Here is a 119,850-nt window from a genome sequence, read left to right as displayed (position 1 = left end):
TAATTGATATTTTTAAAAAATTTGAGAGTTTTTTTTAGTTTTTATAAAAAAATAAAAAATTAATTAAATTTAAAATTTAAAACTATTAAAATTTATTGGAAAGTTTGAAAGTTTAATGGATTTAACAAATTAGGGGGAGTGGACGATGATAAGGAAGATGATCGACATTGAGGTTTGACAATGAGTGAGTGAGCTTTTGATGATTGTGGTATGGTTGGCAGAGATAATGAATTTTTTTGGCCTAATAAGAATAACATGTTTTTTATTTAGCCCTTTACAACATCTCGATTTATATTTGAGATCTACAATATTTTCTACAGTGTTAATGAAACTCATCACGTCGAGGTGATGAGTTCTAATAAAATATAATTTTTTTATTAAAATCTATCACATCAAAGTAAAAAGTTAAAATAAAAAAATATTTTTATTAAAACTCGTCACATCGACATGACGAATTTTATGTCACTATAAAAAATATTATAGATCCCAAAATAAAGTTTTACTTACCCTATTAGGCTAAATAAAAAAATTCATATACTTTATTGGGCCAATTTTATCGTGATAATGTGCTTTGGTACTAGGGATTTTATGGGTTTTGTAAAAAGCATTACTATGAGTTCATACATAGGGGTGAAATCATTTTATTTTATGTATTTTTTTATATTTTTTAAAAAAAAATCATATTATTTATATAATTCGTCTCTTAAAATATTATAAATTTATATATCTTTAAAATTTTATAAATTCATATTTTAATATAAAATTATACGTATATCTATGTAATAAAATATTTGATACTTTCCAACTTAAAACCCGTCAATTGTTGGAGAAACTCTTCGAAAACACCCATCAAGTTCACAAACCAAACTAAAACAAGATTCGTTAATCCTATCTTATCCAAGTATTTTTGCCTATCATATGATAATGATAATATTAAAATAAGAAAATAGTGACCCTGAGATGACGCGGCTAAAAGGATAAGTATGAGAGTACATTGATTTATAGTGTCAGCTCTTGGTGGTTGATTGGTGATGTAATCTGAATACAACAACCATCACAAAGCCAACTTGACAATTTTACATTATTCAATTTTGTAATGTTTTATATTTTGTTTCTTCTTACTTTTATAATAGGGTCAAATATACGTTAAGTACTTCAATTATTATTTTTATTTTTTGGTAACCAAATTTTATTTTTTTCCAAAACTATAGCTAACGTTTAATTTAAATTTCAATTTGGTATTTAGTCGTTAAAAAATTAACATAATTGATTATGTGACATTTTTTTTAATTTTTTAATGACGAAGTAGTATTACTTATGGTGACATATCAACACCATCGTTAAATTTTTAACGGTGGAGTACCAAAATGAAACTTAAAATATACGTTAAGTATGATTTTGAAAAAAATATAAAGTTTTAGTGCCAAAATGGAATAAAAGTAATAGTTTAAATACTAAATATGTAGTTTATCCTTTATATTAATAAAAAGTATAAAACACATAAATAGCCTTTCCAATATACGTCACTCTTTATTAGTCATTTTCATTAAATTTGATAATTTAAAAAATAACAAAATGATCGTTCTTCATCAAAATTTTAATAATAGATAACATAACAATTAATAAAATTAATATAATAATAAAGTTAATTATTAATTTTAAAATTTATTATATTTTAATCATAATTCTATAAAATTAATCTTTAATTTCTTAACGATAGAGTAAAATCGTATATGAAATTTCCTTTCATCTAATAGGATGATAATCAAAGAGGACAAAGATAGACAAGTAGAGATTAAATTAATAAAATATTAAAGAATATATTTCTAAAATTAAGATTAAATTAAAATAAAGTGTAAAGTTTAGAGTTAAATTTATTATTATATAAATTTTATTAATTATCATATACTTCAAAAATATAAATTTATTACATTTAAATTGAATAACTATTTTATAATTTTTTATAATTTGAATACTGAACCGAAAATACGCTATAATCAGAGGATTGTATATGTATTTTATCCTAATAATAGTAAGATGGTGGGTTAGTGAATAGTAGAAGCAATAATAATTGAACAGAAACAGGGGGCCTACTGCTTCGTGTTGTAGGAGCTGGAAAATGAGGGAAATTTTGGTAGATTTTGTGGCGTAAATTGGGAAGGAACCTTCCTTATTTTTTGTTTACTTTGCTAGAGGGGATACTTCTGCTTTCCGTCGACCTAATTTAAGGTTAAAACGATAATTTTAAAATATAATTGAAAATGTGATAAAAATTATAATATTTAAATTGAGTATACCTTAAAATATTACCTTTTTACTAATACTTTGAATTGAACTTATAATATTACGAAAAATGTAATATTTTCGATTGTCAATTAAAAATATTATGAAAAAAATAATATTTTTGGTTGAACAAAAAATATTAAAAAATATAATATTTTAGGTTACGTTCAACCCAGAATGTTATGATTTTTATCACATTTTCGATTACGCTCTAAAATCGTAGCCTTAAATTAAACTACCGCTCCTTAGACTATTTCCCTCTCATTTCTTATCTCTACTCCTATTAACTAATATATGCCTCTCCCTCTTGATTTCATTGGGTCTTTCACATCACCTAATTAATATTTAAAATATTTTTAAATATATATTTATATATAAGATATATATCACATCATTACTTATATATACATGATATATATTATATTATTATTTATATATATATAATATATATTATGTTATTACTTTGGACACATAAAACTTATTATATTGTTGACAAGAATTGACTATTAGTGAATTTATAGTTTATATTCGACCAGAAGTCATATTACTCTAAAAAAATGTTGAGATAAAATATTCTAAAAAATAAGGATTAAAATAACTATTTAATCAAACAATAAGAATTTGATTTGTTATTTTACCTTTTTAAAAGCACTTTTAAACTAATTTTTTAAAATGAAGATAAATTATAACATTTATCATTTAATTATATTCTCAATCCTGTTTAGTCATTGAACTTTCATATTACTCCTGTCTAGTCATTGAAGTTCATTTTATTAATATTTTTGTATGACATTTTATTTATTTATTTATTATTATTATTTTATTAATAAATAATCAAAAATCAAAATCATACATCCCACCTCACCTTGAATCAAAATCATACATCCCACCTCACCATGAATAATTCGAAACTTTAATGATTAAATTGAAAAGTTTTAATTTAGAATGACTAAAATAGAACTAAGAAGATAGTTGAGTGATGAATAATATAATTTATCCTTAAAACAATGTTAAAGGGATAGTAACAAATATTTAACAACTATGGATAATATATATATATATATATATATATATTTCTCTTAGAGAACAAGGAAATCTTGTACTAAGCTGTGTTCATTTCAACTTCGACTGCAGAAAGGGCTTTGTTTAAATGCTATTTGCTTATAGTTTATATATGATTTACAGTAGGAGTAGAGCTAGACGATTCTCCACCTCGGCAGCTGCCAATCTTCACAAATATTCATTCGTTGGTTACAGCCTTACTTTAGAGGAAAAAGAAAACAAAAAAAAACAAAACGATTGATGGGAATTGCTCAATCATCGTGGTTCATTCGATCCTAAATTTCATTTCTTGAGATATTTTCCCAATTTCCCACTCCTCACACCCACATCTTTCCACTCTCCTTTTCTTCATTTTCACCTGTAAAAGACAAAAATTACTATTATTCAACTTTAAACTCAATACCCTTCGTCCTTCTCCTAGTAATATTTACAATTTCTCAAGCTCTTCTGTTTTGTTCTGTTCGTTTTTTTTTTTGCTTTTTAGTCTGGAAATTCTTCAAAGTTCTTTAAAAATATATTGCTACCCTCATGGGATTGGTTCCAATCGGGAAACTCAGAATCGGAGGTCTCAAAAAACAACAACAGCTGCAACAATGTCGAACATGGATTCAAAATTGGGTTTAATCCAACAATCTTTCAACTACCGTTATTCCGAATGGGTCCGGGAAGCTCTCGACGAATTACCCGACAATTTCACCATCACGGATCCTTCAATTTCAGGCCACCCTATCGTTTTCGCTAGCCGGAACTTCTTGAAAATGTTGGGTTATTCTCGGGAAGAAGTAATCGGTCAAAACGGGAATATATTTCAGGGTCCCAAAACTAATCGGAGAACGGTAATGGAAATAAGAGAAGCGATTGGAGAAGAGAGGGGTATTCAAGTGAATTTGGTGAATTACCGTAAAGACGGGACGCCGTTTTGGATGTTGTTTCATATGAGTCCCGTTTTTGGGAAAGAAGATGGGAGGGTGATTCATTTCGTGGCTGTTCAGGTCCCGATAACAAGGAGGCAGAGGAGGAATGGAGGGGTGAGCTTCAGTGAGGATGCCTCAGGCTTGAATGAGATTATGTTCGGCTCTTGTAGGAAGGAAGTGGATACCAATTCTGTGCTCGAATTAGGTCGTGTTTTGTCCTCGGATTCAAGTAGTAAAGGTTCGTTTTCTCAGCTACATCTTTTATATTGTAGATATTATTGAATGATCAATTGCAGTACTAACTAAATATTTTTCATTCAATATGCTTTTACTAGTATGTTTGTTAACAACTGTTCATTTAATGTGGAAAGATATTCATAAATAGCAGATATAACAAATATGCTGATTTCCATTATCAAATGCAATTTACAATTTTCTTTCAAATCACTTCTTTGACCTTTTGGATTGAGTTTTGGTTATCTGTTACTTGATGTTTCACTCTTTGTTTCAATGATAATGATTGACACTATATTATCATCTTTCATTGCAATTGGATTTAGTTGTTCTAGTTCTCATCTAATTGTATTTTATATTAGTAGTAGACATTGAAGAGACATGCGAGGCAAATGATTTCGAGAAGCGAAGGGCAGCGAATGCATTTAACAACATCTTGTCCGTGCTAACCCACTACAGTGAGTCGACTGGCCGATTGGTCTGTGGGAAGAGATGCAGTGTGCCTGGGGTAGGCTACATCAGTTCATCACTAAATATATCACTTGGTAGAATCAAACAGAGCTTTGTATTGTGAGTTTGCAAATTCTTTATTTTCAATTTTATAATAATAAGTTAATAACCAACTTTAGCAGGGATTGCTGATGTCTCTTACTTTTGTTTACCTGCAACATATTTTCGTGGCCTTGCAGAATCGATCCACATTTACCCGGGCTGCCTATAGTTTATGCAAGTGATGCCTTCTTAAAATTGACAGGTGCTTTTACTTATCTAATTTACAATACTAGGCATCATTGTTAACCTTATATAATTACTTTACCAGTGAAGAGGGGAAGGATTAGAGTAGATTGTTTATAAACCGATTTAAGGATGCAGTTTTTGTAGCTTCTTACATACTTCTTTGCCTCTATAGGCTATGATAGGCATGAAATATTGGGGCTTAATTTTGCAGTTTTGAATGGTGCTGATACAAATACTTCAAGTGTACATCAGGTAAACTGCTTTTATCCAATATAAACATGAAAACTTCCTGGGTTATATAGTTATATAAGGACTTCCTATTGGGTGGATGGTTACGTATTGCCTATTTTTTCTTCCAGATAAAGGAAAGCATTCAAACAGAACAAGCATGCACAGTACGTATCTTAAGTTACAGGTTGATACTCTGACACTTCCTATATTTACCGAAGTAAGGATTTGTTCCCATAAGTTCTAATCATGCATGTCTTATTACTGTACCAGGAAGGATAAAAGCTCATTTTGGAATAGCCTTCACTTATCACCTGTTCGTAATGCCTCTGGCAAGGTAATGTGTTATTGCGTATGCACCTTTTATTGATCCATATAAGTTCTATGATCTTAATTTTTATTGTTCCGTTGACAAGATGAATATTATTTACATCTTGTCGTTAGTCACTGGTGTACCTTCAGCTTCAAACACTGAAGTCGAGCATTGATGAAATTGGGTACATCAGTTTTATTTAATATGATTTTTTTCCTGGTTTTTCTGCAAGGCCAATTAAGGTTTTTCTTCTTCTTTCCTTTTTTTTTTTAAAAAAAAAACAAGAAACACACAAGCAATCCAGTCCAGTAGGCTTGCCTGTCATAACGTAAGACCACAGTGATACTTCGTAGCATATGAACGATAGAATTTGAGCCTGTATGTTTAGTACTTGATATTTTTGCCACTTCATTCCATCTCATTTTTACTTTGGGATAATCCGGCTTGTGCTTTGTTATTCTCAATTGAGTAACAGAGGGATTATATTTCATGATTTATGTTTTTAATACCACCTTAATTTTTCATATTGAATGAATTGATACTAAAACTAGGTAATTCTGGAAGTTGATAATGGTTGGAAACTTGGGATCTCGGCTAAAGCTCAGTTACTGTCGATGATTGAGCTGTTAATAGTTCACAAGTCTGGATTTTACATGTTTTAGTTTTTCTCTATTATCTAAAGCCTGCTTGGAGAGTATCAATGCTAGTTATAGCATTTTTGTAGTTGTGATTTGCGCTCTCTTACACCGAGTATTTTGCTTCAGATAGCTTACTTTGTGGGTGTTCAGATAGAGGAAGAGTGCAAGAGCTCGGACAGACACGGGCTGAGCCCTGAGATGAGGCAACTTAGCACTGTTGGTGCAGTGAAGGTTGCAGTGAGGAGCTTATCAATGGCTGCTGGCTCCTCCAAGTCATAAGACGGCTTCTGTATTCTTCGCAGCTGTTATATATCACTAACTAAACACTTGAATCCAGTCTCAAACGTGTAATCTCCTACCGGTGCAGATTATCTTTTGTAATCTCACCTATTACCTGTCGGAAATGTCAAAATGTAAAGGAAGGAAAAGGAATGATCAGGGAGGGATTGTTTCAGGGGTTCATTGGTATGTAACATTTGGTTATGTAGAAAATGTATCAATAACTTGTTTTCCTTTTTGGTAAGTAAATCTCTTGTTACCAGATTTCATCCACAATTGTTTCATTCTACTGTTGAAACAATCCTTCTTTTCTCCTTTTTACAATCAAGGCTGATATACAGAGATGCTAAAAACAAACTACAAGGCCAAGAGTACAAAGAAAAGAAGAGGCTAACAAATGCAAAAGCTAAAATATCTGATTCTTTTAGCCCACACTATCCTACCCCCGGTTTTCACCCTCCGAAAATTATTAAGTTTTCGTCAACAAAGATCATCGGAGAGTCGGAGACTATACTTTCTGAGCAGAACTTCCAGCAGCCTCTCGAAGACACTTAGGGTCACCTCTGTTAGAATAGCTCCATGAGTCCATACTCCTTGATCTTTGACATAACCTTTTAGAGCTAAATATGATAATTGACTGTTATATCTGTATAATTTATTAGCTTATTAACAGATATGATGACTATGACACCAACCATCCTATGACAAAGATGTTCATACTCCGAGAAAAGACCGAAGGAGAGATCTCTCTCTCTAATACTCCCTTTCATCCTCAATCTAGAGGAGTTTTCTCTCCCACGCCACCGTTTTTCTCCTTTCTCTCTTGGAAAATCATGAGCTGACTGCTGTCACTATATCGACTGACTCCCCATTTAAATTAAAAGGGATGAACTGTCAGCGACTCATGCAATCCATTTGTACCCATCAATCAATAGTTTTCATGGTTGCTGCTTGCTCAATGGATAATGTGTAGAGCTGAACTAGGCAGCAGTTGAGAACAATGGCGCAACCAAATATGGGAAGGATTTTAAGCACAATCTTGACTTCCTCTCCTTGCTGCACTGACCATTCAAGCTGTCATGTTCGCATTGCTTGAACTTTTTGTCATGCAACTGTTCAGCATAGAAGCAACCAAAACCTGTTCAAGTAAAATACAAACTTATTTCTTCATCACCGAAATGGAATCAAGGCAGACTGTATAAATGCTTGAAGGAGGTGTTATTGAATATTATTATTTTTTAAAAAGCATACTTAAAATTACGTTTTAGTTACCATTTGTAATAATAGTGATGTAGATGTATCACCATAAGATAATGTTCGATCATCATTAAAAAACAATAATGAAGTATGGATTAAAATAATAGTTATAATATTATAAATGATAATAATAATATTATAAAATAATATTAGATTAAATTATAAAAAATACAAAGGATCAAATATGGATTAAATTGAATAAAAATAAAGTTTTATTAAAGTTAATAATATTTTTATAATAAAAAAAATGTGACATGTTTTTATAACAAAATTAAAAAATATAAGATAATAAACATAACTTTTAAAAGTTAAAAATCAAAAGTATAAAAAATATTTTTTTTTAAAATTGTTACAGAAAAGATAGGTGGATTCATCATCATCGCCTTGTTTTTAATCTATTCTCAATAAAAAAAAAAAGCACAGAAGTAATGCACCTGCCTCTCAGTTTCAGACTTGAAGCAGTCTGCTAGATACTCCTTACTTGCCAGCTCCCTTTCTTTACTTCTATAAATAAGATCAGCGGTTGGCGGATTAATAATAATAAAAATATCCAACGAAAGATGAAGATTTTCGTCAAAACTCTCAAAGGCACTCACTTTGATATCGAAGTCAAACCAGAAGATGCGGTGCGTTTCTTCTGTTTCGTCTTTTGAAGTTTTCAATTAATTTTTATGTTTTTTTTCAATCTTTATACTTATCGTATGAATTTTATGGTTCCTGCTAGGGTTTCTTCTGATTGTTCTTTTATGTTTTACCCATTTTTGAACATCAATTTAGGCTTAGGTAGGACTGTACAAATTACAATTTGCTTATATCATTCAGATTGTAATGCCTGCGGTTGAATTAGCAGACGCGAACTTTAAATTGAAGATCATGAATGATAGTTTGTTCAATTTCCGCTTTTATTTGATTGAATGTGCTCATTTAGTTTATTGGAGGGTTTACCTCATCTCATGATGTCCCACCCGCTGGATTGATACTCCTATAGTTGCATGGACGGGAGGTATTGTATGGAAAATTTAATAAATTTTCCATGTTCAAAGAGACATGGGAAGTAGTTGTGATATTTTAGTGAAGGAAGTGGGGATGTGCTACTAGTTCACTGAAAGTAGCGAATAATATTTTGTTTCCGGGCTCTAGTTTTGCTTGATTCTTTGATTTACTTGTGTCCTTTAACAAGAATATATAGATTTCCATGTCAATGTTAGTTTTAGTATACAAGATATAAGGTACAAATAGAAAATACACAAACATTGAACATAGAAATATGCTAGTAATATTTTGTTTCTTAAATGTTCTTTTATTGGGACTGAACTTTCTTAAATTTCTATACACAAGGTACTATTGTTCGACAGAGTGATATAAAGTTCTGCATTCTGAGTTTAGCCATAATCTAGGGTTTTTTGTTTGAAGGGTGTGGATATCCTATTGTTTGATGGTATTTTATTGTTTTTGCTATGTTTTTAGCGATTATATTTATTCCTAGGGATGTCTTGGATATAATGCTTGGTGCAACTGCCTTTTACTTTGTCATTGTGATGTTATACAATTCTGCTATTAATATTTGTGAGTTGTCTTCCAGGTAGGTGATGTATAAAAGAAAATAGAAACTGTTCAAGGAGCAGAAATTTATCCTGCTGCACAACAAATGCTTATCCAGAAGGACAAAGTTCTTAAAGATGAGACGACTCTGTCTGAGAATAGTGTTGCTGAAAACAGCTTTATTGTGATCATGTTGGCAAAGGTGAAATTAGTTATTTCCCACATTCCCCCTCTTCTTCTCACTCTCTCACTTGTTCATAAGTTCTTATCTAATGCTTCCTAACCTTGCTGGTCAATTGTGTTTGCTTGTAATAAATGCCTTAACTGACATGATTTTTCATGTAGCTGTTGGATTCAGAAGTTATCTTAGTTTTGGTTTAGGGTGGAGTGTGGTGCCATTAAATTTTTTGAAATATGGTTGTTCCCTTGTCTTAGTTGCATGCTCTAAAATGTCAATTTGTTGCTAAACAAGAAACAATACTTCTTGATGTGTTCTTTTTCTGGCATCTAACCTACTTGTATCCTTGTTTATTTTCATTATATTCAATTTGGTACTAATCCTACATTGTTTTCTCTTATGCTAGAATAAGGGTTCATCTGGTGATGGTGCAACTGCTTCAACAGCTCCAACAACTAAAGTAAGATTACTATTTTTTGACCTCTCCTGCTGTGTTTTCCATAATCTTTTTATGAACACTAATTTCATTTATGCATAATTGCTTATTAGCAGTTATTATGCTATGATTTTTTGTCTATATTACTGAAAAGACATTTTCATTTGATATGACCTGGAAAAGGCATTAGGATTTTGTTTCTCCTTGTGGAAGATGTTTTGTTCAATATTATGATGACTAATGAGAAACAACTTGGGTAAATGTAATTTTTACAGGTTTAAATCATTAAATGTTGTAGATGGTGAATAGCAGTGCTTTAAGTATTTCAGATATGGGGCATGGTTGAGTTGCTTTGTGTCCAAATGCTTACGGCTTACCATCTTACTCACACTACTGATTGATAAGTAAAATGCATAATGTTGGAATCTTAGTTATTCTATTACTAACTTGGTCCCACTTTTAACATTTGTGAGTTACTTGGTTTCCTCTTGTTTTCTCACCTTTTCCCTTCTGATATCATATCAACAAAAAATTGTCACCATCGTAGTCTCTCTTCATGGATCCACTAGAACAGTTTAATTAGTTAATTTTCTTTTTTGATCTATTTAATGCCACAATAATGTGTGAACCTGTTAAAACTTAGCTATGCACTCTCACAAGTCACAAAACCATTATGTGATTTTGATCTTCAAATTTCTTTTTGAGCATGAATAGAAATGTGTTTTTTTCCTCTCTGCTATATAGTGTGGAGTGATTTTTGGTTAGTTGCTTCTGGAAAACTGTGCATGTATATGCAGGTTAATGAGTAGTGATTTTGGATGCAAGTATTTTTTGCCATTCTCTCATAGTTGATCAAATGTATTCTTTGTAGACTCCCCAGACAATTGTACCACCGGTGGCTCCAACACCAGCTTCTACTGCTCCAGTTGCAACTTCAGCTATGTATGTCTATCTATTCTGCACTTTTTGTTAGGATACAACAGGTCCATTGTGGATTATTTCTTATCAATTCTTTTTCAGGGCTACACCTGCACCTGTTGCTGAATCTAGTCCTGTTACTTCAACTACTATAGCGTGCGTAACCTACTCTCCTATAAGAACATCATGCTTTCTGAAGGACTGGAAGCATGTTTTTGATTTTATCTGTCTTCAATTGCTTTCTATAGAAAAGTTCCTCGTGTTTTGTTTTTTAATATCTTGAATAATCTGTCGAAACAGGTCAGAATCTGATGTTTATGGCCAAGCGGCATCTAATCTGGTTGCAGGAAGTAACTTAGAAGGAACAGTCCAACATATTCTTAATATGGGTGGAGGGACCTGGGATAGGGATACTGTTGTCCGTGCCATTCGTGCTGCTTATAATAACCCTGAGAGGGCTGTGGAATATTTGTATTCTGCAAGTAATTCCTGTGTGACTGACTTGAAATGGTGATGTGTGAGCTCTTTTTGATGAGTGCCTCCAGTTGGCAACTTATACGTAGGGTTATTGAAATTTTGTTCTTGCCATTGGTTTATTCTTCTCCTTAAAGTAGATGGTAATAGTCTCAGATGTGAGATCTTCCTGAGGATTTCTGGTAACGATGATAATGCCATTTCTGTTTTTTATAATTAGATGTTTTTCTACTTGCGCCTTGGTAATTTCCCTTCTACCAAAATATGCTTCCTTTTTTTCATTTTGCTGGTCCTTTTTTACATGGTGGATCTTTCAGTTTTCGGAGTTAAAGTATGGCATATGTGTTTTTCTTTTTTTAAATTTTTTAATGAAAAAATATGTATTGTATCAAGAATAGTTATACTCATTTTTGTCCCCCCCCCCCCTCAAAAAAAATAAATTAAAAATAATAATAGGGAAGTTGGAATTTGTATAATTTGACATTTCTTGTCCCAGGTCTTTATGTGACGTAAAAACAGCCCTTTCCATTTATTAGAACAAGCATTCATTTTGTTGACTACTGTTTAGTTGCTTATTGGCATTTCATTATGAAATTTTATTGTAAATATTAGGGGTATCCCTGAGCAAGCTGAAGCTCCAGCTGTGGCCCATGCCCCTGTAGCTGGGCAAAACCCTAACCACCCAGCATCACAACCTCAACAGCCTCCTCAAGTGGCAGCTGTTCCTACAAGTGGACCCAATGCAAATCCTCTAGACCTCTTTCCCCAGATATAATGCAGCATATATTTGATAAATTTGATGACAGATAACCGTTGACTTGATAATCTGTTATTGATACAGGGCCTTCCCAGCATGGGTGCAGCTGGTGCTAGGACTGGCACTCTTGATTTTTGCGCAACAGTCAACAGGTCTCTCTCTCTCTCTTTCTTCCTTCAAATGGATATATATGGGCCTTTTTGGTGTTATGCAACTCGCAAACTACACTCGTTTTGCTTCTCTTTTTCAGTTCCAAGCTTTGCGAACAATGTGCAGGCTAACCCACAAATATTGCAGGTTATTCTCTGAACCCTTGGTTTTTCTGGTCCATCTGTGTTTTCGTTTTTTCCCTGTCTTTTCTGAAGGTCTTTGTTCATTTATTTTTGCAGCCTATGCTTCAAGAGTTGGGTAAACAAAATCCACATCTAATGAGACTTATTCAAGAGCATCAGGCTGACTTCCTTCGCCTGATCAATGAACCTGCTGAAGGTGGAGAAGGGTGAGTCTTGTCACTTTTAGTTGCTAACTTCGTTAGCCTAGTTCTGCATGTCTTTGAATGCATATTTGCTGTCTACTGTCATAGGGACGTAATGGAGCAATTAGCTGAGGTGATGCCACAAGCTGTTCAAGTCACACCTGAGGAACGTGATGCCATCAAACGGGTAAATTATCTTTTGTTTAAAGCTGACTAGGATGTATGCATTATTCCCTGTAATTATCCTTTCTTCACCTATCTGTCTTTGGTTGTTCGTTGAATTATCTTATTACTAAATTTCTTTTGCCTTGATTAGATCTGTCAAGTTTCCTGCACCCAAAAATTTGAACCCAATTTGGTATGAACCTGTCCAACTCATATCTGAATTGAATCGTAAACCCTTAACAACTTGAGCCCGAAATAACCTGAACCCAAAGTGATCTGAACTTGTAATGACTTGTTTTGAAAAACATGAATAATTTAAGCCTAAAACAATCTGAAACTGTAACTATTCTAACCCAAAATGACATGAATCTAAAATTGACCAGATCCAAACATTTTGAAACCTGAACTGGTCTGATTCAGATTATATCGACTCAAAATCAACCTAACCCACCCAATGGATAGGATCTAGCCTTGATCTTTGTATTGAGTTCAGATATATGAACATTTGTTAAATATTTGTTGATATATAACCTAAGGCATGATTTGCAGCTAGAAGCAATGGGGTTTGATAGAGCAACAGTGCTTCAAGTGTTTTTTGCGTGCAACAAGAATGTGGAACTGGCAGCCAACTACCTTTTAGATCATATGCGTGATTTTGAGGATTGATTCGGGGTTTCTTCTTCTTTTCATTTTTGGGGGTTTCTTGTTATTTATGTTACTCCCCCCAACTCTGCATCTTAGGTCATTTCCAGCCCTCGTCTCTACTCTACAGTATCTCTATCTCTACTATAAAGATAAAACAATAATTCATCTTCAGTACCATCTCTACATTACCACCAACTCTACTTTATTCATAATATTTAACTATTATAATATTAATTTTACAAATATAAAAGATAGAATAAGATAAAATAATGTAACAAAAAAAGGAAAAGAAAAAGAAAAAAAAATTAAAAAAAATAACAAAAATTAAAAATTAGAAAAATAATAAATATATATATATATATATATATAATATGTAGTGCAGCTACAGTGCAACATCAATTGTAACATGTAACTGTAGCTGTTGTTATAATCCAGTATTAAAGTGATAATAGGTTGAAATTAAAATTCATCTCCAAATTGAAGATTCTAACTTGCGCTGGAGTCCCGTCTTAAAATCATTTGCATGCCTTACCAAGTGGCATTTCTAAGTGACCCCCAAAAGTAAAAGCCTTTTAAGCAGCATTTCTAACTCCACTATATATGATATGTAAAATTTAAAATATCCAACTGTTTGTTAATGGTAAATGATTGAAAATTTTAAAATATCTAACTGTTAACATAATTCAATTATTTTTGGATAAGGGTAAAGTACACAAATGGATCTTGGACTTTAGGATGTTGTTTTATTGAGTCATTCGACTATTGAAAGTGATAAAATGATCATTTGATTATAGGGCGTCGATTTGTTGAGTCTTTTGGTTTTTGAAAATTACAAAATGGTCACCTAACTATTCATATATTTATGAGTTGGACGTCAACATGTTGACTGAGATATGTTAGTCGTTTGTAATTCTAAGATTAGATTTTGACGAGTTTAGAATATATGAATAATCGAATGATCATTTTATAGAGATCCAATAAAACAAAGGACCCTCTTGGTAGTGTCTTGGAACAAAAATTTTACAAAGCCAATGGGCTGTAACTTTACAAAATGACCACTAGTTGAAACCCGACAATACAGACCTACCTCTTAATCCCGGGCCTACTCTGATTTGCCAGTAATCTTCTTCTGCAAGTGGAAAGAACTGCTTTTTTATCCGCGTGAAGACCTACCACCCGATGGGTTTAGGTTGTAAACCACATCTTTTACTCTTGGATTGACCGTCTCCCTTCCCGTGTCTATAGTAACCCACACTACCACTAATTTGGGAAGCTATTGATCCTTTATGTACCAAACCATCAATCATTGTCAGAACAAAACACGCATTCAAGCAACACGACAAACACAATTCAAATATCAACTCACTTCCTCTCTGCGTTTCTTCTCTCTTTTCCTCCTGGAATCCCATCTTTCAAAACAAGAGTCTCTAGAAGACTAAATCTTTGTCGTAACTGTTTTTTTTTTTTTTGTGAGAACCATCGTTTAATTGTTTAGAAAACAGTTAAGATTTTAATTTTGAAAAATTCGGTGATTTTGGATTAATTTGACTTAAATTAAAAAGAGTCGCCATCAACTTTTAGTTTAGGCAGGTTGAATATCTAAAAATGCATTTTAAAAATAATTTTAAGAAAAATTATTTTTTAAGATAAAAGCTGGTTTGCGTTTACCAAAGATTTAATTAAAACGGATTCGGGAGTTGGTTACACGTGGGGAAGGATTAGCACCCCACAACGCCCTAAATCGGTACCTAATCGATCAATTAATGTCTTTGCAACAAAATTTTACAAGTTCAACTTTAATTTAATTTTTGATCCCTTAAAACAACAAAAATGTGAATTTTATAACATTCAAAAGCAACGAAATATGTTAAATTAATATTACCAAGCCATTAGAAAGATAAAGAATATTCAATTATTTAAAATTATTGAGACAAGATCTTAGATAAGTTCTAACTACCTTTTCTCGAAAATTTTAAATAACTGAATATTTCCTTTTCTTTCGTTCCCAAATTTTAAAGCATTGAATCATTTTTTATGTCATTAATGGGATATACTTCTAATTTAAAATTGTCAAAAGTGGATATCTAATAAGTTAAAACAACCCAATTCAAACAATTTTAAATTAAAATGATATTACCCTTAATTCAATTATATAATAATATCGAGTTATGTACATGAGGATAACATACATATTAACTAAAAAAACATACTTTAATACATGTTTGAACCTAATTTTTTTTAAAAGAATACATGCATGTGAGTAGTAATATATATATATATATATATCTACTTTATGAACATGCTAGTGGATTATCGATATTTTAAAATGGTTAAACTTATGTATTACATGTATTATAATATGTAATAAATATCTATTTTTTTTTACAACTTAAAGAAAAAAATGTTTATTACGTTATGCTTAATATATGCATGAACTATTGATAAAAAATAAGTCCTATTTAATATTTAAATGCATACATATATACAACTACATAAGCATTATATCGTCTAGTAGAGAAAATAAACGCTTCAAATATAAAAATAACTACCCATGAACAAAACAAGTCACCATTGGTTCATATGATACTCACAATTGCTTATAGTTATTTTAAATTATAAAGGACGAAAATAGGAAATAACAAAGACATACGTATTAAAATGCAAGACTAAATAATATTGTAGGATTAAAACAAAAATCCACAAAATTACAATTCAAATGTAAAAAAACCACATGGAATCGAAATAGCCTAGCCTAGAACTAAAAAGAAAACCCGTAAGTTTTGAAGATATAAACATAAACCCAAAAGACAATAAAACCAAAAGGCACTACTTTGAATATTAAAGGTTTGCACACATGATTAATCCAAAAATATTTAATATATATTCTAACAAACTAAACCTAAACTAATCCTAATCCTAAATAACACCCCAACAGTCGTTCTATACTCCTTTGCCTCTTTCTTCATTTCAATTTTTTTTTTTTTTGCTTTCTTTCTTTGTTTTCATATGAATCCGACCGGTGGCCATGAACCACCATGGCCACCACCCTATGCTACCCCGATGAGAGGTCAAGCTACAAAGCACCAATGAAACCCGACCCCTTCAGGTAAACGAATCTTCACTATCTATTATTTTATTTACCTGTATTTCACACACAAAATCACTGGAAAGTAAAAACAATCAAATCCAAAAAATACCTCAATAGATTTATATTGCTTCGATAATGGTAGGGGAAACCCCAATTACACTATTTGCTCTTTGAATCCCGGGAAATTAATGTTGTTTACACACTGTTTTTTTAATTCCCCCACACTCTCTTGTGTAAAAACCCCTTTTTATAGCTATTCGAAAACTCTTCCAAATCTTCTCCCCTTTGCTTTGTTTTTCTAGTTGTATTTATAATGCACTTTGAGTGGGTTTTCCATTGATTTTCGAGCAGTGGTATGGCAGATACCAAATTTCTTGAGAGAATTTGATTTAAAAACAAGTTTAGGTGATGTTTGGTTTAGTGGATTTTTTATTGTTGCTTGACGTAGGGGATGACGCTGGTGGCCTTGTTAGTGACTCGACGGTGCACGACCGGAGCATATGGCGGTAACGACACTGTCATTGTTGGAGGCGATGGTAGCTTGTATTTTAGGGTTTAAAAACCGTAATTATTATTATTGCTGAGTTGGGCCGAATTTGGGTCTTGATCCAGTTTGTTGGGTTGTAACTTGTAATATGGGTTGTTGGGTGTGGGCTCCAGGATTTGTATTATGGGCATGTATTTGTCTCCTGATTGGCCTGCATAAATGTAACATTAACATTAATTATAATAATAATAATATAGTAATAATATTTATAATATTTTTTTCAGCCCGGTCAAAAATGGGTGTCTACAGTTGCCCCTCTTTACACATTCTTGTGTTAACAAGAATATGGCAAAGATGAAAAAGACAACCAGTTTTTGTCCGGTCTTCTTTTTTAGCGTTTGATTTGGATATCATTTGTTGTAAAGCATTGGATTGAACAAGTTCTTCTCATTATGAACTTTTTCTTCGTCCTTGAATGAGTTCTTCTCATTATGAACTCTCCATTAAAAATGTCAATCCCTCAAGTGAGGCGTCACTGATTCGAAATGCCGTGAATCGAGTGATAGGTCGAACAAGCTCTTCTCATTATGAACTCTCCATTGAAAATGTTGATCCACCTTTTTCTGTGATGGAATCGAAAGGAACAAGTTCTTCTCATTATGAACTTTCTCCTTTAGGATGAGTTCTTATCATTATGAACTCTTCTGAAAATGTTAATCCCTCAAGTGAGGCGTCACTAATTCGAAATGTCGTGAATCGAGTGATAGGACGAACAAGATCTTCTCATTATGAACTTATTCTCCCTCTTTTGGATGAGTTCTTCTCTTTATGAACTCTCCATTGGAAATGTCAATCCCTCAAGCGAGGTGTCACTGATTCGAAATACCGTGAATCAAGTGATAGGTCGAACAAGCTCTTCTCATTATGAACTTCTTCTCCCTCTGATGGATGAGTTCTTTATGAACTCTCCATTGGAAATGGCAATCCCTCAAGCGAGGTGTCACTGATTCGAAATGCCATGAATCGAGTGATAGGTCGAACAAGCTCTTCTCATTATGAACTTCTTCTCCCTCTATCAGATGAGTTATTCTCATTATGAACTCTCCACTGGAAATGTTGATATGTTTATCTTCTCTTTGAAGATTTTCAAGCCTGCAAAATATTATCATATGTCAGTAAAAATTATGTTTGAAGTACCCGAAGGTATTGACCTAAAGGTTCTCGAATCTTTGTTGAGATCCATTTCTTTCAATGGTGAAAAATATGGATTGATTCTTTGATGAAGTCGTGAAACGAAATCTTTGTTGGCTCTTTGAATTCCTATCAGATATTTAACACTTTATGAAAATTAATAAGAAACTTGTTTTAAGAGAAGCTCTCTCGAGTGAGATAAATTTTGTTTCGAAGGAAAATTATCTCAAGCAAGACGAAGTAGGTTTTAAGAAAAACCATCTCAAGTGAGATTCAATTTCTTGTTTCAAGGGAAAGTTGTCTCAAGCAAGACGAAGTTGGTTTTAAGAAAAACCATCTTAAGGGAGACAAAACTTTGTTTCAAGAGAAACTGTCTCAAAAACTTGTTTCAAGAGAAACTGTCTCAAGGGAGACAAAATTCGTTTCAAGGGAAATGTTCTCAAAGTTCTGTGTTTCAAGATAAACTATCTTAAGGGAGACAAAATTTGTTTCAAGGGAAACTGTCTTAAGAGAGACAAAATTTGTTTCAAGGGAAACTGTCTCAAGAGAGACAAAATTTGTTTCAAGGAAAACTGTCTCAAGGGAGACAAAATTCGTTTAAAGGGAAATTGTCTCAAGAGAGACAAAATTTGTTTTAAGGGAAACTGTCTCAAGGGAGACAAAATTTATTTCAAGGGAAGCTTTCTCAAAGTTCTGTGTTTCAAGAGAGACTATCTCAAGGGAGACAAAATTTGTTTCAAGGGAAACTATCTCAAGCGAGACAAAATCTTCTGTTTCGAGGGAAGCTATCTCAAGCGAGATAAAATCTTCTGTTTCAAGGGAAACTATCTCAAGCGAGACAAAATCTTTTGTTTTGAGGGAAACTATCTCAAACGATATAAAATCTTCTGTTTCAAGGGAAACTATCTCAAGTAAGACAAAATCTTCTGTTTCGAGGGAAACTATCTCAAGCGAGATAAAATCTTTTATTTCAAGGGAAACTATCTCAAGCGAGACAAATCTTGTTTTAAGAAAAACAACATGTAGTGAAATGAAATGTCTTGTTTTGAATAAAACCTGTCCCAAGCGAGAAAAATCTTATTTTAAGAAAAACAATCTTGAGTCAAATGAAATGTCTTCTTTCAAGTAAAACAGTCTCAAGTGAGACAAAGTCTGTTTTAAGAAAAACAATCTTCAGTGAAATAAATCCTCCGTATTAAATGAGATTGTCTCAAGCGAGACAAAATTTGTCTGGAAATGTTGAATCTGAAGATGATTGCTCCCTCTTGCTGAGGATGTCTTATTGTCTTTTACTCTCATTTTTTCCTGAAAGATCAGTAAAATATAGCTGAATGCAACTATCTTGATGATGGATGTTTGATGCAAATATGAAAATTCATGTATGTATAATGCATGTTCTTCTTGATTAATAGCAGTGAAAATGTGCTCAAGCAATCTTGGTTCTCTTCTTGATCTGTTCGTCTTCATTCTTCTCTCACACCAAGATTACCATCGCATTTCTTTGCAAACATCTACTTTCCTGGCTCCCTAACGTTCCAATTCTTTGCCCCATTTTATGATTCTGAGCTCCTAGGTTTGAGGGATCTCTGTCAATTTCCAGGCTAAACTCTCTAGAGAGATTGTCCTGTTTGAAAATGTTTTCTCTTTTTATTTTAAAAATATGAAAAGTTCGTTTAAGAAAAACATCATTCTTTTAGGCTCATAATTGAAGCAAATCACAGAATATGAGTTCAGTAAATATCAAGAGAATCAACAACTCTTTTAATCTTTCAAAGTTATACCTCTTTGACAAGTGTCAAAATTGATGGGTTGGTTTCAGGTTAGCTCCTTAAAGTTTCTAAGGTTTCAGTCATCAAAATGTCATATCTTCTTCGGTCTTTGTGAACTTTACAATATACCCATCTTCTTTGACTTGACATTTTAATCAGATGCGAAAAAAATGACACAACCAACATAATCAATCACTAGACTTTCTAAAACACTTCTGTTTCAGTTCTCTGAAATCTTTCATTTAACCAAAGCAATGCGAAAATATCGATCTAAAAATTAAATTTCTGTGTGCTCGTGTGTAGTTGACTATAACAAGTGTTCCTTAACTCCCTTAGTCCATCGTTACCGAAACTCCTTATTTATAAAATTGATTTAATTTGCCATTGTCTGGCTAGCTGAGATCAGCTTTATTGTAATTTTCTTTTATCGGGCCAGCTGAAGGGTTCATCTCATCACAAAGTCTTTGACTTGACAATCACAGTGGACCATACACCGAATTGCCAAGTACCCGATCAAGGTCATGGTTTGAATATAATATATTCATAAAGCCAGGGCTTTCGAGTTTCCTCTATAACCAATTGCCTTAGCGGAATAGGTCAGCTTTATTGTATACATATAATATAATCACCTTTATCAGGCTAGCTGAATTCTATCCATAAAGCCAAGGCTATTAACCAATTGCTTTAGAGGGACTACTCAAGCTTTATTGTATATATATAATAATATAACATGTATATATAACTCTTAAGAAGAACCTGTTATAGTCTAGGTGGTTTGGCGGAAATCAGAAAATCTCATCGTTAGAGTTCAATTCCCAAGCAACTGAATTTACCTAATTGCGAAGATTTCATCATCGAACGCCATCAATAGAAAGTAATCTAGACAATTTCGCAAAGTCATACACAAGAGATGCCCCATGTTGTCCGCTCCTATTCATACCTGAATGCCAAACCTTTTAATCGTTTCCTCATAAGGCTATAGTAGTCTCTGTAAGAGAATGGTATGGGGTTTGAGTGTATCATATGTGGTAAGGTCAAGGGTCTTTATTTTATCAGTTTTCAATCTTGTCAATTTCTCAAAGATCTATAACTCTGATTCTTAAAAGAGCTTTTAATCCAATGTATATTTAAAGAATTTCGAGTCTGAAAATTATTCTTTGCTCATAACCTCAGAAGGTAGCATTTTACTTAAAATGTTCGATTGTCAACTGACTTACAAACTTTTTAACAAAAAGAGAAAGAAAAGAAATGCAAACAAGACAATATGTGAATGCCTCAAAAGTTCGTAGTGGCTACAATGATTTTTCTCAGTTTGCATCAGAATGCCCTATCATCCTTCGAATGTCCATGCCCCTGAATTGATTAAGTGTTGAACCTTACGCTTCAATGCCCCACAATTCTCAGTAGTATGCCCCGAGCTTCCTATGTGGTAACTATGCACGGTATCAACATCGTAACCCTCAGGATATGGGGACTATTTTCTCAGATCATTCTGGAAGGCTTAGTCCTACAATCAGCCGAACAAGCTCCAATTGTATTGATTTCAACTTCTTGATTTTATGTGGTGTCACATAGTATGACCACTTTATATAATCCTCTATGAATTAACTCTATGTTTTTTTATGAATTATGCATGTAAAAATGACTAAATAAACAAATGTGATGCAAATGCATGTATGCAAAAGGTGTCATTCTAGAGTGATCATCCTAAAATAAATTTCATTGAACACAAAGGTTTTGACACACCAAACAACTTTTACACATAAGGAATAGTTTTAACTCTTAACTTCTCTATCTCTCTCAAAAGCCAAGTTAACTTCCACTCATGTTCGGGTGTTGAGTTATCCATCTGCTTCAAATCTCTTGCAAAGACAACTAACTCGACCAACTTATAAGCCACGTTGCTTGCTTGAGTAACCATTTCATTCATAGCATTGTCTTTTTTCTCCACTTTACATTTCAACCTTTGAAGTTGTAAGCAATATTGACCATTCTCTCTAGTAAGAAACTCGATGCAGTCATGAAGTTCTCGTGCAAGATTTTTATAATCATGTACCAACTCTGTCATTGTTTTATTATCAGCTCTACTTGTTTCGAGTTCAATATCTTTCTTACGATTATGGTTTTGAAACTAGGCTTCTGCGTCTGTAAGGGCTGTTCTCAACATTTCGTTCTTTGTTTTCCATATCCCTATCTCTTGCAAGGTTGTTTTATATTCATTTTCTGTAATTTGTAGATCACGAGAGCACTTCTTAGCTCGTTCTTCGTGCATTTTACAATTTATTTTCCATTGTTCGACACCACTCTTCAATTTAAAGGTTTCTTTTGCCCACTCTTCTGGATTATTACCTAACCCAACATTTTGAAAGGTTTTGATTGATGCTTTGAAAACCATCTTGCATGGCTTCCAATTCTCTGTTTAGAATGTCTTTTTCGTTTTAGAATTGAAGTATTTGAGCTTCATATTTCAATAGACGCTCTTCGTTTTAGATACCCTTACTGATGCTTTTGTCCTTGGACTCACTCGGTTTCGCCTCGACCAGATGTTCGACTATTAAACCTGGTTGACCCTCATTCTCAAATTTCAATACTCTATGCTCTAGCAAGTAATTAATTCGACACCATATGATTATAATGTCCTTGAGCTCCTGCGTGATATTCACAGTTGGTATTGGTATCATACCACTCCGGATATGGAGGTTGCAAAGGCTTTACATACTGCGGGGACACCTCTCGGGCTTCTAAAAGCTTATCATACAACTCCTTATATGATATAGGGATAGAATCAAAATGAGAGCCACCTCTCGGCTTGGATGGAACTGGAGTCTTCAGGTTTATTTCTCCTGACGCTGTAAGTATACTCTCAATGCCCACGAGTTCTAATTGCATGGTTTCTTTTCTGGACTTCTCAATTTCACCATTTCTTGGCTTTCCAAAACTTTTGTAGACAATGATTGTTGTGCTTCTCACTGCTAGAACTGCTTGATTACGAAACCCCTTGTCCATCATGAAAGCCATCTACTATGCTGACCACTCACAAATCGACACCTTTTGATTATGTCATGATCATGCAATGCAGACAAAGAAAAAAAACACATAAAAAACAAGGTAGTACAAATAGGATAACAAAATAACAATAGCAAAATAAATAAGCCAATGCAAAAATAAGAATGCAAATCCACGAGGTATTAACTCTGAAAGTGACCACTTATAGAACAACCTTAATTTAGACGATAAGAATTCAGTAAGTACACCATGTAGTCAAAATATAAATGTGATTCTTCATATCTTCATTTCTTTGAGTCGTACTCTTCATGGAATCTATCATTGCACTTCCAAAATTGTCGGTGTATTTTATCACTTGTGATGAAGTCGGATGTCCTCAAATTGAATCTTGAAATCTCCATTCTTACCTCTAATACGAATTGGTCTTCATGTCTTTATGAAAGGTCTTCTTATCCTTGGTATGACTGCATATATCTTCTTAGAGAACAACTTAGTCTCGGTGCCTTTAAAGGTAGTATTCAATCAACTTCAAACTTCTTCATTTATCGAATCTCCTTCTTCATAGGTATGTCTTTAATCAATTTCAGAATTCTTCAGTCATCGAATGTCCTTCTTAATGAATCGTTTAAACATCTTCGGATCTCCCGGTTTTGGCTACATGGATGAGAATTTCTTGCCTCAATATGGTCAGCCTTCTTATTAGTCAATCACTTGCGAATTAACACCTTTAAATGACATGAAGATGCAAATGCAATAAAATCACAATAAAATAGACACAAAACAAAAATGGGTTAGTACTTATAAGATAAACAACAAGATAATAAGTATATTAAACATCAAATAAAACCTACCATCACATGCTGGCTACCCAATCATGCTTTAGTAGATCCTACCCAACATGATATCTACACACATGCTTTGTTATTAATAACAAACTCTAACCTCATGATATCTAATTCATATGCTTCATACGGAAAACATAAAACCTAACCGCCTGTTTTTCTAGTTCTCATACTTCTTGCAAAAATAAATACATTCGAGGAAAATGTTAGAATGAGTTTCCCCTTGTGACTTTTGAAGAATTCCGGATAGAAATTCAGTATAAGACGGGCAACAGTTTGGTATCACTAACAAGGTCCTCGAATTATCTTTTGCTGGTGCCCCTTTGGCTTGCCATATCCTCGACCCTCGCCCATTATAGGCTTAAACGGGTCAAGTTCAGTTCGAGAGGATACATTTCCCTATGTCCATGCGAGGAAACTCAATGTTTCGCTCATAAACATAAGGCATGTACCCCAGAGGTTACTTGCTAAAGCCTATGCGGAGAAAAACAATTTTTCTCTCGTAAGTGTAGCATTCACCTTTACCTAACAGGACATAGCACAATTAGAATGCTCTAAATGTCGAAAGGTTATAGCAGCAGTGGAGGGAAACTCATAATACTTTGCCTCGTTCCAAGAAAAACAACAGACTAAAGTAAAGGTCAGAAAACTCAAACATGTAAATCACACGTTAGTACAACTATTTATTAGTTAATCAAATCACAAATTAAAATGCAAAAAATAATTTAACACAAACATGGGATCAAAAACAAGACTAGAATGAATTTATAACTTTCATATGCAAAGACAATTTACTAATCGATTATCGACTTGACTCTCTAAAAAAACTTCCCCAGCGGAGTCGCCAAGCTGTCGTAATCGTTTTTTGGTGGGAACAATCGTTTAATTGTTTAGAAAACAGTTAAGACTTTAATTTTGGAAAATTCGGTGATTTTGGATTAATTTGAATTAAATTGAAAAGAGTCGCCATCAACCTTTAGTTTTGGTAGGTCGAACACCTAAAAATGCCTTTTAAAAACAATTTTAAGAAAAATCATTTTTTAAGACAAAAGATGGTCTCCGTTTACCAAAGATTTGATTAAAACGGATTCGGGAGTCGGTTACAAGTGGGTGACGTAACCGTTTTCTCGGCGGGGACAATCGTTTAAAAAAACAGTTACGACTTTTAATTTTGAAAAATGGGTGATTTTGGATTAATTTGAATAAAATTGAAAAGAGTCGCCATCAACATTTGGGCTAGGTAGGTCGAATACCTAAAAATATCTTTTAAAAACAATTTTAAGAAAAATCATTTTTTAAGACAAAAATTTGTCTGCGTTTACCAAAGATTCAATTAAAATAGGTTCGGGAGTCGGTTACGCGTGGGGAAGGATTAGCACCCCCACGACGCCCAAAATTGATACTATGTCGCTTACAAGTTATCGTAAATGGTGGAAATCCTGAATCAAATATAAAATTAAAATATGATCCAATTATTGAACTTTGATTAATTTGCTTCGAGTTAATTATTTAAAAGTGTTCTTGAAATATATTTAAATAAATAACATTAAAAATAATAAAATAGTGTTTGCTAAAAATTTGAATAGTAAAATATATACATATAAATATATAAGATTTTTAAAGTATAATAAGTAACAAATAAACCGATCTATATAATAACATTAATACAATTGAAATTACTTTACATACTTATAACAAAATCAAGTAAATTTAAATTATATATATATATATATATATATATATATATATTCGAATTAATATATATATTAACAAAACTTAAATACTAATTTATGAAGTAATATAGACTAACGAACTAAATGACTAGGTGACTAAAAACAAAATAATAATTAAGATAAAAATATAAGTATTAGACTAAAAAGAATAATGGAACTGAAACAAAACAAAATATCATTCTAAAGGACTAACATCGAAATAAACCATAAATATGCATAGGACTAAAAAGAAACATGCATAAAATTAAAAGTCAAATGTCTAAACAAATAGAAATTCGAAACAATTAAATTCAGGGACTAGAATTGAATGCGCGCAAAAATAAGTATACATAATCATAAACATACAAACTTTGACCAAGGGACTAAAACGAAACATGAAAAAAAAATTAAAAGTCTAATGTCTAAAATAGCAAAAGTTAAATATAATACATTAGGGACTGAAATTAAAAACCCATAAAAAACGAAGATAAAATAAAAAATAAAAAAACTAGACTTAAGGACCGAAATATAGCAATTCTAAAAATGATGGATATTGCACTCTGTTACCCCATTTCACAAAACACGGTTTGACCAAACAATTAAAACACAAGTTAATATATATAAATATATATATATATATATGATATTTTATATAATATTTTTACCCTAACCCTCATTTAACCTACCCAATCACCCCGCCGTTTCAAACCTCTTCTCTCATTCATCCTCTCCCCTATTTTCTATACTCTGGCCGAGAGTCCTAAAAGCTCTCTCAACATCATTGCAAGCCATCATTTAGTGGTGGTCATTCTCGCTCAGACCACCACGAATAAGTCCTAAACCCGAGCTAGTGAACCCAAGTTTAGATCTAAAGCCCCTCGAAACTTGTATGCAGACTTTGATTTTGATTCTTTAAAGAGTGATCGACCGATGAGATCCTCTGTAGAGAAGGTAAGCCTTTTGGTTCTTTTTCCTTGATTTTGGTTTATTAAAAAAACTTTTTCCGTTCGTTTAAAATTTCAAATGGCTGAGGACGTTTTTTTATCCTCTAATCTCTCGAATGGTGATTGCTCAAGGGAACCCGATGCTTACTAACACTCAGCTAACAACCAACCAAATAATAGCTACCACACGAATGAAAATAAAAAATGGAACCAAGAAAGGTAATGTAACTAACTCATCGTCTCTATATCTTTACTTGCTTAGAAATAAAATATTTGAAGGTTACTGGAAATTAAGTAACTGAAGTGAAGGAAACCTTTTAAAATTTTATTGATTTTCTATTTGCTTACATAAACACGAGAAGATGGCCTTATGTATTCCTAGTTGATATTTCCCGTTGTTGACGGAATCCTTCTCTTATTCGAATCGTTGAATTTCCCTTTCGAATGGCTTTCTTTTCTATTCAAATGATTGTTGATAACTTCCCTGTTCTTCATTTTTTTTATTTCCGTTTCTTCCTCCCTTTCTTGTTCGAACACCCTTTAATTTATGCTTGTTCTCTTTACCGAATCCTCATGTTTGTATCTTTATTTTCTTCGTGTTTGGTAAAAGATAATGACTAGTTTAGGTGAAATCATTAATTTGCTTGACTTTGGTTGATTGAAGTAGGCGATCTATCACTGTGGATGATTTGTGTAGGTTGATAAAAACGGTGATGGCTCGGAATATCTCGGCTTGCAGCTCATCGGTGGCTCGGCTGGAATCTGGTGTATTCGGAGGCGGCGGCTGGCTTCGGTTTAACTCGACGACCAGCTTACATGGCGGCTACTGATGTTGGCCACGGTTGCTTTAGAAGATTAGGTAGAATTTTGTTACGTGGGTCTATATATTCCACTAACAATTTTTTCTTTTTTAGCCTTCCATCTTGCACATAAATTCAATTGAGGATAGTATCCATATCCTTGAATCTTGTCACTGCTATTATGGTGCACATGATGCGGTCTGTTGGTGAATATGTCGTGAAACTGCTGGGGAGATGTCTCGGGTATGTATGTGGCATGTATCAAAATATAAATTAGTTAATTAATAATAATAATAATAATAATAATATTTTAAAATGTCCGGACAAAAATGGGTGTCTACAACTAACCCTATTTGTACATTCTTGTGTTAACAAGAATAGGGCAAAGACAAAAAAACAATTAGTTTTTTGTCCGGTTCTATTTTTTTGTTTAGCGTTTGATTTTGATATCCTTCGTTGTAAAGCGTTGGATTGAACAAGTTCTTCTCATTATGAACTTCTTCTCTCTTGTTGGATGAGTTCTTCTCATTATGAACTCTTCACTGAAAATGTTGAGTCACCTCCTTCTGCGGTGGAATTGAACCAAGGTTGAACAAGTTCTTCTCATTATGAACTCTCCACTGAAAATGTTGAGTCACCTCTTTCTGCGATGGACTTGAAAGGAATAAGTTCTTCTCATTATGAACTTTCTCCTTTAGGACGAGTTCTTATTATGAACTCTTTTAGAAATGTTGGTTCGCCTCCTTCTACGGTGGAAACCAAGGTTGAACAAGTTCTTCTCATTATGAACTTCTTCTTCCTCATTGGATGAGTTCTTCTCATTATGAACTCTCCACTAGAAATGTTGATCCCTCAAGCGAGGTGTCACTGATTCGAAATGCCATGAATCGAGTGATAGGTCGAACAAGATCTTCTCATTATGAACTTCTTCTCCCTCTGTCGGATGAGTTCTTCTCATTATGAACTCTCCATTGGAAATGTTGGTTCACCTCCTTTCTACGGTGAATCTTAATTGTTATTTACTCTCTCTGAATTTTTGTCAAAACATTCAAAGCATTTCATTGAACATGAATGAATGAGCATGTTCCTATTTATAGATGCCTACTGATGTATACATGATTTCATTTAAATATTATGAGCTCCGTGGTCCTGCAAATCTTCATTTTAAATGCGTCATTTGTTCTTTCATTTGCACTCCACACTTTGCTTGGGCTATGTTTCGCTAGTTCTCATTTCTCTTGTTCCCATACAAATCCTTTTCTGTATCCCTTTGAACTGTTCATCTTTGTTAGCGTATCAAAATATCAGTGTTTTCCATGTGCTTTTTCTCAACTCATATGCATTTTCTTTGGTCATGTCTTACCCTAATCTCTTCGAGCATTAGGGTTAGAATCTCTGCTATAGAAGTATTAATTCAGAGTAATACCAAAAAATCTTTTATTTTTTAATGCAATGTCAATCTACTTATGAGAAGAATGAATAAAATTGGGACTTGGAATAACAAACTTTGAATTCACAATAAATTGAATTTACAAAGTTATGGCAATCACATAAATAGTAGAAATTTAAAAAAACAATTCAGATGTCCCTATGAATCACTAGCACGAATGTTCCTGAATCAATCCTCTTGATATAACTATTGAGTTGAGCTTCTGTTTGGAAGGATTGCCAAAATGTCTATAGATGTGAAGCTTCTCTCAAAATATCATACCCTCGAGAGGATTTATTTGCTTGATACCTGATCTTAAAATGATTTTGAGCCGCCTTTTCAGGTTTTCAACTCAAAGTTTTCTTTTGGTTTCAAGATGTCCTTTGTGGATTTTCATCTCAAACCCTCTTTTTTTCTCTTCATTTTCAATTTTTTTTTTCATTTTTTCATTTTTTTATTTGTTCCTTTTTTTTTCAAGCATAATACTTCTTGACAGAGTCTGAGTTTACTGGATTTCTCAATTTTTCTCCATCCATCTCTACCAATATTAACGCTCCCCCAGAGAAGGCCTTATTGACAACATATGGACCTTCCCAATTAGGTATCTATTTCCCTCGGAAATCTTTATGAATTGGCATGATCTTTTTTAGCACTATATCACCCTCTCGAAATTCTCTTGGATGAACTTTCTTATCATGAGCTCTCATCATCCGTTTCTGATACATCTGACCATGACAAATAGCTTTTAATCTCTTTTCTTCAATGAGATTCAATTGGTCAAACCGAGCCTAATCCCATTCAGCTTCATCCAACTACACCTCTTTCAAAATTTGAAGTGATGGGATTTCTACTTCCACTGGCAAGATTGCCTCCATCCCATAGACTAAAGAGAAAGGCGTTACCCCTGTCGAAGTTCGCACTGTAGTTCGATATGCATACAAGGCAAAAGGTAATTTGTCATGCCAATCTCTGCAAGTATCAGTGGTCTTTGTGATGATCCTTTTAATATTTTTATTTGCTACTTCCACTGCTCCATTCATCTTTGGACGGTAGGTCACTAAATTAGAATATTTTATCTTGAACTGAGTACAAAGTTCCACCATCATCTTGTTATTCAAATTGGTGGCATTATCTGTGACAATTCTTTCCGGCAACCCATACCGACAAATTATCTCTCTCTTTATGAATTTGAAAATAGTAGATCTCGTGATATTTGCATATGAGGCAACCTCAACCCACTTAGTAAAGTAATCAATTGCCACAAATATGAAACGATGTCCATTCGAAGCCTTTGATGTAATTGCCCCAATGACATCCATACCCCACATAGAAAATGGCCATGGTGCGGTCATCACTTGCAAAGGTGAAGGAGATGTATGGATCTTATCTCCATAGATTTGACATCTGTGACATTTTCTTGCATAATCAACACAGTCTGAATGCATAGTGGTCCAATAGTATCCATATCTCATGATCTTCCTGGCCATATAAAGCCCATTCGCATGTGTTCCACATATCCCTTCATGCACCTCTTCAAGTATACTTCTTGCTTCTCAGGCATCAACACATCTCATCAAAACTTGATCACTACCCTTTTTGTACAGAATTTCCCCATCTAATACATATCCAACAGATATTCTCCTTATTGTCTTTTTATCGATCTCAGACGCCTGTAGTGGGTAAGTTTGATGCTTGATGTATTGCAAAATATCATAATACCATGGACAACCATCTACCTCTTCTTCGATATCATAATAGTGTATCGGCGTATTATACATTTGCATTTTAATTGGCATCATGTCAACTCTTCTATTTGCTTAGAACATTGCAGTAAGCGTGGCCAAAGCATCAGCCATTTGATTATCTTCTAGAGGGAGATAATTGAAAGTGACATCTTCAAATTCTTTTACCAATTCAAGGATCAATCTTCGGTATTCCACTAACTTTGGATCATTCGTCTCTCATTCTCCTCGTAATTAATACACCACTAGTGAGGAGTCTCCATATACTTGGAGCACTTTGATTTTTCTTTCTATAGCTGCTCTTAACCCCGTGACACAAGCCTCATACTCTGCCATATTGTTGGTGCAAAAGAATTCCAATCTGCTTGTAAATGGATAATACACATTTTCCGGGGAAATCAGTACTGCACCAATTCCTTGTCCTAAAGCATTAGATGCCCCATCAAAATACAACCTCCAGGATTTATCATCTGAAATTGTTTCCTCCTTGGTTGTGATGCACATCAGATCCTCATCTAGAAACTTAAAGTTTAAGGACTCATAATCATCTGAGGCACGACTTGCAAGGAAATCTGTTATGGCACTCCCTTTGATTGTTTTTTGGTTCACATATACAATGTCAAATTCTAATAACAACATCTGCCATCTAGCCAATCTACCAGTTAAAGCCAGTGATTCCATTAAATATTTCAAAGGGTCAAGCTTAGATATCAACCAAGTAGTATGGTATAACATGTATTGCTTGAGCCTTCGAGTAGTCCACACCAAAGCACAACATAGCTTTTGAATTGGCGGGTATCGGATTTCGCAATCGGTTAACTTTTTTCTTAGATAATAGATGGCTCTCTCTTTCTTTCCAGATTCGTCATGCTGCCCTAATACACATCCCATCAAATTTTCAAAGACCGTTAGATAAAGGATCAATGGTTTACCAGGGACTGGTGACACCAGAATTGGAGTATTAGACAAATATCCCTTGATTATCTCCAAAGCCTTTTGGCACTCGTCGTTCCAAACATCGGGGTTGTTCTTTCGAAGCAATTTGAAAACTGGGTCACATTTTTCAGTTAATTGTGAAATGAATCGAGATATATAATTTAACCTTCCTAAGAATCCTCGAACTTCTTTCTGTGTACGAGGCGGTGGAAGATCTTGAATGGCCTTTACTTTATCTGGATCAATCTCAATTGCTTTTTGACTAACCACGAAACCCAAGAGTTTCCCTGACGTTACCCCGAATGTGCATTTAGTTGGATTGAGTTTCAATTGATATTTCCTCAACCTTTGGAAAAGATTCCTCAAGTTTTGAATGTGTTCACCTTCATTCCTGGACTTGTCAATCATGTCATCCACATACACTTCAATTTCTTTGTGCATCATGTCATGGAAAAGAGTCACCATAGCTCTTTGGTAAGTTGCCCCAGCATTTTTCAAACCAAATGGCATCACTTTATAGCAAATATGCCCCATTTAGTCACAAATGTGGGTTTTTTTCCATGTCTTCAATGTTCATTTTTATTTGGTTATACCCCGAGAAGCCATCCATAAAAGAAAACCACGAATGACCATCAGTGTTATACACTAAAGTATCTATATGAGGCAATGGAAAATTGTCCTTCGGGCTTGCTTTATTAAGATCTCTGTAATCCACACGCATGCAAACTTTACCATTTTTCTTTGGTTATACCTGCATCAATCTGTTTCATCACTTCCTCTTTAATTTTTAACAACATTTCTGGCTTCATTCTTCTGAGCTTTTGCTGAACTGGCTTACACTCAGGCTTTATCAGAAGCTTGTGCACTACTATGTTTGTACTCAATCCAGGCATATCTTGGTAAGACCACGCAAAGATGTCCTTGAATTCTCGGAGCAGATCTATCAAGTCTTGCCTTATCTCAACAGAAAGTATGCTGTCGATTTTCACTTCCCTCTTATCATCATCAGTTCCCAAGTTTATAACCTCAGTTTCTTCCTGGTGAGGTAAGATCTGTTTGTCCTCATTTTCTAACAGGCTTAATAGTTCGTTAGGAACATCACATTCTACCTCATCCTGACACTCATTGATTTCTTCCAGACATATGGGTTGTTCAAAGTTTATCTCATTATTAAATTCAGAAACATTCATGCTATTGATATTGTGACACCTGCAAAGGGAAAATTAAATCGAATATATATTTGGAAGAAGACAAAAATTTATGAAATGAATGTAAAGAATAAAGAACGAAAAAATGAAAATGTAAATAATGATGGCCATTTAAGAAACAAAAGATTGTCTTTTATTGAAGCAAGTAGAGTTAACATAGTTGCCCTTAAGAAAATTCCTTAATACTTGCGGGCACAAGTATAAGGATTAGTACTGGGTATTACTCTGAATTAATCTTAAAAACTACAGGGAGATCCTCTGCAGTCTAATTTTTCAGTGTTTCCCCTGGGAAGCAAGGACGTATTCTAGCCAAATATCTTTCTGCTTTATCATCCCCAGTTATCATGTTAATGACCAAACCCTCCATAGCTTCATTGAACAAGTTTTTGTCTTTCATCTGCTCTTCTTCGTCAATTGCTCTAGCTAACTGTTGCTCTATATCAAACACTCCTCCAAACCTGAAAGAGCTCATCAGGGGAGGGAAAGACATACACTCCCATGGAATGTCCTCTCCTTTCAGTCTAGCTCTTCTTATTTCACCTCTCTTTTTCGTTTCTTTCTTTCTTTGCTGAAAATCAGGCTTAAATCCCAGCCCAAAGTGATCGCTCTTCATCATGACAAATTTGGGATATAACGTCCCTTGCAAGCATATACCAAGACCTCTTTCTATATTGGCTCCTTTTCCTAGAGTCTCTCGCACATTCATCTTCGTATAATTAGATAAATGCGGGCGAGGAATCTTTTTTCCTTCAGCAATGAAAGTAGCATTGAAAAATTCTAAAGCTCTGAAATAACATTCTAGAGCATTCTCATTTGTCTCAATATATGGGGCATCAGTCGTCATAGAAGCAATAATTTCTTCCTCTGCCCCAATACTAATCAACTGACCGTCTGACACTAATTTCAATTTTTGGTGTAAGGACGAAGGAACTGCCCCTGTAGATTGAATCCATGGCCTCCCAATAAAGCAATTATATGAGGGGTTGATGTCCATCACCACAAAATCAATATTGTAAATAGTTGGCCCAATCAACAGTGGTACCTCCATCCTTCTAAGCGCATCCCGCTGGGTCCCATCAAAGGCTCTAACAATGTTTTGGTAGGCCCTCATATGTGAGCTGTCCATCGGTAACCTTCGTAATATAGCAATAGGCATAACATTGAGTGCATACCCATTGTCAATCAAAACACCTAGTACGACATGACCATGGTAGTGAGCTGTGATATTGAGGGCTTTTACCGATCCCATTCCACAATCAGGAATTTCATCATCAGTGAAAGTTATGTAGTTTTCAGCAGCTATGTACCCTACAATTCGATCCAACTTGTTCATTGGTATATCTTCAGGCACAAATATTTGATTGAGCACTCTTAGTAAAGCATTCTGATGTACCTCTGAATTCATTAACAAATCCAGAATCGAAATATGTGCTTGTTGCTTGTGTAGCTACTCAACTACAATATACTCACTATGTTTTAAAAACTTCAAGAATTCTTGAGCTTGTGTTTCTGTTACCGTCTCATTGATCATTGGTGGGGGTTCATCACCACATCATTTCCTTTTGCTTTCACTTTGTCCATTTCGGGAGAATAACACCTCCCACTTCTTGTGAAGTGTCCGACTTCATTCACTATTCCAGTCATCAAGTTGTCTCCTGGTGTTTCATCTTCAACTGTTTTTATTTTATCTAGCGAACCAAATTATTAATGATACGTTGGCAGTATAGTTCCAAGGCACCTTGTGGGTGTCTTTAAATGGAAATGGTGAAGGAGTTATGATTACAACTTTTGGCTTTGACGAACCAGAATTCATTGCCGAAGGTTTCACAGTGATGATCACTGGCTTGTTTGTTCTGTGAACGGGCTCGGAATTTTCTGTTGTGAAGACCTCTTCTTCTCTTTTTTCCTTATCTTCCTCAAAGAACTCTACCTCCTTATTATCCATCAATCTTTGTAGTAACCCCCTGAATTCAGGGCAAAGCTAAATTTCATGTCCTTCTTCTTGGTGATATTCACAATAATGTCCACCCTCACTAGTCTTTGGCTTAGGATCTTACCGAATCATGCTTGCTTGATAGAGTTGTTGGAATACCCAACTAAGGGGAGATTTGATTTCATGAACATCTGTCTTTGCCTTCCTCCTATTCTCCTCATGAATTACGTTTACCCCTTTACCTCCATGATTTGGTAGTGGGTGTATTGATACATCTGGCGAGTCAAACTGTAATCCTCCTGTATTAATCAGATTTTGCACTATCTTTTTGAAGGCAAAATAATTCTCAATAGAGTGGCCAGTAATTCCATCGTGGAAATCATAATGTGCATTTGCGTCATACCAATGAGGGTACGGTGGTTGAAGAAGAGTCAAACGGTAGGGGCGTACCACATCTGCTTTTAATAATGAAGCGTATATATCTGAATAGGGTATGAGTAGTGGTGTGAATGATATTTTTTCTCTCTCCTTATGAGGTCCCCTAAAATCAATTTTGGCGGTGTTCATGTCATTCCTCTCCGCCCTTGATTGGGTTATTGTGACACTATTTGTAGTATTCTTGTAGTAGACACTTACAACTTCATTCTCCTTTTTCCGGTATACAGGTTTTTTGGAGCTAGACCCTTCAGCTACTTCAATCTTGCCACTTTTATAGCATTTTCGATAAGCTCACCAGAGTTGATCAAATCAGCAAAATTTTTGGTGGCATTTCCAAGCAAATGCCCCAAGTATGGAGCTTTCAAAGTGTTGACAAAAATTATAGTAGCTTTTTTTTCGAGTAAAGGGGGTTGGACCTGTGCAGCAATATCACGCCACCTTTGGGCATATTGTCGGAAAGTCTCATTGCTTCTTTTTTCCATATTCTGAAGAGTCCACCGATCATGAACCATATCTGTAACATGTCGGTACTGTTCTAGGAATGCTTTTGCCAAGTCTTTCCATGATTTGATGTGAGCCCTAGTTAATTGGTTATACCTCTTGGCGGCATAACCTGTTAAACTGTCTTGAAAATAGTGAATCAACAGTTTTTCATCATTCACATGACTTGCCATCCTCCGGCAAAACATGGTAATATGAGATGAAGGGCAAGTGGTTCCATTATATTTTTCGAATTTAGGAACCTTGAATTTCATAGGGATGATCAAGTCTGGGACCAAGCTCACCTCTCTAGTGTCAGACCCATAGAACGGTTCAATTATTTCTACTGATTTTACCATTTCTTCCAATTTCTTCAACTGTTGAGTTATTTGTTCATTGGTTTTTTCCTTTTCGGCTAACTCATTTAGATCTGGAGTTAAGTGTTCAGTAGCAGGCTAATAATTGTTTGGGAATGCATATCCCATGTGGTGCTGCTGATTTTCATTGCTGACATATACATGAGGTCGTGTTTCTTGAGGTACCGAAGGGTGAGCATAGATGTGTATAGGTTTGAAACCAAGAGGAGGACCGGATTTTGGTGTAAACCCTGGTGGGTGCTGGGGGTCAGAAGTAAGCCCCGCAAGATGTGATGCTCCTGGTCCAAACCCTGGAGGATGCGATAGATCTTGCTCGGATGATGTTAGTTAGTCATCCGCGATCCTTCTACCTATAGCATGTTTCTTAAACATTTCTTCCATCCTTTGTAGTAGACCGGTTTGCGAATTTGTTATCTCTGCTTCCATCTTATTTAATCTCTCTCTCATTTCTTCTTGAGCTTGTTTTTGTTCTTGTTCAAGTTGGATCATCCTAGCTTTCATTTTCTTAGTTATATTCTGAGTACCGTACGAGTGTGAGGTGAATGCCAGCATAACTACAATGATTGGAAATTATATATTATTTTTGGAGTTTTAATGAATGAATGCATGTAAAATAGTTTAAAACAAAATGCAAATGCATAATGTAAGATTGAAACTATAAATATAATTATGCAAAGATAAAAATGCAAATGCAAATGCAAAAGGTATTGATTTCCAAAAGTAACAATTCTTAGAAAAGTTACATTCTTACAAAAGAGCTTTCATCTTTACAAGAAAGATCAATTCTACAAATACGGTTTGCCTTTGTTATTTAATTCCATGATTTCATTCATTATCCCAGCGACCTTCTCTCCATACTCAGATGATAAACTAGTACAAAACAGAATAATTTCAGCCTGGTTGGCAAGTTCTTGTGTATAATGGGCCACCTCACTCATTTGTGCTATTGCTTCTCAGATCATGCGTTCACGTTCCTCAACCAGCATCCGGTGGTGTTCATATTTATCCTTCCATCCCTCCTTAACTTGAGTAATCTCCTTTTTGAGATTGGTAATGTGTACTCGACATCGTTGAAACTCACTCTCTAGTCCTCTGACTTGCTCTCGTAAAGATTTATTCTCCTCACGGGTAAGCCTTAAGTTCATCCACTCAGGTGAAACTAGCATTTGAAGTAAGGACTCCTCAAGATGTGAGATATGATCTCTTAGCTCACCATTCTTAGCTCGAGACCGATTCAACTCCTCTTCATAATGGGTCTGTAAATCTTCAATTTCTTCTATTAATTGTCCCACTCTCCTGCTCTTTGTTTGAAATCTTTGCATCCAAGACCTAATTTCGGCCTATTTTCTTTCAAGAATTTGGTTCCATCCCTGTCCGTCGGTCCACATTTCCTTTTACTTTTGTTCTTTTTCTTTCTCTAATTCATGAATCTTCTGATCTCTGGCCTAAAGTTCCTCGAGTATATTATTCATCTCAGCTTCCAAACCACTGACTCGATGTTTTTCTGCTTCCCACTCCTTCAATACAACTTCCTTCTCAGTCTTTAATTTCTCGACTCTACGACTTTCAATCTTAAGCTGCTTAGTCACTTTTATTTTCTCAGCTTTATATTTGTCCCGCAATTTCTTCTCGGCTTCAATTCTCCTAAGTTGGCGTTTGTTTTCAGCCTCCAGACTTTGAACTCGTTGCCTCTCAATTGCCAACTCTTTAGCCTATTGTTGTGATGTCTTGCTAGACCCATATATTTTTGCCTTTTGTAGATTGCGGTATTCCCATTTTAAATCAGCCAGCTTGAGATCGACTTTCTCTTTATCTTTCTTCAACAAATCACATTGTTTAATATGGAGAACCCTATCAAGATCTATCATAAACTTTCCTTGTCTTGCTTCTTTCATTGCTTTGTCCCATTTTTTCCTTTCAGCTTCAAACTCAGCAGTAAGAATCTCAATCTATGAAGGTATCACCTTGATAAGTTCTTCTCATTCGTCCTTGTAAATCTCCAAGCCTCATAGTCGGGTGTATACATAACATCTCCAGACACAGCTCTTGTTCTAAAGGTTCTTTTCCAGGCGAGAGATAGATTTCGTGCTTTCTTCTTGTAATGGTCTCCATGATAAGTAATTTAAAATTCCTTCAAGCCACTTGTTACTAGAACAAATTATCGAGCTCTATATTGTCTGAGAACCATTAATGGGGCATAGCTGACTCCTCCCCATAATCCCAGCAAAGGGACATGGTCAAGATCCCTACATCTAAATAAAATATCGGTATATCCAAGCCAGGGAACACACCAAGCAATATCTCAGTCTTGTAAATTACTGAAAGCTGTTATCCATTTCTTCCTTGGTAACCCTTCTGGCCACTCTTTGCTCAGAAATTCTTTCAAAGGCGAGTAAATCGTAGAAAAACGATGGTATGATGCCTTGTCTTCTTTCTAGAAGTGACTGCGAATCCATACAGTGAGTAATTGAGCACATCCTACAAATCCCTTCTAATCTTCGACAATTGTTTAGAGATCGGAAAGTTTCTGCCAAAACTGCTGGTGTTGGATTTATACCCTTCTCCAATGTGTCAAAGAAATCTGCAACAGCACTCTCCACATGGAACAAAGTCTTTGGAAATATTAGTAGACCATTTATGGCAAGAGCAAAAGTGTCCAATCTCTTATCTTCATCTATATGCTCGAGTATCACCTTCTTGAGACAATGCCAAGAAAAACATTCGCTTTCTCCTTTTTGTTGAATGTGTTGTACTATCCAATTTTCACTTGTACCGATAATATTTACCAGTTTATTTTTGAAGGATTGAACTTTCGGAGTTCTAGAATAAACTTTATCCACCTGGATGTTTTCAAAACTAAACAGAGTTGTATACTCCTCGATCGTTGGTGTCAAATCCTGCTTGTTAAAAGTAAAACAGCTGTACGCAGGATTCTAGAATCGGACCAGAGCCTTGAGCAATGATTCATCCATCTTTACATAAAGAAGTTTCGCTACGTCACCATATTTCTTGTAAAACCTCTCTTTGGTGGGTGTTCCCCAACTTTCCCAAATCTCTGTCAATTCTCGTAAATCGTTCTGCTTGAGATTAGCATTGACATTCGTGGATAGCTGCGATACATAACCTTCAGGCAAACTATCTCCTTTTACTTTTTGCATTTCCTCCAACCAAGCTCGTATAGCTGGATTGAGTTCTTCCTTGTTATGAAAACTTTTTTCCATTGCAATGATCGCTCTTCTAATCTGATGATTACTTGGTTAATCAACACCTTTCTTTTATTCATGATGATTATGCAAAAATGCAAAAATGTCAATACAAGCAAACAAAATAAATTAGAATTACAAACAAAAGAGGAAAAAATGAATTAGTACTAGAAAGATAATCAATAGAATTAAAAGATGCTATCTACAAATAAATATAACACTACCCAATCATGATATCTATCCGAGCATGCTTTAAATTAATAACAATCATACCCGAACATGCTTTCTACCCCAAAAATGATTATTTTCAATGAAATGATCCTACCTGCATAATATCTAGTTCGCATGCTTTTATTTGAAAAGAAAATTTAAAGCAAAAAGGTTCTGAAACGCTTCTCCTTTGTGTATACATAATTTGGGTACCTACTGACGGTCAGAAGTTCAGTATGTCTGTACCTAGGGTAACCGTTCTACAGTTCACTATATGTATGGTTTCGGCTCTGTGAGGAAAATGGTACTCGAATTGTCCTTGATGTCGGTGCCCCCTTGGGCTACCAAACCCTCAATCCTGGCCCATTACAGGCTCGTACGGATCGAGTTCAATTCGAGAGGATACATTCCCTTACGTCCATGCGGAGAAACAATTTATCTCACGTAGACATAAGGTATATGAACCCCAAAGATTACTTGCTAAAACCCATGTAGAGAAACAAATTATCTCATGTAAGTTAAGCTTTCATCTCAACTTAAAAAGGGACAAAGCTCGTAAGTGAGCTTATGATATGCAAATGCCGGTGATGTTTGTGAGGAGGAACATTCAGCCCTTTGACTAAAAAAGAAAACGAAACTACTTGACAAAACTTTGGACAAATCTGAAAACAAAGATAAAAATATTAGTAAGAAAATAATAAAATGAAGCAATCAAAAACTTCAATAAAAGGATCATAAATTAACTAAAGACTCGAACTCATAATTTCTATCAAACGACAATGTGTAAGTGACTTACAGACTGACTCTCTAAAAATGTCCCCAGCAGAGTCGCCAAGCTGTCGTAACCGTTTTCTCGGCGGGGACAATCGTTTAATTGTTTAAAAAAATAGTTACGACTTTTAATTTTGAAAAATGGGTGATTTTGGATTAATTTGAATAAAATTGAAAAGAGTCGCCATCAACCTTTGGACTAGGTAGGTCGAATACCTAAAAATGTCTTTTAAAAATAATTTTAAGAAAAATCATTTTTTAAGACAAAAATTTGTCTGCGTTTACCAAAGATTCAATTAAAATAGGTTCGGGAGTCGGTTACGCGTGGGGAAGGTTTAGCACCCCCACAATGCCCAAAATTGATACTATGTCGCTTATAAATTGTCGTAAATGGTGGAAATCCTGAATTAAATATAAAATTAAAATATGATCTAATTATTGAATATTGATTAATTTACTTCGAGTTAATTATTTAAAAGTGTTCTTGAAATATATTTAAATAAATAACATTAAAAATAATAAAATAGTGTTTGCTAAAAATTTGAATAGTAAAATATATACATATAAATATATAAGATTTTTAAAGTATAATAAGTAACAAATAAATCGATCTATATAATAACATTAATACAATTGAAATTACTTTACATACTTATAACAAAATCAAGTAAATTTAAATTAATTATATATATATTCGAATTAATATATATATTAACACAAAACTTAAATACTAATTTATGAAGTAATATAGACTAACGAACTAAATGACTAGATGACTAAAAACAAAATAATAATTAAGATAAAAATATAAGTATTAGACTAAAAAAGAATAATGGAACTGAAACAAAACAAAATATCTTTCTAAAGGACTAACATCAAAATAAACCATAAATATGTGTAGGACTAAAAAGAAACATACATAAAATTAAAAGTCAAATGTCTAAACAAATAGAAATTCGAAACAATTAAATTTAGGGACTAAAATTGAATACGCGCAAAAATAAGTATACAGAATCATAAACATACAAACTTTGACCAAGGGACTAAAACGAAACATGAAAAAAAATTAAAAGTCTAATGTCTAAAATAGCAAAAGTTAAATATAATACATTAGGGACTGAAATTAAAAACCCATAAAATACGAAGATAAAATAAAAAATAAAAAAAACTAGACTTAAGGACCGAAATATAGCAATTCTAAAAATGATGGATATTGCACTCTGTTACCCCATTTCACAAAACACGGTTTGACCAAACAATTAAAACACAAGTTAATATATATATATATATGATATTTTATATAATATTTTTACCCTAACCCTCATTTAACCTACCCAATCACCCCGCCGTTTCAAACCTCTACTCTCCATCCTCTCCCCTATTTTGTATACTCTGACTGAGAGTCCTAAAAGCTCTCTCAACATCATCGGCAGGCCATCATTTAGTGGTGGTCATTCTCGCTCAGGCCACCACGAATAAGTCCTAAACCCGAGCTAGTGAACGCCATCATTTAGTGGTGGTCATTCTCGCTCAGGCCACCACGAATAAGTCCTAAACCCGAGCTAGTGAACCCAAGTTTAGATCTAAAGCCCCTCGAAACTTACATGCAGACTTTGATTTTGATTCTTTAAAGAGTGATCGACCGATGAGATCCTCTGTAGAAAAGGTAAGCCTTTTGGTTCTTTTTCCTTGATTTTGGTTGATTAAAAAAACTTTTTCCGTTCGTTTAAAATTTCAAACTGCTGAGGACGTTTTTTTTTATCCTCTAATCTCTCAAACGGTGATTGCTCAAGGGAACCCGATGCTTACTAACACTCGGCTAACCACCAAATAATAGCTACCACACGAATGAAAATAAAAAATGGAACCAAGAAAGGTAATGTAACTAACTCATCGTCTCTATATCTTTACTTGCTTAGAAATAAAATATTTGAAGGTTACTGGAAATTAAGTAACTGAAGTGAAGGAAACCTTTTAAAATTTTATTGATTTGCTATTTGCTTACATAAACACGAGAAGAAGACCTTATGTATTCCTAGTTGATATTTCCCGTTGTTGACGGAATCCTTCTCTTATTCGAATCGTTGAATTCCCCTTTCGAATGGCTTTCTTTTCTGTTCAAATGATTGTTGATAACTTCCCTGTTCTTCCTTTTCTTTATTTCCGTTTCTTCCTCCCTTTCTTGTTCGAACACCCTTTAATTATGCTTGTTCTCTTTGCCGAATCCTCATGTCTGTATCTGTATTTTCTTCGTATACGGTAAGATAATGACTAGTTTAGGTGAAATCATTAATTTGCTTGACTTTGGCTGATTGAAGTAGGAGATCTATCACTGTGGATGATTTGTGTAGGTTGATAACAACGGTGATGGCTCGAACTATCTCGGCTTGCAGCTCATTGGTGGCTCGGCTGGAATCTGGTGTATTCGGAGGCGACGGCTGGCTTCGGGTTAACTCGGCGACCAGCTTACATGGTGGCTACTGATGTTGGCCACGGCTGCTTTAGGAGATTAGGTAGAATTTTGTTAGGTCTATATCTTCCACTAATAATTTTGTCTTTTTAGCCTTCCATCTTGCACATAAATCCAATTGAGGATGGTACCCACATCCTTAAATCTTATCACTGCTATTATGGTGCACATGATGCGGTCTGTTGGTGAATATGTCGTGAAACTGTTGGGGAGATGTTTCGGGTTTGTATGTGGCTTGCATCAAAATATAAATTAGTTAATTAATAATAATAATAATAATAATATTTTTAAAAGCCTGGACAAAAATGAATGTCTATAGTGGGGAAGGATTAACATTCTCACAACGCCTTAAATCGGTATCTAATCGATCAATTAATGTATTTACAACGAAATTTTACAAGTTCAACTTTAATTTAATTTTTGATCCCTTAAAACAACAAAAATGTGAATTTTATAACATTCAAAAGCAACGAAATAGGTTAAATTAATATTACCAAGCCATTAGAAAGATAAAGAATATTCAATTATTTAAAATTATTGAGACAAGTTTTAACTATCTTTTCTCAAAAAATTTAAATAATCGAATATTTCTTTTTCTTTCATTCCTAAATTTTAAAGCATTGAATCATTTTTTATGTCACTAATAGGATATACTTCTAATTTAAAATTGTCAAAAGCGGATATCTAATAAGTTAAAATAACTCAATTCAAACAATTTAAAACTAAAAGGATATTACCCATAATTCAATTATATAATAATGTAGAGTTATGCACATGAGGTTAACATACATATTAACTAAAAAAAACATACTTGAATACATGTTTGATCCTAATTTTTTTTTTAAAAGAATACATGCACATGTGAGTAGTAATATATATATATATATATCTACTTTATAAACATGCTAGTGGATTATCGATATTTTAAAATGGTTAAACTTATGTATTACATGTATTATAATATGTAATAAATATCTAATGTTTTTTTCACAACTTAAAGAAAAAAATATTTATTACGTTATGCCTAATATATGCATGAACTATTGATAAAAAATTAAGTCCTATTTAATATTTAAATGCATACATATATACGGCTACATAAACACTATATCATATACTAGAGAAAATAAACACTATATCATATACTAGAGAAAATAAACGCTTCAAATATAAAAATAACTACCCATGAACAAAACAAGTCACCATTGGTTCATATAATATTCACAATTGCTTATAGTTATTTTAAATTATAAAGGAAGAAAATAGGAAATAACAAAGACATACATATTAAAATGCAAGACTAAATAATATTGTAGGACTAAAACAAAAATCCACAAAATTACAGTTCAAATATAAAAAAACCACATGGAATCGAAACAACCTAGCCTAAGACTAAAAATAAAACCCGTAAATTTTGAAGATATAAACAGAAACCCAAAAGACAATAAAACCAAAATGCACTACTTTGAATATTAAAGGTTTGCACACATGATTAATCCAAAAATATTTAATATATATTCTAACAAACTAAACCTAAACTAATCCTAATCCTAAATAACACCCCAACAGTCGTTCTATCCTCCTTTGCCTCTTTCTTCATTTCAATTTTTTTTTTTTTTGCTTTCTTTCTTTGTTTTCATATGAATCAGACCGGAGGCCATGAACCACCATGGCCACCACCCTACGCTACCCCGACGAGAGGTCAAGCTACAAAGCACCAACGAAACCCGACCCCTTCAGGTAAACGAATCTTCACTATCTATTATTTTATTTACCTGTATTTCACACACAAAATCACTGGACAGTAAAAAAAATCAAATCCAAAAAATACCTCAATAGATTTATATTGCTTCGACAATGGTAGGGGAAACCCCTGTTACACTGTTTTCTCTTTGAATCCCAGGAAATTAATGTTGTTTACACACTGTTTTTTTTTTTAATTCCCCCACGCTCTCTTGTGTATAAACCCCTTTTTATAGCTGTTCGAAAACTCTTCCAAATCTTCTCCCCTTTGCTTTGTTTTTCTGGTTGTATTTATAATGCACTTTGAGTGGATTTTCTACTGATTTTCGAGCATTGGTATGGCACGATACCAAATTTCTTGAGAGCATTTGATTTAAAAACATGTTTAGTGGATGCTTGGTTTAGTGGATTTTTTATTGCTGCTTGACGTAGGGGATGACGCTGGTGGTCTTGTTGGTGACTCGACGGTGCACGGCCGGAGCATGCGGCGACAACGGCACTATCATTGTTGGAGGCGGCGACAACTTGTATTTTAGGGTTTAGAAACCCTAATTATTGTTGTTGCTGAGTTGGGCCGAATTTAGGTCTTGATCCAGTTTGTTGGGTTGTAACTTGTTATCTGGGCTGTTGGGCGTGGGCTCCAGGATTTGTATTATGGTCTTGTAATTGTCTCCTGATTGGCCTGCATAAATGTAATATTAATATTAATAATAATAATAATAGTATAGTAATAATATTTATAATATTTTTTTAAGCCCTGTCAAAAACGGGTGTCTACAATCTTCAACGCATTCACACCATTTCTGAAAATAAAAAAGGAATAACCAACAAAATTTCTAACACAAGTTGTTCTCAATTTAAACCTAGCTTCTTCCTGTACAAGGAATCACCTTCATAGTATTAGTACATGAATGAATATTCAACCTCAATTGTAGAGTTAAGTCTTGACATCTCAATTACGCAAAAATCAAAATATGATATAGAAACTACATACTTATGAGGTTCAAATAAGAATAAGAATTTATTTTATATTTTTACTAGTAAATAAATAATTTTAATTATATTACTTTACAAATATAACTTTTCAATAAATTTTATTAATTTTTAAAAAAACTACTAGTAAACATAATAGAATACTAATAATACAATGAGCCAGTTTTCAATTCACAGTATCTCCAAAATGTTAAAGTCAGTCTTATTTATTTAAGCTCAATCTGGAATTTCATTGAAGTGGGTCTTGCTACTGTCTTTTTACTTCCCCTAAAAAGATAAGGGATAAACTATGTATGTTTAGTAATTTAATTATCATTTTTGTTAGTCATAGTCATCTAATTATTATTTTTAAAATCATATCTAACGTTTAGTTTTGATTTCATTTTGGTCACTTGTTAAAAAATTAACGGTAATATTAATGTGTTATCATAAGGTAGTGAGTGCTACATCATCATTGAAGAAAAATAAAAAATGTTACGTCAGCAGTTTTGTTCATTTTTAACGGTGGGTGATCAAAATGAATCCAAAACATAACGTAAGGTATGATTTTAAAAAAAGTAGTTAAATGATTAAAACAGATAGTTGAGTACTAAATATGTAGTTTACCCGAAAGATAATATATTCATTGATTAAGTTGTGATGTCACATGGGCAACAGCATAGAGACATGTTTCTGATGGGAAACCTAAGATAGTTTGAGCGATCAATTTTAGATAAGCTATCCATAGAGGAATAGCTTTTGACTATTTAATTTCGCAAAAGGAAATCGGTTAAAGGGTTTGGGATATTATAAGATAGATAATGATTACATGAAGATTTGTTGTTAAATTATCGAATACCATTAAAATAATATGTTATGTAAATTATTTAAAATGGAATGGTGTTAGTGGGAGTCCTAACGATTCATTATTTTGTGCCTACGAGAATTTTCGGAATGCATTTACCAAGGTTCTTTCGATATGAGAACACGAAATATAAACTCATTTACTTCACTATAACAAATAGGAGATCGTTAAATTGTTGCGCCACGTGTGTTAATATTTTATCATATTTAATAAATTATTAAAATGATCGAATTAATTTTTTTATAGGGATATATATGATTGAACTATGAGAGGTAAATTATTTAATTTTAAAATTAAATAAAACATAAAATTTAAAAGAATTATGGTTTAATTTTACTAATTTTAAAATTAAATAGTTTTAAAAAACAATTAATCGAGAAAATTGGAATTCAAGACATAGTTTCATTTTAAAAATGAGAAAGTCCTAAATAATTAATCAAACCAACGAGTTTTAAAAAATCAATTAAATCATTAAAGTTGGGGGACAATTATCTTTCCACCTACAATATATATTCGTTCCTAATTAAATAGTTTTGATGTTACATGCCGATATAGTTTTTTTTTTAAAAAAAAACTAAAAAAACAATCATTTGATTTTACCTTAAAAAAAATATGTAACACGTACGTGTTAAAGATACAAAGTGTGGGTGTTGAGCTTTAGCCTCACTATTCAAATAGGGAGGGAATTAAGGCTATATAAATTCTTTTAGAGGTTTTTTTTTCACATTCAATGTGGGATTCGCAACAATCTTTATATTAAGTAATCTATTAATCGTCGTTCATTCAATTACTGTCATTGCTCATCGTTAGTTGTTATCCAACGACCACTCTTCTATCATTGTTCACCCACGACCTAACAATTACTTTTGTTATCAATCCCTTAAATTCTTAAATCCCTAAATTTAAATCCCCAAAATTCCTAATTCCTAATACCTTTCAAGTCCAACAACCCCTTCCTTTCACCGGTGACGAGTTTCCGACGAGGTGGCTGCAAAACAAGCCGAAGACAACCTTAGTGAACACAAAAGCTATACCTTTTATTAAGCCAAAAAGGCTTATCGGGATCTATTAAAGCTATACCTCTTCTTCTCCTCTCGCTGGTGAACATAAAAGTCGGCGATGAGAAGGGGCTGCTAGATGGTATTAGGGATTGGAAATTAAGATTTTAGGGATGTTTTATGATTTTAAAGAAAATTTTAATTTTTTAAATATATTTAAAAAAAAAGTATAAATATGATATGTGTCGAATTTCTAGTGATTTATAATTTTTTAACGATCGTTATAGATCAGACACATAAAATAATAGCATTAAACACTAACTTTGTCAACAAATATTATTGAACTCTAATCAAGCATACATAATAATATCATTATTGGAAGAGCAAAAGAAGAAAAAGAACAAGACGAATTCTTGTTTACCTCTTCCAATGTGTAGGGCAACGGCTGTAATCTTCCAAATCCAGAAATATTCTAATCTCCTCGTTAAATACAAATCCTAAAACAAAACAAAACAACAGTGCGTTCACGATATATTTTAGGCCACTAAAAACCACCGCTTTGGATCCATACAACGAACGGTGATTAAAAAAATGGGGTAAAATCCTACATTCCTCATTGTACTTTATTTTTCTTCTATTTCACTCACTATAGTTTCAATTTTTCTAATTTATTCACTGAACTCTTAAATTGCTCTTGTTTTAGTCACTCTGAATTATTTTATTAATGTTTTTTATGACGTGACATTTTTATTATTATTTAATATTAAAATAATATAAAATATAAAATAAAAATAAAAGATTATCATCCATGTTCGTCGGTATTAGACACCATCATCGACGATCGTAGATAATGGTTGTTCAGTCCTAGATTTCATTGACCAACTCGTCTCGAACTCCTAAGCCCGAATCCAATTTCCATTTTGTCGGAATGTTTTGAGACATTTTTCAGTGAAACGACCACCAGATTCGGACTTAAGGGGTCGAGACAAAGTGACCCATGAAATTTGGGGAACGACTACCGATTTCGAATTGACGACACCGTTTTTTGCCCGGGTGGGTAAAAACTTAGTACGCCTTGGGGTTTTCTTTTGAAAAGATTTTGAAATGTTTTGGAGTCGCCATCGACCTTTTGGGTTAGGTAGGTCGAATACCTAAAAAAAATTCTTTTAAAAGTGTTTTTAAGAAAACATCATTTTAAAAGATAAATCAGTCTGCGTGTAACCAGAGATTCATTTTTTTAAATACAAAAGGGGTTCGGGGATCGATTACGTGTGGGGAATGATAAGCTCCCCCACAACGCCCAAAATTGGTACCCCATCGATTATAAATTGTCTCAAATAGTGGAAATCTAAGAATTAAAAAATATAAATTTAAGTTACGATTCATTTATTCCAAATTCAACCATACAATTTTTATTGAACGAAAAATTCTAAGGAGAAATAGAAAATATTCAGATATTTCTAATTGTAGAGAAATAATCCCTAAAATAATTTAGGACGAATATTTCTCTTTCCAATTGAAATAAAAGGAATATAATAACTTCTCCCAAGAATTCAAGATTAAAATAATTTTATTCGACTAGAGAAAACAATTAAGTCAATTTATCCCAATTATATTAATCATGCTAGATAATGATAGTTTAAACTAAAATGGTAAAAGTATAAACACAATAAAAATCAAAGGCCCAAAAATAATTATCACACAAATATAAGTGCTTTAATAAAATAAAATCATAAACATAAGGACCACAATGCAAGATAGCAAAATAAGGCATTCAATATGATTATAAAACGTATATATATAATATAGATATATATATATATATATATATATTCATGGGACTAAAATAAATTAAACAGAAACTAGAGTGTAATAATTAAAGGACTGAAATTAAATTGATGAATAATATGGGACTAAAATATAATAAAACAAAAAATAGTAGCCAAATCAGAAATAAAAAGTGAGTAAAACGAAAAAAATTGAAACTATAAAATCATATTCATAAATAAGACAAAGAAGGAACTATTAGTGACTAAAAATGAAATAAAATAAAAATCAGTGAGTAATTTCAAATAAATAGCATGGGAGTGTAATGACTAAATTAAAACAAAACAAAATTAAATATCAGAATCAGAAAAATGAATAAAACAAGGCTCCTAGAGACTATAATGTAAAACACGCCTAAGGTTAGGGACTAAAATATGCTTAACCCATAAATTTCAACTAGCAACATTAATTAAATGTAAAATTACAGCCTAAGTACATGCATTTAAGTAGAATAATAAAAAGGGCAAACATGTGACCAGTTTGTAAAATACGGGAAACGTACAGGGACCTGAAAAAAATAAACCAAAGGTTAGCGTAAGAACGTAAAAAGGAAAAATAACATAATAAAGACAAACATTCTAAATTAATAAGAAACTAATCCTGAAATAAGTGACTAAATTATAGACGCAGGAAAAGTGGTGGACTTCGGAAGACCCTTCGGGTCAACACACGCATAGGGGGGCCGAAACGACGTCGTTCGGTCTGGGCTATAAAAACCCATTTCCCTTCTTTTTCCTTTATTTTTCTCTTCACTCTCTCTCTTTGCAAAAATCCTCTCCCCTCTCTCTTTGTTTCTTAAGCAGCCGGCGGAGAGCTCTACCATGGGAGTCGTCGCTGATCGACGGCGACAGAAAAATTAGACCCGACCACCGTTCGAATCCTTTCTTCTCCCCGAGCAAGGATCTGAGCCTCGATTGGCCAAAATCTCCCCTATTTTCATAGATCTGAAGAAAATCCCTCGGCTTCGGCGACCCCTCGGATACCTGACGATCCCACATGCAAGCTAAGTTGCTCATCTCTCTTACTTCCTGCCTCTTGATTGAAAAATGCTCCTCTCCTTAGTAGGTTTTTTTAATTTTTTGTTCGAAAGTAGCATTTAGGAAAATAAATAAAATAATTAAAATGCTTTTGATTTTTGCTTTCTTGTTTTTTATTATTTTTCTCGAAAAACCTAGAGGAAAACCTTTCCTCATTACATGCTTTGTTCGGGGTTTTTATAAGCCCTGAAGTATTACAAATATTTTATATTTTTTTCTATGAAATCATTACAATAATTTGACATTTGTGTGTGAACTTGGATTGAGTGTTGCTTGCTTGCTATGGTATGAGTTTTTGCAGGTGCAGATGCGGCAGTCGGTAGCAGCATAGGCAGGAGGTGACGTGGAGAATAGGCGACGATAGAAAATCATACCCCTAGGGTTAGGTTTTAGAAACCCCGGGTCAGATCCTGAGTCGGGTCTGGATCCGGGTTGGGCTTCAACTGGACCTCGGGTTGAATCTGGGTCATCCAGCTGCTGGATTTGGCTTTGGTTGGCTGGTTCTGGGTATAATTGTTGCAACTAGGCTGATTTGTAATTGGGCTGCCTTGGTGTTGGGCTCGTGGTCATGTAATTGGGCTGAACCAGGTTGTACCTTGGTATTGCATATATTGGGCATGTAATGTAAATAATAATAATTAATAATAATAATAATAATAATATATTAGAAAACGAGATAAAAATTGAGTGTCTTCATCTGCCCCTCTTTGCCCATTCTTGTGTCAACAAGAATAGGGAAAAGACGAAGAGACAATGCATTTTTTGTCTGGTCAACTTCAAGGTTTGAAATATGATAAGGGATATGTTTCACTGTCACTAAGGGAATATTAGATCTGGGGATGTTGATCCAAGGTGATTCTAATCCAACTCCTTATGTGATGGACTAGCGAAATGATGATGTTGATCAAACTCCTTATGTGATGGAATAACAAATGTCGGTGTTGTTCCAACTCCTTATGCAATGGAAACAAGCTAAAGTTCTTCTCATTATGAACTTCTTTCTCTCTTATCGGATGAGTTCTTCTCATTATAAACTCTCCACTGTAAAGGTTGATCCCTCGAGTGAGGTGTTGCTGATTCAACTCCATATGTGATGAATCGATGTAAGGTTGAAAAAGTTCTTCTCATTATGAACTTTTTATCCTTTCTTCGGATAAGTTCTTCTCATTATGAACTCTCCACTAGAAATGTTGATCCCTCGAGTGAGGTGTCACTAATTCGAAATACCGTGAATCGAGTTAAGGTTGAACAAGTTCTTATCATTATGAACTTCTTCTCCCTCATCGGATTAGTTTTTCTCATTATGAACTCTCCATTGGAAATGTTGACTCGTGCATCCTTTGTTTGAAGAGTTTTAAACCTGCAAAAGATTATTATATGTCAGTTATAATTTTGTTTGAAGTACCCGAAAGTATTGACCCAAAGGTCCTTGAATTTTGCTGAGATCCATTTCTTTCAATGGTGAAAAATATGGATTGATTCTATGCTGAAGTCATGAAATGAAATCTTTGTTGGCTCTTTGAATTCCTTAATATTGTAAATTGTTGAGTTTTTGTCGTTGTTGGGTTCATCCTATAAACGACACTACTCATTCTCATTGAAGTGGCCTAGAAAAGTCAAGTTGGAAGAAAGACATAATTGAAAATGTTTCTAGAAAAAAAATCTTAAGAAAGACTTATGCGACATCCCATAAAAACGGTCCTAAGAAGGACTCAAACAATTCTCTAGAAAAATGATCCTAAGAAGGACAAAATAGTTTTTCAAAATAGACTTTACAAATATCCTCATGAGAAGGAAATCAAAATTTTATCATGTGTATGAAATGATGAAATATATGATGCAAAGATGCAATTCATGTATGAATGCAAGTTTTCTTGATCTGTTGGAAATGGTTGCAAGAGCAATCTTTATTACTAGGGAAGTCTTCATTTTTTTCCTGGTTTGGTTGTCTTCTTTACCTGTTGCACTTGGGTGTATTCTTGCAAATCTTAACTTGTGAATGGGCGCATCCTGCCCTAGTAAAGAAAATTCAAAAAGATTCATTTACAATTATCAAGAAACCTCTAAAATTAGGCTCAGCTTCTTTAAAAAAATCATTTAAAAACATCAAGAAACCCCTAAAAATCAAGCTTAGCTTCTTTGAAAGTTTATCAAGAAACTTCCAAAAATCGTACTTAGTTTCTTTAAAAACTCATCTGAAATCATCAGGAAACTTCTAAAAATTAGACTTAGTTTCTTTGAAAGATCATTTAAAAATAAAGAAACTTCTGAAAATCAGACTTAGTTCCTAAACAAACACATTGTCTGGGTAACATGCCCCACTTCAAAAATGATGATTGTTCTGTGTATTGAGTTCCTCAATTTTTGAGGTTATGCCACTCTTAATGTAATTCCCTCTATTTGAGGCTTGAATTCTGAGTTTTCTTTCTCTTTTTTCCTTGGAAAATCTGTAAAATATACCTTGATGCTTGAAATGTAAATGCAATAGATATATATCTATATGTACTGCATGAGATTCTTGAATACAAAAATATTAATCATCAATTCTTCTTTTGTATCAAAGTGGAGAACTCAATCTTCCTTCGCTTGATAATCTTTGAATGGATTCTACCTCAATAGTAACTTGTCAGCGTAAGCTTGCAATCTTTTGGGGAGTAATCTGATTATCTTGTACAATGATGTCTTTTCTATCTTCTATCTTTTCTTGCTTCTTCAACATAATTTTGGAAGAAGCATTACCTCTCTCTTGAATTCTTGTTGCGATCAGGTAGACGACTGGACACCTTACACGTCTTTGACTCGATTTTTCAATCAGAATTGTTTCTCTAGAGTCCTTGGCTAACTGTAGCATGAGTGATTCGACTCAAAGTGAGCTCTTTTTGTGTTCATCTTTCGACTCTGTCATTCCAAGCGACGGGGGTCATTCACCATGTCTGTTTGATTCAAATCTTGTTATATTAACTACATCTGGTTTTGGTAATGCCCCAATGTGGGTACTCATGGCTCTCTTCGTGCCAAAATCTTAATCTCGAATGACCTTACTCTTGTGTCTCTAATCAACAATGTTAACGAATAGCTTGAGGGCTCCTCTTCATGATGCCACAACCAGATAGACACTTAAGAAGTGATCAATTCCTCTAACATGATTATCTTGAATCTTTGCTCCGAGCTGAGATATGTGTCACTTTCAACTACGACGATCGTCTTCTTCTTGATGGATTACCGACAACGTCACAAAGAAGTGTTAGAAATTCTATAATCCAGTCTTTCTGATCTCTCAGATTATTTGTTTTTAAGAAATACTTCATTGTTCTAGCATCGTTTGCTCTTTTTCTTCGATAGAGGCGGAATGAGGCTCACCAACTTCAAGGACCTTTTTCACTTGAGATTGTCCCATTTGAAAATATTTTATCCTTTCTTTTATTTTAGAAATGTGAAAAAATTTGATGAATAAATTTAAAAAATGTTGTCATTTCTTCAGGTTCACAATCAAAACAAATTGTAAAACAAGAGTTCATTGAATGCCAAATAAATCAAATACTCTTTTAATCATTCAAAAATTATATACATTTGATAAGTGTAAAGATTAATGTTGATATAAAGCTTAGGCTGACTTGGGAAGGTAATGTGTTTCATGTTAATATGGGGAGGTAATGTGTTTCAGGTTGGCTTCTTGCGTTCTTGATTCTGGTGTGTTCATTGATCTGATGAAGCAACCGTTATGTTTCTCTTCTAGAAATGTTTATTGGCTCTCAGCCCTCGCGAGCGCCTTTGGACTGTGCAATGCTTTATCAAGAGATGTATAAGATTGTCTTCTATGCAGTAGTTGACAATCTTCATATTTGAGCCGCCTTTTCAGGTTTTCAACTTGAATTCTCCTTTGGTTTCAAGACGTCATCTAAAATTTTACGTCTTAAATCCTCTTTTTATTTTTTTTTCCTATCATCCATTAAAAATTTTAGAAAACTAATTTTTGCAAATAAAATTAATCTTGAGGGGCGGAATGAAATATGAAGATAGTCTCTCCACTTAGAAAACCATGTATGATTAGAAAGGACTTTTCAGGCACGTAATGTAGGCTAGGGCTCATAGTAATGAAAAAATGGAATATATAGGCCCAAATACGTGTTTAAGGGTTATTGAACCAAGGATCAATTCGTTCTGCTGTCTTTAATCTTGTCTTGCTCGATTTGAATTTGCTCGTATGTATTTTATTTTATTTTCTTTTGGTGTTCTCAGATCTTCCGGCGAATTGGTTCTAAATCTTTGAACCGCCCGTCTTGAAGTATTTGATCGGTTTTCTCTTCTTCTTTTTTTTTTCTTTTTTTTATGTTTTTATGTATTTTTTTATCTTTTTTCTTTCCTTTTTTGCTATATATTTTCTTTTTTCTCTATTTGTTGTCAACTCAATTTGATCTTCGAGTGCTTTGTATATGGTCCACCTTGCAGTATCTTGTTATTTCTCACTGTGATTTGACTCTGTAACAAAATCTGGATTGATAGATTTCATCTTTGCCAGTAGATTTCCTTACCTTGCCCCCCGGTGTGGAGAGGATCATTGGTTAAGGTTGAATAAAAAAATACTATAGGCTCAAAAGGGGACAACAAGGGATATATATACACATATATATTTTTGAAAGGATAAATGAAACAAAGTCGTTCATCATCTCATACACATAAATCTTTGTAAAGGAGGTATGCCTAGGGGGACGAGTATTCAGGATTAATCCTATTTACATGAAAATAATGTAATTAATGCATGATAGAATTAATTCAATGATTCTCTTTATTTCTTCTTCTTTTTTATCCTATGATGGCCCAATGATTCAAATTCTTTTGGAAAAAAATTGATCCGCAGTACTCCATCTTATCTTTCTTGCAAGAAAGGTCCTCGTCACACGACCATCTCGTACTTTATGCCTCCAGGTTTTATTGAAGTTTGGAAAACAATGCTAGTTCTGTTTCTAGGAATGAAAATGTGTGATTTAAAGTCATAATTCTAGAAAAAGGTAGTGTTATGGAAATGTTAGTTCTGTCTGGAAAGGTAAAAGTATGGATTTTGGGGCCTTGGGAAGATAAGGACATGACTTTATTGTTTCAAAGGGAAATGATATTTAATTTTGGTCTTTTGGGAGTAAATATGTGTTATTTCGGGTAAGAAATCCACCAATAGTTATTTCGGTTTTGGGTGGGGTATGGAAGGTCTAATATTGCCCCTTGTCAAAGATATATAATTAATGAAGTAGTAAAAGAACCTTTAATTCATTCAATATTCAAAGAACTATAAGATTAAAACTTTATTTATTGCTCATAACCTTAGAAAACGACATAAGTTCAATCAACAAAATATTTATTAAGTATAGTAAATATGTGTTATTTCGGGTAAGAAATCCACCATAGTTATTTCGGTTTTGGGTGGGGGGTATGGAAGGTCTAATATTGCCCCTTGTCAAAGATATAATTAATGAAGTAGTAAAAGAACCTTTAATTCATTCAATATTCAAAGAACTATAAGATTAAAACTTTATTAATTGCTCATAACCTTAGAAAACGACATAAGTTCAATCAACAAAATATTTATTAAGTATACAAAGAAAAACAAAAACACGTTCAAATAAGACAATTCCAGAGCAATAAGGTTTCACGGTGGATGAAATAAATTTTTCTTGATAGGCACAAGAATGTCTCATGACATGTTAAAGGTCAATACCCCTGGGTCAAACAAATTCTCGACCTTGCTCTTCGGTGTCCCACATATCTCAATTATGTGCCTCAAACTTCAGACGGCGCTAACATCACGTCTTTAGTTCTCCATTCTTTCCTAAGTACGAAGGGGTGACTTTAATTTACCTCAAAATATCCGTGAGTTACTATGATGATCTGTGATTAATGCACGTTGAGATGCTATATATATCATGCAATGTACGATGTACAGATGCACATGCAAATGCAAAGATGCAAAAATAGGAATGCAAAATGCAAAATGTAAATGCAACAAAGGAATTGATCTAAAATTAATTGTCATAAAACAACTTTCAAAGAACACACAATTTCTTAATACATTGAGGCAGATGGAAACTACAAATCACATCACACTTCTCGACTTCTTCAATTGTGGTTGAATATGTAAGGAAACAATATTCTTTCATCCTTGGCTTAATGAAAAATTCCAACGCTTTGACTTCTTTTCCAGAAATACATTTGTTGAGCGGCCATATGTGACTGACACAATCCATTATATCGTGTTAGCTATCATTATTGCTTGATGACTTCAAACATATTATATCTTTTTGGCTAGTTGTATCAAAATCGTCATAGCACCCTTGAAAAGGTTGTTTTACTGCATCATTTGAGCTTTATGTATTCCATCTTGATGTAGCTCTTCAGTTGTTTCCTGGAGTACCCTTCTAAACCATCGATGTATTTTTTCATTTCTATTATACCTCTTCAAGTGACATTGTCGTATTGAAAGCCTTTTAATGTGACTATTAACTCAAGAATCAATATCTTCTATGACATGATATGTATGAAACATGTGTTAATTCCAAGGTAATTATCCTATAACAACTTTCAAAGAACTCACAACGTCCCAATATGTCAAAGCGGATAAGAAATATCTACCCCTTCGTGTGACGTTGTTGTTTTAAAAGCCTTCTAATTTTGATAAATAACTCGGGTATTAACAGTATGTTTATACACAAAATAAAGCAACATGACAAGGAAAAGATGTTAGCAAAAATAATAATCAAATAGAGGAAATGTATATTAGTGAAATACGAAGAGATTAAATTCAACTGGTAAATGAACCATAAAATACAGTGAATAAAACATAAAGAGGAAATTAAAAATCCTAACCGCATAATTTCTAGTTCACATGCATTTATTAAAAAATAATCTATCGAAAAAATTAAAAGACGAAGGTTAGAGTTCATTTCTCCTTTGTGTACACTTATTTGGGTACCTATAGACAGAATTTCAACATGGACTTAGATCGGGTGGGTTTCTACATTTGACTATATGCAAAGTTTCAGTCCTAGGAGTAAAGTACTCGAATTGTCTTTATCGGTGCCCCCTTGGGCGAGCCAGACCCTCAATACTCACCCATTATAGGCTTAATCATATCTAGTTCAATTCGAGAGGGCACATTTCCCTATGCTTGATACGGAGAATAAATCCTCACGAAGACATAGGGCATATGAACCCCGGAAGCTACTTGCTAGGTTTGACACGGAGAATAAATTCTGATAAAGATGTCGCTTTCACTCCCACTTAAAAAAGAAGAGCTCTGGTACAGAGCTTATGTTATGTAATGCAAGTGTCATGTGTGAGGAGAATTTCTCAAACCTTTGACAAACAACCACACTAAAATCGAGCTAAAATGAATCCAAAATTTCTATATTTGAAAATCAATAAAAAAACAAACATTAATATACAAGGATATAAAATAAAATAAAAATAATAAAAGAATCGTAAATTAAATAAAATCTAATTCTCAATTTCCAACTATAGAGACAATATATAATCAGTTTAGGGCTTGATCCACTAAGTCCCCAACGGAGTCGACAAGCTGTCGACACCGTTTCTCGCCCGGGCGGGGAAAAATTTAGTACGACTTGGGGTTTTCTTTTGAAAAGATTTTGAAATGTTTTGGAGTCGCCATCGACCTTTTGGGTTAGGTAGGTCAAATACCTAAAAAAATTTCTTTTAAAAGTGTTTTTAAGAAAACATCATTTTAAAAGATAAAACAGTCTGCGTGTAACCAGAGATTCATTCTTTTTTAAATAAAAAAGGGGTTCGGGGATTGATTACGTGTTGGGAAGGATAAGCACCCTACAACGCCCAAAATTGGTACCCCGTCGATTATAAATTGTCTCAAATAGTGGAAATCTAAGAATTTGAATATAAATTTAAGTTACGATCCTATTATTCCAAATTCAACCATACAATTTTTATTGAACGAAAAATTCAAGGAGAAATAGAAAATATTCCGATATTTCCAATTGAAGAGAAAATAATCCTTAAAATACTTTAGGACGAAATTTCTCTTTCCAACTGAAATAAAAGGAATATAATAACTTCTCACAAGAATTCAAGATTAATATATATATATATATATATATATATACATATTCATGGGAATAAATAAATTAAACAGAAACTAGAGTGCAATAATTAAAGGACTGAAATTAAATTGATGAATAATATGAGACTAAAATATAATAAAACAAAAAATAGTAGCCAAATCAGAAATAAAAAGTGAGTAAACTAAAAAATTGAAACTATAAAATCAGATTCATAAATAAGATAAAGAAGGAACTAATTAGTGACTAAAAATGAAATAAAATAAAAATCAACAACTAATTTCAAATAAATAGCATGGCAGTGTAATGACTAAATTAAAAAAATAAAATTAAATATCAGAATCAGAAAAATGAATAAAATAAGGCTCATAGAGACTATAATGTAAAATACGCCCAAGGTTCAGGGACTAAAATATGCTTAACCCATAAATTTCAACTAGCAACATTAATTAAAATATAAAATTACAGCCTAAGTACATTCATTTGAGTAGAATAATAAAAAGGGCGAACATGTGACCAGTTTGTAAAATACGGGAAACGTATAGGGACCTGAAAAGAAATAAACCAAAGGTTAACATAAAAACGTAAAATGGAAAAATAACAGAATAAGGATAAACATTCTAAATTAATAAGAAACTAATCCTGAAATAAGTGACTAAATTATAGACACAAGAAAAGTGGTGGATTTCAGAAGGGATTAGACCCTTCGAGCCAACACGCGCATACGAGGGTCAAAACGACGTCGTTCGATCTGGGCTATAAAAACCCATTTCCCTTCTTTTTCCTTCATTTTTCTCTTCACCCTCTCTCTTTGTTTCTTCAGCAGCCGGCGGAGAGCTCCACCATGGGAGCCGTAGCTGATCAACAGTGATCGTCACTCGCCGGTGATAGAAAATGAGACCCGACCACCGTTCGACGCCTCTCTCCTCCTCGTGAAAAGATCTGAGCCTCGATTGGCCAAAATCTTCCCCTATTACCGTAGATCTGAAGAAAATCCCTAGGCTCCGGTGATTCCTCGGATACCCGACGATCCCACATGTAAGCTAAGTTACTCCTCTCTCTTACTTCATGCCTCTTGTTCGAAAAATGCTCCTCTCCTTAGGAGGATTTTATTTATTTATTTTCGGTTCGAAAGTAGCATTTAGGAAAATAAATAAAAGGATTAAAATGCTTTTGATTTTTGCTTTCTTGCTTTTTACTATTTTTCTCGAAAAACCGAGAGGAAAACCCTTCTTTGTTACATGCTTTTTTTGGGGTTTTATAAGCCCCGAAGTATTACAAATATTATATATATATATATATATATATTTGCTATGAAATCATTACAATAATCTGGCATTTGTGTGTGAACTTGGATTGAGTGTTGCTTGCTTGCTATGTTCTGAGTTTCTGTAGGTGCAGATGGGGCGGTCGACAGCAACATAGGCAGGCGATGACAGTGAAGAATAGGTGGCGGCAGCAAATCATATCCCTAGGGTTAGGTTTCAGAAACCCTAGGGGGCTGGGTCGGATCCCGAGTCGGGTTTGGATTCGGGTTGGGCTTCAGTTGGACCTCAGGTTGAATCTGGGTCATCCTTTTGCTGGATTGGGCTTCGGTTGGTTGGTTCTGGTATAATTGTTTCAACTGGGCTGAGTTGTAATTGGGTTGCCTTGGTGTTGGGCTCGTGGTCTTGTAATTGGGTTGAACCTGGTTGTGCCTTGGTGTTGCATATATTGGCCTTGTAATGTAAATAATAATAATTAATTAATTAATTAATTAATAATAGTAATAATAATAATAATAATAATAATAATAATATATTAAAAAACGAGACGAAAAATGAGTGTCTACACGAATGTCAATGGTGAGCGGTGATTATTTTAAATCTTTTTAAATTTAATAATAATAAAACATTATTTTCTTATTTATTTTAATTTTTTTATATTTTAATAATAAAGAATTTCTATTTCAGATCAAAATAATAATAAAATAATTCAGAGTGAACAAAATAGGAGCAATTCGAAAGTTCAATTAGTAAATTGAAAAAATTGAAAGTAAAATGAATGAAATAGGAGAGTGAGTAAAGTTTAATAAAAATGGTGTAATTTACCCTGAAAATGTCCGATCCCCAGTTTCGTGAGGCAATTCCCCTACCGTTTTATCAACCTCGCAATAATGTAAAGCGAATACAAACAAATAAATGAATTAAAAATTAAGAAACATCACCTATTTATGAGCTTTAATCCCAGGAATACAAATTCAGACAAGGCTACAAATTACAACAGAAGAAAATAAAGTTTTTTTCTCTTTGCCCTTGCTTTGTTTGAGCTTTTCAAGTTTCTGTTTCTTCTTCCTTATGACCAAAGTTCACTGTCAGGCGTGAATTGCAGCTATGGCAACGCATTTTTGAACAAAGAGTTCAGTTGAAAATACTGGGAAAAGATAGGGTAGCCTTCAAGACTTTGAGCTATGGCGACTGCAACTTTGGAAAATCAAGATAACTTTGGTGCTTCTGAAAATTGTGATGATCGGCAGAGCAAGGCACTTGTCGATAACAACAAGGGTGGAATTAAGACAATGCCATTCGTCATAGGTGAGCTTGTTGATAGCTGTTGGAATCTTAGATTTGTTTTTTCGTTTTTGTTATGGCTTATAATTTGATCGTCAATGTGCAGTTAATGAGATATGCGAGAAATTGGCAATGGTGGGGTTCAGTAAAAACATGGTTAACTACTTGACAAACCAGCTTCACATGCCATTAACAAAAGCAGCCAACACTGTCACCAACTTCAATGGTACCTCGAGCTTGACGCCGTTGCTTGGTGCTTTCATTGCTGATTCATATGCCGGGAAATTTTGGACCATCATTGTCGCAACAGCCATATACCTAATGGTAAGAATAGTTGCATCAAAGTTACATCTTGTATGCTAAGAAAACTATAATCTGATCTGATGTGAATTGGTGAGCAGGGAATGATAGTCCTAACACTCTCAGCAGCATTGCCACAGCTCCGGCCACCGCCATGTGAAGGAAACCAAGTTTGCCAAGAAGCCAACGGGACTCAAACAGCTATCCTCTACCTGGCTCTTCTGCTCGCAGCCTTGGGATCAGGTGGAATACGGCCATGCGTGGCGGCGTTCGGGGCCGAGCAATTCGTCGAGGAAGATCCTAGACATCCTAAGAAAACATGGATCTTCTTTAATTGGTATTACTTTGCATTAGGAGCCGCAATATTGATAGCATCAACGGTGCTTGTGTACATCCAAGACCATGTAGGATGGAGCTTAGGGCTCGGAATTCCCACCATAGCCATGGCTTTGTCCATAATCGTGTTCCTTAGCGGTTACCCTCTTTACCGGAATCTTGATCCTGCTGGAAGTCCCTACACTCGTGTCTTACAAGTCTCTGTTGCTGCCTTTAGGAAGAGAAAGATTCCATTGATTTCTAATCCCAAGTTTTTGTATGTCAATGAGGTGCTTGATGCCCCTATTTCCACTGATGGACTGCTGCATCATACAAAACAATTCAAGTAAGTTGCCGCTTTGCATCATTTCATATAATTAATGATTAACCAATTGAAAATATCTGTGTGCAAAATGCAGATTTCTGGATAAGGCTGCCATTGTGACTGAAGAAGATAATGTGAAATCATCAGAAAAACCCAATTTTTGGAGACTTAACACTGTCCATAGAGTTGAAGAACTAAAATGTATAGTCAGAATGCTACCAATTTGGGCAGCTGGTATTCTGTTTGCCACATCCAATGCTCAACAGAACACATTTTCATTACAACAAGCCAACACAATGAACAAACACCTGACCAAGTCTTTCGAGATTCCCTCCGCGTCGATGTCGGTCTTCTCCATGTTGTCGATGCTCATCATGATAGTCTTATACGACCGCCTACTGGTTCATGTCGCCCGCAGGTTCACAGGGCTTGATCGAGGAATAACATTTTTGCAGCGGATGGCCATAGGTTTTTTCATCTCAATACTAGCAACTCTGGTAGCTGGATTCGTGGAAGTGAAGCGAAAACATGCAGCCTCGGCCGATGGCCTAATCGACCACCCCAAATCTACAATTCCCATCTCTGTATTTTGGCTCGTGCCGCAGTATAGCATTCACGGCATTGCCGAGGCTTTTCATGGTTATCGGTCACCTCGAATTTTTCTATAACCAAGCTCCGGAGAGCATGAGGAGCACTGCAGCAGCTTTGTTCTGGACATCCATTTCAGCTGGGGACTACACAAGCACAATTTTGGTAACGCTAGTCCACAAGTATACAGATTGGCTTCCCAACAAGAACTTGAATAAGGGGAAGTTGGAGTATTTTTATTGGTTGCTCACAATTTTGCAAGTTCTAAACTTTGTGTACTACTTAATATGCGCTAAATTTTATACTTTCAAGGTTCTGCAGAGCCAAAAAATAGAACATGATGAAGGGGTTGAACTCACTGCCCAGGTTTAACACTGCCCTTTGCCTTGGCATGAGAGAGGATAGTCCTGTACATATGCCTCTCTTAATTAGCTCGTACAAGAAAATGGAATTAGAGTTTTCCAGTTCTATCAATTTAGTCTTAAATCCTAAATTTTATCTTCTTTTATTCTGAACAATACCAGATGCGAAGAATATGCAACATCCATAAATACCCAGAAATGAAAATCTATCTAATATTTCCCTCTTGTACAGAGGAATAGACTCTGGAATTTTTTAATTTCAATGTAGTTTAGGTATTTTTTTTATATTTTACATTGATATATAATTTCACACTTTTTAAAATTTTGCAATTTCCTATTCCCTAAATTTCTAATATAACTTCTTAAAGGTTTGTACATCTAACGTAAAATCTTGCGTCGTTCCTACTTATAGGTGGTGATGGACGAGGGGTGTGGTTGTACTCCTGAACATTTCAAAATCTCACGCAATTTAAGTATTTTCTATATATTTTCTATTGATGATCTAACTTTATTTTCCCTAAAATTTTATGATTTCACACATTTAAGATTTTAATACAATTTATTAAATTTATACCCTTAAAATAAAATCATACGTTTAAATCTACATCAAAGTATTGATATTGGGTGACAAAATCTCATAAGGATTAATCCCACAAGGCACGGATAACATTTCATATCTCGGATAATTTCTTCGCATAGTAATAAGGAAATTATAAGATGAGATATTCGATTCTCTAAGTTTGAGGATAGAAAATCTAGGTTATTAGAGTTAATTGTATCATATGTCTTTAAAGTAATGATCATCATTTTGAATTGATCTCTAAACTTTTAAATGTTTTAATTTCATCCCTAAATTATGACTATCATTCTAAATTAATCCTCAAACTTTTGAACATTTAAATTCCATCCCCAAACTATGACATTCATTCTAAATTGGTCCCTAAACTTTTTGAACATTCCAATTTCATCCCAAGCTATACATATATACTAATTGCATCACTTGTTAATAAAATCATTAGGCCAAGTTATTTATTATTGTATGTTTGAAAAAAATAAAATTTAGGTTAAACTATGGTTGAAACTGATTACATATTTGGATGAATTTAAGAATAAAATTGAAATATTCAAAAGTTGGGGACCAGTTTAGAAAGAGGGTCATAGTTTAGGGATAAAATTAGAATGTTCAAAAGTTTAAGGACTAATTTAGAATAAAAGTCATTGTTTAAGAAAGGAATTAGAATATTTAAAAGTTCAAAGACTAATTTAAAATGAGAGTTATAGTTTGGGGACATATGATGCAATTAACTCGTGTTATTTTTCTTCAAAAATAAATTCTAGGTTATTATATAATATTTGAGCAAGGTCGGGGATTGAAATACATTTAGAGATTAAGAACACAAGATGGTGGGAAATGGTTGTTTTACCAAAACAATTATAATAACCCAGGATTGATATTTTGATAACATCCCTATAAATGATAAACCAAATAGATTCCCACTTGTTTGTTACCAAATTGGTTAAGATTGTGTTTAGGTTAAGGATTAATACAAAAATCAGTGTCTAAATTTTATCTAAAAAACTATTTGGTGTTTAAAGAAATTTTTTTGCTAAAAGTAGGTGTTTAACATTTTTTCGGTTACACTTTTAGGTGTCTACCATTATATTTTTTAATTATTTAATAATAAAAATATTATTTTTAAAAAAAAATTAAAAAAACTTAATTTATTTATAAAAACCCCAAATTTTTAATCAAATTATTAAAAAAACTCTAAAAAACAAAAAATATATCATTTCAACCCCATTACCAATCGTTACTAGTCATTTCAGGCCACCATCATCGTCGAACACTTGGGTTTTGATCCAAATTGCACAATGGTTCGAATAGTGGTGGCGGTGTCTTTTATGGACGTCGGGATCGGCCGAAACTAACGAAAAACAATGACAATGGCTTAAAATCCAACGAACCTTTGAATGTTTCTCTATGACAAACGATGGCAGTTTACGATGAAAGACCAACAAGGGTTTATTCGGGGGGTCGACGTTGGTGCTAATGAAGGTGGTGGTGACGATCACGACTGACCGGCCAATGACTATGGAAGGGGGAAGGGGGAAGGGAGAAGGGGGAGAGAAGGGGGATGTGACATGAGTCACTTAACGACCATTATGGTCCAGACACCTAAAAGTGCTCCGATGAAAACGTTATGCATCTATTTTTAACAAAAATAAAGTAGACACTAAAACATTTTTCGAGACAAAATTTAGACACATATTTTTGTATTAAGCCTTAGCTTAATTTGAATCTTTCCACTAGACCAAATAGATTCTCCACTTGTTTCATACCAAATTGGTTAAGATTGTGTTTAGCTTAATGTGAATCTTTTCTTACACTATATGGTTAAAAGCTCTCAGTTGACATCTTTTCCCTCCCATACATTGTGAGTTCAATATTTATTGTTGTAAAATTCACTTTTCCTCCCCTAGGTAGGAATTGTTATAAAAAAATGATTGACTAAACAATCATATATATATATATAAGGTAAGATCCATTCACGTCGTGTAATTTTTTTAAGTTTATATCTTTTAGAAATTTTGGATTAACAAAAATAACGGTTAAAATTAACAGTGAAAAATGAGAAGATATTCAAAAAAAATAAATAAAAAGATAATCTCGGTAGATTATTTCATTCATTAAATGATTCTAAAAATATAAAATTTAAAAATTCACGTCGTGTTTTTTTAAGTTTATATCTTTTAGAAATTTTGGATTAACAAAAATAACGGTTAAAATTAACAGTGAAAAATGAGAAGATATTCAAAAAAAATAAATAAAAAGATAATCTCGGTAGATTATTTCATTCATTAAATGATTCTAAAAAATATAAAATTTAAAAATTTTATATTAAATGTAAGTGGATTCTAATCTTGTATAAAGATTAAATATTTAAATAGATATGATCGTGTAAAAGTGAAGGAGAAAAAAAGGTTTTATTTTTTCTGCTTTTTCTTTTATTTCACGTAGCAAATGAGAAATGAGATAAAATGAGCGTTTTGGCCCTCTTTAAACACCCCACACAATTACATTCTCAAATCCAACAATTCACAACATTTCTCAGTTAATATCATATCAAAATCTATGATTAATATGTTGTCCCTAATTAATACATCAATTGATGCAAATTAAAGAGAGATTTCTTTTCCGAGATTACGTAGGAACTTAAAATCTTCACATCTAAAACATAATTTCATTTGTTATTTTAATTTTGCATCATAATAACTACACACGTGTATTTTTTTGGCACCACCAGTAGCCCATACCATGAGCCATAACCATCATACGAGATTAGGCAAATCAATTAAATGGCAGTATTACCATTTCGTTTTTGATGGAACAATCGTTGTCAGTGTAACTAATTAAAAGCTGAAAATAACAAAACTTGCCAAACATCCTTGCCCACCAATTAATATGTAATTCCTATTGAGAGGAAAAAAAATTCACTCTCATCTCATGTAAGACACATTCAGTCCAACTTTTTATTAAATTTCTATCAATTTTATGGCAGTAAAAAGGGTTACCGGCTTGCACTGACTAGTAACAGTTGAAAAACCTTTCCTTTCGGGTCACTCTCGTATTGGGCTTATATAGTATTCAATTCAGATTGGTTGATTAATAGATCAGATACCAACAGTAATATCAAAAACATGTCCTCCTTACCCATCATAAATAGGGTTCAAGGGGTACCATTTTAGTTGCAGCAAGCTAGATGGAGAAAATGGAGGAGAACGCTAACAAGCAAAATAATGCTGAAAGGCCCAAGGGAGGGCTCATCACCATGCCCTTTATTTTTTGTAAGCTTAATTTCATTATGTTTTCGTTTGAAGTTGCACTTCTAAATTTCTGCTACATAACTTTGGTTTCTTTGTTATATGATGCAGCGAATGAGGTCTGTGAGAAGTTGGCCGTGGTAGGATTTTATGCCAATATGATTAGCTACTTAACGACGCAGCTTCATATGCCGTTAACCAAAGCAGCCAACACTCTCACCAACTTCGGCGGAACCGCGAGCTTGACGCCATTGCTCGGGGCTTTCGTCGCCGATGCATACGCCGGTCGTTTCTGGACTCTAACCATCTCATCTGTCATATACCAAATAGTGAGTCTCGGTTCTCCCCCCCTTAGATTCAAAGTTCTTTTGTCTACAATCAACACTCATGTTACTATTTCATTGATTAGGCGATGACATGTTTAACACTATCAGCAATACTTCCACAACTTAGACCGCCGCCTTGTAAAGGTGAGCAAGTGTGCCAACAAGCTACTTCAGGACAATTGGCAATCCTATACGGATCTCTCTTACTCGGCGCCTTGGGCTCGGGCGGGATTCGACCGTGTGTGGCGGCATTCGGGGCGGATCAGTTCGACGAAACGGATCCAAACCAATCAACCAAGACATGGAAATACTTCAATTGGTACTACTTTGTGATGGGGGCATCTATCCTAGTGGCTGTAACGGTGCTTGTTTATATTCAAGACAACATAGGCTGGGGATGGGGACTTGGAATCCCCACTATTTTCATGTTCATCTCCATCATTGCATTTGTCGCCGGTTACCCGCTTTACCGACAAATGGACCCTGCGGGGAGTCCATATACCCGGTTGTTACAGGTCTCTGTGGCAGCTTTCAAGAAGAGGAAATTGGCTATGGTTTCTGCCCCTGAGTTGCTGTACCAGAACGAAGAGCTTGACGCATCGATTTCTATAGGTGGAAAGCTTGTTCACAGTAAACAAATGAGGTAAGCTTTCTATTCATCTCTAATCTCCATCTTCAGTTTCATTCTCCTAACAGTTATATTCGGGAAGAATGAAGAGGGTATAACTTAAATATTTCCTTCGTATTTTCTATTGATGATCTATTTTTAATTTAATTTTTTTTATAAATTGATCCCTTATATAAAATTATATATTAGTCCATTCCATTAACGTACAATCCTAATTCCACCCATAATTACTTAATTGTGACATTAAAACAAGCTATCATATAATTTGTCATTATAGTTGAGATATCCCCACTAATAATATATTATATATATACATAATACACACGTGATAATATATTATTTTACATTTTCCAATTTCTCTTTTGATAGTTTTTTATAAATACATGCATTCACTTTTCTCAACTTTTCCAAAATCTTTTTCTTTTATAAAATCATACTTTATGGATTCTTCATCATATAAAAAGATTTCAAAATCTCTTTCTTAACTATTATGGAGCTTAAGTTTCACCAGTGTTATTTGTTTTAGTTCTTCTCGTATTTTTATTAATTTAAACTCTTTTATTATGAAATAAAATAAAATAATAATAAGATAATCACATGATAAAACTTTATATATATATATATATATATATATAGAAACAAAAAACAAATTAAATGATTTGATCCGTATCTCATATGTTAATTTTTTTTCCCAAAATATTTGTTTTACTAAATGACTATTTTTATCATCACGTATATTATTGTTGCTGTCATTTTGGAGAATCCTTGAAGTATGCAAAAGAGAAGATGAATAATTTGTGAATGTGAATGGTGCAATAATTGGGAGTAGGGCCGCCGGCCGGCCATGCCCACAACCTCTGGTCTCATCAGCAAACAACCACCATACACGTGCTACTACTATTTTATTACAATGAGACAAAAACTACTTTTAAATGTCTGTACCAGAAACCATCATACCCATACAAAATCAAGGCTTTACTACATGTTTATATTATTATTTTTTAGTTATTTATAAAATAATAATTTTAAAAGATGGTTTATCAAAATAACATCATTTTAATATTGCATATAAAAAGATATATATTGTGAGTCGTACTTTTAAAAAACACTACGCCAATTGCATCTTCTTAAAAAATACGTCTTTTATGGTGGGATTTTGTTTATGCAAGATAGAAATTATGCATCAAAGGACCAAATTGAATGAAAGATGTGTTAGCATGAGTCGAATGGCATAATATAGATGTATAAGTCTTATTTTCAATCAGTTAATGAATATATATCAGAAGATCGTATTTAAGAGTTTAGAAAAACTAATACTATCTAATATTATTTTTCTCAACTGCTTGAATATAAACAAGTTGACTGGTTGAAGATAAACTTACACATGCACGTTGCTAGTGTCCAAATTTATGCTTGCGCTAACATGCTTTTTTTTTTACACGTATCATATGTATTTTATCTTTTTAAATAAAATTCATTTATTTATATATTTTCAAAAATTATGTATCATAAATATAAAAATAATATAAATAATTTTTTGAGTATATTATTTTTATAAATAATTAAAAAAAGTTGATGTATGCACGTAGTAAAGCAAAAAAACCGAACATAGAATAGGATGGGTAGACGTTTACTTTAAACAGTGGAATGAATCTTGAAAACTTAAACAAATAGACAAAGAGTAGCATGACATGTATAGTGGGAGGGACCACGCTGCAATTTTTTTTTTATATTTTGATTCTTTTCTGATTTTAGAATTAGTCCGTTTGTCTGATGAAAAAAAAATTGAAAAACTTATTTTCCTAAAATGAGTTATATTTTTTGAAATACATTTTGGTATATTATTTTATGGTATTTGAATGAGTGGCGTAAATATTTTTTTATTGGTTGATAATTTTTTAGAAATTATTTATTATAAATATAGAATATAATAAATAATATTATTTATTAAAAATAATATTATTAATTTTAAAATATTTAAATAATTTATTTAATATTATTTATGTTAATATTATTATTAAAATATTATGTCTACAGTTTAATAAATAAAAATATTAAGTTTATTATATTTTATTAAAATAAAATTATTACAAATTATATTAATTATTTATTAAAATAAGACTAATAAATTATTAATTATATTAATTACTTATTAAAATAATAATAATATTATCATATTAAAATAAAAATATTATATTTTATTTTATTCTAAAATTTATTAATAAATATATTTTAAATATTTAATAATATTATTTTTATGGAATTAATAAATTTTATTAATTTTATTAATAATTTATTGTATATTATTAAAATTAAATTAAATATTATAATAATATAATTGAACATATTATCTAACATTAAAATAATATAATATAATATTATTAAAATTATCAATAAATATAATTTAATAATTAATATTTTTATTAAAATGATTCTAAAATAATATATTAATATTAAATGTATAAAATAATAATATTTTGAGTATTTATGTTTTGAACTGAAAAATTTAGAATAACTTACGAAAAATCAGAAAAATGAATTATATTGATCATCTATTTTATGACAACTAAACATTGAAAAATGAGGAAAATATTTTCCAAAAAACTAATTATAGAGAAACAAACATACCCTAAATAAATTGATTTTTATTTTTTGCTTCTAAGTTTTTAGTTTAAAATATCTTTAAGTTATTTATAAATACATGAATTAAGTTTAATTCTTATTTTCTCGGCAACTAATTTTACTTAAGTACTTAATTGATAATATTAATATTCGAACAATTAACATTACTTAAAAAAAATTAACATCGGGTCGCAGATTTCTCGACAAGGCAGCCATTGTGACCGAAGAAGATAATGTAAAAGCTCCTAATCTATGGAGACTAAACACTGTTCATCGAGTTGAGGAACTGAAATCAGTGATCCGAATGGGACCGATATGGGCATCAGGAATCCTCCTCATCACAGCCTATGCTCAGCAAAGCACATTCTCCCTCCAACAAGCCAAAACCATGGACAGGCGCCTCACCAACTCCTTCCAAATCCCCGCCGGTTCCATGTCCGTCTTCACCATGATCTCCATGCTCTCTACCATAGCCTTGTACGACCGATTTTTAGTCCGCATCGCCCGAAGATTCACGGGGCTCGACCGCGGTATCACCTTCTTGCACCGTATGGGGATCGGGTTCGGGATCTCGGTACTAGCCACACTTGTAGCCGGCTTCGTCGAAGTGAAACGTAAACAAGTAGCTTTGGCACATGGACTCGAGGACAAGCCTCAATCGGTCATTCCAATCTCGGTTTTCTGGCTCGTGCCTCAGTACGGTCTCCATGGAATAGCCGAGGCATTCATGTCAATAGGTCACTTGGAGTTCTTCTATGATCAGTCCCCGGAAAGCATGAGGAGCAGTGCTACTGCTTTGTTCTGGACTGCAATCTCAGTTGGGAATTATGTGAGCACGCTGCTGGTTTCATTAGTCCACAAATTCAGTGCTAAACCTGATGGATCAAATTGGCTTCCGGATGACAATTTAAACGAGGGGAAACTGGAGTATTTTTACTGGTTGATCACCGGCTTGCAAGTAGTTAATCTCATTTATTATATCTCTTGCGCCAAGCTGTATACTCTTAAGCCGATTCAAATCCACAGCAAAGTCGAGGGTGAATCTGAAGAAGATGGAGTAGAGCTTGCAGGCAAGGTTTAACGAATCTGTATATGGAACTATAGTTTATGGTAATACGTGTTAGCTTTAAACCTGTCTGGTGAAGTCGAGAATAAGCTTAGTAGATCAATAAATGAGCTGCATGTAAATCCACGACAAGTATTGGAATGTGTAGAAGATTTAAAAAGTTCACAAATTTGGAAACTTGTGTTGTTAACAAATTGGTTTTTGTCGTTTTGAATGGGTTTCATGGAAAATCAATCATAGAAGAAGAAACATAAGTGAAATATGAACATTTTGATATCAATTTTGTTATGAAAGACGATTAGTGATAGGAAGTGATTGGTTGCCAACAACGGTAAAAAAAAAGTTTAGTGCCAAAAAATGCCTCTTTTTCAAAGTTTAGTGGCAAAATCGATATTCTCATAAAATTTAATATCTAAAATGACATCGTTTTGGGTATCAATAAATGTGCCAAAACGACTTTATTTTGTCCATATCATCACAATGATAGAAACATTCGTCAATGTCATCGTGCCACTAAAATTTAACGACTTAGTGGTATACTTAAAGTTTTTTTAATAGTATGGGATGATTATAAGATAATGTATGTTCATAACCTTTTTAACATCTTGATAATGCATACACACTTTACAGACACACTACTACAATTAGAAAATCTGAAGGTTCAATATAACACCTAAAGTTAAGTAGTATATGATATAGTATATCCTAACAAAAAAATACCCAATCAAAAACAAGACAGACAAGAAGATTCCTTAACCGACCTACAAAAGTAGGACAATCTTGATACAAATTCAATCGTGTATCGAAGTTGTCGACAATAGTTTTCGTCCGAGTGACATTTTATATACATTATTATAATATAATAATATTATATATTAATATTATTATTTATAAGGCCCGGCTACAAAGTAAGGCACGTAGGCCCAAGTTATAGGCTCGGTTACAACCCAACTCAAGATAGGTTTAGATTTGGGTTACAATTGATTCAGGCCCGATAACCAGTTCAGGCCCAATTTCAGCAAGCCCACGAGAGAAGCCCGAGTAGCTAGGGTTTCCATCAAACGATCCAGAGCCGCCAGCAGCTCAACCACACGATCAAAGGCAGATCCAACGGTCCACAAGACACCAACAGAATTAACCCTAGGGTATCATTACCACCTTAGGGCCTATTCCGGCCACCGCCTCCACAGCTCCAATCCAGCGCTGCCACGACAATTGCCGCCTCTCCAGAGCTATCCCGAAGGATCCAGAAGATCAACGAGAACTGCACAACACAATACTCTATGGTGAGTCACCGCCATAGGTCTGGTGACTCATCGGATTTCCTCATCATTACAGAGGATCTCCAGAGGCTATATAAACCCCCATCACCTGTAAAGAACAAGAACAATAACAAGAGACAGAGAGGGCAAGACACAGAGACAGCAAAGAGAAACAACCAACAATAGCCATTCGAAACCGAGAAGAGAGCAAAAAAGCTTACCATCGTCGAAGTCTGAACGTCGTCAGAAAGTTGAGTAAATCGAAGGTAATATATCATATCTTGGTCGATTGGAAGGGTTTTAGAGAAAAAGAAGGGTAGATTCGGGTTAAGTGTGTCTCGATCTACGTTTTAGGAAAGTTCGGCGTTTTCCGACCACCGTGAGTAGTGGCCTGCGGTGGCAGTCGACGATGGTGCATGACTACCGGTCGGTGGTAGCTATCCGTCTGGTGAGGGTTTTTAGATAGATGCTAGAGCATCTCTCATTTAGAGAGAGAGAATAAAGGAGAGAAATGAGAGAATAAAGGCCTTAGGGTCGATTTTCGGGTTTAAATACCCTCCCTCGTGCGACGTCATTTTGGGGAGGGTATCTTTGTAATTTTAGCATGGGTAAATTACAAGCGTGGTCCCTCCTAGTTCTGTAAACATTCATTTTGGTCTCGAAATTAGGTTTTTCGTATCTTTTAATTATGTTTTCGCATTTTAGCTATTTTTATTTTAGTCACTATTACGTATATATAAATATAATTACGTTAAATATCACATTCAGTCCCTTAAATATTGCTAGTTCATATTTTAATCTCGTATTAGCAATTTAGGGTAAATTACATAATTAATACATAATTATAGTATTATTTTGAATTAAGTTAATTAATTTTAATATTTTATGTTTTAAATATTAATTATTATTATATGATTAATTATTATTAGTACTTTAGGATTATTATATATAATTCATAATTTATTCTATATAATTTTGATATTAAATATTATTATAGGATTAGTAATATTTATATTAAATATTGTTTAATATTTATTTATATTAAGCTATTTAAAATTAAAGAGCAAATTTCTAATTTACTGCAAAGACACTGATTAATAAATACTGGTACCAATTTTGGGCGTTTTGGGAGTGTTAATCCTTATCCATACGTAACCGACTCCCAAACTCATTTTTCTGGTAAGCAAACCCGAGTTGTATTATTTTAATATTATTCTTAGGAATTTTATTAGAATAATATGACATTTTGGTGACCAATCTCACCAAATAAAAATATTGGTAGTGACTCTACAATTTGGTGTTTTATTTGATTCAATGAGGATAAATGTAATCCCCTCAGACCAATACAAGTAATCCGATCCGATCTGGGAAGTCACATTAAGGCCACCGGAGCGACCCACCGTAAAAATAGCGAAAAATTTAAAATTTTATCAAATCATGTAAACTCATAAAACTATTTATAAATATAAAAGTAAACTTTACCGATTTTCAGAAATAAAATAGATTTTCAGACTCATATATAAAACAAAATACAATTACATGCACCCTGATCACATGTACCATACTCTGCAAGCAACGCTGGAAGAACTTCCTTACTGATGTTGATAGATGCATTGGTACAATTCTTTTAACCTGCAATGGTGAGTAATAGAGTGAGCTTCGGAAAGCTCAGTAATACAGAACTACCAGATGATGTTACAGGACATACATATAAATGGAAAGCCATATATTTTCCTTATTGAATCAGACATATACCGGTTTTCGAGATAATCTGGGGTTCCACTGGTAGTTCATCAAGTAGAAGCCATGAAGATCTTAGGTTATAAGGATGTCTAGTATGTTCCAACAGTATGATAAAATCATAATAGGTACACTAATCAAGTAATAGTTCAGTAAAATCTCATAAATCATATTGTAGTTTAGCTTTTTAAACTCATAGTGTAAACCCATTGTATAAACCTAAGGGAACATCTTAGGGCCTGAGAGCCTACCCAAGAAAGTTTTTGGGGCCACAGGGCCTACCTGAGAACACATCTCAAGGCCGCAAGGCCTACCCGAGAATGATCTCAGGGACGCAAAGCCTACCTAAGAGTCACATTAGGTCCATAAAAATTTTCCAGCTTGATCAGAGTTGTACTTTATAAATCAGTATCTCCATGATACAATTTATACAGTGATACAATTCTATAAGCCATCACCATTAAGTTGATGCATCCATAAAACAGTAACCATAGATTTTAGTGTACCACATGTTAAAATAATAAAATAATTTAGTAATATATAGGGAACACACTAGAGAATCCAAGTATTTTTCAGAGGCATTTTGTAGTTATCAGTATGGATAACATGAAACTTATACAATTTGATCAGATTCCAGGAACGAGGTCCTATTGAAAGAATAAATTACTAACTGATCTAATGAGACATTTAAGGTTGATACTTTAGAATCCCACTATGATTCATTTGCATCAGGAAAATGTTCAGGAACATTTATACAGAATAATTCTAGATTCAGATTTGCTGAGAGTGATTCCATTACCCAAACAATCATGAGTATCAGGAGTATACATTGAATTTATAGGATTTCAGCGCAATTGAACCAAATGGGGGTATTCAGGATCGTTTGTATCTAAGATACTTGCATGTTTAGATATAACCCTAGTGATTTGAGCTGATAAAGGAGAAACGAAGATTGATAACATTTACCGTTTATATTGATCAATCGAATTATCGAACAACTCCCAGAACTGATGCCTGTTGAATGTCAATTTGTTACCTTTCCAGGGTATTCACTCTTTAATACTAACAATTCTTGTCCGTAAATCATCTTCATAATCATTGCTGAATAGATCTTCTAATGGTATTTGTTTCATTTCCACGTTTCAATGATATCAGTAAATACTGACGTACTTGATTCATGGCTCATGACCCATAAGGACAATTCATCATGTAAGTTAAACAGTGCTTACAGACTCATCCAAATCACTTATTTAATCCTCTGTCATTGAGGTTACTTAGTTCATTTAGCAACCATGTCTATCCCGGTTACTTCAGAGTTTTCCAGAGTAATTCAGACGTTTCTAAATTCAGATACATATTGTACTTATGTTCAGTTCAATTTGGTATTCGTGGTTGATTTGTCTAATGAATATCCTCTTCTTAGCACCGAATGCGCTCTAGAGTTGAGCTTACCTGAGTACTACCAGAATTATCATCGATCAAAATTTGATGAGACGAATAAACATTCAAGTGGTATCTATGCTATTCAAGTACTGACATAACATTAGCGTTGGTCGACCTACTTAAGTTGTGTTCCATATCTTTTAAGGGCAAAACAACATCCATGTTTATTTGGATTTCTTAGTTAATCCAAGACATTTACTTAGTCGAGTCCATAAGGGCATTTTGGTCATTTTGGTGCTCAATATTTTTTCCATTCATTTCAAAATTAAGGATATCTATTTATTCCTGGGCTTGGTGATATTCTTGAGTCATTTCCATTACAGGGATATTTTGGTCATTTTACAGATCTAGGATATTTCAATCTTTTCTTCCGTCTGGTCTTATTATTTAATTTAAAACTTATCATTTACTGCAGTCATTTCAAACAATTCTGACAAAAGAGCACTATCAATAAATTATTCTTCAGGTATTTACTCTTACTCAGAGATTTTCAGGTCAAATGCCTTCTCAGATTTTACAAACATAATATCAAAATTTTATGTACAAAGACATGATCTTAATAATTAAATTCGTAATTTATCGAGTTAAGTACTAATCCTCAAAGTACTTTCTTATTCAGGGTCAACTCGGACTATTTTTACCTCTAAAGGGCATTCTAGTAATTTTGTAATTTCTTAACCATATAATCTCAGTATTAAAACTCTTAACAAAGATAATTATAATTTAGAGATTCCAGGGTTAATCACTTTTCCGGATAATCTCTAAACTTTAAATTATTCCTTATCAAATTTCTAGTATCTTGTACAAGCCATCTAGGTTTAGAAATCGGTTATCCATATTTCCTAAGCAAAAACTAGTATTTTCTATATACATTAGTAGTTTCATCAAATCAAAATGTCTTTATAACTTCCTATCCAACTTTCAGGGTCAATTCTTGTTTTTTTACAATAAAATGGTATTTTCAAAATTTTACTTAATTGAAGTATTCACATAATTTATCACTTAAACCATATTCGGTTTGAATCTATCCATAATCAAACAGGCATAATAGACCAATCATATACATCCATGCATTTATTCATTATTAGCAAGTTCCATAAAGCATAAAGAGGTACTAATGTATTACCTCGATTTTCGTGTCATATCGATCGACCATTTAAACTTTATTCGAACACCCTCGATCTTGAAATCAACTTCTAATAATTCCTCAAATACATATAATTAGAAATTTCATAAAAATAGAGCTTAATTGCATAAAACGGATCGAATCGGGTGATTAATAAGTGAAAAACAGCTTATCGAGTTCGAATTTGGCAAAACGGAGTTCGGAATCGGACCCAGGACGTCGAAAAACATAAAATATGTTTTTTTTGAAAATTTTGACTTTTTGGTCAAATTCAACGGTCAAAGTCAACAGTGGTTAACAGTAAACGGCTCGACTCAGCTCAAACGACTCCCTAGGCTTCCAGACGAAGCCGACTCTCAAGTGGTGGCGCGTGCGGTGTCGTACAGTGTTCAAAAAATTCCCGAAAAATTTCTAAAATTATTTTAAGGCATTTTGAGACACTTACCAAGTTGGGTTCACAATTTTGTACGGCGGATTCCGAAACATCAAAAAATTTGACTTTATCATATCCCTCACGCGCCGGCGACGACGGACACAAGAAGGACATCGGTGGACTCGGAACAATACAAGGAACACGATGGTGCGGGAGGTGTCGTAAACGGAGCAACGATCGGTGATTAATTGACGATTTTCACGAAAATGGAGATAAAAAAGTCGAAACTTTGAATCAAAATTCACGACGTTAGACAACATTTTTCTATGATTAGTTTACGGGGTTTTGCTGACCTGTAACCCCCAGACCAATGCGGATAACCCGATCCGATCTGGAGTGTCATATTAGGGCCACCGGAGCGACCCCGTGTAAAAATAGCGGATAATTTAAAACTTTTTATCTTAACATGTAAACTTATAAAATCATTTATCAGTATGTAGAAATAAAATAGATTTTCAGACTCATATATATAAAACAAAATACAATTACATGCCCCCTAATCACATGTACCATACTATGCAAACAACACCGGAAGAACTCCCTTACTGAAGTCAATAGTTGCACTGACATAATTCTTTTAACCTGCAATGTTGAGTAATAGAGTGAGCTTTGGAAAGCTCAGTAATACAGAACTACCAGATGATGCTGAAGAACATACAGATACAGATAAACATATATTTTCTTATTGGTTCTGAACATCTATGGATTTTCATGCAGAGCGGAGATCCTACTGATATTTCAGATAGTAACGGGCAATGAGTTTTCAGTTCAGATGGAAATATTTCAGATGTTTAGGTTCAGGAGATCAGAATATGTTATCTAGTGTGTTCCCGCAAAACCAGTGAAAAGAGTAATTGTACACTATGTAAACTCATCAGAATTTCCAGACTTATCCAAATCACTTACTAAATCCTCGGTCATTAAGGTTACCTAATTCATTTAGCATTCAAGTCTATTCTAGTTACTTAGGCATTTTCCAAAGTAATTCAAACGTTACTGAATTTCATATATATGTTGTACTTTCGTTCTATTCAATTTGGTCTTCGTGGTTGATTTGTCGAACAAACGTTCAATTCTTAGTACTGAATGAAATCTAGAGTTGAGCTGAGCTGAATAATCCAAAATTTATCATCGAACCAAACTTGAGAAGACGAATATGCATTCCAGTAATAACTATGTCATTCATGTATTGACATAGTTTTAGGGTTTATCTACTCACTTAAATTGCGTTCCATTACTTTTAAAGGTAGTCCAATACCTATGCTTATTTGGATTCCTTAATTAATCCAACACATTTACTTAGTTTAGGCTATAAGGTTATTTTGGTAATTTTGGTGTTCAGTTTTATTCCATTCATTTCAGAGCACGAGGATATCCAATCATTCCTGAGCTTGGTGATATTCTTGAGTCATTTCCATTATAGGGGTATTCATGTCATTCTACAGATCCGATGTATTTCAATCATTTCCTTCTATCCTGTCTTATTATTTAATACTAATTTATCTTCTATTTCAGTCCCTTCAAACAATTATGATAAAAGAGCACCCCGATAAATTGTTCTTTAAGTATTTACTCGTATCTTGGATATTTTTAGGTCAAATGCCTTCTCAGATTTTTACCAACGGAATATCAAGAATTTTTCTACACTAAGTTAGGATCTTAACAATCAAATTCGTACTTATTCAAGTAAAGTACAAATCCTCAAAGTACTTTCTCATTCAGGGTCAACTCGGACTATTTTACCTCTCAAGGGCATTTTCGTAATTTCTTAACCAAATAATTTCGATATTAGCTCTTAGCGAAAATAATTATAATTTAAAGATCATATGGTCAATTGCTTTCCTGAACATTCTCTGATCTTGAAATTATTCCTTAACAAACTTTTAGCATATTGAATAAACCTTTTTTGGCGTTAAAAACCAATTATCCAAAATTTCTAAACAAAACTATTATTTCTTATGCACATCTGTAATTATATCGGATCAATATGTCTTTTCAGAGTTATTAACCAACTTTTAGGGACAATTCTTATCATCCTACAACATCAGGGTATTTTTGTAATTTTACCATACCGGAGTATTTTCATAATTTTCCATCCAAGTACCTTTAACATTTAATCCTTGATGATATAAAATATAAGTTACAAATCCAGAGCTGATTTCTTTATCACCAATCACAAACTTGTAATTTAATTCTAACAATTCCTCAATCACTTATATTAGTCATTCAATCCGTATTCAGTTACAGAATTTCTACCACATTCATATCGAGTGTATAAATTATTCAACTCCATAAAAGTGATCAACATTATCTTATTCATGCATTTATCAATATCAACATATTCCATAAAGCATAAAGAGGTAGTAAAGTATTACCTCGATTTTTCATGCCATACTGATCAACTATTAAATTCCATTCGAACGCCATCGATCTTAAAATCATCTTCCAATATTTCCTCGGATCCATATCAACAGAAATTACATCAAAACGAAGCTTAATTTTGAAAAATGATCGAATCGGATGATAAATCAGTGAAAAACAGCTTACCGATTTTGAATTTGGTGAAACAGACTTCGGATTCGGATTCAGGACATCGAAAGCATAAAATATGACTTTTCGAAAATCTTAAATTTCCGGGCAAAGACAAAGTCAAGGGATTTGACTGGCAATTTCGAGGCCTTCGGGTCCGAATTTCAAAAAACAGATTGCGGAATCGGATTTGGAACGTTGAAAAACATCAGGATAGGTATACTCGGTCAAAGTCAAAAGTCGTTTAATGCCCGGTCAAAGCCCGGTCAAAGTTCTGGTCAACATGGTCAACGCCGATCAACGGTCAACAGTCGACCATTTTACACAAATATCACCCTAACAGAAATTAATTACAAAATTAGTCACCTTCTGCAAACATTTACGAAACTAACACCTGAATTTTACACAAATAGCACCCAAATAGAAATTAATTACAACCAGACGATGCCCACTCTCGGGGGTGGCGCGTGGATTGCGTAAATAGTGATACGGTGTTAGAAAATTCCCGAAAAAATTCCTAAAAATTATTTTAAGCCATTTTGAGACACTTACCAAGCTCGGTTCACAATTTTGAATGACAAAGAGCTCAATTCCGAAACGTTGAAAACTTTGACGGTCTCACCCCTCCATGCGCCGGTGACGACGGAGGATGGAGAACGGAGAACATCGGTGGACTCGAAACGATGCAAGGAACACGATGGTACGGGAGGTGTCAAAAATGGATTGTCGGATTGTCGTGAATCGACGAAAAACCAACTGAAATCGAGTTATTTTCGACGATACTTCCGACTGAAATTAACGACGAACTGTGACGATTCACGACGAAAGGTTTGAGGGTTTTTGTTCCTCAGTCGACAACGAACACGATGGTGGTTTTGGTTCGTTGATCGGAGGTCGGACGACGAGTAGATCGGAATTCAAAGTGAATTGACTGGAGGAGAGAAACTGATGTTTTTCTACAGAAAAACATACGTAAATGGGGGTTATAATTCATCCCAAAAGAAAAATAGTCAAAGCATGAGTTTAGCCACTGAATTTTTTACACTTCTTAAAACGGTCTGCCAACTTTCAAAGTTTTCAATTTAATCCACCGTTTCTTTCAAAATATCAATTAAATCCACCACTTTATAATTTCTTAATTTTTAGCCCCTAAATTGGGGTGTTACAATTCTCCCCTCCTTAAAAGAATTTCGTCCTCGAAATTCATTCGTGACATATAATTGCAGAAATGAAACTTCCATCAGTTCTTTCATATCTTTCATGTAGCTCCTATAGAAATATAGATCCTCCACTAATCCTTAACCAGTTGAGCATACATTCTTATCAGAACTTTTCCTCATTTCAATAAAAAAATCCGAACGAAAATTTCCTTGAGTAATCAATTCAGCCTTGGTCACGAGAATAGGCTCATAAAGCATTAGCATATCCCAATTTCATTTTTGGAGTCGGTCAGCATTTCTCGGATAATTAACTCTCACATGGCTCGGGGGTACTTTACAGCATTTAGACAGATGTTACTGGTATTCCTTTTTGTACAAGTATAGCCTTAACGGATAGAAACTTCGGTTTACTCGTTACAGATAGGGACTCAACCTTAGAGTTCCGGCTCAGAGAGGTACGATTACAGTCTAGGGGGATGTACTGATCAGACATATTTTGACATTCGACCACCCAGTCTAGTTTGAAAAATTTTGACTCAAACCATAGCTCTGATACCACTAAATGTAACCCCCAGACCAATGTGAACCAGTGAAAAAATATATATTTTTTAAACATTCAGAAATCATAGTAATTTCCTCAACCGCACACGTCCATAATGTGTAGATTCCCCGTAACCATACAACCCCGGCACAACTGTAAGGCCCTGAGCACACAGCCGAGGAGCCTTCATATATTATTCCTCCAACAATAACCCCCAAATAAAATATTTATCAAAAACCATAGTAAATCCCCCAGCCGAACACATCATAATGTGTAGGTTCCCCATAATCATACAACCCCGGCACAACAGTTAGGCCCTGAGCACAAAGCCGATGAGCCTTCATATTTTCTTCCTTTAATAATACCCCCAAATAAAAAAAATGGTCAATAAATGGAGATATCAAAAATCAAAACAGAATTCATATCATATATCAGATATCATATATCAAAACAGAATCCATATCAGAAATCAGAACAGAATTCGAATAAGAAATCAGAACATATTTCAAATCAGAACCAGATAAAATATTAATATGATTAGGGAAGACACCAGAGTTTACGGATATTATTATTTAGAGGTACTGTATCAGGCAGAGAAACACAGTTCTTCAGAATGTCGATAGAATGTTGGAATTTAGAATCACTATTGGAAGAGTTCATTAACTGAAAGAATCATCAGTTATTCAGATTGTGAATTGAGCTGATAAGGTAGAAACGAAGATTCGAAATATTTAAGATTTATGTCGATTTATCAGAATATCGAACAACTCGAGTTGAACAACTCCCAGAACTGATACTTATCGACTGATCAATTCATTACCCTTCCAGGGTATTTACTCTTTAATACCAAAATTTCTTGTCCAGAGATCATCTTCGGAATCATCGTTGAATAGATCTTTCAATGTCTTTATTTTATTTCCACGCTTCCACAATATCATGTAATGTTGACGTACTTGATTATTTTAATAATAAACCATCGTAATTATACACTATGTAAACTCATCAGAATTTCCAGACTTATCCAAATCACTTACTAAATCCTTAGTCATTGAGGTTACCTAATTCATTTAGCATTCAAGTCTATTCCAGTTATTTTGGGATTTTACAGAGTAATTCAAACGTTACTGAATTTCATATATATGTTGTACTTTCGTTCCATTTAATTTGGACTTCGTGGTTGATTTGTCGAACAAACGTCCAATTCTTAGTACTGAATACGATCTAGAGTTGAGCTGAGCTGAATACTTCCAAAATTTATCATCGAGCCAAACTTGAGAAGACGAACACGCATTCCAATAATATCTATGTCATTCAGGTATTGACCTAGCTTTAGGGTTGATCTACTCACTTAAATTACGTACTTTTAAAGGTAGTCCAATACCTATGCTTATTTGAATTCCTTAATTAATCCAAGACATTTACTTAGTTTAGGCTATAAGGTTATTTTGGTAATTTTGGTGTTCAGTTTTATTCCATTCATTTCAGAGCTCGAGGATATTCAATCTTTCCTGAGCTTGGTGATATTCTTGGGTCATTTCTATTACAGGGGTATTCAGGTCATTCTACAGATTCGATGTATTTCAATCATTTCCTTCTATCCTGTCTTATTATTTAATACTAATTTATCTTCTATTTCAGTCCTTTCAAACAATTATGATAAAAGAGCACCTCGATAAATTGTTCTTCAGATATTTACTCGTATCTTGGATATTTTCAGGTCAAATGCCTTCTCAGGTTTTTACCAATGGAATATCAAGAATTTTTCTGCACTAATTCAGGATCTTAACAATCAAATTCGTACTTATTCGAGTAAAGTATAAATCCTCAAAGTACTTTCTCATTCAGGGTCAACTCGAACTATTTTACCTCTCAAGGGCATTTTCATAATTTCTTAACCAAATAATTTCGATATTAGCTCTTAACGAAAATAATTATAATTTAAAGATCCTATTGTCAATTGCTCTCCTGAACATTCTCTGATCTTGAAATTATTCCTTAACAAACTTTTAGCATCTTGCGCAAACCCTTTTTGGCATTAAAAACCAATTATCCAAATTTTCTAAACAAAACTATTATTTCTTATGCACATCTGTAATTATATCGGATCAATATATCTTTTCAGAGTTATTAACCAACTTCTAGGGACAATTCTTGTCATCCTACAACATAAGGGTATTTTTGTAATTTTACCATACCGGAGTATTTTCATAACTTTCCATCCAAGTACATTTAACATTTAACCCTTGATGATATAAAATCCTGAATCTGAATCCGAAGTCCGTTTCGCCAAATTCAAAACCGGTAGGCTGTTTTTCACTGATTTATCATCCGATTCGAACCGTTTTTCAGAATTAAGCTCCGTTTTGATGTAATTTATGTTGATATGGGTCCGAGGAAATATTGGAAGATGATTTTAAGATCGAGGGCGTTCGAATAGAATTTAATAGTTGATCAGTATGGCACAGAAATCGAGGTAATATTTTACTACCTATTTATGCTTTATGGAACATGTTGATATTGGTAATGCATGAATAAGATAATGTTGATCACTTTTGTGGAGTAGAATAATTTATACACTCGATATGAATGTGGTAGAAATTCTGTAACTCAATATGGATTGAATGACTAATATAAGAGATTGAGGAATTGTTAGAATTAAATTACATGTTTGTTAGAATTGCATGTTTGCGTAAAATATGACTTTTCAAAAATCTTGAATTTCCGGTCAAAGTCAAAGTCAGCAGGTTTGACTGGTAATTTCAAGGCCTTCAGGTCTGAATTTCGAAAAACGGACTGCGGAATCGGATTTGGAATGTCGAAAAACATCAGGATAGGTATAATCGGTCAAAGTCAAAGGTCGTTTAATGCTCGGTCAAAGCTGGTCAAAGTTCTGGTCAACAGTGGTCAACGCCGGTCAACGGTCAACAGTCGACCATTTTACACAAATATCACCCTAACAGAAATTAATTACAAAATTAGCCACCTTCTACAAATATTTACGAAACCAACACCCGAATTTTACACAAATAACACCCAAACAGAAATTAATTACAACCAGACGATGCCCACTCTCGGGGGTGGCGTGTGGGGCGCGTGAACAGTGATACGGTGTTAGAAAATTCCCGAAAAAATTCCTAAAAATTATTTTAAGGCATTTTGAGACACTTACCAAGCTCGATTCTGAAACGTCGAAAACTCTGACGGTCTTACCCCTCCACGCGTCGGCGACGATGGAGAAACGGAGAACACCGGTGGACTCGAAACGATGCAAGGAACATGATAGTATGAGAGGTGTCGAAAACGGATTATCGGATTGTCGTGAATCGACGAAAAACCAACTAAAATTGAGTTATTACCGACGATACTTCTGACTGAAATTAACGATGAACGGCTACGATTCACGACGAAAGGTTTGAGGGGTTTTGTTCCTCAGTCGACAACGAACACGATGGTGGTTTCGGTTTGTTGATCGGATGTCGGACGACGAGTATATCGGAATTCAAAGTGAGTTGACTGGAGGAGAGAAACTGATGTTTTTTCTGCAGAGAAACTGATGTTTTTTCTGCAGAAAAACATACATGAATGGTGTTATAATTCATCCCAAAAGAAAAATGGTCAAATCATGGTTTAGCCACTGAATTTCCTGTACTTCTTAAAACGATCTACCAACTTTGAAAATTTTCAATTTAATCCACTGTTTCTTTCAAAATATCAATTAAATCTACCACTTTATAATTTCTTAATTTTTAGCCCCTAAATTGGGGTGTTGCATCACCGGTTGAGGACGAACACGATGATGGTTTTAGATCGACGATTGATGGTCGGACAACGTCGAGATCGGGTTTGAAAGTAAGGGTGCGGGAGAGGAATTTTAGCAAATTGTTCTGGTATGAAACCAGAATCAATTTGCATGTATTTAACAAAAAAAAATTCTACTGACACTCAATGAGAATATTCAGGGGTTGGTCCCTGAATTTTCTTCAACTTCTTAAAATGGTCTGCCAACTTTGAAATTTTATAATTAAATCCTCAATTTCTTCCAAAATGCCACATAAATTCAATACTTTATAATTTCTAAAAATTTAGCCCCAAAATTAGGGTGTGACAATTCTTCCCTACTTAAAAGAATTTTGTCCTCGAAATTCATTCATGTCACAGAATTGCAGAAATGAAAATTCCATCAGTTCTTTCATATCTTTAAGTACTTTTTACAGAAGTTCGGGTCATCTACTAATCCTTAATCAGCTGAGTATATATTTTTACCAGAACTCTCCCTCATTCCAATAAAATAATCAAAACAAATTTATCATTGTGGAAACAATTCAGCCTTGGTTACAAGAATAGACTCTTAGAGCTGTAACATATCGCTAAATTTTATTTCTGGAGTCGGGTCAGAATTTTTCAAATGAGTAACTCTGACATGGCTCGTGAGGTACTTTACAGAATTCAGATAGTCGTTACTGATATTCCTTTATGCAAAGGTAAAGCCTTAACGGATAAAAACTTAGGTTTGCTCGTTACATATAGGGACTCAACCTTGGAGTTTCGGCTTAGAGAAGTACGATTGTAGTCTAGGGGCATGTACTGATTATATATATTTTGAAATTCGACCGGCCAGTCTATCTTGAAAAATTTGACTCAACCATAGCTCTGATATAACTAAATGTAACCCCCTCAGACCGATGCGGGTAATCTGATCCAATCCGAGAAGTCACATTATGGCCATCGGAGCAACCCACCATATAAATAGCGAAAAATTTAAACTTTTATCAAATCATGTAAACTCATAAAACTATTTATAAATATAAAAGTAAACTTTCCTGATTTTCAGAAATAAAACAGATTTTCAGACTCGTATATAAAACAAAATACAATTAAATGCCCCCTAATCACATGTCCCATACTCTGCAAGCAATGACGGAAGAACTCCCTAACTGATGTTGATTGATGCACTGGTACAATTCTTTTAACCTGTAATGGTGAGTAATAGAGTGAGCTTCAGAAAGCTCAGTAATACAGAACTACCAGATGATGCTACATGACATACAGATAAATGGAAAGCCATATAATTTCCTTATTGAATCAGACGTATACCAGTTTTTGAGATAATCTGGGGTTCCACTGGTAGTTCATCAAGTAGAAGCCATGAAGATCTTTGGTCATAGGAAGCATTCATAGTATGACATTTTCAAGAGATTGAATATGATGTCTAGTGTGTTCCAACAGTACAATAAAATCATAATAGGTACACTAATCACGTAATAGTTCAGTAAAATCTCATAAATCATACTGTAGTTTAGCTTTTTAAACTCGTAGTTTAGACCCATTGTATAAACCTAAGGGAACATCTTTGAGGGTGAGAGCTTACCCAAGAAAGTTTTTGGAGCTACAGGGCCTACCTGAGAACACATCTCAGGGCTGCAGGGCCTACTCCAGAATGATCTTAGGGCCGCAGAGCCTACCTAAGAGTCACGTTAGGTCCATAAAAATTTTTCAGCTTGATCAGAGCTGTACTTTATAAATCAGTATCTCCAAGGTACAATTTATATAGTGATACAATTCCATAAATCCTTAATCATTGTAATCATATACCAGTGAAAAACAATAATCAAATATCAGTCATAATCCATAAACCATCACCATTAAGTTTGTGCATCCATAAAACAGTAACCATAGATTTTAGTGTACCACATGTTAAAATAACAAAACAATTTAGTAATTTATAGGGAACACACTAGCTAATCTAAGTATTTTTCAGAGGCATTTTGTAGTTATCAGTATGGATAACATGAAACTTATACAATTTGATCGGATTCCAGGAATGAGGTCCTATTGAAGAGAATAGATTACTAACCGATCTAATCAGACATTTATGTTGATACTTTATAACTCCGTAAAAAGACTCAATTTCTAGCCTTTTCACTTAAGTTATTGCTCGTCTAAACAAAGTATGCACTGTATTTTTAGTTGTATTTAGTTGTACATAGGTTATATTAGCCTGTGGTGGATAAGTTTTGCTTAGGCAAGATTTATTTGGCTTGATTGATGCTACTGAGGAGAAAGGGTTGTTTGAGTTGTGTTTGTGCAGGAATTCTATAGAGGAATAAGATTTCAGTCGTGACAATGCAAAGTTGCAAAGGTCAAGGGAACAGAAGAGAATGTGAAGAGTAGATTTATATGAAGAAATCTGAAGCATGTGTGGAAAAACCGCCTCTGTCACATGCCAGTTGGATGGCCTACTTCACGTGCAAGCAAGCCTTGATTGTTATGATAGCCACCTTTCCTTTTTAAGCTTGGGAAATCAATAACGGCTAATTAAGGAAACTCCAAAAGCATGTGAAGCCCTAGGAGAATTTTCCTTATAAATATTCAGCCGCAGCCGCAAAAAGAAAGGAGGCAAGGAAGAAGAAGAGAGAAGAGCTTTACCTAAGGCGCGAGCAAGAAACTACAGTGCTTTCCCACCGTCTACCCACCAATCTTCCTTGGTGTCCTCCATAGCCAGACGATAGCAGAGCGGTGATCAGGCCTCGAGAGAGGGTGATCACCAAGGAAGGCATGATGCTGATCAAGATTGTCACGACAAAGCCCCCGGCTTCGGGAGTCGTTCTTCCTTTGTTCTTAATTCTTATTTTATTTGGGGTTGTATTAAACAGTTAAATCTTGGATGATCTCTAATAACACCATGAATGCTTTACTTGGTGTTAAACTTTGTTTTGCCTAAACAATATTTTTATGTTTATGAATGATGAATTATGTTTGCTTATGACTGTTTTGCTTATAGTTTAAATATTTTGCCTTAACACTGTAAGAGCATCGAGAGATCGCCTGGGGTTTCGGAAAAACATGTCTTGGCATTGTGAGATCATCGAGAGATAACCTCTTGTCTAGATAGTGATTCTTAGATTCGAGAGAATTAAGATAGATCAACGTGAACAAAGGAATGAATCCAGGATGGTGAAGTTCTAACTTGTCTACCTTAGAGATAAGGAGTGAGTTTCAAGCGACTAAAGGGATAATTGCTAGAGTAGGTTAAGACAACGTCTATAGTTAACGCCGAGAGGTATTACCATAGCAACCGTCCAAGAATTCCCAGTAATCATGTTGGGCAGTTTAGTGAGGCATAATAATTCATTCAGAACTTAGAATAATTATTGTCAAGATAATAGTTTAGCATCAATGCTCTGTGACAAGTCTGAATATGAGAGGTTGTTTGCATTATATTTAAACCAATACTTGTTTTGTTTTGTTTTATGTGTTTGCATATTTCCTTTGTCTCGACTACATTATTCTGAAATCATTGAATCATTCTTCTTAGTTTATTCGTATTAGTTCTTAGTTCTAATACTTAGTAGGATTTAGTTTGTGACATTAGTTCTTGTTGTGGTGAAAATATATTTCTAATCCAATCCCTGTGGAGACGATACTCACTCACTACTATATTACTTGCATCGATTGTGTATACTTGGACAGATTTACTTGCCTTAGCATATACATTTACAAGCGATCAATACTTTAGAATCTCACTATGATTCATTTACATCAGGAAAGTGTTCAGGAACCTTTATACATAATATTTCTAGATTCAGATTACTGAGAGTGATTCCATTACCCAAACAATCATGAGTATTCAGGAGTATACATTGAATTCATAGGATTTTAGCCTAATTGAACTAAATGGGGGTATTCAGGATCCTTTGCATCTGAGATACTTTCGTGTTTAGATATAACCATAGTGATTTGAGCTGATAAAGGAGAAACGAAGATTCAGAACATTTACCATTTATATTGATCGATCAAATTATCGAACAACTCCCAAAACTGATGTCTGTTGACTGTCAATTTGTTACCTTTCCAGGGTATTCACTCTTTAATATCAACAATTCTTATCTGTAAATCATCTTCCTAATCATTGCTGAATAGATCTTCCAATGGTCTTTATTTCATTTCCACGTTTCAACGATATCAGTAAATACCGACGTACTTGATTCATGGTTCATGACCCATAAGGACAATTCATCATGTAAGTTCAACAGTGTTTCCAAACTCATCCAAATCATTTATTTAATCCTCCGTCATTGAGGTTACTTAGTTCATTTAGAAACCATGTTTATCTCGGTTACTTCAGAGTTTTCCAGAGTAATTCAGACGTTTCTGAATCTCAGATACATATTGTAATTCCGTTCAGTTCAATTTGGTATTCGTGGTTGATTTGTCTAACGAATATCCACTTTTTAGTACCGAATGCGCTCTAGAGTTGAGCTTAGCTGAGTACTCCCAGAATTATCATCAATCGAAATTTGATGAGACGAATAAACATTCAAGTGGTATCTATGCTATTCAAGTACTGACATAGCATTAGCGTTGGTCAACCTACTTAAGTTGCGTTCCATATCTTTTAAGGGCAGAACAACATCCATGTTTATTTGGATTTCTTAGTTAATCCAAGACATTTACTTAGTCTAGTCTATAAGGGAATTTTGGTCATTTTGGTGCTCAATGTTTTTCCATTCATTTCAAAGTTGAGGATATCCATTTATTCCTGGGCTTTGTGATATTCTTGAGTCATTTCCATTACAGGGATATTTTGGTCATTTTACAGATATAGGATATTTCAATCTTTTTCTTTCGTCCGGTCTTATTATTTAATTTCAAACTTATCATTTACTTCAGTCATTTCAAACAATTCTGACAAAAGAGCACCATCGATAAATTATTCTTCAGGTATTTACTCTTACTCAGAGATTTTCAGGTCAAGTGCATTCTCAGATTTTACAAACATAATATCAAAATTTTCTGTAAAAAACATGATCTTAACAATTAAATTCGTAATTTATCGAGTTAAGTACTAATCCTCAAAGTACTTTCTCATTCAGGGTCAACTCGGACTATTTTTACCTCTAAAGGGCATTCTAGTAATTTTGTAATTTCTTAACCATACAATCTCAGTATTAAAACTCTTAACAAAGATAATTATAATTTAGAGTTTCCAGGGTTAATCACTTTTCCGGATAATCTCTAAACTTTAAATTATTCCTTATCAAATTTCTAGTATCTTGTACAAGCCATCTTCGGTTTAGAAATCGGTTATCCATATTTCCTAAGAAAAAACTAGTATTTTCTATACACATCAGTAGTTTCATCAGATCAATCTATCTTTACAACTTCTTATCCAACTTCCAAGGTTAATTCTTGTCTTTTTACAATATAAGGATATTTTCATAATTTTACTTAATCGAGGTATTCGCATAATTTATCACCTAAACTGTATTTGATTCGAATCTATCCATAATCAAACAGGCATAATAGACCAATCATATATATCCATGCATTTATTCATTATCAACATGTTCCATAAAGCATAAAGAGGTAGTAATGTATTACCTCGATTTTTATGTCATACCGATCGACCATTTAAACTTCATTCGAACACCCTCGATCTTGAAATCAGCTTCCAATAATTCCTCAAATTCATATCAACATAAATTTCATAAAAACCGGATCTTAATTGCATAAAACGGATCGAACCGACTGATTAATCAGTGAAAAACAGCTTACCGGGTTCGAATTTAGCAAAACGGACTTCGAAATCGAACTCAGGACGTCAAAAAATATAAAATATAATTTTTCAAAAATTTTGACTTTTTGGTTAAATTCAATGGTCAAAGTCAACGATCAAAGTTAACAGTCAACAGTAAACGGCTCGGCTCAAACAGCTCCCCAAGCATCCAGACGAAGCCCACTCTCAGGTGGTGGCGCGTGCGGTGTCGTACAGTGTTCGAAAAATTCCCGAAAAATTTCTAATTTTTTTAAGGCATTTTAAGACACTTACCAAGCTGGGTTCACAATTTTGAACGGCAGAGAGCTCGATTCCGAAACATCGAAAACTTTGACTTCCTCACGTCCCTCACGCGCCGGTGACGACGGAGACAAGAAGGACATCGGTGGACTCGGAACGATGCAAAGAACACGATGGTACGGGAGGTGTCGTAAACGGAGCAACGATCGGCGATTAATTGACAATTTTCACGGCGATGGAGATAAAAAAGTCAAAATTTTGAATCGAAATTCACGGCGTTAGACAACGTTTTACTATGATCGGTTTACGGGGTTTTGTTCATCGGTTGACGATGAAACGATGGTGGTTTCGGATCGACGATCGGTGGTCGGACAATGTCAGGATCAGATTTGAAAGTAAGGGTGCGGGAGAGGAATTTTAGCAAATTGTTCTGGTATGAAACCAGATTCAATTTGCATGTATATAACCAAAAAAAATCTGCCGACACTCTACGGGAATATTCAGGACTTAGTCCCTGAATTTTCTTTAACTTCTTAAAATAGACTGTCAACTTTGAAATTTTACAATTAAATCATCAATTTCTTCCAAAATACCACATAAAATTCAATACTTTATAATTTCTAAAAATTTAGCCCCAAAATTAGGGTGTGACAATAAACACTTACTTTTTCGAGACTAGTTATACCGTTTGGGTGTACTATTTGCACTCTCCGTCGCCGGGCAGAGAAACGTCTCGACAGAAGTCTTTAGTTCTTTTGCCTAAAAACTGTCTTGAAATTCAAAATGGGATTAATTATGGAAAATTGATGCACAAGGAACTTTGTCCAACCAATAGTGATAGTTGCTTAAGGAAGTCTACCAGCATTTAGGCCAATTGTGAACCAAAATTTCCCTACTCTGATCCGTCCCCATCAGGCGATCATCAAAGTAACGATTAACGAGCTAGAAATCTAAACGACACAAATAGATGTGTTGGGGTAAACATTGTCCAAACTTGAAAGCAAAGTGGCAGTGGCAGACCGCATTTCTAGTACGACCTCTAAATATTCCCATAACACTTGTCATGCTCTTACAACACAAAGAATATGAATCAATCCCAGACACGTAAAACTCTAGTCCAATCAACCATTTTCTTTTACATATTTTCTTCAAAGTGAATTGAGAATTATAAACAACAGAAAGTAAAGGTGGTATATAATGATATAAGCCATGGACGAAGCAAATGATGGTTGTAATCAATCTCAATCCAAGATGTCCATATCAGCTAAAACGCCTCTTTCGGACATAGCGCAGGCGATCGAGGAGCTGTCAGAGTTGTTGGAGTCTCAGACCAAGGATCCAAAACTTCCGTTAGACACGTTTTGTGAAGCATGTTCTTTAGTTTCTGTTCTGTTCAGCTGCCTCGGCCTTGCCTTCAAATTCGCCGAGTTGGAGTACGTCGCCAAGGTTCATTGCTTTATTTTTGTTGTCCTTGTACATTGGTAGAAGTTTGAGACATGTTATTAGGTAGTCTCCATATGCAAATGCAACATTTCATAATGGTCTGGTGTCTTGTAACTTCATCAGGTACATGATCTTGTGGAGGCATCCAAGAGGTTTGATACCTTAGACGATGTACTTGATCTCGATGTTGCTAACCACACCGTGAAACAACCAGGAAGCCATTCACGGAACCTGCGTCGAGTTCGGCAAGGCCTTGACCTCATCCGCGCTTTATTCGAAGAATTCGTGTCATCTGAGTATGCTTTGTCCTTCCCTCTCGTCGTTAACACAAAATAATAATAAGAAACTGTCCTCCATGTCTCAATTCTCATGACACAAATTTTTATTTTTGGCTCCAAATTGCAGCGATTACTCTTTGAAGAATGCTGCATCAGCAGCTTACGCTCAAGTGTGTGCACCATACCACACATGGACTGTCAGGACTGCTGTTTCTGCAGGAATGTATACTCTTCCAACAAGGGACGAACTTCTTCTCAAGCTCAACGAAACAGGTTAGTTTTACCAATGATTTATTTACTTAATTCAGTTGTAAATCGATTAAAATGTATTTATGAATGTGTGTATATATATATATTTGCAGATTATACAGTAGAAAAGAAAATGAGAAGGTATATCAAAGCTGCGCGCCCAGTTATAGCGTACATTGATAAGCTTTATATCTCTAGGATGATCGCCTTGGACTGGTGATTAATTATATCAACAGGGGGAGTGTCAAAGAAGAAAGCACACATTTTATTCAAGCAACATACGCTTCTATATATATATATATAACTAATTTGTGTACTTGTGTAATGCGGAATATAATTTATATATATAATCAAATTTTTATTTGAAAGTAATAGTGTGTAAATAATAGTTTAATTCACATATGTAATTAGCACAACAATCTTTTTTGCGATATTATTTAACACGTAAGTGTAAATCATACACGTAAATAAAGATTGTGACTTGCAAGTTGGTTTCCCCACATGTACCATGGTCAGTGGTGCACCCTTTTCTATCTCTCTCTTATAGATCAAATTTTTGGTTACATTGTGTCTATTACAGTTGCGACAATAACAGATACTATTGTAGTATCTCGATCGTGCAATAATGATTGGAACACAATCTATCGGATAATAAAACCCTCCCACGGAAGTATTTAGCTTTGAGAACATGATATAGAACAGTATAAAGAGTTGGTAACAAGTCTCCAATCATGCTGAACCAACATTGATAAACTAAAACATTTGAGATTACGAAAGCCAATCCCATCATTGTTAAACTTAATTAGATTATTAAACTTGATTATTCCACTTAAACCAATGAAGCCTTTTATGAATTAGATTATTAAACTTAATTATTGTTATTTAAGTTATTAAAAAATATAATTACTAATTTTTATATTTTTATAAATTTATAGTTTTTTATAATTTTTTAAGATTTAATTTATTATTTCAATTTTTTTATTGAAAATATCAGTGAATCAAATGTTAACGTGTTAACAAATCCGATGATCGTTAACATATTTAATGCTTAAAGAAATTTTATGAATTTATATGATTAAGATTCTTTATTTAAAAATTTATTTAAAATTAAACTAAAACTTACTTGTTTTTTTTTTTTGGATACATCCCTATTACCTATTTGATATTTAAGCTATATGATTAGATATTAAACTATATCTCTTTTTTCATTTATGTGTATACATTTTTTGATCAATATAGGTGTTTAATGTAAACAACGTTATTATTTTAAGTGTCTGGTGGATGACGATCGTTAAAAGATTCTGCTAATCACTCCAAATGTGTGTGACACATTTGTAAATTTTTAAAGAAAATATTTTTAAAAAAATTAAAATTATTATTATTTCTCAAAAAAAAAACCCAAATATTTCTAAAATTCTAAAAACACCAAAACCTTTAAATTTCCCTAATCCTTAAATTCACGTACCATTTCAGCTGCCTACACCGTCCCCATCGTCCATCACCAAGGATTCGAGTTTCTCTCCGTACAACTTCAACAGTTTAGGAGCTTTGGATAAACACATTTCTTAAAAACATCAACCTTACTCTTTGTTGCAGATTTATTCACTTTTCTAAACATGATAACAGCATGAACGAACTTAAGCAACAAAGGATCGAACCACAGGGATTGAAATTAGAATTTTTAAAGTTCTATGCTTTTTAAAAAAAAAATTTGAATTTTTTGGAGGTTTTTTTTTTAAAAAAACTATAATTTTAAATTTTCATTTTAAATAAATTTTTTAAATTTACCTGAATGCGACATATGTCACATAACATATACTTTTAACGACTATTATGATCAATATAATTAAAATATAATATTTATAATGTTAGACACATATAATGATCGAAAAATAACTTGATTACGCCTGTAAATTATAACAGAACGGGCGCTAAGATGTCAATTTGCAGCGTTCACGTCCCTTCCAGGAAATTGTTAGCTCAACTAACCGCGTTTTAGCCTTCTTCTTTATTTGGTTTTCCCATTACAATCACCATTTAGAAAAGGAAAACAAAATACTTGGGTGTTAAGAAAAGAAAACAGTCAACCCCCATAATATGCAGCTGCCTCTATTTCCCTCATCCCTTGCTTAGCACATCACATAAAAAGCACAACAAACACTAAGCCAGCCTCGTTTGTTTCCTTCATTCAATCCATCATCGAGTCCGAGGAGCAAACACGGCTTATGGGGAAGAAGCTTGATGCCTTGCTCGGAAGAGGCTTCAAGCCCTCCAAGTTCAAGTCAATTATCAGTGTTGCCATTTCCCGTCTTTCCATTTTCAAGAACCAGCGTGAGGCTCGCTGTAACCTCGCTCGTTCCGATGTCGTGCACCTCCTTCAACTCGGCCACCATGACCGTGCTCTTCTTAGAGTAAGTACCAAGTACGTTCCTGTGTTGGTTTTCTTTATAGTTTGGAGCTAAAATTGGGAGGTTTGTGTGGACAGGTTGAGCAGGTGGTGAAGGAACAAAATATGTTGTATGTGTTTGGTATCCTGGAAGGGTATTGTAATCTCCTGATTGAAAGAGTCCATCTCATTGAGCAAGAGAAGTAGGTTTCTTCCATATATCATTTGCTTTTCTTTTTCTTCAGTTTTGTCGATGACCCTGACTTTTATATTTGATTTGTAGAGATTGCCCTGATGAGCTCAAGGAGGCAATCTCTGGCCTGCTCTTTGCATCTTCTAGGTGTGGAGATTTTCCCGAGCTTCAAGAGATTCGTGCAATCTTCATGTCTCGATATGGAAAAGAATTCGCTGCTCGTGCCATTGAGTTGCGCAACAATTGTGGAGTGAACACTACGGTAAATCCTTATTTGGATCTGTCTAATTATTAGGAAAATGAAACAAGCAATGAAGTTTTCCCATGTTTATTAACAATGTTTAGTTTAGTTGTGCAGTATGGTATAACATAGTCCTTGTGTCCCACAGATTATACAAAAACTCTCGACTAGACAACCGGACTTGCAGAGCAGATGGAATCTGCTCAACGAGATTGCGGCCGAGAATGGCATTGCCTTACAACTCCATGGAACCTCTGTTTCTGCAACTGATGTAAGCAATTTACTACAACAATCAAGACGGTTTGTCGAAAAATTTTCCGTTTCGTGTTAATCATAAAGAGACAACCTATAAATTGCTAATGATTTTATGAATACAGGAAATTTTGGATGGAGGCAAGAATCATAGACAGCCCAAGCTAGACACATCAGGTAAGGCAACCAACCATGCAAGCCTAGGAGATGACAACGACTTCTCCGATTCACCAAAAGCAAGGAAAAAGTACAAGGATGTAGCTGATGCCGCTCAAGCAGCCTTTGAGTCGGCTGCACATGCAGCAGCAGCGGCACGAGCAGCTGTGGAACTCTCCCGGTCTGATTTCCATGATCCTGATGATCACAACAGTGCTGATAGTCAAGGAAAAAGAGTGTTTGACATTCATGAACCTAGTTCTAAAGGTAAAGAAACTCATCAAGGCAGTCAAGCAGAGGAGTCGAACCAGGGCACGAAGACCTCGGAAATCAAAATCTCGAGTCCTTCGAGTAAAGAATCATCAGAAGGAAACCTGGACATGAGAACAATGTCCTTGGATGAAGTGGATCCAATCAAGCTATTGGAAAAGGATGTAATTATTCATGAGAGTGATGAGGATAACCATGATTTCTATGATCCCAGTTTTGATATGAACACAAGGGAGTTAAAAGGCAAGGACAACGAGAACTCGGAAAATACTGGACTGATGTCTCAGAACTCATTTAATAACCATGTCCCCACAACCCTTCATGCTGACCTGAAGCTAGAGACTGGACCTGAAAACTCCTCAGAACATGTCATTCGAAGCACCAGGACGAAAGGTAGCCTACCCTTCACTATAATAAACAAGGGGCCATTTTCTGTGAGGACTAAACAATTAAGTGGGTACCGAGGAGCATCAGTGTACTAAAATCATTTTTAAGTTCTGGCGAGTTGCATTATAGAATCAGGCGGGTCTATAAGTTTGTTATTCATTTTCATCATTTTGTTCATTTTAATGAGATGTAAACTTGTTTGTAAGATTTTGTTTGGAATTGTTGTTGAAACATATTGAGACGCAAATCATTTCAGATAAGTACTAAAATAAGGACAACAACAATTCAGCACTTAAAATATTCCAATCCAAGCAATTCTCAAATTCAGTTGATTAACCAAGGCCATTCATCATTGCAAATTAAAAAGAAAAAAGAAAAAAAAAAGAATAAGAAGATAGCATATCTAGCTCTGGGAAAGGTTGCCACCACTTTGCTGCCAGAGATTGATGATATCAGTGGCCTGATTCAGAAGAATAATCATCTTCTTCTGAGAAATCCAGGGCCTGCTTTCTAGAGTGGCCTTGAGATCTTCCCAGGCATCTTTCCTAGGCCAAAAGAAATAGGGACTGAGAGGAACGGTGCCATGGCCAGGAATGACTTGATCAAGAGCCAGCCCGATGTTCTTCTCCATCCATATGAATTTCAGAACCAGCCTGGGTTTTGCAACTTGCTTCACCGACACCTCAGACTTCTGAGGAACTGTGGTGGATGGTGTCTCGGTGTCTGAGGATGTTTCAGCCGTGAGTGCTGCTGAGGCAGTTACTCTTCCGGTGGGTGCACTTCTTTTCTTCAAACTGGGGTTTGCTGCCTTAAAGCAAATGGTGGTGCCGGAGGACTTATGATGACCAAAATAATGCAAAGGGATAGTAGTTGATGGAGTTGCCATGGACAACATTTTGTATTGCAGAATGGGAGGGAGGGAGGGAGGGAGGGAGAGAGAGAGAGAGAGGTTGTCTTAAAAGTTACTAGAGGAGATAGGATAAGGTATATGGGGAGATAGTACGGGTAGAACTCGGAGGATATTAGGGACTTTTCACGAGACTGAGGCATTTTATTTCTGGTTAAATTACAAATTTGATAATTGAAGTTTTAATTTTTTTAATTTATTGTATTTTAATTTTTTTAAATTTTCTAACTAAACTTAATAAATTGGGTTATTTTGATTACGTAGTTGTTTTCTCACTAACGATATTATAAATGGACTGTTATATAGATGTAATACGACGTTGCTTTGGTAAAACAATTATTTTTTTAAAACGACATCATTTTAACGTCGTTAACTATTTAACAACTAAATGATAAAAAAAAACTCAATGTATTAAGTTCAGTGAAAAATTGAAAATTTTTAAAATTCAATTTAATGATGAAATTTCTAATTTACCCTATCTTTCTGTTCTAAAAGATTCTAAGGTATATATATTTGCATAAACTATATATGTTTGGTCATCTTTATTTCATTTTTATTAGTTTTGATAATTAATTTTAAGAAAAATAACATTTTTTATTCATATTATCGAAAACGTTTTTAAAGTGGGTGATAAAATTAGACTATTAAAAACTTAATTATGAACTTAGTTTTATGATTAAAATTGGAATTAAATTATTCAAATAATATCATTAAAAAAAATATTTATCAAAATAATACATATAGGCAACTATTTATTAAAATGATATTACTTATATCATATAAGATAAATATTTTTCACAATAATCATAATTTTAGAAAATATGTTTAACATATTATATCTTTCTTTACGTTATAAACTTAGTCAGTATATCAAAATATTTTAATTGAGAAATCATAAAAGTATTTTTAATCAAATATATTTTTCTATTAAATAATAATAATTTATCTAGATGTTTAAGATATATTAATAGTCATTAGATTTTTGGTTCAAACCCTACTACAAGTATTTTTTATTATTTCTTTTTTAGTTATATGTATTTCTAATAAAACATAGTTTTTTAATCAATAACTTAATGTGTTTTTTATATATAAAAACAAGGGTAAATTACACTAGTAGTCCTAAACTTTTAGAGTGCTTATAATTTGTTCACTAAATTTTTTAAAGCTTGTATTAAAATTACAAAACTTTTAATTAACTTTTTTATGATCACTATCATTTGTTGTCGTTATATGTCTCACGTCATTTTTTTTAATAAATTAACTCTCCAATAAGATGTCCCCATGTCATTTTACACATTTATGTGACGTTTCTTATAGAGAATGGCACATATGCACAATCAACTTTGTGGTCGTGGGATCGAGTCCCACTGAGGGCAATTCATAACGGAGGTCTTCCACGGAAGTTGCTCTCAACCTGGGGTTGGGGGCAGCCTGCTACCCTACCTCCCCCTTACCCCATTACATATGGGAATAGGGTCAGCTAATTTTTTCAGGTTTATAAAAAGAAAAAAACAGTAGATATGTGGAGAACATCTGATCAAACTTAAAGGTTTGGACATTTACCGAATGTCTGTATAAGCTTCTCTAGGCAGGTATAGTAAACTGGACACTATCATCTGCTCAGCAGTGCTAGAAATATGTGGCAGCTTCATGTGGCACCATTATGTTGTTTTGTGCATTGTAGTCATGCTACTAAAGGGTTTTGAATGTTTAATGTAAAACTTGGTTTATTTTGGTGATGTCAAATCCTTGTTTAAGGGTTGAGGTGTTTTTCTTTGGGGTTTTTCTAGTACATCATGATGCATATGAATTGTTCAAATCCTTTCCCAAATGTTAGAACACTAAAATTTAGGACTACAGTGTACAAAGTTGCATTTTGGACTAAAAATATATTTTTATAAGCATCGATATTTTGTGTTTTGTTTCAAAGATTTTGGTGAATAATGAATTGTCAAGTATTTACACTTCGTGACATTTACGTGTAATTTTGTAATTGTTCTGACATTCTAATTTATATTTCAAACAAACCTATTTTTTTCAAAACCTTTCAAATGTAAAATAAACTTTAAATTTAAACGAATAACCAAACTGTTATAGATTAAAAGAAAGAGTAGTCACAAGAGAGAAGAATTTAGAGAAGAGATAGTAGAAAGGAATTCATCATTCATTGCATAAAAGAGAACTGTTGATTACACAACAGTTTTTATTTAGTTACAAGCTGGTATAGAGAATCTACTAATGTCAGCTAGCATTTTATGCTAACAAACTGTCTAACAAACTGATTATATCATTCTTTGGCTGTTATAGGTACTGGGCCATTCTGCTTGGGCCACTCCACATTGCCCTGGGATATCTTCGGCCCGCTTCTTCCCTCATCAGGTAACTTTAACCCCTTTTCTCCTCGTTCTTCAATTCCTTCTCATTCCTTCGTTCTTCCTCTTCTCCTCTGATTCTGACAATACCAACCCCACGAGATGAGCCTTGTCCCCAAGGATCAAAATCAGGAAACTAGCCCCTGAGAACCGAATAGTCCTCGCATGTATCATTCAAGTCATCCATATTCGTCCATCGAACCAAAAGTTGAGTGATTGGTCGATTGTGTCGATTTATTATACGCCTTCCCATAATCGTCAAAGGTTTAATGCTTAACTGTCCTTCTTCATCAACTGCAGGAGGATCAGTGGTAGCAGTAGCAGAATCCCCGATGAATTTCTTCAAAAGGCTCACATGGAACACTGGGTGGAGCTTCGAAGAATTTGGTAAGTCCAGTTTATAAGCCACCTCTCCTATTTTTTCCAAAATTGTATATGGACCATAATACTTAGCTGCTAACTTGAGGTTTTTTTGCAGAGCAAGCGAGGTTTGCCTATAAGGCTGCAGTTTCAGGTAAACCCTATCTCCAACAGTAAAAATCCTTTTAGACCTTTTCTTATTTGCCTGTTGCTTCATCCGATTACTAGCCATTTCTAACTGTTGTTTCACTAACTGATTTGCTCTCTGCTTGTAGTAATATTATATACTGCTTATAGTGTAGTGTCAGTAGACCAAACCATAATAGGTGGTTTGTATCCATATAAAGCTTGAAAAAGAGTAAGCTTAATAGCAGTGTGAAAAGTGGTATTGTACCACCACTCTGCCTGAGATAGCCATGTAGCCCATTTCTTAGGTTGATAGAAACAAAAACCCCTTAAATACTGCTCCAAACATTGATTAACTCTTTCTGTTTGACCATCTATCTCTGGATGCTAAGCAGTGCTGAAAACTGTCTGAGTACCCAACTGTTTCATCAGTTCCTTCCAAAAAGAACTGGTAAAAGTCTTATCTCTATCTGAAATGGCCATCTTAGGCTGGACATGTAACTTGTAAACATTGTCTAAATACAATTTAGCAACCTCTGCTGCTAAATAGGGATGAGATAGGGCCAGAAAATGACTATACTTTGTAAATTTATCCACTATAACTAGAATGTAATTCTTCTTAAATGAGGTAGGTAGACCCTCTATGAAATCCATAGTAATGACCTCCCAAGCTTGACTAGGAACATGCAAAGGTTGTAATAAACCCGGCTTAGAAATATGCTCCACCTTTGTTTGTTGACAAACTGTGCAACACCTTACATAAGCAACAACCATAGGTTTAAGTTTAGGCCAATAAAAATTAGACCTAACCCTGTAATAAGTAGCTTGTACTCCTGAATGACCTCCCTATGGAGAGTCATGTAAGGTTTGAATAATTTTCAACCTAAGACGTCCATGAGCCCCAATATAGATTCTGTCATTGTATCTAAGAACAGATTTAGAAAATTTTCATTTACTATCTTCAGTAGGATTTATAGCCAAAATTGAAATCCAATTCTGAGCTAAAGTATCACCTTGATAACTCTCCTCTACTTCCTGCACCCAAGTAGGAATCAAAACAATCACTCTTAAAGCAAAACATTGAGCTTGTTCTTCCCATCTTCTAGATAAAGCATCAGCAACAACATTCAGTTTCCCCTTTCTATACTGTATAGTATAGTCCAAACCCAAAAGCTTTGTTAATCCCTTCTTCTGAATAGTGGTAGTCAATTTCTGTTCTAGCAGAAACTTCAAAGGCTCATGATCAGTTTTAATAACAAAGTGTCTACTCTCTAAATAATATCTCCACTTAGAAACAACCAAGAGAATAGCAAGATATTCTCTTTCATAAATAGAAAGAGCTGAATGTCTAGGGCTTAGAGCCTTACTCAAATAAGCAATAGGTCTATCTTCCTGTGAAAGGACAGCCCCAATACCTCCAGAACTTGCATCTGTTTCCAGATAAAAAGTTTTAGAAAAATCAGGCAATGCTAAAACTGGAGCAGAACACATAGCTCTTTTAAGGGCTTCAAAAGTAATACAAGCATCAGAATTCCACTGAAACCCATCCTTCTTTAAAAGTTGTGTTAAAGGTATACTAATAATACCATAATTTCTGATAAACCTCCTGTAATACCCTGTTAATCCAAGAAATCCCCTCAAAGATTTAATGGTTTTGGGTCTTGTCCAATTCTGTATTGCTTCTACCTTGCTAGGGTCAGTAGACACCCCTGCAACAGAAATAATGTGCCCTAAATACTCCACCTGCTGCTGTCCAAAAAAACACTTGGACAATTTTGCAAATAATTGATTAACTTGTAAAACTTCTAAAACCAGTTGCAAAATGCCTCATATGATCCTCCATATTTCTGCTGTAAACCAAAATGTCATCAAAGAAAACCAAAACAAATTTCCTAAGGAAGGAATTAAATAAATCATTCATAAGAGCCTGAAATGTAGCAGGAGCATTAGTTAGGCCAAAAGGCATCACCTTAAATTCATAATGGCCTTGATGTGTTCTGAAAGCTGTCTTATAAATATCTTCTGGTCTGATTCTAATCTGCCAGTATCCAGACCTCAAATCAATCTTAAAAAAATAGACTGCCCCATGCAGCTCATCTAATAAATCCTCCACTATAGGAATAGGAAATTTATCCTTGATTGTCATACTATTTAAATGTCTATAATCCACACAAAATCTCCAAGTGGCATCCTTCTTTTTAATAAGAAGGCAGGGTGATGTAAAATGACTTTTGCTAGGCTGAATAACGGAAGAAGAAAGCATACTGGCAATCTGTTTTTCCACCTCAACTTTCTGATTATGAGGGAACCTGTAAGGTTTTAGATTAACAGGTGTAACATTAGGCTTTAGAGGAATAGCATGGTCATGAGTCCTCTAAGGTGGTAATCCTTCTGGTTCAGCAAAAACATTGCTTTACTTGTCCAATAATTGTTGTATTTCAGCAGGAATAGGAGGAGAATTCCCTGACATGGTCAATAAAATAATGTGGCCCAAAATATTTGAATCCCAAGCAGTCATTTTAAGTAAGGTAGCCCCAGAAATCTGCTGTAATTCTGATGAAGGTTGTTGTCATTGAATACATATCTTTTCTCCTTGATGGTCAAAACTCAAGGTCATATTATTGAAATCCATCAATATAGGGCTAAACAATTTCATCCAATCAACTCCCAATACCATATCACTACCACCCAATTTAAGCAATCTGAAATCATGTACAAAAATGTGTCCCTGCATTTGCCATTCAACCTTGTTGTATCTAGCAGAACTAAATAATTGTTGGCCATTAGCCACAGTGATGGCCAAAGGATAAGGGGTAGTAACTTATATGCCAGCATCAGCCTATTTTGGAGTCAAAAAACTATGTGTACTCCCACTATCAATTAAGATATTCAATTATCTGCCCTAAATAGATCCTTGAATTCTCAATGTAGTATGTCCAATAGAGCCTGTAATCGCATTCATAGAAATTTCTAGAGTTTCCTCTTTTGCTTGTGGAGACAGTTCTGAATCAGTAGGAAAAAATTCCAATGATGGATTTTCAGAATCTTCAGTAATCATATTCAACTGTCTGTTCTTACATTGATGACCTAGAATAAATTTATCACCACACTTAAAACAAAGATTATTTTGTCTCCTGTAATCCATAAGATTCGGCCTTGGGTTTTGTACTACTGTAGGTTTTGAATTAACTAGAAGTGAAGCAGGTTTAGAACTAATAATGGGGCTTGGGTAGGGTGGGGATTTAAAAATAGGCCTCAGCCTTTTATTTTCAAACTCAATAGATAACTCATAAAGTTTTGCTTGTTTACATACTTCAGACAAATTCTTAGGATCCAAAGCCTTGACCCTATGTTTGATATCATCTCTTAGCCCACTAATAAAAAGTGAGACAAAAAATTCCTCAGTTAAAGTGGGGTTTTGTAACAGCATATGAGGTTGTAATTCCTCAAATCATTCTTGATAATCCTCAACTGACCCCTTTTGAGTTAATTTAGTGAACTCTTCCACAATATCACAAAAAGATCTGTCACTGAATCTATGATAGATATCAGCTTCAAATTCATGCCATGTTACATGGTGCTTTTGCATTATATATCCATCAAACCATATTTCTTTTTTGCCTGTCAAATACATAGTAGCTACCTCTACTCTTTGATCAACAAGAACACTACAAATAGAGAAATATTTCAAGCATTTTTGAATCCATCCTCTAGGATTAACCCCATTAAATGGCAGTTTTATCTTAGGTCTGTGCCACATAGTTCCTGAACTGGTAAATGAATCCCATGACCCCTTTTTTTCAACTTCCTGTCCAAACAGATTAGGTCTAGAATCACTGTTTTCACCCTCTTGATTTTCAGGCCTAAAACTGTTCTTAAGAGCTAAACAAGCATCAGGTTTAGTCTTTAATATCTCAGGTTTATCCGGTTTATAAGTAAATCTAGACTTGTCATTCACCACAGTCACCAAAACATGATTCTTTTCCATATTTTTAGAAGTATCAGGAGATTGTACCTGTTCATCAGTAGAATGCTCCTACTCCTCTGTCCTGCCTGTCAAAATTCTAAGCAGTTTCTTAACATAACCTTGATTAGTAGTCATTCTGGACTCCAAAGCAGTGATTCTATTCTCCTGATTTTCCCACTATTTAGGTGGATCAGTTTTATCTTGGCCTTTCTTCACCAACGCAACTAGATCTTCAATTTGTTTTTGAATCCCAGACAAATCAGTTTCTGCCATAACTTGATTCTTCTTTGGCATGCCCACTCAACTTTTGCTAGAATCGAAGCTCTGATACCAATTGTTATAGATTAAAAGAAAGAGTAGTCACTAGAGAGAAGAATTTAGAGAAGAGATAGTAGAAAGGAATTCATCATTCATTGCATAAAAGAGAAATGTTGATTACACAACAGTTTTTATTTAGTTACAAGCTGGTATAGAGAATCTACTAATGTCAGCTGGCATTCTATGCTAACAAACTGTTTAACAAACTGATTATAACATTCTTTGGTTGTTACAGGTACTGGGCCATTCTGCTTAGGCCACTCCACATTTCCCTAGGATATCTTCGGCCCGCTTCTTCCCTCATCAGGTAACTTTAATCCCTTTTCTCCTCGTGCTTCAATTCCTTCTTTCATTTCAATTCCCAAATTACTCTCCATAATCCCTAACCCTCGTTCCTCTCTTCCCAATTCCTCCTCATTCCTTCGTTCTTCCTCTTCTCTTCCGATTTCTTCCTCTTCTCCTCCGATTCTGACACAAACCCTCGATCAGGACTAAAAGTAATTTTATTTGTTTATGTAATTTTTTCGCTTATGTATGAAAGAAAAATCAACGGTTTGGGAGCTAAGATATATATATATATTTGAATTTAGAAGACATGTAAACTCGGGCAACAAAATGAATAGTTGTCAAGCTTTAGAGCTAGTTAATATTTTCTATTACAATGACTGCGGAAACATTCAGTTTATGAAACAAATAAATACAAACCCTAAATCTATATGGTGAAAGAGTGAATATAGACATTAGAAACAACTAAAATATGATGAATCAACCTTACACCTCTTGCTATTACATTTGTGGTGTCATTTACATAACATTTAAGTGTGGATATATATGATCATGCATCGCAATGCTCACCGAATATGACCTCCTTATCCCCTTTGTCAACAAGTGGGAAAAAACTAAGGGTCTGTTTGTTTGCCGTAAAACCAATTACGGAATTGGTTTTCCCCGAAATCCCGTGTTTGTTTCATGTAATTCGTTTTCCGGAAAATGTTTTCCCGTGTTTGTTTCACGTAATTCGTTTTCCGGAATGTAATTCATTTTCCTAGTAACAGAATTTCCTTTGTGTTTTCTATAAAATGACTTACAGATTCATTTTCCGGAATGTAATTCATTTTCCTAGTAACAGAATTTCCTTTGTGTTTTTTTGTAAAATGACTTACGGATTCATTTTCCGTAAGTCATTTTCCGAACTTTTCACTTTAAAGCAAAAATACTCAAAATAATTTTATTTTATGAATTTAATATTAATAAAATATTTTAATATCATTTTCATCAAAATATTATTTATTAAAATATTTAAAATATATTTATTAATATTTATAATAATATAATATTATATTTTTAATATTATATAAAATAATCAATTATATTATAATAATATAATATAAGATATTATATTATATTTTTATTTTAATAATATATAATAATTTTTTTATATATTTAATAATGAATATATTATTTATATATTTAAATAATATTTTAGTAAAGATATTTAAAATATACTAATATTTTTAAAATATAATATAACACTATTACTTAATAAATAATAATAATATAATTTATAATATTTATTTCACTAAAATATACCAATATTAATATTTTATTAATAAAATTATAAAAATAATATTAATAATAAATAAATTATTTTAATATTTTAAAATAATAATATTAAGTTTTATGATAAATAATATTATTTATTATATTTAATATTTGTAATAAATAATTTTTAAAAAACTCTTCAACTAGTGGAAAAAATGTTTAAATAACATCTTTCAAACATCATAAAACTTTTTTCAGATATTTTCCAGAAATGTGTAATTCATTTTCCAGAAATGTAATTCATTTTCCAGAATTCAAATTCCAGTAATTCAAATTGCAGTAATTCATTTTCTGGAAAACCAATTACAGCCAAACAAACAGACCCTAAGTAGTGAATCCAGACACAATGCATTTTATCAGCCAAAAGACCCCATATTGTTGAATAAATCCAAATCCACCAACTCTTTATTCTTTAGCATAGCAGCAATTCATTCACTTGCTTATTTTGTGGTATGTTCTCTTTCTATAATTGCAATTTCATGGTCCCCCTCTAATCTAGATATGCGACTTCTTGGTGAGTGAGTGGAAAACTACTAAAAACCAGTAAAAGTCTACCTTGTAATGCTGGCTGGCTGACGACTAATGAGGATTAAGGTGAAGTGATGGCAACCCCTTAGCATGCTGACCCTCCATTTCAAGATGCATCAGTGACTTCTGTCTTTGATACCTGTTCCTCTCTGCAGCAAGTGCTGCCAACACCATAATATAATATAATGTCGATAAAATTCAATGAACAGTCTGGCAAAAGGAGATAGATTTCAAATAACACACGGAAGAACAAAGACGTCAACACTTTTGGTGCAAAATCCAAATAACTAAGCATTCATTCATGCATTCTAGTCTATAGTGAAAATTAGAAAAGCTGTAATGCCTCCTCTATCATGACATAGATTTAAGTTTTATAAAAACCTAGGCAATTACTATTTGCCAAAATGGAATCCAGTCCATAACAAACATTAGAGAAAATTAGCATCTTCTGGAAGAGTTTTGATCTCTTAAGCTCCACGCCTCCACCTACTCAGAATTAACATCAAACCTCGACATGATTTACCACAACTATAAAATTCTAACTCATAAGAAATGCATGCATACATTTTGCTTAAAATATCCCAGTTGGGTTAATCTGTTTTTTATTAAAAAAAATCATAACCCTGCTTATTCTCACTGAATTCCATTTCTTAATCAGATTTATTCAAATATGATCTCTCTTTAGCTATTAGGATTGGAAAATTTTTAATTTGTCTTTTGAAGTAACTTATAGGCTTATAGCTTAAACAGGAACGGAATGCACTACAGATTCTAAAGTTAAATGGTTAAGTTTAATTTAGCTTTGAACTTTTGTAGTCGGGAGTGCACTAATAGCTTATCAGTAGTAATTTTTTGCCTCCTACGGTGATTGTTAAAATATATCAAAGGGCAAGCCATGTGATGACATCATAATGTGATATATATATATATATATTAATGATAATAAAAATCTCAAGAAGAGGCAACTGATAGAAACTGAACTGAGATAATACTTGCGTATTAAATCTGAAGATAGACCAAAATCATAATCATTTCTACCCCTCCTGATACAGAATATGTTGATCACCAGTAGCAGCACAGCGACAAAAAAGAAGCATGACAGGCCTATTGCAATTTTACCACCTTCAGACAAACGACCATTCTCCCAAAACATAGGACAATCCGGTAAAGAACTCCACACAAGTCTTTGTTACCAGAGAGACTAGAGAAAATAAATCACAGTTAACAGAATACAAATAAAAATATAGATATTTATTAGTAGGCAGATATTTGACAACTGTGAATAGTTACCGGTATAAACAGTTCAAGTGTGGGCCTACTTATGTCCAGCTCAACGAATACTACTATTTGAACAGAGTGATAAATTAATTTTTTCACCAAATATGAAAAGAATAAATGATATCATGGAATCTAAGGAACTAAATTAGTTGAACAGAGTGATGAAAAAGGTGCATAAAAGGGGAAAAGTTCGCAGATGCAAACAGTTGAAATCTATATGCATGCAGAATAGATAAAGGCAAACAATCAACATCCATATGCATGCGAAACAGATAATGGTTCCTCCATAATAAAGGCATAATAAAGAAGAAACCAAAAAGTACTACGTACTCAATGGTTCCTCCATGCACACCAACAGAATAAAGTTCCTCCGGTACTCGCCCTTCCAATAAGTTATTGTTAAGTCTCCTGAGAAATGCATAAGCAAATAGTAATATGTTAGTGGCAAAGAAACATGCAATAGGAACATATGAAAACATTTGAGAGTGAAAGAGTCTAAATAGATTTTTTTGGGGAAAAAAAGAAAGAAAAAACAATAGCCAATTCGCTCAATTTTCAAAAAGCATCAAGAAATAAGTGGAAATGTCACTCCTAGTGTCCACAACATCCTACTCAGGCAACATGATCTACAATGGACTGAATGTTGGGCAACAAAGTATCAACTAACCCCAAAAAGACATGTGTGGTTGAGATGATAATGCCAATTTTGTCAAGGGTGCAAGGTGCACTCTAAGCACTAGTACCCTTATATTTCATCAGTGCAAGGCGCAAAAAATGCGTTAGCCTGAGTGAAGTAAAGTGTAATACGTATATGTGTGTTTTGTGTGTGTGCATATTTATAATTAAGGCTTAAGATACATAATAAAGTGTGGTCTAATTTATCTACAAAACCTATAATTTTTTATTGGTCAATCCCCATCAAGAATATATCTTACAATCGTCCTTCTAATCGTCATCTTTTCTACCTCAGAAGGTCGCTACGGGTATGTATGATACTTGATGTATTGTAAAATATCATGGTACCATGGACGAACATCTACCTCCTCTTCCAGGCTGCAACAATGTGTCGGGATCTTATATACTTGCAGCAAGATTGGCATCATATCCGCCCTTTTACTTGCCTAAAACATTGCAGCCAAGGTAGCCAAAACATCTGCCATCTGATTTTCTTTTCTGAGGAGATAAGTGAATGTGACCTCTTCAAACTCTTTGATCAATTTAATGATCAAGTTTCTATATTCAACTAATTTTGGATCCTTTGTCTCCCACTCACCTTGCAGCTGATTAACCACCGTCCTTATGGTTAATGTTTGTTGTTAAATGCTCAACATTGAGAAGTATAGATTACTATATTATTCCTTTATTACTAATATATATAGGTATATTAAATGAAAAAGTGGAAAAAATTGAAAGAGAACTTCAATCAGTCGGGCTCTTTTATGTCTATCGCTTTGCAATAAAGCATGCCTAGGCACACCAGCCGTGCGCCTAATCAAATGTGCCTTATCTGAATGGGTCTGAGGCACTTTTGTTGTACAATGCTAAGGCACAGGCCGATAAGTATACAAGAGGAAAAGAGGGATTTGCCCCACTAAAAAAAATAGAGAAACATGTTTAATGCAGTTTGGACATCTAAATAGTCATGGAGCACATTTTTCTGTGTCTTACTAAAGATATGGCCATAAACAATAGAACAACCATGCAATATATTCAAATAGGCCCCATATTATAAGAAAATGTTGAGCACATAATATTTTCAAAATCATATTAAGATAATTGCAATTAATACAAAGTTTAGACTGTATGAATAAAGAGATCATACGCAGCATGTAGAGAACAATCATGTATCAAGAAAATGAAAATGTGTTAAATTCTCTAAAAAACAATAGGGACAAGACGTACACAAGCTGCAGATTTGAAGATGTTAAACTTTCCGGTATAGAACCTGAGAATTAATTATTTGACAAATCTCTACAAAGATACAAGTCAAAGGCTATACATTAAATTCAAAAAAAAGTTGACTCGTGCAGCTGATGATCAAATCAGCATCTTGCAGAAACATTGAAAAGCAAGGTAGGACATAGAAAAGTAAAAGTCAATTAAAAAAATATTGCTATCCACCTACTCCACGAAGACTACGTCCATATGCGCAATGAAAATGCAAATAGATAAACTGTGATTAAACAATATTTTTGCTAATTAAGAAAAAATGCTACATTGCTACAAAAAAAGGCTGTTACAGAAGTCTACAGCACATACTGTGATTGAACAATATTTTTGCTAGTTAAGGGTAAAAAGAACACCTAGCAGAAGGGAACGAATGCCAGGAAAAAATTGAAGAAAGACTGCTGTAATAGTCAGCAGTGCACTTCAATTTAATGGAAGAATTAGAACTTACAATCGTGCAAGGGACTTTTGTCCAAGCCCAATTGGTAGAGTGTTGTCCAAGGAATTAGTACTCAGGTTCCTGAACAATTTCAAAAATATATAACTTTCACTAACGGGGCAAGTAATTCCCATGGAAACAACAATGAAATACTATGATTTTTGTTAAATAGTCCGAGTGCAACAAGTTAGAAAGGTAATCATGCTTAATAAATCATTTGCTCCTCATATCTTCACTATGTATATATTGATTGGTTGCAAATGTATATTTAAAACCAAGATAGATGGAAATGATGATGTTGACAAGTATAAGGCATATCTTGTATTTAAAGGATATACTTGAAAAGAATGTATTAATTTTGTAGAGACTTTCTTTTTGGTTTCATTGAAAGACTCTTTAATGATAATCATGTTACTTGTTGCTCATATTTGGTCTTGAGTTACATAAGTTGGATTTCAAAATTGTGTTTATCAATGGTAATATTAATGAGATGTTCTATACGGTATAATTAGAAAATTGTGTCTGATGATACAAAATTACTTATATGTAAATTAAGGAAATCCATTTATGAGTTTAAGTATGACTCTCGTTAATTGTATAACAAATTTTATCAATTGATATCTCGTTTGGTTTTGAGATGAATTTGGTTGACGATTGTATATACTACAGATTCAGTGGGAGTAAACCAAGTGATAACCCTTATTGCTAAAGGAAACAAGTTTAGTCTTGATCGATGCCAAGAATGATTTTGAAACTAAGGAAATGCAAAAAGGTTCCTTATACTTCAGAAATAAATAAAGAGTTTAATGTACACTCAGGTTTGTACGCATTCAGTCGTAGCGTATGGTTTTGGGATATTAAGAAGATATTTAAGCAATTTGGGTATTAATCATTGGATAGCAACCAAATTGATTCATACGATACATTTAAGAACAAAAGTATTACATGCTCACATATCGAAGGTCTAATAAGCAAGAGATCATCAGGTTTATGAACTGCTAATTACGGATTGATAAGAAAGACCACTTGAGTTATTTTGTGACAACAAAGTTGCAATTCTTTATTCCATATACAACAAAAACACCTTAAACTCTAAGCACATAGACATTATGTTTCTGATTGTTAAAGAAAATATAGAGTTGTAATCACTAATTTTCAGCCTAACCCGAAGCCATTACAAGCCCAAACCCAACATCAACAACTCGAATCCGACCTAGGACCCGACCCTGTCCAAACCCGATCTCTACTGCTCACAAGCCATACTCGTGCCATGTCTTGCCATCAGTTGTTTCGCTCATGCCCTGCTAGCACCTCCCCGACAGAAAGCAAGGTCGCTCTCTCCTTCAAAGGATGGCACCACTGAACGTTTCAGAGAGGGTAGACTAGTAGGTTGCTTTGGGGTCGAAGGGCCACCGTGTATGGTGGTTGGTCCTTAGCGTGGTTCTTGGGCGATGAGAGAATGGCGTGAGAAGGGTTGTCGCTGTGGTATTCCCACGTCGTAAACCACCGGCCGGAGTAGAATGGCCACCCAAGCAGGGTAGCCGAGGTGGTGTTGGCTCCGACACACTGGAGCATAGGGCTCTTTGGGGGCTGCCACCGTTTGAGCGAAGTGAGGAAGTGAGGGTTGAAACCATCGGGCAGAATGGGTGTGAAAAAGGGAGGATAGTTCTTATCTTTAGATTTTGGGCAAATTACGCTAAGGTTCTCATACCTTTAGCATGTTTTGCATTTAAGTCACTAAGTAGTGGGTTTATTACGCATAGGTCCTATAACTTTAGGAAACCCATGTTATTCTGGTCACTAAGTTAAGGCTAAATTACTATTTGGGTCCTTGTTTTTAGCCTAGGTAACATTTTGAGCATTTGTTCGTGGGAAAATCTCCCTTTGGTACTTTATATTTTATCGTATTTCACATTTAGGTCACTAGATTCATCTTTATTTACTAGTTTTGATTTAAGTCTGCAGGTTTTGTTACATTTTATTATGGACACTTGCTATATATTATTTATTTGTTTCGAATTGTTCTGTTAATTTTCATTATTTTTATTTAGGTCACTGCTATAATTATATTTTGATTGATATCTTCATGTTATAATTTATTTCACATTTGACATATAATTTGTAATATTCTATTTTAGTCCCTAGTTGTGTTGTAATGTAGTATACGTTATATTTTTCTTATAAAATATGTAGTATGTATTTTAAGTGATGCATATGTTTTATATTTTAATATTTATAATTTAGGTAAATGTACAATTTTATATTTTTAACTTAAGTACTTTAATTTATTTATTTACATTTGTAATGTTCATTTTAGTAATTATATTTTTCTTGTTTATTTAATGTAATATTTATACTTTAAAGTATGCACTTGATAATTTAGTCCAATTTTATTTCCAGCATTGAATATCATTTAATTTTTATCTTTGTTTTAGTTTCCATTTATTTGTTCCTAATTAGTATTTTTAATTTTTAGCTTTTGCCATGTAAATTTGTTTGTGCATAGATCTAGATATTTCGAATATATATGAAAGCCTCGTATAAATCAACTTATTACATAATTTGATTAAAGTTAGTGATTATTTATTTTAAAATATTAAGAAATGATCGTCATAAAGTAACTAGATGTCATGTTCTGTTATTTTAAAATAAATAAATACCATATTTAGAAAAACCTAAAAATTTTGAATATGCCTACTTTAGTTATATTCATTATGGTTGAATCAAATTATTTTAATGTTGAGTTCTTGGGAGAAATTATTATATTCTTTTTATTTCAGTTGGAAAGAGAAATATTCGTCCTAAAGTATTTGAGGGATTATTTTCTCTTCGATTGGAAATATTAGAATATTTTCTATTTCTCCTTAGAATTTTCCGTTAAATAAAATTGCATGGTTGAATTTGGAATAACGGGACCGTAACTTAAATTTGTATTCGAATTCTTAGACTTCCACTATTAGAGACAATTTATAATCGATGGAGTATCAATTTTGGGCGTTGTGGGGGTATTTATCCTTCCCCACGTGTAATCGATCCCCGAAATTTTTATTACAAAAAAGAATGAATCTCTGGTTACACGTAGACTGATTTATCTTTTAAAATGATGTTTTCTTTAAAACTCTTTTAAAAGAAAATTTTTAGGTATTCGACCTACCTAACTCAAAAGGTCGATGGCGACTCAAAAGCTTTTCAAAACCTTTTCAAAAGAAAACCCTCAAGTCGTACTAAGTTTTCTCCCCGCCCGGGCGAAAAACGATGTCAACAGCTTGGCAACTTCGCTGGGGACATTAGAGGGTCAAGCCTTAAATCGATTACATATTCAATTTTAGTGGGAGTTTTTAATTTAAATGCTTGTTGGTTATAAACACAATTTCAATTACTTCAGTTTAATGATATTTATTTTAAGGTTATTTTCTGCAGAAATAAAGTTTGTTTTGGTTTATCCACACTCTGGTTTTGGTAAAATTTTATCTTACTAAGAGGACCATTTGGTAATAGACATGTACAGTTCACATTGCATGTAATTTCTATGCTAGGCTTCATGATTGATCTATGTCATTTGACTGTGTTTGTATACGTGACCATTGATTGGTCTAGTCATGATTGATATGGTAAAGGCCGCTTTGAACCTATATGGATATAGTTGATGAACGAGATTGTTATAGAATCATTGTTATAGAATATCTATTGTGTGATAACAAATTTTGTGTAACACCCCAACCCGTACCCGACCCGGATACGAGTTTGAGATGTCACATTGACATTTTCAAAACCTTTATTCTTGTAAAATAACTGAGCATTTGAATTTATATTAAGAAAATACAATCATATATTGTTCAATTGTGTTTGGTATAAAATTTTGAGATAAAAATGTGTTTATGAACAGTGAAATATGGTATGAACAGTATCGTGAATAGTAAGGAACACCGATGCATAAAACTTCAAATGGCTACAGTGCATCGATGCATTGCTACAGTGCAGCAAAGAAACTATTCTATTTCAGAATGATATAAATCCTCTAACATTATAATTTCCAATTCATCTAAACTGTTTAACTCTACTCTTTTCAATTATAATTGACATTTTTATGGTAATTATAAAATTGGTTTATTTCTAATCTTACTTCAAATTCATTGAATAGTAATTCATCAACTTAGTAAGAAATTAAATTCTCTGAATTATAATGGGACACTTTCGATATATCTTATTTATCCACACACTGTACCCTAATAAATTTTCACTGTCATATTACTATAAATAACTTCTAATTGAATTATCAATTCTTTCACCAATTTACTACTAATATATGAACATGCAAGCCTAAATCAATCATTATCATAATGTATTTATTTCACACTAGAAACATACTTGCTATTATCTCCGGATCATCAAAATCTTCATTGGTATTAATATTATACATTCGAGCAGTGGAGCGTATTTCTTGTTGAGTAGAGGATTCAGGTTGGCTCCTACCTCTTCCTCTACCTCTCCCTCTCCGAGACATCGAAGCAGATCGCTCCGACTGTACTGGTTCTCTTTTCCCCAATGGGCAATCTCTCACAAAATGTCTCGTTTCAGCATATCGGAAACAAGCTCTGGATTCTACCCTACATATTCCACCATGATATTTTCCACAAGTCTGACAATGTCTCTTTTGGGTTATGTCCTCACCAAACCCTACTGATTGGGTCTGTCTAGCTTTCATCTGATTTGATTCTCTAACAGAGGATACTACCGATCCAGACCTTGCCTGAGACTGAGTACCAGAATCTCTACCCCTCTTGGGTGGTGCAAAACTCGATAAAGCCCCGGTTCTTTTAGATGGTTAGGTTCTTTGATCCCAAACCTTTCATTCTGAGTTCTCTCTAGAGCTTTAGCACGATTTACTATTTCTTGAAACAAGGACAAGTTCAACACTATTAACATTTCTTTCAACCTCGGGCGCAAGCCCTCTACAAACCACTCACACACATCCTTCTCTGTTGAGATCAACTCAGTCGCAAAACGACTTAACTTATTAAACTCGCACTCGTACTCATACACTGTACGATTCATCTGTTTCAGATTCAAAAATTCTTGCTTCATTTGCCTGATAAATTGGTCTCATATATACTTATGCTTAAACTCTTCTAAGAACAGAGACCATGTCACTTGATCACTGGTCATTCTCAAAGTGATATTTGTCCACCAAATTCTCGCTTACCCGCGAAGCAAGGAGACCACTCCATCTAACTTCTCTACATTAGAACAGTGGAGTCCATCTAACATAATTTTTACATCATTAAGCCAAAGGTCCGCAGCAACAGGACCTTCTTTGGCTTCACCTTTAAACTCTGTAGCTCCTAAACCCTTCAACTCCTTTGCAACATTCATTCTTGGTGTTGAAGTAACAGGAGGTTGAAAACGCGTCAATATCGCATCTAATGTTCTAAAGAACACATCTTGATCAGTTACAGGCACTCCAGAAGGTGTCTGTTCTTCACCTTGCTTGGCCAGGGCAGGTGAATTATTGCTCTCAGCGGGCCGATCATCTCCCGCTTGACTTCTATAACTATCATGTACATACATCTATTAAGAATAAACATATCGTTCTATTAGCAAAACAACATACTCATTACTATACCATATCAGAAGTTTTCACTATTTTATTGGCATGTATACATTATAAGACACCCTAGACTCTTGTTTATGCCGAGAATCGGCTAAACCGTAGCTCTGATACCATTAAATGTAACACCTCAACCCGTACCCGACCCGGATACGAGTTCGAGATGTCACATTGATATTTTCAAAACCTTTATTCTTGTAAAATAACTGAACATTTGAATTTATATTAAGAAAATACAATCATATATTGCTCAATTGTGTTTGGTATAAAATTTTGAGATAAAAACGTGTTTATGAACAGTGAAATACGGTATGAACAGTACCGTGAATAGTAATGAATAGTACTACAGTAACCTGCTACAGTGCATCAATGCATTGCTACATTGCATCGATGCATAAAACTTCAAATGGCTACAGTGCATTGATGCATTGCTACAGTATATTGATGCACTGCTACAGTGATTTTCGTAAATTGTACATAACACTCGTAAAAGTTTAACAGTTTATTTCTTTGCATTTATGCTTATATAAATACGTTTAAAATATTACAAAACTCGATCAGAGCATAAATACTTAATTTACCTACTTTATTTACATGCCAACCTATTTATCACATAATAATACATACTGTGTAATTTACTTCTGATCTGATCTTTGAGCAGAGATATGTTGTTACTTTGAACTTAGCTTTGATCCTTCTGTTTCTCAGTATCTACGTGTAAATCACTTACACGCTAAGTCATAGACTTAGTGAAGCATAAACATAATAATAATACATTTCTCATAAATATAAACATTCAATCTATGAATTCAATCGTGTCGCATATAATTCAGTATACATGATAACATATGATAATGCAAGTACTTTTAATACCTTTTTATCGTATAAGTATATATACCGAACATTTCTATACATACCATGGAACACATATACTATTTCACAACAAAACATACATAGTAATAAATCAATTGATTTATTTACTCTCTGTAAAGACCATGTATTAGCCCATGTATACTTTTGAGAACTTAAGGTATGTGAGTACATTGAGGTTGTACACCACTATGCTGTCACCACAACTCGTATAAATGTCCCGAATGACCAGTCCATAGATTCCGAAGAACCTAGGTAATCAGTCCATATGTCCCGAAGAACATAGGTAAACAGTCCATATGTCCTGAAGAACATAGGTAAACAGTCCATATGTCCCGAAGAACATAGGTAAACCCTCGACCCTTGGCATGCCAACTATACCCCTAGCTCTCATATCACATAACATGGGCATTGTAATTTATAACAGTTCACATCACTTATTCATATCATTTCCTTTCTGTCACGTACCACATGTACGTGTAATCATTGATCTTACAATCACATATTTCTTTTCTTCTGTCACATACCATATGTATGTGTAAACATTTATTTCATATCATATAACATATAATCTATATTTCATATTCATGTAAGCATGTATATCATGTAACATTTTCATATAGTCACTTAGCTTATTTCATTTCACATTGGTCATGTCTCATAGCATATATCACACATGCATATAATCATGTAACATATATAATAACCTATATCTATTTCATGTATTCATGCACATATCAGAATCATAAATCAAATAACATTTTAGGAGTCACTTCTTACCATAGTAACTCCAATACTGGCTCATCGCAAGCCAATGTTCGTTCAATAACATAAGTACAATTAAAATTGCACTCACCTTAGCCTTGTTTGCTTTGATTCAATCCTAACTCTTTGATTGTTCCTTAACTTGTTTAGGCTCAATTTCAACATAAGCATAATTTTCGAGACGATTATCAGAAGCCTAAACCTTATAACTTGATGTTAATAACTCAGGCTAATTTAATAAACCAAATCTCAGCTTTTCCTTTAGGAGTGTATCGATGCACTATGGGTGCATCGGTACACAAAATAGCTTCGAAATATCCATGCATCGATGCACCCCTTAATGCATCGATGCACCTACCCATAAATCATTGTTCATTGCACGAAAATTCACTCTTTCAACTTCAATTCTTCAAGTTTCATTCCCTTTCATATTCTTAACTCAAATATACATGTTTAAACTCATTTATATCTATTTATTTCATCTTAAACCTCAAAATTCTATTCTCCATATAGAAATCAATAATCATACTAAATTTTCCATGTTATCCAAACTTAATTCTAACACTTCTATCTTCTTATTCTCATAGATGACAAGTCAAATTTATCCTCCAAATTCATTTAAACCTTCTTATTCAAAATTTCACTTAGAAATTCATTTTCTTTAATCTATCATAACTCCTTTATCTTTTGATTTTAAGATAACTTAAGCTTTCCTTAAGCTTAGTTATCATCTAAGGATCAAAACCCATGCTTAAAATCAACAAACAATCAAGAAATTAGAGAACTCACCTTTGCTTTGAGTTTTCACGTGGAGAAGAGAAGAAGATGAAGAAGAGAATTGCTTTGAAGCTTATCTCTTCAATCATTTTCCACATGGGTATTATAATACCCATTAATTATTATTTAATTATTTTCTTTGTTCAATTACTCATTTGCCCTTTGACTCCTTTAATATTTACTAACAATTTTCAGGAAATATCTCCACATAAATCATTAAACTATTCAACTATTCTACTTTAATCACCATATTCTAAAATTTTTACAATTTAGTCATTAACCCGTAGTTTGGGATGTTACATTTTGAGCTTATAAGGTTATACATTTATGAGGAAACATATGTTGTCCAAGTGGGAGATTGATGGATTAAAATCCATAATTATGAGGACATACTTTTAATGTTATTGTTATCACAAAATATGACATAATTTAAGTGACAGAATATGTTATAAAGTCATAAGGTATTAGAAGTGTCATGGAAATAAAAGTGTAGATACTATTAAAGTTGTATTTATAATTTGATGAGGGACAGAGTTATAAATACAGACAATAATTTATTCTTAAATCAGTTATATAAAGGGTTTATAGTCTTCAAGAAATAGATCATCTCGTATTACTCTTATCCACTTCAGAGAGTTTATACTTAAGACAATTCTAACTTCTTGGAAGATCACAACCAAAGAAATATTCAAATATTTCAACCTATCAATTAATTCAGGTACGCTTCTGCAAATCTGGTTTATTTTATTCTTGATGATTAAGCATGATCCTGGTTGTTTTCATATTTATTATGATTCGGTTCTAACATTAAAAACATATCGGACGGACTTGAGTATTAAAAATGCATATTTTATAACAATAACAACAAAATCACAAGTTTGTTTATAAAATAAAAATAGAAGAGAACAGAGAGGAAAACGAAGAGTAGAGTTTGAATGAAATTAAATAATATAAACATTATTGGCGAACCCTACCACCAAAATAATAATACTAATAATAAACAGTTGACCCCTCAACATACTAACCTTTTTCCGTATACATATATAACTGTCATAAGAAATAAACTACATTGAGAGTCACCAAATTTTTAAAGTATTTTCATT

At 33.8% G+C, this 119,850-nt stretch overlaps 5 protein-coding genes, 5 long non-coding RNA genes and 2 pseudogenes across 16 annotated transcripts; 9 read left to right on the top strand and 3 right to left on the bottom strand.

Annotated features, from left to right (window-relative positions):
* The first annotated feature begins 3,728 nt into the window (after positions 1-3,728).
* On the top strand, positions 3,729-6,902 carry LOC120169048 (protein TWIN LOV 1-like). Of its 6 annotated transcripts, none has more exons than XM_039177292.1 (7): positions 3,729-4,497; positions 4,856-5,063; positions 5,183-5,247; positions 5,443-5,483; positions 5,591-5,646; positions 5,733-5,796; positions 6,537-6,902. In XM_039177292.1, exons 1-7 carry the CDS (start codon positions 3,939-3,941, stop codon positions 6,687-6,689), a joined length of 1,146 nt encoding a protein of 381 aa, XP_039033223.1. In that variant the 5' UTR covers positions 3,729-3,938; the 3' UTR covers positions 6,690-6,902. The 6 variants fall into 6 exon arrangements, 4 of the variants coding, with proteins under 4 accessions (XP_039033223.1, XP_039033214.1, XP_039033210.1 ...); XR_005520635.1 differs by having other exon boundaries at positions 3,732-4,497; positions 5,404-5,483; positions 5,591-5,626; positions 6,537-6,604; XR_005520636.1 differs by having other exon boundaries at positions 3,732-4,497; positions 5,404-5,483; positions 5,591-5,626; positions 6,561-6,575.
* Positions 6,903-8,471: 1,569 nt separating this feature from the next.
* On the top strand, positions 8,472-27,204 carry LOC120169080 (annotated as a pseudogene).
* Positions 27,205-41,618: 14,414 nt separating this feature from the next.
* LOC120166727 lies at positions 41,619-42,796 on the top strand. Its single transcript, XR_005519954.1, has 3 exons — positions 41,619-41,768; positions 41,896-41,978; positions 42,454-42,796. It is a non-coding gene; the product is annotated as an uncharacterized LOC120166727 (long non-coding RNA).
* On the bottom strand, positions 42,064-44,810 carry LOC120166740. The gene is made up of 2 exons (XR_005519956.1): positions 44,404-44,810; positions 42,064-42,806 (listed from the first exon to the last, which is right to left on the bottom strand). It is a non-coding gene; the product is annotated as an uncharacterized LOC120166740 (long non-coding RNA).
* On the top strand, positions 44,098-45,058 carry LOC120166734. The gene is made up of 2 exons (XR_005519955.1): positions 44,098-44,312; positions 44,748-45,058. It is a non-coding gene; the product is annotated as an uncharacterized LOC120166734 (long non-coding RNA).
* Positions 45,059-60,459: 15,401 nt separating this feature from the next.
* On the top strand, positions 60,460-62,641 carry LOC120169026 (annotated as a pseudogene).
* A 3,606-nt stretch (positions 62,642-66,247) lies between these two features.
* LOC120169036 (protein NRT1/ PTR FAMILY 3.1-like) lies at positions 66,248-71,148 on the top strand. Its single transcript, XM_039177267.1, has 4 exons — positions 66,248-66,380; positions 66,468-66,685; positions 66,766-67,325; positions 70,128-71,148. The coding sequence occupies exons 1-4, from the start codon at positions 66,296-66,298 to the stop codon at positions 71,011-71,013; spliced, it is 1,749 nt and encodes a 582-aa protein (XP_039033198.1). The 5' UTR covers positions 66,248-66,295; the 3' UTR covers positions 71,014-71,148.
* A 21,027-nt stretch (positions 71,149-92,175) lies between these two features.
* Positions 92,176-93,242, top strand: LOC120166715 (ACD11 homolog protein-like). The gene is made up of 4 exons (XM_039175940.1): positions 92,176-92,474; positions 92,595-92,767; positions 92,877-93,022; positions 93,112-93,242. The coding sequence occupies exons 1-4, from the start codon at positions 92,238-92,240 to the stop codon at positions 93,216-93,218; spliced, it is 663 nt and encodes a 220-aa protein (XP_039031871.1). The 5' UTR covers positions 92,176-92,237; the 3' UTR covers positions 93,219-93,242.
* Positions 93,243-95,155: 1,913 nt separating this feature from the next.
* Positions 95,156-97,121, top strand: LOC120169005. Its single transcript, XM_039177247.1, has 5 exons — positions 95,156-95,409; positions 95,484-95,587; positions 95,668-95,839; positions 95,967-96,089; positions 96,196-97,121. The coding sequence occupies exons 1-5, from the start codon at positions 95,224-95,226 to the stop codon at positions 96,976-96,978; spliced, it is 1,368 nt and encodes a 455-aa protein (XP_039033178.1). The 5' UTR covers positions 95,156-95,223; the 3' UTR covers positions 96,979-97,121.
* A 78-nt stretch (positions 97,122-97,199) lies between these two features.
* Positions 97,200-97,808, bottom strand: LOC120169016 (30S ribosomal protein 3-1, chloroplastic-like). Its single transcript, XM_039177253.1, has one exon. The coding sequence runs from the start codon at positions 97,776-97,778 to the stop codon at positions 97,287-97,289; it is 492 nt and encodes a 163-aa protein (XP_039033184.1). The 5' UTR covers positions 97,779-97,808; the 3' UTR covers positions 97,200-97,286.
* A 2,245-nt stretch (positions 97,809-100,053) lies between these two features.
* Positions 100,054-100,698, top strand: LOC120167997. The gene is made up of 3 exons (XR_005520092.1): positions 100,054-100,169; positions 100,463-100,549; positions 100,641-100,698. It is a non-coding gene; the product is annotated as an uncharacterized LOC120167997 (long non-coding RNA).
* Positions 100,699-106,962: 6,264 nt separating this feature from the next.
* On the bottom strand, positions 106,963-110,816 carry LOC120166707. 2 transcript variants are annotated; one of them, XR_005519951.1, is made up of 5 exons: positions 110,740-110,816; positions 110,244-110,312; positions 108,672-108,749; positions 108,045-108,264; positions 106,963-107,224 (listed from the first exon to the last, which is right to left on the bottom strand). It is a non-coding gene; the product is annotated as an uncharacterized LOC120166707 (long non-coding RNA). The 2 variants fall into 2 exon arrangements; XR_005519952.1 differs by having other exon boundaries at positions 108,056-108,264.
* Between the last annotated feature and the right edge of the window lie 9,034 nt (positions 110,817-119,850).

This window comes from Hibiscus syriacus, unplaced genomic scaffold (genome assembly GCF_006381635.1).
Source record: "Hibiscus syriacus cultivar Baekdansim isolate YM2019G1 unplaced genomic scaffold, ASM638163v2 tig00003041_pilon, whole genome shotgun sequence".
Lineage (NCBI taxonomy): Eukaryota > Viridiplantae > Streptophyta > Magnoliopsida > Malvales > Malvaceae > Hibiscus > Hibiscus syriacus.
This window is presented reverse-complemented; position numbering and strand designations above follow the sequence as displayed.

Bases quoted from the DNA above. Each gene is read 5' to 3' on its own strand.
- LOC120169036 (XM_039177267.1), top strand. From the start codon at position 66,296: ATGGAGAAAATGGAGGAGAACGCTAACAAGCAAAATAATGCTGAAAGG. The intron at 66,381-66,467 runs GTAAGCTTAATT...TATATGATGCAG, and splicing joins CACCATGCCCTTTATTTTTT to CGAATGAGGTCTGTGAGAAG. The intron at 67,326-70,127 runs GTAAGCTTTCTA...ATCGGGTCGCAG, and splicing joins GTTCACAGTAAACAAATGAG to ATTTCTCGACAAGGCAGCCA.
- LOC120169048 (XM_039177273.1), top strand. From the start codon at position 3,939: ATGTCGAACATGGATTCAAAATTGGGTTTAATCCAACAATCTTTCAAC. The intron at 4,498-4,855 runs GTTCGTTTTCTC...ATTTTATATTAG, and splicing joins CTCGGATTCAAGTAGTAAAG to TAGTAGACATTGAAGAGACA. The intron at 5,484-5,590 runs GTAAACTGCTTT...TTTTTCTTCCAG, and splicing joins ATACTTCAAGTGTACATCAG to ATAAAGGAAAGCATTCAAAC.
- LOC120166715 (XM_039175940.1), top strand. From the start codon at position 92,238: ATGGACGAAGCAAATGATGGTTGTAATCAATCTCAATCCAAGATGTCC. The intron at 92,768-92,876 runs GTATGCTTTGTC...TCCAAATTGCAG, and splicing joins GAAGAATTCGTGTCATCTGA to CGATTACTCTTTGAAGAATG. The intron at 93,023-93,111 runs GTTAGTTTTACC...ATATATTTGCAG, and splicing joins TCTCAAGCTCAACGAAACAG to ATTATACAGTAGAAAAGAAA.
- LOC120169005 (XM_039177247.1), top strand. From the start codon at position 95,224: ATGGGGAAGAAGCTTGATGCCTTGCTCGGAAGAGGCTTCAAGCCCTCC. The intron at 95,410-95,483 runs GTAAGTACCAAG...TTGTGTGGACAG, and splicing joins ATGACCGTGCTCTTCTTAGA to GTTGAGCAGGTGGTGAAGGA. The intron at 96,090-96,195 runs GTAAGCAATTTA...TTATGAATACAG, and splicing joins CCTCTGTTTCTGCAACTGAT to GAAATTTTGGATGGAGGCAA.
- LOC120169016 (XM_039177253.1), bottom strand. From the start codon at position 97,778: ATGTTGTCCATGGCAACTCCATCAACTACTATCCCTTTGCATTATTTT.